Source organism: Magnolia sinica, chromosome 2 (genome assembly GCF_029962835.1).
Source record: "Magnolia sinica isolate HGM2019 chromosome 2, MsV1, whole genome shotgun sequence".
Classification (NCBI taxonomy): domain Eukaryota; kingdom Viridiplantae; phylum Streptophyta; class Magnoliopsida; order Magnoliales; family Magnoliaceae; genus Magnolia; species Magnolia sinica.
Genome location: NC_080574.1, coordinates 28,557,384 through 28,670,323, shown reverse-complemented (window position 1 = coordinate 28,670,323; position 112,940 = coordinate 28,557,384). Strand labels below are relative to the sequence as shown.

Here is a 112,940-nt window from a genome sequence, read left to right as displayed (position 1 = left end):
GAGCGTAATGGTCTGGCGGAGTATTAAGTAGCACTCCCTGGGGAAGCGAGTTGTAATGAGCGTCGCGTCCCAGCGGCGTGCTCGGGCAGCCCATGGTTTTGTGATTCAAACCAAGGATCAGATGCGCTCCGCCGTGGAAGGCCCATTCACCGAACATTGTTCAGATTGGAAGATCCTAGCCGTCTATGACCTTATGTGTTGAACGTGGACGCCAATTAGCAGGTAGAGATATTCCCGTTCGGAAGACTTTCGGTTGCCGGGCCCGCCAGAGATGGGGAAATCACGAAAACGGTTTGGATCCCGGAACCAAGGTCTCCACGGGCATGTACAGGAAGAGAAAATTTTTGACTACTCTGGTATAATACGACGTATGATACGCATGCACTAAAAAAACTGCATGTGTCATTAAGTAAAATCAAACTGTCCAAACTACGGGCCAGTTTGTTAGATGCATCATGAGATAAAAATCACACTTATTTGATTATCAGACATGACTCAGTGGACTTTTATTGGACGGTTAAAAATGAAAATATTCGATGTTTGAGGTTAAAATTATTCAACCAATCTAATTTAGTGAGTTTAATATGTTTAGTTTGAGTCAGAGCGAGGCAGATTATATGATGAACCCGGCACCACCTAACTATGATAAGGTATGTGTTTTCTCTAGGTGATACATCTATTTTTCAAACTCATTTTAAGTAATAAGCCCAAAATTAAGGCATATCCAAAACTCAAGTATATCGTACCTTGCATAACAGGGCGACAATGATGTCTACTATTGAAATGTTCCTAAGGCCTGTGGTGGTGTTTATTTGTCATATAACCTGCTCATAAGCTTAGGTAGACTTAAATGAAGGGAAAACAAAAATACCATTTTCATCTAGAACTTCTGTGCCCAAAATGTTTTCAACGTTTGAGTGTTTAAATCCCACTCTTTCATGTAGTTTGATCCACTTACAATTTAGATATGCTTTAATTCTGAGTTCATGCACTAAAATGATCCAAGAAAAAAGATGAATGCTGAAAATATTTAAGCGTGGTAATCACTTAACTGCGTAATCCGTGACCCATGCGTTATTCACTGTCCGAGTACTTCATGGCTACATATGCTAACACCGGGTCAGGCAGCCACTGCCTGAGGCATATTACTTGGAAAGGCTTTCCAGTAAGTTCTTATGTTGGGGACGTAGTTGGGCTTACCATTATGTTTGTGATAAATCCACTTCATTCATCCGTTTTGTAAGATAATTTTAGGACATGATGACAAAAATGATCCAAATCCAGTAGTCAGGTGCGCCGTAAGGATTGAATGTACACATTTTAAATATTTGTGGGGCCACATAAGTTTTGAATCACGATAATATTTATGTTTTCAGTTCATCCAAGGAATCACGTGATGAATGGTATGGATGACATTTAAACATCGCTTTTGACCTTAAGTAGGTTTCGAAGGTAGGAATTTCCCTACCTTGCCCTGCCCTGCCCTGCCCACCTTTTCATTTAGTGCGGCCCACTTGAGTGTTGGATCCTATTCACTTTTGATCTCAATCTTAAAATGAGCTCAAAAAATTGGAAGGGCGAATTTCTCACAAACATCACGCTGGCCCCACCTCTTCTCAGGAAATCCCCGTTTCCGTCAATCGATGGCGCTTCTTTACCCGAAATGGCCCTAATTGTCAGCTTACCTCTATGTATGTCTGCATCTGGCATGTCCATCCGATTTTTTAGATCATTTTAGGGCATTGTCCCAAAAACGATGAAGATCCAAGCCTCTGGTGGGCCACTTGAATTCCCACCATTAAAGAATTCACGGAGTCACATAAGTTTTATATCAAGATACTATTTGTGTTTGACCTTCATTCATGTTTTTGTGACCTTATTAAGAGGTTGGATGGCAAATATTAAACATTACAGTGGGCTTAAGAAAGATTTAATGGTGGCCGTTCAATCATCTTTGTTTCCTTGTAGTGTGGTACGCTTAAGATTTGATTCTTCCTTTGTTTTTGTTTGGACTGTCCTCTAAATTATCCTGTATAAATGGATGAACACAACACACACATTAAGATGGCACTCGGTCATAACCTCACTTAATCTCTTACCCGCCTCATCCAGGGCACTCGGTCATAACCGTGATCATGTGCTGGGTATTTTAAGGCCTACCTTAATGCGTATGTTTTATATCCAAGTCATTCATCTATTTAGCCAGCTCATTTTAGGGCATGAACTCAAAAATGAAGTAGCTCCAAGGCTCAAATGTACCACACTACGAGAAACAATGATGAATGAACTCTCACCATTAAGGCCTACTTTGGGCTACAAAAGTTTTGTCTCAAGCTTATATTTGCTGGTGTGGCCCACTTCATCTTTGGATCTTTTCATATTTTTGGCTGGTGTCCTAAGATGATCTAGCAAAACAAATGGACGACATGGATATATAATAAGTTTTATCATGGGCTTTATAGCTCTATAAAATGATTTATTATTGTATTGTTGTTATCCCTCCGTCTTGCCGGCTCTCATTTTAGAGCATGAGACAAAAAATGAAAGAGACCAAAAGCTTAAGTGGACCGTACTATATGAACACAATAGGAATTGAACACCCACCACTAAAAACTTTTATAAGCCTACGAAAGTCTTTGATCAAACTAATATTTGTGTTTTCCTTTCATCCAATTTTTATGAATTGAACGGTGATATAATGGCACCTAGGAAGCTAATCTAACTCATAACACAACATAGAATAAATGAGACACCCACTGTAGAAATTTTCCTGGGGCACCCCATGTTCTTCATATGCCATCCAAACCATTCATCCAAGTGCGCCCACCATGACAACAAGATATACAGAAAATCAGCCTATTCTAGACTCAGGTGGGCCCCACCACACTAACATACATGGTTTTGCATTTTTCCCTTCTCATGACCCATGGAAGTTTTGGGTCATATTTTTCTTAATGGTCATTTGGATACTTGTAAAGTCCTTGAGTTGTAAAAGGATTACAAGTAATTTGATTACAAAAGCAAACTGGGTGAGTAATTTTATTACAAAAGCAGTTTGGGTGACAGCCTGATCCATCGCTCAAGTGGTAGACCCAGTGAAATATGCCTAGTTTTAACACTGAGGTTTTGATATTGATTCCCTAGTGGGGGTGGCTACCAGTGAAGTGTGAACTGACGTGGGGGTGTATTAAGAAGCTAGCAAAGGCTAAGTGAAAGATACCATACTTTAATGTCCTTTTAGCGCTCTAAAAAAATAAAATAACTCTTATGTGAATTTTGTAGATTTTGGAAAGTCCACTGCTCAAACTCTCATATATGAATACCTACTTTATTAGTTATAAACACTTTATAATCTAGCCAAATACACAATCTATCTAAACACTTTACAATCTAGCCAAATACACGATCTATTTATTACCACTTAAATGTCAAACTGAATAAATATAAACCAGTTACACTCAAAATTCTTTTTAGGTGTAATTTGTTTACAATTATATATATATATATATATATATATATATATATATATATATATATATATATGAAAAGGTTCTATGCATTCGAGCTCATGGGAACTTCCCATGAAGTCGAGTTGTGTGGGCCCCAGCGTGATGCGTGTTGAACATCTACCCCATCAGTCAGATGCACCATTCCATGGTAGGCTTAGGGCTTAAAAATCAAGTCAATCCATGAGTTTTGTGGGCCACACCACATACAAAAGTTGAGAGGGGTTTTGCTCCATTAAAACATTCATTATCATTTGTTGGGCCCACTGAGATATGGTTCACAAATCCAGCCCATCCATTACTTTTGTCCCACTTGGATGAGGGGTCAGACCAAGTTTCAGATGCATCTAAATTTCAGGTGGGCCCCACCAAGTGCCTTTATATGTTTTAGGCATGTCTTCATATGATTTTAGATGGTATAGCCCACCTGAGTTCCATATACAGCTGATTTTTGGGACATCACATAATTTAAAGGGGACTCATCAAATGCACGGTATTGATGTTCGACATACATCACAGTGGGGCCTACACATCTTGACCTCATGGAAAGTTCCCATGAGCTTGACCGCGTAGAACATTTTCCATACACACACACACGGAAACGCTCACCTGTGAACCAGTTCGGACGTCCAACATATGAACTTTTTTGAGAACCCATCATACGTGGTGTGGATCCAAAATCTGAACCGTTCATGTGAAGCACCACCTCGTGAAACCCCCCATGCCCAAGTTTTACTTTGATCTAAAACTTTTATGGGCCATTAAAAATGAAAACAGTTTCCTCCCTTGATTTGCATTTATCTTTGCTATGGCCCACCATAATTTTAGATCGAGGTAAAAATTTATTGCATAGGGTTTCCTGGAATTCCGCATCACATGGACCGTTCAGATTAGAAACCCATGGCACGTATGCAAAGGTGCGCACGTGCGTAGGTGCGCAGGAGAGCATGACTCTATATATATATATATATATATTGCATCCAAACCAATGCACGTAATGGGCTTCGTGTATGGATGGAAGTGGCGGCCACAAAGATCATGTATTGCCCGCCTTGCCAACAACATGTGTGGAGAAAGACTCACCTACAAAGAATCCCTTCTAATTTTTGTACTTTTATTGGTTGAATGTGGTTCCATCATATCAGTGGCTTGCACATGAAACATCCAAGCCATTGCAGTGCAGAAAATTCAGGGCGCACAAACATAAGCGAGTCCGGACCAAAGAAGCTGCATTTGTAGAAAACATAGGAGTTTTGACATGATAAGCTGCCCCCCTACCATAGCAAAGGTTGAGTCTTCAACCGGTTTACCTCTTGGATGATCACATCTGGGCGCACAAACATAAGCGAGTCCGGACCAAAGAAGCTGCATTTGTAGAAAACATAGGAGTTTTGACATGATAAGCTGCCCCCCTACCATAGCAAAGGTTGAGTCTTCAACCGGTTTACCTCTTGGATGATCACATCTGTTCCCACTCTAATTACCACGCCTTTTAAAAGCTTTGACCTTATAATCATGATTTGTTGGCAATCTTAACCTCTGCCTCTGTAAATTTGAACATGAGTTATTCAAACTTTACCCTTATGGTCTGTTTGGTTAACCATTTATTAAAGTAAATAGTGATAGATGGGTAATAATTATTTACCCTGTTAAATTCATGAAAGTGGTCAAACGTTGTTGACCAATGCACTAAAATCGATGAAGAGAAAAACCAAACATGCTAAATATTTGGGGCCCACTCTAATGTATGTATTTGATCCGCACTATCCATTCACTTTATCAGCTCATTTCAAAGCATGAACCTAAAAACAAAGGCAAATTCAAAGCATACGACGACCACACCACTGACGGTAATGGAAATTGAACACCCGCTATTGGAAACTTTTTTAGGGCCATGAAAGTTTTGGATCAAACTAATATTTGTGTTTTTAGTTCATCCGTGTCTTTCTTTCCTCATGAATAGGTTGGATGACAGATACACATTACTATGTGCCTTGTATCAATTTTAGTTTTTAATGCTCTGGACTTTATCCTCACCCCTTATGATGTGGTCCACTTGACCCTACAAGATAGTGGGGCCATTTTTGGGCTTATGCCCTAAAATAAGCTAGTAAAATGGATGGATAGCATGGATCGAAAACATACATGATAGTGGGGCCCATGGATTTTACAAATGCAATCCCATACAATATAATTTTGGTTTTCGAAGCTAATTTACCTCCCCATTTTACTTTCCATTGAAATGGATATTTAAAAAAATCATTATAATGCTCTTAATATTTACTTTACTTGAAACTGAACAATCTTTTAAGGTCTATTTTATTTAACATTTATAATGGTAAATGGCTGTAAGTAGATAATGATTATTTACTTTTGTAAATGGATAATAATGATTTTTGTTGATGCAAAAATCTGGTTCACCCTCGCCGAGGTCTGAGCGCTCGCGTCAAGCCCTATAAGCCTGCACAGGAGAAGGACTAAAGAGACTCTGGCTAGAGCAGGGAACCCTTTGATGCCAAAGTCAAGCTAAGAATCTGAGTCTAAGTATTGTGGGTAGGTTTCAGGTGAGAGATTTTGCGTACCTGTTCCTGTAGAAATGATTCGTACATAGTTTTTTCCTTCAAGGGTAGTAGATCTTCAGGTACCCGTCCTCGAGTCGAGATGGCAGTGGCGCGGGCGTCGCGAAGGGCTGCACAGGAGAAGGACAAAGGAGTCTGATTCAACCTCAGGCATTTTACCCCTTCTCCTCCTCTCCAGTTCATGACGAAGGTCCGTCGAGGCCAACGCCAAGGTAACTGATACGTAGGTCAGGGCCCGAGTCGTTGCATTCTAAGTAGGACTAGGGGCTCTAGTAGACAAGTTCTAGGACACTCCAACACACGAACTTACACGCACTAGCTCATCCACTATGGTTGGGATGACCTCTTCTCGATTGAGAGCCGGTTGTTGTCCCTGATGTTCTTTCATCTGGTTGATCTCGTCCCTTAACATTTGTACCTCACTCTGCAAGGCCCTGTATTTACCTTCTCGGCTTCGGGTCCGCTGAGATGTCCCTGCCGACTTAGTGTGCAGTAGCGAAGACGAGTGAGGTTGCCGCTCGGCTCAGGTTCCATAGTTGTTACTGGGAGCGCTTTCTTCTTTCCTCTTGCCATTTTTGGTAAAGCTCTCTTGTCTTTTTATTTGTGTCCAACAGACGACGCCAAAATGTTGTGTAAAAAATCTGGTTCACCCTTGTCAAGCTCCAAGCACTCGCGTGGAGCCCTATGAGCCTACACAGGAGAAGGACAAAGGAGACCCCGGCTAGAGTCAGGGGACCCTCCGATGCCAAACTCAGGCTAGGAATCTGGGTCTAAGTAGTGTAGGTAGGTTTCGGGTGAGAGATTTTGCGTATGTAGAAATTATTCGTATTTATACCTGAAGGTCGTCTTGAACGTGTCCGATAATCTTGGCACGGTAATTGCTACTGCGCGAGAACTACGCATGTGCAGTCATCAACAGTTACCTGGAGATCGTGCACAGAGCATTATTCCTGTCGTGCGTTATTAGGTTGTTTATTAATGTTGTCGTTGACCAGGTTCCCGTCAGAGCCGACTTCATGGCCGGGATCTTACTCGACCACCTGAGCTCACGAATAAGCGGATCATTGACATGCTGAGTAGAGAGGTTTGGGTCGGAGGTAGGATTAATAGGGGCACGATGTCTACTGTTCTTCAAGCCTTCATGAGAGCTCTTGCAAAGGACAGATCGGCTCGAGCGTATCGTCACCGCTCCGAGGTTCTGCTCATAGAAGGTGTGAAGACTTCTTCCCAGTCCCAGGTCGACGTCGTAGCTTTAAAAGAGCCCTCGGGTCGGACGCTCACCTCGGGTCTGAAGCTTATCAGTACGAGACCTTGCTCTTTGACGTCAGAGTTAACCTCGATGCAGCTCGGTTCGGATTTACCCATAACAATTTTGATACATTAATATTGTTTTATAATGTGATCATGTAATGATTATAATATATTCTGCCCATTTACTTTTGAATTTTACTCTTAATTTGTGGTTTATAATTCTTATTTAAACAAACACTTTAAAATTGGAAAACCAAACAGGCCAAAAATGTTCCAAATTCATGTATACATGTAATCATCTACTCAAATGATGTCCGTCAAGGTGACCTTCATAATATATAATTCAGATTGTGCACGCTTGAGAACATCCAAGACGTAATCAAGGTGTGAAAATCCTCTCTCATCGGGTAGAACTAAAATTCCATTTTGCAGCACATGGATTAGGTCACCCCATGAATGGATTGGACTGTTTTTGCACTATGTCATCTGCAATGTAAGACCCACCACATGCATGGCTAGCATGTCCCATACGTGCATGTAAGTAGGGACGCTGTTGAAGCTCTCATGCCTCAGGATCTGCAATTTCTACGACTAACGATAGTTGGTGGAGGCCATACTTGCACTGAGGGATGGATGGATGAAGAGTTTGGCAGTGAAACTGTGTAATTCAAGCCGTTCAAAGGATACAAGTATTAATTTTGCATAGATGAGCAGACAAACCTAGTTATTGGGCACGAATGCAATCCTATTTTGACCGTAAGGTGGGGTCCAGGGATTAATTAATTGGACAACCTGGAACACGACGGTGGGCCTTCATAAAACTAACAGTGGGTTTCCCATCCAAACTGTTTCCCATGGTGCCGCCCACCTAAGAGCTGGATCATCATGATTGTTTGGATTCTATGGGTGTGCCAGATGGACGGAGCGGCTCTTGTTAAGTTCTACCAACTTCGCTCACTGCCAGTAAAAGTAACCTAGTACGGGAAACGCTAGTGAGGAAATGGATTGGCTGCTCCCCTGCCACTAGCCAATGGCTGGTGGTAGGTTCTCTGTGGGCCCCACCATAATGTATTTGTTTCATCCATGCCATCCATCTATTTTTATATATCATTTGATGGTATGAGATAAAAAATGAGGTATATCCCAACCTCAAGTGAATCACATTATAGGAAATAGTTTTGAATGAACGTCGACCATTAAAAACTTTTTGGGAGACAAATGTATTGGATCAAGTTGATCTTTGTTTTTTTTACATTCATCTGGGTCTTTATGACCTAATCAACATTTTGGATGTCAAATAAACAGTATAGTGGGCCTTAGGAGGATTTTAATGGTGGATATTCAATCAATATTGTTTTCCTGTGGTGTGGTCCACCTGAGATTTATATCCCTATCATTTTTGCTATTGAGCACTAAAATTATCTATAAAAATGGATGAAACACATACATCATGGTGGGGCCCATCCGTTTCCTACTACTAAACTCCCCTGCGCAGGCTAAAGTAGTGAGTGCTCCACCAGTGTCAGAAACAACGTACAATCAACAGCTTGGGTTCTTACAATGCACGGCTAGGATATCACACACGAAATATCCGTTACGCTGAATGAACACATGGCCTTGCGCCCATGCCTGCGGGTATATGTGGTCCATTACAATGTCGTTCTTATAGGACATAAAAAGGTAAGGAATTTAGCTCTGGGAGACCTAATGTGAAATGGAAACAATCAACATTGGTCACCGAATCCTTACTCTTGCTCCGGTGGTAGACTCTTATAAGTTTTAACATCCGGTCAAGGGTTCGAGTATCCATTAGTGTGAAATCCCGCTAAGGCGTGAGTGCGTGGGGTGTGTGTGCATGCGTAAAAAGAAAAAATAAAAATAAAAATCAACGTTGGTCACCTGCATGGGCCTGCTTGGTTCCAGTGTTCACCACGACATGCCAGTTATGTTGGACATCCATGCCATATAAAGGTTGGCCCCATCGCCTTCTCTAGAAAATCAGGCTCCCACTACATTAGCAGGCTAGCCTAATTTCCATGTTAAAAATCTTCGTATAAAGGCCCATTATTTCCACGGTGATGATGCCTTACAACTAATACCCGTGCTTATATTATACTCATACTCATGTCAGGCATAAAATAGGCACCCATACCTGCCTTGACTAAAATTCCTATGAATTAATCCCCTCCCCTTTTTTTACTAAAAGGATTCAAACTAAACAATTTGTGTCTCAGTCGATCGGAAACAAGATCTTGACATGTCCGTCTTCAAGAGTGCAACCCAGACGAAGCAGCCCCCCTCCCCTGCAGTTTCTTGAGAATCCACACTAATCCAACCACACCGATTCACTCTCCACACCTCCCTTATTGTGGCACCGTCCACCAAAGAAAGCTCGAACAAGTCCTCATAGTTTCTCCTCCCTTCAGCACAGTCTGTTGTAAGCGTGCAACTGTAATATAAATCGATAAACAATTTTATTATAGATTTTCGTGTTTGTGTATTCTCCTCCAATGAAATCAACTCATGAAGTCTCTTTGACAATATCGCCTATGGAGTGACTGCAAGTAGCGAACTAATGTTGCGCATCAAGCATAATCCTGGTGCATTTTTCTAGAGTTTCAGAGTTTCTTCAAGTTCCTAATTTCACATGAGGGAATTTACATTTATGGACCACGAAGTGTGTATGTATGTGTGAATACTTGCGGCGCACCCGTTGGGTGCCCCGCTCTGGTTCAGAACATGTCGCACGTTGGTTTCCGATGGTAGGAAAATGGATTTGTTCGAAATCTCTCGGTTTCCTTGGTTGTGTAATACATTTGCCAAGAACAATAGAAAAATATGTTTGAATATTTCAAGCATTTTGGATTCACCACTAGCCAAATTAAGGTTTCGGAATCCACGGTCGGCTAGAGTTCGTAGAATCGCCTAAAGAGCAAGAAATCCAAAAAATTCTTAACTCAAGTGACTTATGAGTTGATGTACACCGTGGATTCTGATAAGGGGTCTCGTTATAAAAAAGGAAGGGGTTAGGAATCCTTTTCTACCCGTGCATCGCATGGTCTCTACTTTATTGGGTCATACGATTTTTAAAGGGGATTTAAGGGACTTCTAAGAACTTGCTAATTAAAATAATATTATATTGACTCATAGGGCCTAAATAAGCAGAAAATTTAAAGAACTAAAGCAAGGTAAGTGCGCAAATAAGTAAAAGTAAACTAAAGACAAGTGCGGTTATGAATTTTTAGTTGTTCCTAAAAATCATGTTTTCTGATCCATAAAATCCCCACAGGGGCACGTAAGTAAAAAAAAAATGGAAGTAATACAGGAGTGCAAGTGGATGCAGGTGTGTAGGGGAAGTGTGGAGTGGAATGGGGCTTAATCTGAGATGTGAGAGGGTATGGGGAAATCAAACACTATTTTATTGAAAAAGGGGTGGTTGGATGTCCTAATTTCCAAATACGCTCATTGACTTCGGCTTGATTTTGGCTTTTGATTTTTCAATTGAAAGAAACAGTAACACAACCGAAGTAGGGAGCAACTTTTGATAATGACAGAAGAAACTGTTGAAAATTGAAAGACAGGAAGTACGTGGAGAATTCTATAAAGCTTTTTGGTTTTTCCTATTATTGAAACTCAATTATTCTGACTTTGCCTCTAGCTCTCCCACTCTGTCGTTTTCACTGCCTCCATTCTTTTCACTGCGGAGACCCCTTTAAATAGCCACTAGGATCTTATCTTAACTTTGGTACGAAGGGATCAATTAGAGATCGGAAATTCATAGCTAGACCAGCTCAACAATTGCCAAATGATATGATCGGAATGGACCAACACTGTAAATTTTGGAATCAGCCAGCGCATGATCGACTTTGCACCGAACCAGCCACAAAGGTGGCCGGTTATGCATAGAACCAACCATGGGTGGCCAGTTCCTACATGCTCGGTTTTGTGAAGGTTTCATAAAACCCGGGGCTACGGAAAGTGGTTATTCGATTTATTTTTTTTTGCTCTACTGGCGACAGATAGGTCATGCACAACATCAGGCCCATTCTCCTGCGTGTCTTGATGGTAGTTGATATGTTTCAACGAGTATGTCCGGGGGGTGTCTCTAGTCGTGTAGGAGTTTTTTTGGGCCTTGATAAAAGTCGATAATCAGGGTTTCACTTTAGTTGTAACATCTTAGATTTTCACTGTTTTGGATTTTCAAAAAAAAAATCCTTGAATTTTTTTTATTAATTAACTTATAATATCACTTAATGACCATTAGTACTAAATGTTAGTTTATACAGGGGTGGTACTAGTAAAGAACCGCTCAAGTCCGTTTAATCAACCGTAGGAAGCTAACGAATCTGCCTGATCATTTGGACAACAAGTTTAGCCCCATGATTTACTCACATAGGGCCCAAATCTAACCGACCCATTGCTAACTAATCAAGACAAGTATAACCAAATTAAATATCTAACCAAAGCCGAGTCAGCTAAGGCCCGGATATTAACCAACAGACCAAATCAACCCCGTTACTCTTTTAGCCTAAAACCGACGATTTAGAGTAATCATGACCAAATCTCCACTTTCACTAGTTATAAATAAGTCACACTATGAACATAGCTAATCCAAACCCTAATCATTAACCACAAGAAATCTCAATACCTAATTCATTCCAGAAATGCCTCGATTTTCCAAACAAGCTTTAGACCGCTCGTTAGTGGGCCACCAATTCCAAAACTATAGGATAATATCCGTTTTACTGGGCTTGACGTCCATCGCGGGAGTCGGACCTGGGAACAGTATAGAACCGCTCAACTTGAGCCAAAGGACGAGTGCATGAGAAGTGCAAATACCCTAAAGGAAAAAGTCGAAACTTAAGTGAATTGGGTCGTCCACTCTTATACGAAGTTGATGATTTCAGACCGTTGGTTTATGACCAAACTTTACACGTGGAGTAAGGATATTTTCCTGCTCATATCCGTATAGCCACGGCCCCGATCGACCATCGATGACCGTTAAACAGACTTCTAATCATATCCGTTGATTGACACATCTAAATGGCGGGCCGATTATATCTATACGTAGATCATCATTAGAGCTAACTATCATACGGTATATATCGACTTGTACACCCCATAGTGGGCCCTAGAGGTTAAAAAACCCTTCCATATGTTTAGTATAGTAAAAACCACACTTGGGGCCATTTGCACCAAATCTAACATTATAAAAGGGCTTCATTTGGGCACCCACTCTCCCCATATGATTTTTCCCTAGAGAAAAAAAAGAGAGAAAGAGGAAGAGAGAGAGAGTAAGAGAAGAAGAGAGAGTAGGGTGGGGGAGGTTTTAGTGCTCTCCTTCATTGATCTCCTCCAATCAAGTCTTAGCGTCGATCATTTCCCTCCACTGAATCCGCCTCATTCGTGATTGGAAGATAAGAAACAAAACCTACTCCCCAACCTAGATTTTTCTAAAATAAATTGCATGAATCTTACATAATTGCTTCTAAATTGATATAAGAATCATTTTCCTCGATTTTCTAACCCAAGGAGCACCATGAATGGGGCGAAACATCACAAGGTGCGGACTATTAACCTTAGGTGGCCTAGCACCAATTGTAGTATGAGTCTAATGATTTTGTTTGTTTGGATGATGCATTTGGAGAATCTAGGAAAAAACCTAAGAATTGTTGGGTTGTTTGAAATTGTATGTCATGTTGATTTTCTCATATGATGTTGGTCTTGCCTCTCACATGATTTAGTACGAATTGATGATGTCTTTTTTGGTTTTCTTCACATGATGTTGCCCTATAGCATGTATGCCTTATTAATCCTTGTGCAAATTGGCTCTATGAGATGTGGGAAGTGCTTAACTTCCTCACCAACCCACACAACACATATGCACCTTTATTCATGATATTGTTAGCCTCTCTTGCTAGGAGATTCTGAATTGTATGTTGACGAGTATGAGAACATGATGTTGTTTATGCTAGTTGATAATCCTGTTAGTTGGCTTGTTATGAATCACCACCCAAACCCTTGGGTTGGTCAGGAATACGAGGAGAGCGAAGGCAGCCCCGTTGATAGGATCATCTTGAGGCTAAACCCATGAATTTGGGCAAGTGCGTGTGGGCGACAGTAGTTAGACTATATGGGTCGCTCGTACCCGATATCGTTTCACCACGTACTTGCTTGAACTCATGTGGTCTAATCTACTGGCTGACTAACCTTGTTTGTTAACCATGTTTGCTCATACATGTATGAAATATGACACACCCTACCACCGTTGTAGCCCATCGATAACCACCTAAAGCCGATCCACCGTCTCGTGGGCCGGGCATGGTGGAATGGGACATTGTGTTCGAGCTGTCGGCCTACGCTGGGGTGACGAACCTCCCCGTAGTGACCATGAGCGATCCTAGTTCTCAGCACTCCCCATGTGCTTGAAGTCAGGGATGAGGAACCCGATGGGATTAAGGATCGCGGTGCCCTGGCCTCGCACGTTAAGGGGTCTTGGCATCGCAACTAGTTGAGACATTAATATGTGGGGTGTATCAGATTCCCCAACCTGCTGGATGAATGGACTTAACTAAGAACTCTGCTAACACGATCACATTACATAACACTAGTTAGGGTGGCAACTCGGCAGTCGAGGTTGCTCTGAGGGAGTGTTGGTCATATGCGATCGTTAGATGGAGTCGCTCGAGGGAGTGTTGTGGCGAGGGCATGCATCATATCATCCGTCATGCATGCGCATTAATAAGATTAGTTAGGTGTTTATGAATGATTATTTTTCATCAAATTTATAATATAACTGATGCTCGTTACAACTTAAGACTAATACCACCTACTGAGTTGAGCACTCACTCCCACTCTGGGACGGTGTTTTAAAACACCAACTAGACTCTCTCGTAGATGCAGGTGATGCAGAGTATGAGGAGCCTGATGGCGCGAGTTTTGACGAGGAGGATGAGTTGTCGTACTTTTAACTGATGGGCGGCTCTCCATCGGCTTGATAAGCAAGATTTGGATCGCTGAACAGTGGGCTCAGCTCTATTTTTTTGGATATATCATTCTTTTTGTGATTTTTGTTGGGCAACGCCTTATGCGACCCATTTATATTTTTAGACATGTATATATACTAAATCTCTTTCATTTCAGTAGACTTGTGTGGTTGTGTTTCATGTTTCAGGAAATTCTAGGCTGCGCATTTAAACCTGATTAAACGTATATTAATGAAAATCGGTTATAAGTAATACTCGGGAACTCGGGAGTCGAGTGTATGCATGACCCCCGATTTTCAGGGCATTACATTAGTTATGGTGGGGTGTCTACAAATGGCCCTCTTTGGTAGAGATTAAAATACAACCAAATGCCAAAGCGAGTGAACACCCCACCTTTGGTTTAAATGGAGGGTGATCTGGTATTTTCTTTGCAATGGTATTGTAGTTGAGAAGTTTGCTTGGTTAAAATCATAACTCAGACATTTCATGAGGGTTGGAAAAAAATGTTGAAATTTGTCCTTATACATTTTGTGGCTTTACGGGGCATCAAATTGCAACCCTTTCACACCGTGATCGGCATGTGATTAAAGAAGTTTGCGAGTCTAGATTGTGAGTGGGTGGAGCCCCTGCACTTTAACAACCTTATAAAGACAACACACTTTGATATGAAAGGATGGTTTTTCAAGCCCGCATGATCCCACGGGATTCCTTGTAAGGCCTACCATTTTTAATGGGCAATTACCTGTGCATTTTGCAACTTTACGGATCTCCCGCATTACAATGTGGTAGTCATACTAGCATCTCGGAGGCATTCATTCTTAACTTTGTCACTTCAGTTACAAAAGATCTTCTCGCTATTGGGGGGTGCAGTTGTGCTAATCCATATGTGAATATTTCATATGTTAGTGTACTTATTTGTACTCATGTTTGTCAATTACGTGACTAGTTGCATCTTGATGTCGGATGAATTCTTGACAAATGAAGATCGGCGACGCAATTGGATCAAAAGCATCGAAGCCATATTAAAGACGAAGGATTGCTTCTACGATCTTAAATCTTACAAATAGATGATCTCAACCCAAATAGGAAAACCCACCTAGGTCATCTATTTTAAGTCAATTCCAAGCCTATATATTTATAACCTATAGCCTTGGCTTAAGCAAGTCCTAAGTTGGTGAAAAATTTATTGGATAAAACAGGAAAAACAAGAAAATCTGTCCAACATCGGTAGGACGAAGGTGCCACCGCATAGCACCTTCGGTACCATCGAAGAAAGCTTTGGTGTTACCGAAGGGGCTCAAAACAGTCCAATAAGCTTACAACGATAATTCGGTGTCATCGACTGGATATTTCGATGATACCGACTGCTACCAACGAACAAAGTTTGATACCACCGAAATAGACTGTGTTCAAATAGCAACTTGGGTATTTAATTCGGTACTACCGAAGCAAGTTGGGTGGTACCGAAGGTCACTTCGGTAGCACCGTAATTTAGCCGTTTTATAACTGTTTTCTATATGTTGGAAGTTTTTATCTATAAAAATGGCTCGTAGCAACTTGCAAAATTAGTAGAAATAGGCACCATAAAGTCTTTAGTGTATCTAGGTACCATAGAGTCTTTAGTGTATCTCAAGCTTATCCTAGCTCATTTAGACTCTATCTATACGAGTTTATGTTCTCTTTCTTGTGATCCTTCACTTTTATGGGTATTCAAAGTTCCTATTTAATGAAGAACATGAACTCGTGCCTTCTCTAGAGTACAAAGATCAAATCAAAAGGAATATCCTTGGTTCCTTGATACTCTAGAGCATCCATAGGTTGAATCCCTTAGGAAATCTACTTACTATCCTAGATAAGTGATTCAACCAATTCCCGTAACCTTGGTCACCTTTATAGGTATATCATATACAAGATTTTTTATCATGAAGATGAGCCAACAGGTAAATCCAAGTGACGCGATCGGGGGAGCACCGGGGAGCTGATTCAAGCACGAAAGCGAGAAGATCAAGCAACTTGAAAAGAAGTTACAAAAGAGGACTCATCCGACAAGTAACTATCAGTTTGGTCTCTTTCATCGTGTAATATTTAGGCTAAGAGTTTGCTATCAACAAACTCGTAGGTTCCATGTGTGGGACCTTGGCCAATGAGCCTAAACGTAAGTGCCTTGTGTGGGACCTTGGCTGGTGGGCTTAAACTTAGATGCCTTGTGTGGGACCTTAGCTGGTGGGCCTAAATGGTAGGTGCCTAGTATGAGACCTTGGCCGATGGGCCTAAACGTGTGTCCTTAGTGTAGGACTGTAAATGTTGTTGGTGAACCGGATTTAAAACCATCAATAGTGAAATCCGGTGCACTCTGGGATTGAGTGTGGATGTCGGGAGTAGAGTAGGCATGTAGTCGAACCACTATACATGCCTGTGTTTGGGATTATCATTTGTGCATTTGTTTAATCATGCTTATATATGCTTGAATGTTTAAATTCTTATACAAGATTGAATGAATGTTATTTGATTGATAGGAAGCACTTCCGACACACAAGCTCACTATGATCATATAGGCTAGTTGCTTTATTGAAATATCTTAAGCTGCCTATGTTATTGGATCTTCTAACTAGCTTGGAAGCCATTAGAGTTACATTGCCTTACTAAGTTTATTTGTAAATAATTTAAGTTAGGCAATGAAAGTTTTTATTTAGTACAATCACTTGAAAAGTCCTATTCACCCTCCTTTAAGACTATAAGAACAGTTTCATGCTTCTACTAATGCGGTACAAATCGCAATTTCACCGTATTCTAAGATGATTGGACTAACACTAAGAGTTCAGGCCAACCACCCCATATTATGTGTGTGATCTTGGGGAAGACTGATGAGTCGGAGAAAACCAAAATAAATTATTAATGTTGCATTAGCATCCACCGGGAAGTATGGATGACTACCCAATGCCTTGGATGTCACACACGTGTTGGTATATTTGAAAATTTTATTTTATTTTATTTTTTATTTTAAAGAGAGATCCACACATGTAGAATATTATTCCATGATATTTTTATTGCAAAATATTTTTGAAAGATTCTTTAGGCCATTTATTTTGAAGATGTCCTCCAGATCTCATGGCTGGGCGTCGTCTGACGATTTTTATTTTTGCCTCTTTTTTCTGGATTTTTGAAACAAGTCCGACTAACTTTCATTTCTACTAATGATTGTCATGGTTACGATCTGAGTCAATTTTTATTGCAACACTTAAAAAATAATAATCTAATATGTCATCTCACAATCCAATGAATGCGATCCAGATAAGCTTATATTAAGATGAGCTCGCTGCTCAATGTCTAACTTCGGATGTGTTTTTAGCCGATGTAGCGATCTTCTCTTTATTATGAAGGGCGCATCTGTAACCGTTGAGGAAAAGAGATCGCCTTAATCAGTTTATTAGAGAATTGGAGTAGAAAGAGCGAGACTTAGCTAGACAATGGGTTAGGGTTGTTGTCACATTGGACATTCCAAAGAGACGCCCACCACTGGAATGGCACAACATGTGGAGAAAGATATCTATCTATCTATATATATATATATATATATATATTGTGTTTATTTATTTACATGCATGCACACCCACTTTTATTTATTTTTAAACCAGTAGAACTATCTTTGAAAGAAATGAAATAAAAAGAAGTTGTTGGGCCAGCCTGTACAATTCTGGGTTTGGATTTTGGTGCTTTGAATTCAGGGTTAGGTTGATTCCTTGGGAGTCATGTTATCTTAAATAGTGTTTTAGGGAAAACTCTGTCCTTAAGTTTGAGCATGGTTGCAAGATCTTAAAATATAAGGGTTGTCATATTTGCCTTGCTTGAATTGTGCCTATCTGAATTTGTAATTTTTTTTCTTTGATTGTTTTTATCCATAGCACTATTTTGAGTTTTCGCTACTGTTGGTTTGCCAGTCATTTTGTTTGTGGCACCCTTTTAGGGCCTCACCACATCTTGAGTATTTAATACTGTCTGCCCCTTGGCAGCTATGCCTTCTTACCTTAGACACCCTTTGCGGTTGTCACCGGGTTCACTCACCGTATATTCGTTGTTTGCACTTGAGGTTCCCTTTTTCATAACTCGGATATATACTATCATACTTGACATAATTACCTATCTTGGTGTTTGGGCACAATTGGTTATGGCATGCACGCACGCGCACACACACACACAAAACATGTGACCAAAAACAAACTTACAGCCAACAATTGCATGAGCATACCTGTTTTATCCAGGCGTGGCTTGGGTGTATCCGGGATCCACCGAGGTGACTATAGGGCCCACGATGATGCAACTTACATTCGCACCGTCCATCAATTTTGTTAGATCTTTTTAAGGCATGATTCAAAACAATCAAGCATATCAAGTGAACTATACCAGAGGACACAATGATTATTGAGTACTCACGGTTAAAAACTTTCTCAGAAGGGATAACACAAATATCAGCTTGATTCAAAACTTTTGCAGCCCCAAGTTCTTAACGTCCTTTTGGTGTAGTCTTGAGACTCGGATATATTTCATTTTTTGGGCCATACCCTAAAATGAACTGATAAAATAGATGGATGGGCATGGATGTAAATACATCCATCAAGGTAGGTCCCACGGCAAAGGATCCACCCACTTCGGTGGATCTGAAGCCGCCCCTGTTTTATTTATGTACAACAGTACAAGATTATTATTATTTTTTACAGAAAAGGTCTATCGTTTTTCATGGCACCGAAGCCTTACAAAAGTGTCGTGTTTGTGGGGAACATGCGCCTGCTTTCTTTTATCGATTTATATGGGCATTTTTCTTAAGTACAAGTTTAGAAATTTTTTTTAAAAAAAAGCTCTAACAGAGCTCCGCGTGGGGGGACTGGCTAAGGATAAGGGCTCGAATCTCTTGTTAGTTAAATCATTAAAAAATGGGAGTGATTCATCCTCCTTGTGTGGCAGACTCTACAACCATCCATACCGTCCAAACTGTGGGTCTGAGCATGTATTTAATATTTCAATGATTGATCAATCTCAACCATCTAACTAATGACTTTGGTGGGCCACCTAATCTGAAGCTTGTAAAATAATGCTTAAAATATCTAAAAGGAATAGATGGGCTCGCATGAGTTTTGGAATGACTTGAAATTTGGTATGACCCCTCGTCTAAGTGTGACACACACAATGGATGGATTAAATGTATAAACCCAGTCCTATGAACATTTAAGAAGGTTTCAATATATTAGCCTATGGCATACTTTTTAGGTCTATAGTCTAGTTCCACCATGAAAGGAATATGTGGACCTCGTAGTATCTTTTCCCATTAAAAAATTGAAAAGTTTTTAAATTTTTTTAATGATAGAGAGATAGTGCTTGTTACACACAATTATCCCAACCATCCAAATTGTGAGGATTTTGTGGATGGAGCATATCTCTCAGATCACACCGATGGAGCAATCCTAGCCATCAATTAATGGAAATGGAGTCGATGGTGAGCAGTCACATTCAAAGGTCAAAATCTCTTAAGTGTCATTTTTGGATCATGCTCCACCACAGATGTGTCAATGGCTCGAAGCATCTTGCAACTATATATGTCACGTGTGTCGTTAAAGAGTCACCGCCCTTTGTGAAAATGGTACTAAATATCATAGGAGTCTTGCTCATCGATATGTTTGAATTATCACGTGAAGTTCACCCTATGGTGTTTGAATTCGCCATCACTGGATGATTATATACCCAATGGGATGGTCGACAACAATAGACCACCTGAGGCGGTTTGGCCAGTGACCGAAACGCCAGCCAACTAGCTGGTGCCAAAATTTTGTGGCCCCACCATGATATGTATGTTTTATCATGTCATCCATCCATTTTGCCAACTCATTTTAGGGAATGAGTAAAAAAACGACGTAAATCCAAAATCTCAAATGGACCACACCACAAGAAAATATCGTTGATTCAACATTCACCATTAAAAACTTCCTAAACTCCATTCTAATGTTTATTTGTGTCCTACGCTGTTGATAAGGTCATACAAACCTAGATTAAAAATAAGCACAAATATCAGCTCGATCCAAAACTCATATAGCCCCCAAAAAGTTTTCGTTAATAAGCATTCAATCTCCACTGTTTCTACTATATGGCTCACCTAAGATTTGAATCTACCTCATTTTTTAGCTCATGCCAAAAAAGAGAGCTGAAAAAATGAATGGATGGTGTGAATAAAACACATACATCATGATGGGCGTACGAAGCTTTGACACCAGCTGGCTGGCTGGCATCCGTCACCAGCCAAACTGACCACCAGCCTAAAGCTTCAAAACAGGCGTGAGTCCGCAGTGTATCTTCTTCCAACGGACAGACTGAGTTCCGCAGGTAGATGATTTTGATTTCGCAGCTTTGGTGGAGTGGGCCCAATACGATCAGGTCCTGTCCTTCAGGACAATTTTTGTCATGCTCAGGTGCAATGGCTCAGTAGCAGAAAAGTCTATAGGATTTAACGGTCTACTACCTATGTGTAGTCGACTTTGGTTGCACTCCTAGATTGAACGAGGCGCCACAAAAGTGAGAATTATTTACCCATAGATGCAGCGAAACTGAAATGGAAATTCAAGGAGAAAGAACAGTGAAGCAAGAGATACAGCTAGAGAAAGAGAACAAAGAGCATAAAGCCTTCTCCGAATATAAGAAAAACCCTTTCAGGTACTGAAAAGAGGAGACAGCCTCTCTCTCTCTCTCTCTCTCTCTCAACGGTCACAGCTATTAGTCCTCTATTGAAAGACAGTCAACTACAATACAATATAATATGAAATTTCGTAATAGAGTGTCTATCGAATCAGTAAAATATGTCATTCGGAATAGGGTGTCTCTCGAGTCCATACTATGATATTTCGGAATAGGGCGTCTGTCGAATCACGGTCTGTTGCAGCTAAAGAGCACTTTCAAAGCAAAAAAGGTGCTTTTGTATGTCGCTTGCCTTCTTGTTATTTGGATACATACTACGAAATTTCGGAAGTCTGTCACATCTCAAGAGCACTTTTAAGAAAAAAAAAAAAGTGCTTTTGAATGCCGTTTGTCTCGTGCTATTTGGATAAATATACCATATTATAGTAAAATATGTTCTATTCTATTAGTTTCCTTTTTCTTGAAATTTTCATACCATCAAGCAAGTTGTATTGTATCATTTCCCTTACCTAAAATATGATTGTTATAAATTTTGATATTCAAAATAAAAGGAATCAAAACAAAAACCACGTACACATGTGACTTGACACTTGTGCCCACATGTGGAGGGGCATAATGTGCCCTAACCCGACATGCAAGTGCGTAAGAATATGCACCTTTGGCATGTGCTCTGCTATGGTCTCACATGCATGAGATGGGACATAGATTGCTACATGTAACTTTATTGTGAGTAATGAAAGAGCGTCATGTGTTCTTGTTAGTCTGAAAAGTTATTGTAAAAAACAAAAATGATATTTTATTCTAATAAATACTTACTTTTTTATAATAATTTTGATTAGGCCACATTATGGTTGTAAGAAGATTCATGTGGAATGCATATCGATTCTAATAATGCGTTGGATGCACCCTGCCTGAAGCCAATGAAAATGATCCAGCCAATGAAAACGATACATGTGCTTGTTTTAGATATGAGACTCACCGAAGAAAAAAAAAATAAAAAATCATTTTACTGGATGCGGAGTATTACTGTTATAAATGCATTGCACCCAACCCATGAAAAAGCACACAGAGCACCACACATGCATGTGTACGGTGAGTAGAATCTCGCGTGAAAAAGTAAAAACACACAGCATGAAATGACATCGTTTGGATGAAGTGTCCGGCGGTCCATTGGATGCAATCCACTTCCCTTTTTTTTAAATCATGGTCCCACGAATGAAACATGGCACGTGGCTAGACAGAGTGCATCCGAGGCTTGAATTGCGTTGTGACACTGCCACCATGGATGTACATAGTGACCTAATGTGGCGGAATTTGATTGACTTGAGTGGGTCACATGCACCTATCACAAATGGGCTCATCAATACATACCTGACCTAACAACTTTCAATCATGCTAATCAAATCTCACTCCATCGAGTCACATGGATGCCTGTGGTGGGTGGGTCACCATGCGTCCACACCCAGTGTGTCCATCACCTGTTGGATGGATGTGGATTAATTGCTTGAAGATACGGTCGCCAACTCTCTGGGGTCCACCATAATGCATGTCTTTTATCCATGCAAAACATTCATTTTGCCAACTCATATCAAGGCATGAACCCCGTAAAAGGAAGCCGATCCAAAGCTCAAGTGGACCCCACCACAGGGAACATAAGGGTTGAATGCCTACCATTGAGAACTTTCTAGGGTTGCAAGAGTTCTGAATCAAGCTGATATTTGTGACTTCCCTCGGTACAGGTTTAGGTGACTTTATAAAGAAATTCGATGACAAATAAACATAATGGGGGCCCACAAAGGCTTCAACAATGGGAGGTGGATTGCTAAATATTGTGGGTGGTGAGTTGACATTACCAAGTTTTGTGGCCCTGCTATTATGTATGTGTTGTATCTACGCTCTTCATTCATTTTGTGAGATCATTTTAAGATATGAACTCAAAAATAAGGTAAATCCAAACTTCAAGTGGACCGCACCAAAAAAAAGAGAGTTGGGATTGAACACCTACCCTTGAAAACTTCCTAGAGCCACAAAAGTTTTAGATCAAGTTGATATTTTTGTTTTCCCTCCATCCAAGTCTTTGTGGCCTTGTGAACAAGTTGGATGGCAAAAAAAGCATCATGGTAGACCCTATGAAAGCTTTCATGATGAGCCCTAAGAAGTTTCGACAGTGGGTATCATTGTTTTCAACTGCTTTCTATGGTGTGGTCCACTTGAGGTTTGGCCCTGACTCGTTTTTGGTCTCATGCCTTAAAGAATATCAGCTTGATTTATAACTCTAATTACGGTCTACAGGACGGTTTTAGTGGTCAATCATGTTTCCTATGCTATCCATATGAGACTTGGATCTGCTTGGCTTACGGGATCTTGCCATAAAATAATTTGGCAAAACAGATAAACATAAAGAATACATACATCAGGGTTGGCCCCATGAGAAGGGCCGCACCATCTTGTGCTTTTGTTCGGAGCGCCGTCTATCCGAATATTGCGTGGGCCACAGGTGGGATGGCGCAATAATCAGGTATATTTAAATATTACATGGGCCGCATCTTGGAAAATATTGGACCTCTGCTTACATGGTTGTTGCATCGGCCGTATTTTTTCGGCATCCCACTTTCACGGTGGACATGTTGGATGCCGTACACAGATCACCGTGGACCAACGCAACGTATATAGAATATACTTCTACTACAAGGGTTATAGAGGATTACGAGAACCCTGTACACCTCAATGTGGTTTCTAAATTAATCTTACGGTTATAAACGAACCTAGGGAACTTTTACCAGTCCCTGTTACGGATCGGATGTCAATAGTTAATCCATCAGTGAGATCTTTGGGTTGGGATTTATAAAAACGGGTGAGATATAATTAGACGGTACGGATCAATGATCCTTTTGAATCGAGGATGAGGATCATATATGTTCAAATATTATTCGTCCTTAATTTGTTTTTGGTCACATGTGGCGTGTGCCGGCATGCTTAAATTGATTGTGCGGCTGAATTTAAATCAAACAACTTTGACCCCAAGCACAAAGCTAGTAAGATACATCGAATGCAATCATATATGGCCAAGACCTGTCAAGATCAAACACTTATTTAACTATTCCCATGAGATTGTTATAAGATGATCAATCTATTGTCAAAGGGTAGGGTTTTTCCTTCAAAAATGGATTACACTCTGCCTTCCGTATGAAATGAATTTTTAGTATAATGGACAATTAAAAACAATCACAGAGAAAAGAAATACTTATAATTGACTACAGATGCGAGACTGCAAGGAACCATTTTAAATGAAAATTTGTTTATATTGAAATAAAAATAGTCTAATGTAAGAGTATATACTTGGATTATAGCTAAATTAATGTTACCGCTAAAGATTATTGCTACTTCTAAGATAAAGCTAAAGATATGACAAGGAAATATAAATTGATTGGTTTTTTTTTTTTTTGTTAGCTTGTTAGTACACCCACTGTTAGATCACACTTCACTGTTAGCCACCCCCACTAGGGAATCGATGCCAAGACCTCAGTGTTGAAACGAGGTATCTTTCACTTAATCTACCACTTGAGCTATGGATCTGAGTCTTATAAATTGATTGGCTTGTTTGGTTTGTATGAGATATTTTCTTCTATTGTTTTTACTTATATTTATAAGCTTCTCCACTACGCAAATACTCTGCATCTAGAGCTCGGCATCGGACCGAGTCGACTCGGATTGGGTCCAACTCGACTCGGTCCGAGTTTTGAATAATCTGACCCCGAACTCGTTCCGATCCTAACTCATATTGGGCTTAACCGATCCAAGTCCGACTCAGTCAGGAAAACTGAGTCGAATCGGATTTGGCCAGGTTCGGTTCGGTTGTGCACTTGTGGGATTTTGTAAGGGTTTGTGAAGGGATTCTGACCATTCACAAGGTGGGGCCCAACATGAAGGGGTCCGGCCCAAAATAATAATAATAATAATACAACACTCTTGGAGACTTACCCGACACCATGAGGAAAAGAGAAGGAGATGCACATAAGATAGAACCATTTTGAGAGAGTGCAGCGCATGGTCAGCGGGCTGGTTGATTAGTTTCCCCAGTTGTACTGTATGGTACAACTCTCTCAGTTGTTGGCTCCTTTGCAGGGAAGCCTCTTCCGTGCTCACTTCCATGTCTCTAAACTGTAAAAGCTTCATGTCTCATGGCAGATAACCAATCTTCCAAAAATTCTCAAACAAGAGGAAAACAAAATTCCATTTCTTGCTAAATTACTTACCCGATTCGACAGGGTGTTGAAGAAGAAGAGGGTAAAAGAAATCAAAGAAATAAAAAAAAACATAAATTACTGACCCGATTTGATGCAGAGGAGATTGTCGTTGGGCAGAACGGGTATTGAAGAAGATGAAAATCTAGAGAGGAGACTGGCGTCGGGCAAAATGGGCGTCGCCGCGTCGGGCAAGACTTAGGAGCGGTCGTTCTGGTAGGGTAAAGAGGGGAGAGGCCAAGCGAGAGGTTAAAAGATTAGGGTTAGGGTAGGGTAAAAAAATAAAAATCCCTTTTATAGTACCCGCTTGGGTCAGGTCTGTTCGATTTGGCGCAATTCCACTCGGTTCGGGTTTTTGGTCCGAATCTGTCCGTATCGACGTCTATCCGGACCCGACCTGAAAAATGTACGGATCTGGATATCCAGACTCGATCAGGCCCGATCTATACCATCGGTTCTGTTCGGAATGGGTCTGATCGGGTTGGTCTGGTCAGATCTGCCGAATCGCGTCAAAAATGCCCACCTCTATTTGCATCCATTTATGTTTTTTTACTTTAGCCGTTATAGTAGTTGAATCGTTGCCACGTCAGTCTTACATATTCTTTTGCCTCTTTGTATTCTTCTAATCGTTTATGTTCTCTCGATTGCTTTTCTGTCCATTAATCTTTTCGGTCGTGCCTCATCATCAAATAACGTCTATCATCCAGCTCAATGCCAATTGTACTTCTGTGAACAATGCTTCAAATATCTCTAAAGACCCTATACATTTTTTGTGCAATGACCTTAGTCCATTTCTAATTGGCTATTTTAGGAATGGTCAGAAACATATGGTAGAACATTGCTTTCTACGTCACCTTGCCTTTGGTCGAAAAGGTGAGAGCAACGATGGCTCATTGTTCAATGCAATAAATGCAACTGTTCAACTGGACAAAAACATCAATTTTGACCATCTTGGTCTAACTCAGCCATCTTGGTCGAAAAACATCAAATTCGCCATCTTGGTCGAAAAATATCAAATTCGGTCATCTTGATCGAAAACCACTAAAGCCGGCCATCTTGGTTAAACCCCACCATCTTGATTAAAAAACATCAAATTCGGTTATCTCGGTTGAACTCGGCCATCTCAGTCGAAAAACATCAAATTCGTTAGTCGAAAAATGTCAAAGTCAGTCATCTTAGTCGAAAAACATCAAAGTCAGCCATCTTGGTTGAAACCGATTATCTTGATCGGAAATTATTAAATTTGGTCATCCTTGTTGAAAAACATCAAAATCAATCATCTTGGTAAAAAGACATCAAAGTTTGACATATTGGTAAAAAAAATATCAAAGTCACCCATCTTTGTTGAACTCAATAATCTTAGTAAAAAAAAACTTCAAATTTGGCTATCTTGGCCGAAAAACATTAAAGTTGGCCGGGCAATGGAAATTATTGGTCAATCCATTTCGGATTTTTAAAAAAATGATAGACCGGCGTAATAATATGACCAAGAACTTGACCTGTCACCTCTTAGACTAGTTGTAAAATTTGGTCATGGTCCAAATGGTAAGGTTTAACCCCAGGTGATGGCTCAAGACCTATTGATTATTATTTCCCATTGTGAAGGATATTCCTAAAGAAAGGTTACCCCCTTATGTATTCCCTGATTTCTGACATCATGAGTGAAATTCATGTTTTCTTGTTCAAATCGTTTGAACTTTGCAGGTGGTGGAACATTTCTCACTTTCTATAATAGAGCATGATATGTGTTTCATTGTGGAATAAGAATTGGCGGTGCTGGCAGTACCGGTGCCAGGTTTCTGACAAAACCAATCTCAATAGTTTGCTGAGGTATAATTGGCTGAGGCACTGTTTGCTGAGGTACGACAGGTGCTCTTTCAGTAAAAATAACCATTATCCAATTTAAGCTCTCAGTCTAATTAACCATCAAACTATTGAAAGTTTCAGCCTGAATTCGAGAATGCTCTGCAATATGTTGAATTATTATTTGCATATCGCATAGCCCAACCGACATTATCTCATGTAGATCGGTCCGAGATGAAGACGCCTTGTCCCGATTTGGAGAAATGGGTACTGAGTTCGGTAACATCTCAATCGTTGGCTGAACTTGTGTCTCCTCCTCTGGTGCAAGTATGACAACTTATTAGTTTGAAGTCCTATCGGGTGTGCGAAAAATTGCTGGTAATTGATTTATTTTTTGTCACGTGTGGTTAAAGCTGGGCATGTGACGACTCGACTCAGCAGAGTTGACTCATCTGACTCGTTCAGACTCGACTCGACCCGAATCAAGTGGGTGAGTCGATCTGAACTGAGTACACTCTATCCAATCCGAACTTAAACCGAGTCAAGTTCGGGTCACCTAGTAACTCGACTCAACTCAAAATCCGACTCGGTACTGACTCGACTCGATCTGAAACTTGATCATACAAAAAAAACAAATTTGGTGTTTTAGATCTAAGATGTTGTGTAGTTGATGGAGAGGCTACAATTCCAACAGGTGCAACTAAGTTCTGAACTATTATTTCAGCCCGCAGATACCTGTTGCACCCGACCCAACTCGGTGTTGAATTGACTCAACTTGGTGTTGACTTGACTCAACTCGGTACCTATGATTAGGTGGGACTTGGTTTGGATTAGTCCAGGCTAGACCCAGACTTGGATCGGGTCGGGCATGCTGGACTCGCTACCAAGTCGGGTCGAGTTTGGGTTAGGTCTATTTCAAAATCGAGTTGAGTCAGGTCAAGCATAACTTGATCCGACTCGACTCGATGCCCAACCTTATTTGTGGTGTGTGCGGGCGTGCCAAAATTGATTGTGTGGCTCGATTCAAACCGAATAACTTTGACCTCAAGTATCAATATAAGCGAATACATCGAATGCAATCGTATAAGACCGAAACTTGAGAAGATCGGTAGCCTATTCAGTCACTCGCACAAGATTATTATAAGATGATCAGACGATTGTCGGAGGTTGGGGTTCTTCCTTCGAAGATGGGTTACACTTTGACTTATGTACGAAATGACTTTTTGGTATACCAGGTAATAAAAAACAATCACGTATAAAGGGAATACTTACAATTGACCATAGAGTAGGATTGAAAAGAGTCTTTCTGAATGAAGATTGTTTGTATTGAAACGGAAAAAGTCCGACATAAGAGTGTAGACTTGGATTATATCTAAAGATTATTGTTACTACTAAGATATGTCTATAGCTATAATAAAGAAAGATAAAGTGATTGGTTTATTTGGCGGGTAAAAGATGATTTGTTCCGATAATTTTTCATTCTATTTACAAGCTTCTCTGCTTATGTAATACTCCACACTTGTTTCTCTTCTTTACTTCAGTTGTTATGATAGCTGAATCATCATCACCTCGGTATTCACGTGCTTTTACCTCTCCTTGATTTTCTAATAATTCCTCTTCTTTCAATCCCTTTTAATTCGCTAAGGGCCCGTTTGGCCAGGTGGATTGGAAGGGATTGGATGGTATTGGGGTGGATGGCATGGATTTCTAGGTAATAATGATGTTGTCAGTGGATTGTCCTGAGATCCATGGGATTGCTCTATCCCTGGACTGCTATATCCAGCCTATTTGGCACGGCCGGCCAATACCGGATTAAACCTTCCCATCCTTTCCAATCCCTCTAACCAAATACGTCCCTGGCAAATTTGAAAGTATTAGGGTGGATTGGATGGGATTTAAAGGTAATAAAGGCGTTGTCAGTGGATTGTCTTAAGATCCATGGGATTGGTATCAGATCACCGGCTCTGTTTGGCACGCCAGGCCAATCCCGAGATTTAACATCCAATCCCTTCCAATCCCATCCAATCCAACTGGCCAAACGGGCCCTAAGCTTCTCACCATGCCTTGTTGCCTGATGACCTGTAACATTTACCTTGGTGCCATCTTTACATTCGTAATTTATTTATTTATTTTTAAAGAACTATTTTTATTTTCATAAGTGTCCGTTTCGTCTAATATTTAGCTATTTTAGGAGCCGTAAAAAATAAAGTACAACAAATATACCATAATTACCACTGTCCGAGCTGTATGGGCCCACCTTGATGTTTCAATGCAACATTCAAAAATCCGACCTGTCTGTAACTCAGGTGACCCACTCTGATTGGGAAAAAAAAAAGGGCCAATCTGGAAGTGGACACCCACCATAGAAACATCCCGATCGAACGCCTGTCCACCATGTTGTGCATTTGTCATCCAACCCAGTCATTGTGCGTGTCCCACCAGGATGAAGGTACGTACCAAATCTCTAACTACTTCAAATGAATATATCCCTGATATTAGATTGCTCCCTTTGGTGTGTCCCACATGACTTTTTGGAAAGTATATGATTCTTCATATGTACCATTCACATAAGGCCCACCAGATGCACGGTTTGGATTCCACATATAAACATCATAAGTGAGCTCAAAACAAAGCATGTGATCATTCCTACTGCCAGACAGACAGAACACACGAAGACCGTGTCCTCGGAAATATGATAAGAGTCAGATCTTACACACAACCACATGTATTATTAAAATTATACAACCAAATATATATATATATATATATATATATATATTACTAAAATATACTTATAAAGAAAGTATAAATATAAACAAGAAAGCCACACCCATATTTTCTCCATTCTCGTAATGTAACAGTACCAAGTGGTACTACTGCGTTAGAGAACTTAGTGAAAAAACGGGCGTTATCTATAAAAAAAACAAGGGGTAGTAACTAGAGAAGTAACTTCCGGGAGCATCGGCACCATCGATCATAGCATCTCTGGAGATTGGGCCAGTCGGAGCAGGAAACAGTGAAATCCTGCAGCCAGTTTGCGAGAATTACTTCCTGGTCGGTTGCAGGCAAGCTCGAGATCACATCCTCCATCACACGCTCCATCTCCCCTTTCTCGAATCCCGTTAGAACGGGGCAGGTTAGTCCGTTGCTCGCGTAGCAGAGAAGAGGTAGCCAGAGGACGAAGATCCGGAACTTCACCTGCCTTCCCGCCTCGAATTCTCCACGAGCGAGCTCCCTCATGAGGATTGCTGTAGAAAGAAAAATTGCAGTCAGAGATATGAGGTCATTTTCAAGAATTGATACCTGGAAGCGTATTTTAGCAAGTGGAGATATAGTACGGTTCGGATAACCATAGAGCAAGACAAATCCCAGCCATCCGATGATCATAGTTCTCAACCGTTGAATATATTTAACTTTGATCGTTGCACGACCGTTGATGGTTTGTGGTCTGTGCCTTGGTTGGCCACCAGAACAACGGTCTAATCATGATTGCCACGTGTACAGTGGATCTGCTTGAGTTGCAAGCAACCGTTACATTATTGGAAAGAAAGCAAAAAAAATCTACAACACGTAGCGACGAGGCTGGTATGCTTCTCGTGACCTGGTTGTTTGGCATCTTCGAAAAATTGCAGGGATCAAAACCTCCGCATTCTACAGTTTGTGGAGACCCTATAACTTTCGTGCATGTTTGATCATCCATCACGTTGATGGTGGGCCACACTTATGTAATGGACCAGAAGAGGCCCAATCAGAGATAGAAGTGATCCAAACCGTCAGAACTTCAAACCAATGTATCTTGCAAGTCGGAATGAATTATCAGGCATATATGATTTTGAGGCACGACGAGTAAGTTTTAGTTTAATTATAACTCTTGCTTTAGGAGTTTGGCAGGGTGTTTAGAATAATTAGGATAATGGTAAAGCCAAGTAGGACACTTACTATTTTTGGCCAAAAATCATGTGCAATAGTAGTGACAGTCCATAAATAGTAAGCTTACTATTTATAGTAAGCCATGATTCATGAGAGTTTTAGTTGCAGTTTAATCCGGGAACTTCTTTCATATCTTAGTATCCCTGTTTAAATGAGTGTAAACTCATTTATTTATATATCAATCAAATTTCTAATTTTATAGAATTTATTTCTATTTTTCTTATTTTTTTAATGGTGAAATTCGTCCACATACGAGTTATAGGATCCTCAAACGCAGGTTTGATCTGTTAGTTTTCAAGTGGGAAATTGAGATCGTCACGTGTTGCGTGGGACTGGATAGACCACGTACGAAAAATCTCCCCATTGGAAGATCCTAGCCATTGATCATGGAATCAGATCGTTGCTGCAGTAAATATCTACTTGTAATCCAAAGATCAAAGAGTCCATATCCTTCTATGGAGGAGATATTCGTGACATCGTCCATCGACGGTGGGACCCAGCAAAGCCTCAGATCGAGGATCCTACAACTCAGACGCTCGGATCTTTGGCATTTTTTAACTAAACGGGAACAGCTTGTAGATGTAATTTCTCAGCCGTCCGTTTCGAGTTTAAACTTCAAGAGGAGAGTACGGTTTCGAATCTCACCCGTTATTTTGACGATAGAGCCTTGTACTCGCGTATTCGCGGTCAGAGAAAGCGACGCCAGGCCCGTAGCAAAGCTCCACTGCACAACGGCCTCTTCCACGGCCGAACAAAGCCTCATTTTGCTCGTTATCCATAGCAGCTCCTGCGCCAGCTTCTCAGCCAACACACTCTCGTCCCCACCGGCTACCCAGGTCACGTCACTGGCTGCTGCCAGTTGCTTCTGCGATCTTGACGTGTCAGGCGACGAGGAAGGGAAGAAGCTCCCGAGGCAGAAGCAGATGCCCTTGAAGTAGGAGAGGAGGTGGGACCCGAGGGGGAGCGAGTGGATTACACGAGCAGGCCACGTGGAGGTATCGTCGGAGTGCTGGTAGATGGAGTGCATGGTCTGGAGGGATCGGTAGAGGAGGTTGGATGTACGGGAGAAAGCCGCGGAGAGAGCCGTTCGGTTGATCTCGGCCAGGTATTCATGGCCCTCTCGGGCGTTCTCGTCCACGATCTTGTCCGCCATCGCCACCGCGAACTGGTACTTGCGCGACGTGGCTGGGGTCTCGTTTACAAGCGCGAATATCTGCAAAAAACGACAGTGGGTTATGACGAAATTACCCCAGGATTTCACAAAAATACCCAACCCCACCTTTTCCTCCTCGCGAACCTTCCGGGGTTACACTCGCAAACCGATAGTTACGTGGGTGGAAATTACATGTGATCCACTCCGTCCATCAAGTCCTCTACCTCATTATAATCGTTGATCTTAAAAATTATAATCATTCAAAGCTCCGGTAGACCATACCATGGGAAACAGTAGAGATGGAATTCCCACCATTAATTTAGTGCAGGACCCACCGTACTGTATATATGCCATCCAATCCATCCACGCAGTGTTTTTCTTAGGATGAAATAGATACCCAAAAAATCACTTAATTCTCAATGGTAAATGGGCTGTATCACACAAATTTAGAGATTTTAGGTATTATTATTTTGAGAGACTCAACTGAAGGTTGAATAATCCTGATTTTGGGGGATCAAGGTCAAAAGTGTAGCTATGTGATGTACGGCATGGATTTAATACATATCGAGCCATCTCTTCCAATGTTAGTGAAACTAACCTAGAATACGCCCTGCGCGATGTACCAAGTGTTTTTCTTTGGGTGGTTTGTCGTGAAATTGGGAGACGGATTGGCTACCCCTTATACCAGCCCCGTGGCTGATGGTGGGTGCTCTGTGGGTCCCACCATGATGTATTTGTTTCATCCATTCCGTTCATACCTTTTTACAGATTATTTTATGTATTTATATAATAAACATAGGGATATAAATCTCAGGTGGACCACACCAAAGGAAAACAATAATGATTGGATATCCACCATTAAAATCCTCTTAAGGCCCACTGTACTGTTTATTTGACATACAATCTGTTGATTAATTTATATAATAAACATCAGCTTGATCCAAAACTTTCATTGCCCCCAAAACATTTTTAATGGTCAACGTTCATTCAACACTGTTTCCTGTAATGTGGTCCACTTGAGATTTAGATATACCTCAAATTTTCTCTCATAACATAAAATGATCTATAAAATTAAATGGACAACATGGATGAAACACATACATCATGGTGGGGCCCACAGAGCACCGACCATCAGCCATTGGCTGGTGGCAGGGGGAGTATAGCCAATCCGTTTCCGTGAAATTGAGGCTACTTTTTATTTGAGAAATGCATCGGTTACGGTGCTCTTAGTTGCATGGATTCTCTTAGACAGTCTAACCAATTGATCTGAACTGTCCAATAAATTTAGAATGAATTTCATTAGCTAAAATGCAAAAAAGCATGCTGATCGGATGATCTAATCCATCCTTGATTTGATCTTATTTTTTATAGCCATCCTTTTTCTTAGTGATAGATGGAATGGCTACGATTGCCTAAAAAAGGTGATTATTTAGAATCATAATCAATCCATGATAGCCCCTGTCAAAGGGATGGATCCAGTTTAGATCTATTTTATATAAATGATCTTGACTGTCTGTGTTTAGGGATACTGATCAAATGGATAACATTTGTCAGATTAGTGTAATTGTTTCATGGTTGCCCATGAAATATTCATTGAACCTAATCAACGGACTAGATCTATGTATTAAACTGTCTAAGTGTTCCAACTCAACTAGAAGTACTGTAGCTTATACTACTCTGAGAGCACTGGAGCATCTCTCCTTTTACTGAAGTCAAGGGCATTTTCTTGAGTGCACCTCTGATGTTTGCGTGCCTCGCTTATGGAAAACCGATCATGGCCGTGGAAAAAATGAACCATCAAGAGATCCTCACTGCATGAGTTCCACGACTCTAAAATCAAGCAGAACGATCATCAGATGGGCCATCCATGTATTTTGACAGGAGTTCTCATCTGAACGGTCAATATTTTTTTGGGTACGCAAGGTCTACAAGCCTGCTCTGACGTTTGGCCCGGCGCGTGTTCCCGGCCGGCCATCTCATGAACCGCCCTGGCTTTGTATGCATGCGCCGCGTATGTTTTTGGACACACTCGCGCGCGTCGCATTCCAATTACCCTCACAACCATTCCCGGAAAGTGAAGACACAATCACATACAACCCTAACACGTCATTTAATTGGAAAATCCGAACCGTGAAAAATACGAACCATACGATAAAGATCACCCGGAAAAAATTTAGAACAATTCAACCATCAGGTGGGCCACATGTACCCATTCATCCGTCCATCGGATGTCCATTGATTTGACATGGGCAGGCTACTTGATCAATGGACGAACCTGATTTTCTCCCCAGGTGATATTTATGATGCAAGCCACCTTTTGCACGGCTGGGAACTAGAGAAAAAAATAAAATCGTTGTATCTGAAAGTTCACAAACAAACAACGTTTATACATTTGCATTCTCATGTTTTGATTTGATCCACATGAATTACGAAAATACCCTTATGATCCTCGTTAAACTCGTAATTATCTCATTAATAAGGGCCATTTTTGTCATTAAAAAAAAAGGAAAAAAAAAAAGAAGTAGAGAGAATTCCAGTTAAAAGGATACTTACATGAGAGAGAGCCCTCCCAATGGCATTAGTTGAAGACCCATCACCAAACTCTTCATGCAAAACCAGTGAATCTGAAGACGAAGATCTGCCGGAGACCAAGCCATCGAGAATGGCCGGTGGGGATTGAATGATGGAACAAGGAAAGTGGTCCACCATAACCCTAAGGACCCACACAGTCATCCAGATCATCATCATGAGCATGTATCTTAGATGGTCTTTGGGCCTCCATTTCTGCCCATCTAATTCTCCAGAAGCGGCTTTGGCAACCGTAGCAAGCGTCTTTGCCGCGGTGCTCACAGTCGACATGAAGATGGAGTTGAGGAAAGGAGAAGGCTTGGTTGCCGAAGCTGTTTCCAGAGCTAGGTTCAGTGCCATGGCTGATAGAGAGAAGACCTGTTTCTCTTGCTTTCTGTCTCTTTGCTGGTGTTGGAAGGGAGGAGAAAAGGAGAGATGGGTATTTATAGAGGTAGGGACTTTCTATTTTGGGTAAGTTACCAAACAACCTTTCGACAGGTATCGTTCCGTTTTTTATTGAGACGGCAGCTTTCAGAGGAGCATGATATGACTCAAATGTTGCCGTGGCAAACTAGAGAAAGACTTTGATACTCTGGTAGACCGGGACGATGATACGCTGGCACTTGAAAATTACTTTAAAATTGTATAGGTCGTGTAGAAGTATGGAAGAGATGTCAACTTAAACTCGCCAAATCATGAGTCCCAATATAAATGCATGGTGAATAAAATATTACAATTTTTTATTATCCAATCATTGTGTTGGAGGCGGCTAAATAAAAAATTATTTATGGGTACTACTTTACAAAATAAGTGACCTTGAGTCAAGAGATAGGATTGTCCAATCAAATTCAAGAACCCCAAATTGAGTTAGTGATCCTGGCAACCAACTGCAATTTAGAAAATGCCACGGTAATGATAGAACCCAAGGTAAAAAGCTAAATGCACTTTGGAGTTATCTCTAGTGTCACTTGGCTATGGTAAGTTCCACAATTTACTTGATTTAATTTGATTTTATGTATACCATATATATAAGCTTGTGTCATATGAGTATCATAGAAGACCTAAGGTGAACTGCTTCACTAAGTAAATTATAATTTTACCTTTTTGGCTTTATAAAACTTTGGATGTGTTTCTAAAAGTGACTCTTCTACGTGCTTTTATTTAGCAATTCTTTTATTTTTGTTAGCATCTATGGAGCTGATCATCATAGGTGTATTGTTTATCAAAGTAATTTCATAATTTCAAAAAGAGTTTTATGCAAGCCATAATTTAATTGGGCTAACATATATTATGTGGTGAGAGAAAAAGAACTTTTAGTTTATTAAGAGTTGTTTATATATATATATATATATAAACCTTTGACTATGGTAGATTGGCATAAATTCATAGACAGACACTAAAAGTGAACTATGTAAATATTATTTGTATCTTTTTTTATGTACATGTGGTGGAGAAGAGGTTTTTCTCCCAACACTTTTCATATGTGATTACTACATTAATAATAAGAGGTTTGCTTCTACTTTGAACCTTGTTATGCATGGTTTACATGCTAGTACTATTAGTCAACAATTTTATTTTACTTTTGCATTAAGATTTATAATGCCAACATTTTTTATTGAACTTTTTATTTTCAAATGTTTGTGTGTAAGAGTTATTTTTTCTTATTTTTATAAGAGGTTTCCACCTCTTATATAAAGTAAAAACTTGATCTATCATCTCTTCCTTAGGCTGCCAAGGCCTCTTTTGTAGTCTCATCCTTTTTAAAAATAATATTTTCCACAAATAGAAGCTCAGGTTTATAGTGCATGCTTTAGTTGTCTCTTCTAATTCATCCTATGTTCATGTGAATGTAAAGAAATCCATCAACCAATAAATTGTCATGGTTGATGGATCCTTGATCACAAAAACAATATAATCAACTGATATGTCAAGGATTTCATAATTTCTTCCATGATCTGTAGATCATAAAGGGTTTCACTATTCACACTTAATTAATTTGCTATGATCTAAACAGGAGAAAAATAATAAGACGTGGATTTGTAAGAATTCTTGTGAAGGGATTGAAATAACCTTTTACAGTTTGTGATGTTGCACTTTTCACATTTGCTTGACCTTTGTAGAATTTTTGCAAAATGCCCCACTTTTTTTATTTGTTGCGGTCCAAACAGGAGAAAAATAATATGATGTTGATTCATAAGAATTCATGTGAAGAGATTGAAATCACCTTTTAAAGTCCACGAAGTTATTCTTTTTACTTTTGCTTTACCTTTGTAAAATTATTACAAATGGCCTAAATTAGCACATGATACATCTTGCAACGCTACAGACCTTTTTCCTTTAATGTAAAAATTAATAGGACTAATAATATAAAAAATTGGATGATAATCACTTTCAACGCAAGGAGGTAAATAATTAAACAAATAAAGCACAAGAAACGTTAAAATCATGGGACCTTGTCCGATATCTATTATAATAAAGACGATCGAAATACAACTTTCCTTAGCCTTGGTCCCACTTTTACTCATCCAAAACCTCTATAATTATGAAAAGGCAATCTGTGATTAATTCCACCTTCATTATCGAGATCTCAATATTAGTCGGTGCCATCTACACTACCATGATGTATGTGTTTTATCATGTGGTCCATTCATTTTATTAGCTCATTTTAGTGCATGAGCCCAAAAATAAAGCAGGTCTAAATCTCAAGTGGACCACAACACAAGAAATAGTATTGATAGAATGCCCACTATTAAAAACTTCTTAGAGCCCACTCTAATGTTTATTGTCCCTTCAGCATTTTGATTAGGTCACACATAACTGGATGAAGGAAACACACAAATATCAGCTTGCTCCAAAATTTATGTGCCTGGAGAAGTTTTTAATGTTGGGTGTTCAACCACTATTGTTTCATGTGGTGTGGTCCACCTGATATTCAAATTCGCTTCACTTTTGGGCTCATGCCCTAAAATGAGCTGCAAAAATGGATGGACGACATGGATGAAACACATACAACATGGTGAGCCCACGAATCTTTCCCACACCGACTTGAGTACTAGAGGGCCACTAATGAATCTGAATCTCAGACTTAGGCCCCATTTGTTAAATCCGAAGTCTAAAGACTAAATCTAAATTTTGAAGCCTGAATCTGAAATCTAAAGCCTGAATTTGAAATCTGAAGTAAAAAGACTTGTTTAATAATTATGATTGAAGTCTAAAAATTAAGTACTGAATCTTAAACAAATTGTTTGTTAACAAACATCTTAAATGTCTGAAATATGTTAATTTGACACAGTTGTCCCTATCTCTCATTTGGAAATGTTTTACATTATAAATAAATTATTTTTTACGAAATGAAAATAAAATCATTATATTTAATTTAAATAAACTAACATATTTAATAAAAAACTAAAAATCATCGTAAGGCCCTTGATTCCTCTTAGCGGGAAGATTTTATATGATTCCTCTTAGCGGGAAGATTTTATAGGATTGAACACAAGTAGCAACAAAACCTTCAAATAAGCCCATCTTATATTTATATGCTATCCAAACCAAATAAAAAAATCATATTGATCTAAAACTTCTGTGACCCCAAAAAGGGTTTCAATGGTAGACGTTCAATCCCCGGTTGCTTTTCGCAACTTATTTTTCGTCTCAAGCTTTAATATGAGCTTGCCAAATGGATGGATGGTTTGGATATAACACATACCTCATGATGGGATGCATAGAACTTGCTGACGTCAATACAGCAGCTATATAGCTGGTGTGAGGTACACCAACCAATCCGCATCCTACTTGGACGTGGATTAGCCACTTACAGGTTGAATTTGGCTACCGAAGTGACGTCATCAAGTTCTATGGGCCCACTATGATGTATGTGCTTTGCCTCCATCTATTTGGAAATTTAATTTTAGGCCGATCGAAATATGTAATTGACCCAGTGGCGAGATTGATGCCTACCGTTGGAACCTTCCTAAGGCTCACCATTATTTTTATTTGAAATCCAAATCCAACCTGTTCATAAGTTAACACGGACATGAAAGAAGGGAAAAACAAATATCAGCTTGATCAAAAACTTTTGTGGCCTATTTAAGTTTTTAATGGTGGGCATCACTCTCCCCATTGTTTTCTGTGGTGAGGTCTACTGGAGGTTTGGATTTGACTCATTCTTTGGATCTTTATTTAAAATTATATTTCCAAATGGATGGACGGCGTGGATACAAAACATACGTCATGATGGGGCCCATATAACTTGGTGACATAACTTCGATGGCAAGTCTCGCTACTCAACTTGTCAGTATCCAATCCACGTCCACGGAAACAGATTGGCTACTCCCCTGCCACCATCCGATGGCTGATGGTCAGTGCTATGTGGGCCCCACCATGATGTGTGTTTCATCCAGCCGCCCATCTATGTTTATAGATCATTTTATGTTATGAGACCAAAAATGAGGTATATCCTAATCTCAAGTGGACCACATTATGGGAAAACAATCTTGAATGAACGTCGACCATTAAAAACTTTTTGGGGGCCATAAAAATATTGGATCAAGCTAATCTTTGTTTTTTCCATTCATCTAGGTTTATATGACCTAATCAACAGATTGGATGTCAAACAAATAGTACATTGGGCCTTAGGAGAATTTTAATGGTGGATATCCAATCACTATTGTTTTCTTGTGGTATGGTCCACCGGAGATTTATATTCCTCTCATTTTTGGTATCAAGCCCTAAACGATCTTTATAGATGGATGAATGGAATGGGTGAAACACATGCATTATGGCGGGGGCATGGTGAAGTTTCATAGGTTAAAAGTTGACTTTGTATTGCACAAATAATTTAAAGGGAAAAAATTGCTGTAGTAAATTGAAAAGGGATAATTTTGAAAGTAAAAATGTTTGTTTAATGAAAAATTTATTGAGCGCATTCCACATTCACCATTAAGCTAGACTCCTATTACAAAAAGAATTAAGTGAAAAACCTCTTAGCGCATTCCTTCTTCTACATTAATGATGCATTAACAAACACCACTAAACACGGAATATTTTTCCTATTTCACGTTAAGTGCAAAAATTCAGTGTTAACAAATGAGGCCTTACACGCGATGAAAGGGTAATATGGTAATTTTGAATCTCTTCCCACAGCATTGTTGCGTTTCTATATTTTAGACGGTTGCGGCGAGGTGTCGTTTTCGTGGGATCCTCTCACTTTCAGCTGTCGAGAGCTTTCGATGGCGAGATGGACAGCAAGCACTTCTCCCTGTCTTTTAATAAGTCTCGATAGACACTTAACACACCTCTCTGACGACGACAACTTATGTTTACTCCTCGTGATGGTTAAATGGCACTCGCATCACACGTGGAAACGAAGCACATGCATGTGATATCGGGTCCATTCATCACCCAAGCCCAACTTTGGTAGTGTTATGTCTCAAATTTCCGGCCGAGAAGATTATAAAGTGGTTCACACGTGTACATCGAATTTGACCCGTTGATTGTCGTCTCTGAACGGTTCAATTGTGTTAGTCATGTGTACCAGCTAATGTGGGAATTGATTGATTAGTGGATACGATATCACACGTGTGCTTTGAATCCACTAGTGAGGCGAGTTGCCTGATTAGAAAGTGTGCCCAAGTGAGCGTTTCCCTTCGGTTGAATGGTTAGAGAAGACCTTCGAGACCCCACTTTCATCCATCGTGCTCGACGTCCGTTGCATTGTCATGGGACCATGGAGTTGCTTGGATGGATGATGTAGATTGTCCATCTGATGGGATACTTTATAATTATAATGCCAGTTGCACAATCCTGATCATAGGGTCTCATAGACTTGGACGAAGGAAAATCACAAATATCAGCTTGATCCAGTACTTTTGCTCTCGCGACCATTAAGAAGTTTTCAATGGCAAGTGTTTAATCTCTATGTTAACGCCTAGGATTCCCAGGCCGAGCATAGACTCAGGCCACGGAAATTCAGGACGTTACAGGCTGTATGTAAATGTCTCGGGCCGGATTTGGGTTGGATTATTTCAGCCTGTCACGGGCTGGTGCTGAATTTGGGCTTGGGTTGGTTTAGAATTGCAGGCCAAGCTTGGACATAAATCAGACCAACCTTAACCCAGCCCTACCCAAGACATTGTGGCCCTCATCGTGGGCCTCACCTTAATGTATGGATTTTGTATCAACGCCATCCATCCAATTTTTCAAATCATTTTAGGGAGTTACTTAAAAAATGAATCATATCCAATAAAAAACTTCTTAGGGTGCACTTTAACGTTTCCGTTGTGTTTATTTGCCATCCAATCTATTGATAAGGTCGCATAAGCTTGGACGAAGGGAATAAATAAATATTAGTTTAATCCAAAACTTTTGTGGCCCATCAATGGTCAATCACCACTGTTTCCTATGGCACGGTCCACCTAATAATTGGATAAGCTTCAAATTTTGGAATTATACCTTAAAATGAAATGGAAAAATGGATAACAACGTATAGATAGAATACGTGCATCAAGGTGAGCCCCATAGTAAGGGCCACGCGATCTTAGGTGATTCCAGGGTCTCACCCAATCAGCTCTCAAAAGGAAGCGGACCATGTACTCACCCGTTAAGCGTACTTGGTAAACTTTGTGAAGCTCCCCTCACTCATCCAGTAAAGCGTACTCCGTAAACTTTGTGAAGCTCCCCATGACTTGTGCATTTAATCCATGCAATTCATTTATTTTTCCCATTTATTTTAGTGCATGAGCCCAAATTTAAGTATATCTAAGGCTCAAGTGGACCACACCATAAGAAACATTGTGAATTAAATACCTACCATTGAAAACTTCTTGTGGGGCCATAAAAGTTTTGGGTCAAGCTGATATTTTTTATTTCCCTTTATCCACGTCTCCATGACCCTATGAATAGGTTGGATGACATAGAAAGGTTTCAACGGTGGACATCATTATTCCCATTGTTCCCTGTGGGTGTGGTCCACGTGATCTACGAATATGGCTGATTCTTCAGCCCATCGCCTTCCATTGCCTTTCATTAAATTCCAACTCCAATGGATGGAGTAGATTTGACACGTACCTGTGAGTGGGCCCCATAAATGGTAAATGAAGACTTGTTTAGTTAAGGTCTGGTGCCATTATTAAGGGTAGAGATCATCACATGTTAAAGGTTAAGGTTGTCATGAGTTGAGGGCCAAGGTTAATCATATGTTAAAGGTCAAGGTTAACAACCTAGATTTTTAACACATTAACTTCAACTCTTAACACATGACAACCCAAACTCTTAATAATATTAATCTTAACCGTTAACACATTACAACTTAAGATTCTTAATACACGACAACTTTAACCATTAACATATGACAACCCCGACCCTCCACATGTAACAATCTTGAACCAGGCTCTTACCATCACGAGGATGTCGTCTGTGAGGCCTACAGTAAGGTATGTGCCGAATCCACTCTGCCTATTAGAATATGCATTTCTTAAAAGGCAACGGGCCAAAGAATGAGCCACGTTCGCAGATTAGGTGGACCATACCATAAGAAAATAATTGAAAGCAAACTACCACCATTATCTTTTGTTTGGGCCACAAAGAGCCCATATAAGGCTGAAGTTACTCTGTTTTCGCTTAAATGGGGTGCTACCGAAGAAAGAATGAACGAATTTGATTTACCTTGAAATGGCCCCAATCAACATATTATGGCCACCTCATGCATCGAGAGTAGGGTTTGTAAGATGTTTCCGCAAGCAAAAGCAATTAGATGGTCAAAAGTAAGGGTACTTTGGTTAATAAAAAATAATTAAAAAGCTATAAAACTGTCTAGTCGTAAAAAAGAAAAAGAAAAAAATAATAATAATAAAAGAGGAAAAGGAAGGCTATTCTCTTTAAACAGGCGGGCCTATTTTGGTAAAAGTTCCTTTTGCCGCCCTACATATGCACGGCTCTAAAAACCATCCCTTTTTAAAAAAACAGAAACGAAAACCCACCACACGAAGAGAGAACATGCGTTCTCGTTTCCTGGCCGAAAAGATGGGGCTCCTCCACCACCCCAACGTCGCCCAATCCCTGTCAGCCTTCGCAAACATGTCCGAATTCAAGCGCGCCCACGCCCACATCATCACTTCCGGCCTTCACAGAGACTCCTTCACAACAGCCAGACTCCTAGCCTTCTCCGCCATCTCTCAAGCCGGCAATCTTGACTACGCCAAGGTCCTCTTCGAGCACATCGAACACCCCACCCTCTACATGTACAACTCCATGATCGGAGGCCTCTCCCAGAGTCACACGCCCCTCGATTCCGTCAGTTTCTATGTCCGCATGAGCCATGCTGGTATCTCACCTGATAACTTCACATTCCCTCTCCTTATAAGATCGTGCTGGGTCTCTTCGTGCCTTGATCTCGGCCTCCAGTTGCATTGCCATGTTCTGAAGTTCGGTTTGGATTGCGACGTCTTCGTCGTGAACAATTTGATTAGTATGTATTCGGGTTTTGAGGAGTTGGGTTGCGCCCGCCACTTGTTTGATGAATGTTCGGGAGTTGTAGATGTTGTTTCGTGGACCGCATTGGTGGCTGGGTATTCGAATTGTGGGGAGTTGGATTCTGCGCGGTGGCTTTTCAATCGGATGCCTGTTAGGAATGCAGTATCGTGGAATGCAATGATCGTGGGGTATGCTCGGAGTGGCAAGATCGGTGAAGCGAAGAAGCTGTTTGACGAAATGCCTGAACGGAATGTGGCTACGTGGAGTGGGATGATTTCTGGGTGCTCGCAATGTGGGCTTTTTAAAGAGGCCTTGAAGCTTTTCGTGGACATGGTCGGCACAGGAATCATGCCTAACAAGCCCGCATTAGTTAGCGCAGTTTCCTGCTGTGCGCAACTAAGGGCCTTGGACCAAGGCGAATGGCTCCACCATTATATTATGGAAAACAAGATCGAGGTTGATGTGGCGTTGGGGACAGTGCTTATAGACATGTATGGTAAGTGTGGGAGCATTCATAGGGCCCTCCAAGTCTTCGATGAGATGCCCATAAAGAACATATTATCATGGAATTCTATGATATCCGGCATGGCCTTGAACGGCTGTGGTAAGCAAGCACTGGCCCTCTTTGGGCGAATGTGGATGATGGGTCTTGAGCCAAATGGCGTGACCTTCATTGGAGTACTTAGTGCGTGCAGTCACACGGGACTGGTCGTTGAAGGGCATCGGTTTTTCGATTTCATGACTCAAGTTTACGGTATCAAACCTCAGTTAGAGCACTATGGTTGCATGGTCGATCTACTTGGTCGGGCCGGGCTTATTAAGGAGGCATTGAGCTTTGTTGAGGGCATGCCAGTCGAGCCTCACCCTGGTTTATGGGGTGCCCTTGTCGGCGCGTGTCGAATTCATGGTGAAGTCAAGCTTGGCGAAGAATTGGGGAAGCGACTCATTGATTTAGAGCCCCACCATGGTGGGAGATATGTGTTGTTATCTAATATATATGCAGCTGCCAGACGGTGGGATGATGTGGCCATGGTGAGGAAGTTGTTGAAAGATCGGAAGGTGCTCAAGGCAGCAGGGAATAGTGCAATGGAAGTATAGTCATGTCGACTTCCCCAGAGAGAAACTGATGCGCAAATGGCGAAGCGGTCCAGAGCAATTCAAGAGAAGGAAGCAAAGCTGCAGATTAAAACAAGTAGCTTGATTGGAAGGATGCTGTCTACGGGTGTGTTTGGATTCTTGATCGAACCAGATAGCAATTCATTCAATTCATTATAGAGGAAACAAACAGAGTGGGGGTGGAAGTACTAAAATTCACAATGGCAACCAAACCCCACGTGCAATTCAGTGTGTTTCAAGCAGGATTGGAAACATCATAACCAGCTATTGCAATTTCAGTGCTAGTCCCTCATTTCCGGATTCTCCCAGTGGACCGGTTCCTGCCTCCCATGACTCCTTGTGGGTTCATATCATGTCATCATTGTCATCTTTGCCTTTCTTTCATGAACTCCGTTGGCTTCTAAATGACAGGTTTGCTATATTGTCAGAAGTTTTACAATCGACTATCTACCAAACATCAACTCCCTCTTTTTTCCGGGCTCTTGGAACTGGCCATCAAAGAAGCTCATATTGGCAGCACTCACATGACGGCACAAGAGAAAATGGATATGACACAAACATATAAGTAGTACAGCCTCTTGATCTCAACATTGCAGCATAGAGAGCCCTCAATTGAGCTACTGTGGCAGAACATGTAGCTTTGATGAGAAAGATGTACACAAGCCATGGATTTAAGTAGTGGTTCCTAGTGCAACTTGCTTGGGGTACAGCCCAACTCAGTCTGACTTGGCCAAGCATCGGAGTGGTGACTTGTTTTGTTTTGGAACCAAAACCTATACGAATCAGACCATTTTTACAAACCATGGTACAAGGTGCACCAGAGATGCCAAAAATGCAATAGAGTGGGCATCAGAGCCGATGGGAAGTCCTATGACTTGCAGTAGGTGACCCCACAAGCCTAATTTCATCTATGAAGAGTCATTGAAGTTTTTTTTTTGGAATATCCAAGCCCCTTCAGTTGTCACATTGAAATAAGGAAACTCGAATTCTCAGCTTGTTCCACCTCATCCCTTTTCAGCTTGTTGACTTGGGTATCTTAAATGGAGAATCTGCCAACCACAGGTTCAGGCATACGAAACTTTCCTTGTATTACCATTGTATGTAGCTTTGCTATGCTAGCACACGCATGGACTATGGAGTGACCATGCCCATCCACACACAAGCACATGTGCCAGAGGTTTGAGCTTTTTCCATCAGGCGGGCAGCACTGGTTAGATTTTCACATTCATTGAGAGTGATGTTGATTAATTAGGGGTCTAGGAATGGTTAAGATTTCTTGATAAGTATGATTTTAGAGATACGATCCATTCACGACATTTCTCACAGTTTTGGAGGCTTTGGATCAACGTCCAAAAATGCATGTTGAACCAGCTGCTTCCCTTCCTCTCCATGCACATGGCCCACTGGATCATAACTCTTTGATAAATATTGCTAACCTTTTGTAGACACCCCACTCTACAGTGTTTCAGCTAATTAACCCATTTATCATATTAAAAAGGGTCTTGTGTTGTATTAAAAAAAAGTGTACTGAGGAATTTCTTTGAGTACTCACCATAGACCCCATAATAGGCCTAAGCATAGCCTGGCCTACCTATAGCTTAAAAAAATCACATCCAAGTCAGAAAATTTAAGAATTAGAGAACTTAGATAAACTAAAATGGTGTTCAGACCGATCATAACCCAAAGGAGCGCCCCATATCTTTTTGTTTTTGAAAGATTCCTAGGACAGAGAATTTTTTTTTTCTGCGTCCCAAGTCTACAACAGCAAATTTTATGTTTTTTCAAAAGGCCTTGAGCGCGGGAATGTTTTTCGCATCCAAGGCCAATTTCGGGGCCATTTTAGAGTCTCTATTTCTTAAGTTTTTGATGTCCAAACCCTATGATCCGTGGGTCCATCTTAAAGCCCATTGGATCTCCTTTTCTGTGAGCCCAATTTCCACTCGAACCAATCTTCGGGGTACAAACCTAGGATTGAAATTTTGAACTACATGCAAGATCATTTGGCGGTTGCATAACCTGAATTTGACTTAGCTTGTGGACCCACATTTCCATAAAATCTAGTAATTTTTCTTCCAAACCAAAACCATTAATTAGCGTGTTAAATACCCTTTCAAACAAGCCATAGATATCCCAAATCCAACACCTGAGCACTAAGGAAAACCAAGAATGGCATCCACGTCTTTGCACAGGAATTGAAAATCAAAATTTATTTTCCTTTGACCTTATGCTCACTTTTTACCAAAATACTCCAAATAGCCTCAGTTTGACCTTGACTTCCATCTTTTTACAAAACTACGACTCTAACTAACTTACACAGAAAATTTTTGAAACTACCCTTCGTTCAAATCAAGAGATTTTCTCAAGTATCTCAATCCCAACCTTTCCTTTCCTAGCATATAGCAACCTCTTAGAACCTTTCTTAACCCAATTGCCTCTCAATTTTCTTTAATTTACAGTTTTACACACAAACCACCTAATTCACCCTCAAGGTCTTGCTACTTGTCAATCATCCATATCTAGCTTACCCCTTGAAGCACCCTCAACCTTTCAATAATTCATAACATTGCCACCCCTCTTCTTTATAAATAGAGGCGTTTTTGCTACAAGGGAGGTGTCTTTGCCTAAAAGTTCCCAAGGCCCCATAGCGGAGCCCAATCTTAACACTTGTTTGCTGAATACATCTACATTTGACTGATCATTCCTGTGTTTGGTTTGTCAATTGTTAAAAAACAGTAATGATGACACAATTATACACATTATCAGAGAAGTGGGCAAAACGAGTAAGCCCTTAGAGAAGTTTTGTAAATCCCATGGAGTGACATGAGAAATGAGTAAGAGACTAAGAGCTTGGAAATTGCATCTTCCTAAGGTTATGGAGTACAGCTCTATTTTTAGGAGTGGTAAGCTTGAGGCTTCGACAACCTTAAGGAGTAGAGGAATTCACTTGTTCTTCACCTCACTTCTCTTAGTAAAGAAAAAATACCATTTTTTTTTTTTTAATTTCAATTGATTGTAACGTGAACACTCTACCTTAGGCATTTACAGAGACAAGGAATTTAAACATGAATACAAATCTCCATAAAATCTGCTGCTGCCGATATCCTTCAACATTTCTCCACTGATTGAGGCCTACAAATCTCCATAAAATCTGCTGCCGATATCCTTCAACGTCTCTCCACTGATTGAGGCCGAGAGTATTTCCAACCTTATCATAATCCTTTCCTGGATGTTGAGCTGTTGTTGAGCTGTGACGTGCTAATCTCCAACCTTATCACAATTCTAGTTGGAGATTAGTTGTGACGTGCTAATATCCTCCCACAAATTGTGCCGGGGTTGGAGTCTAAGTTTGGTTTGGAAATAATGAAAGGCTGCCTTTGACATTGGCTTAGTGAAGAGGTCTGCAACTTGATTAGCAGTGGAGATATGTCGAGTGATAAGTAGTCCAAGCGCAACGCGTTCGCGCACAAAATGATAATCCAACTCGATGTGTTTACTTTGTGCATGAAACACAGGATTAACTGTCATATGAAGAGCACTAAGGTTGTCGCAGTAGAGTATGAGAGGAAATGCCATTAGAATGCGGAGATCTTTGAGAATGAAGGTCATCCATGTGAGTTCTGCTGCTGTGTTAGCCATGATTCGGTACTCTGCTTCTGTACTTGACCGAGAAATTGTATGTTGCTTCTTTGCACACCAAGAGATGAGATTTCCTCCAAGGTAGGTATAGTAGCTAGTAGTGGAACATCTCGTAGTAGGACACCCTACCTAATCTGCATCTGAGAAAGCAAACAAATTAAGTGTAATGTTTGAAGAAAAATGTAGTCCTATGTCAATAGTTCCTTTGACATATTGTAGGATACGTCAAACTATTTTCAAATGTGCCAAGGTGGGAGCATGCATGAATTGAGATACACAGTTAACTCTAAATGAAAGATTAGGGCGTGTTATGTGAGGTACTATAATGCTCCAACAAGTCCTCGATAGTAACTAGGGTCTTCCATAAGAGTTTTATTTAATGAGGTTTTTGTCTTAGCTTGGTAACAAGTAATGGAGCGGATCCTGTTAGCAGTATATCATCTACATAAAGAAGCAAAATTAGTGTTTCATAATCAGACTGAAAAATAAATAAGGAAGAATCTACTAGATTGCAAAAGAACCCGTATTTAAGGAGAAAGGTATTGAATCGATCAAACCAAGCACGAGGTACTTGTTTTAAACCATAGAGAGCTCTTTGTAGTTTGCAAACATATGTCGGGTGTTGAGAATCTGTCAATCATGGGGGTTGTTGTGTATATATATATATATATATATATATATATATATATATATCTCTTCAGAGATTAGACCATGCAGGAATGCGTTTTTTACGTTTAGCTGACGAATAGGCCACCGCTGAACAAGAGCTACAGTAATGATCATGCGAATGGTTCCCAGTTTGATAATTGGAGAAAATGTTTCAGTGTAGTTTACACCACCAATTCAATGATAGCCTTTTACAACAAGACCGTTGGGTTTGAGTTTTGATTTGAATACCCATTTAGATCCAATAACGTGCATGTTAGATGTGCGAGGAATAAGTTTCCAGGTCTGGTTTTTATGTAATGCTGCAAGTTCCTCATGCATGACAGCTTTTCACCCAGGATGTGCCAAGGCAGATCTAATATTGTGTGGCTCACGAGGTATATTGATAGATGTGGTTGTAATCAAAACGTACTTTGGATTGGGTTTTACCGCACCCAGTTTAGACCGAGTGACCATAGAATGAGATGTTGGTGCTGAAGAAACAGGAGTAAGGTGAGATAACTCTAATGGTTCAGACATGAGTTGTGGAAGCGGCGCTGGTTGAGACAGTTCCAAATTCTCAGACTCGTGCAGTGGAGGTGTTTCAGGTAGTGCCGAGCTATGATTGTGGGTAAGCATATCGGAAGTCTCTGAAAGGGAGGATGGAAAATCTGGTAGGTCAGTGGAACTGGGATGGTGGGATGGTGGGGTTGGATGATGGATGTTTGTTGCCGGTAAGGGACTCAAACAAGGTGGTGTTAAAGATGTCAAAGAAGGTCCTACAGGGAAGCGCACGTCAGTGTGTGGTAACCGAGAATCAAAGATGCTAATGACCTGTGACTTAGTAGATGTGATGTGGGAAGTGTTAGCAGTTTTATAAGGAAAAACTAACTCATCAAAAACAGTATGCTGAGAGATATTTATTTATTTTTTTGCTTGAAGGATGAAAGCACTTATATCCTTTGTGTTTATCACTGTAGCCTACAAAACTACAGAGAAGTGTTTTTGGATCAAATTTGTGATATCATGTGTCCCGAGTGTAAGGAAAAAATTTAGAGCCAAAGGTACAAAGTGAAGAGTAAATAAGATGAGCTCCATAGTGCGCAAAATATGGGGTTTCAAAATTAAGGGCAGATGTAGGCAATCGATTCATAAGGTAGATAGTTGTAGTGAAAGCTTCTACCCATAGAAATAAAGGAGCACCGCAATGAAATAACATAGTCATACCTGGTTCTCTTATAGTCCTGTGTCGTCTTTCAACCATACCAGTCTGGTCAGGTGTATACGGGGAAGATATCTGATGAATAATGCGTGTGGAAAGAAAGTGAGTTGAAAGTTTGGAGTTGATGAACTCACCGCCTCCATCTGAATGAAAAATTTTAATTTGTTTGTTGAATTGCCTGACAACTTATTTTTCAAAGGCCAAGTATGTATTAAAAAAATCACATTTATGACGTAAAGGAATCATCCGTGTAATTTAGAGAAGTTATCAACTAAACAAGCATAATATCTAAATTTTGCAATAGATAAAATAGATGCGAGTCCTCATAAATCACAATGAATTTTTTCAAAAATACTAGAACTTGAATATTTAGAACAAGAGAAAGGTAAACGACAAAGCTTCCCTAATTGACAACTATCACAAAGATGTTGAGATTTTTTTGCCCCTGAGAGATCAATTAGCCCCTTATTTTTTAATAACTGTGAAGCCGAAGACTGAGGATGGACTAAGCGTTGGTGCCAAACTTCTGCAGTGCCGGATTTGAAGCGATGAGAAAAATATAATTCTGGCGAAGAGGGTAGAACATAAAGATCACCCCTGCGTCTCCCTGTTATCACTGGTTGTCTTGTTTTCCAATCCTTAACACAAAAATCAGCGTTAGAAAATTCACAATTGATAGGAAATTGATTAGTTAACTGGCTTAGAAAGAGTAAATTATTTTTTAAATTTGGAACTAGCAAGACATCATGTAGAGGTAAAGCAGATTGATTTTTTTATTTTATACACGAGTCACCAGTTGTGAGAATTGGCAAGGAAGATCCATCGCCAATTAGAACTGTGTCAGTACCAGAATATTTACGAATATTGGTTAATATACCTGGCTTACCTGTCATATGATTGGAAGGTCCAGTCTCTATTGTCCATTCTATATCTGCAATGGTGTTGTCCAAGGTAAGTGTTGCAAGTGCTTGTGGGATTTCATCATGATGAGTAGGTTTTTTGGGTACCCACCAGCAGATATTTGCAACATGACCTATTATCCTACAGTATTGACACTGTTGGTCACGGTATTTGTCCCTCTCTGCAGGAGTCGTGCAACGCTCACCTGGTGGTGGAGGACGGCGCTGTGAATTGGCAAAAGGAGGGTTGTTTGTGTAGCTCCGATTGGAGTCCTTATGTTGTTGTTGTTGTGCCTGGAATCCACCCCCACTAGATGTGAACTTCTATGGGGTTCCACGATAGCTTGAGGAAGTTTGCTGAAATCGTTGCTACTGCTGACCATAGAATGCCATTTGATGACTAAGAGATGAGGCTGGTACATCTGTATGACTAAAAAACCAAATGCGCTTTTGATCAAAATTTTGGAGTTGAGAAACCAACTCAGAATATGATGGTCGTGGGGGCTTCAATATGGTTGTTGTGAAAGTTTCATATTGAGGACCAAGACTGGTGAGAAGACAAAAGACTTTTTCTTGGTCCGGAACAGGTTTTCCAATAGCTGCTAGATTGTCACATAGGCCTTTGAAGGTACGAATGTGGTCTGTAATGGTTTTGTCATCTTCTTTTCGAAGATAAGTTACCTGTTGCCGTAGTGTAAATTCACGTTCTTACAAGTTTTAGGCATATGCATTATTGAGTGCTTCCCATACGGCATGAGTTGTGTCGAGGCCAACGACGAGTCCGAGAGTTTCCTTTGAAAGTGTTCCGATGATTCACGCATGAAGGAGATAATCTGACTTTCGCCAGGCTATGAAAGCATCTGTTAACTGTGGAATAAAATTTTCTGCATTTGTGAACTATTTGAATTTGGTGTGGTGTATTTAATGGGAGCAAGATCTTCATTTGTGAGATGACTGACCAATTCTTGACTCTGTGTAAGGGCCAAGGCTTGTTCACGCCATAAGGGATAATTATTTGGGGTGAGTTCGAGTGTAATGAAGTTGCCAATGTTGAGAGAAAGAGTAGCCATGGCGGAAGAAGAGAGCGGAAGATAAGAGAAAGAAGCTTTGACGTGGTAATGATGCCAAGTGTTCACAATGGCTCTGATACCATGAAGAAAAAATACCTTTTTTATTTTTATTTTTATTTATTTCAATTGATTGCAACGTGAACACTCTACCTTAGGTGTTTACAGCGACAAAGAATTTAAACATGAATACAAATCTCCATAAAATCTGCTGCTGCCGATATCTTTCAACATCTCTCCACTGATTGAGGCCTACAAATCTCCATAAAATCTGCTGCTGATATCCTTCAACGTCTCTCCACTGATTGAGGCCGAGAGTATTTCCAACCTAATCACAATCCTTTCCTGGATGCTGAGTTGTGACATGCTAATCTCCAACCTTATCACAATTCTGGTTGGAGATTAGCTGTGACGTGCTAATACTTAGAAGATCATATAAGACAAGATCCTCTTCCAACAAGAAGTGCAATTTCAATTACAAATTCAAGTCACAAGTACAAGATTTTGAAGATTAAATCCTCATCCAAGCTACAAGAAGGCGAGTGAGCAATCAACTTGCCACATCCCCAAGCCTCCTCCTTTAATTTTCTCTCTCTATTCAAATTTATTTTTTATTTTTCCCTTTCTTTCTTTCTTTCTTTTCTTTGATCCTTCAGGAACAAGTAAATGGTTTGTAGAAATTTGAGTGATTGGAATTTCCTTTTCCTCGAGTAAAGACTGTACTTTGCCAGTGCAGTAGGGTGCTTTACTGCTTCCCACTCCATGACCGTGGACCTTATCCGGGAGAGCAGTTCGGAGACCTAGCCAGAGTTAACTTCTTGAAATCTAAGAGACTATTCTCTTGGATTTTGAAAAACCAACAAAGATTAGCCATTCTTGAACCATACATACAAATGGGATCAACCTCATAGGCTCTACCACACCCAGTTGACCTTTGTTGTTATGTCAACACCTTCAAATGAAATATTAGACGGGAAAGATCTGATTGGATGATGAACTACTGATTCTAAGCCATTTTTTTGGTGATAAATCACTGCTTGGAAGTGCTTTTCTTGACGAACGGATGGTTATATACAAATTTAGGCCAGTTCGAGAGGCACCCTCCAAACCTGTATTTGAGGCCTAAATGCAGTTTTCATCCAAATGGCATTTGATGTTGTGTGTTTGGATGCGCTTTGCAAAGCGTCTTTTGAGGAAGTGTGTCGGAACCTTGATTGGGAGCTTGTAAATGGAGGTAAATGAACTGGGAGTAAATGATTTGCTCAATTCTATTTGGATTGGAGTAAAGTAAATACATTTGAAATCCAAATATCCAGTTTGGATGGGAGTAAATGAGAGGAATTGGAATTTTTCAATATATTCACAGGAACATGTGATATCCTGAACGAGCTTTAATATCTCAAATTAGTTTACATATGTGATATTTAATAAAATGATCATAATAACCCTATTGAAGTATATACTAAGCCAAAAATAAGAAAATTTTGAGCCTCGGGTGGGCCATAACTTTGAAGGTCACAAACAGGCAATTTGCCAATGTTTTTTAACTGTTCATTTAGATGGCCAAACTTTGCACGGTTTGGATCATTCTATTGGTGTGATCTTAGTAATGTAGTTGATAATTAAATTGTTTTGGAGCATCGTCATCGTGCCACGTGTATGGCGGACATGTATGTAGTGGTACCTTTGTTTACTCATGTGACTTACCAAGGAGCTCAAAAAGGCATTTCACCCCCATTTACTTCCAAATCCACTCTCATTGGGAGGATTTCACAATCTCATTTACTCCCATTTCATTTCATTTTCATACATTTACTCTCAACCAAACATACTTAAAATGTCATTTACCTCAATTTACTTCCAATTCCCCTCATTTACCTCCATTTACTCCCATCCAAACGGTCCCTAAGGAGGACTTGTTTGGGAAGTAACTAGTAGAACTTTGGTGCATGGGACCCACCCACGTGAAGTGGATCTAAAACTCAAGTCAGCCACGTGATAGGACGTAGCGGGGCTTTAGCCATTGAAAACATTCATGGGGCCACAAAAGTTCCGATTTATCCCAGTGAAAATGACCTTGTTAACGGTTTGGATGGCATGTAAACATCAGAGTACCACCTCAGACAGAAATCACCCAGAACCAAATCCTTTAGAAATTAGGTTAATATTAGTAAGTGCTAAACTAGAGTGCTTATGAAATTAGCACTAATCACTTTAAATATGATCTGCAAGACCCAAAATGTGTAGAATCATTAATGTTACATTACCCTGAAATCTAGAATCTATCCTTAAATCCGGTTGCTCTCGGGAGCACACCGAAACTTCGTATCGGACCTGGACTGCACGTCGAAAGTCCGATTACCCCGAAACTATACGGATATGACCGCATTACTAGACTTGACAACTCCCTCGGAATCAAGTCTTAACTGTGTCTAGAAATGCACAACTTGAGCCCGGAGCAAAGAGTGTGAGAAACGTGAAAATATTTAAGAAAAAAATCTGAATTTAAGTAATCTGAGTCGTGTCGCTTGCGGGCCAAAATAAGGATTCAAATCGTCAGAATCTGACCCAAATACACCCTCGGATCAGGAGAAATGTCCCACACATGTCGATATACTTGTGGCCCTGATCGAGTGACCGTGACCGCTGAACTGAAATTGGTCCGCCACGGCTGATCTGTAAATCTGATCGGTACGAAAACTCAGCCTGACCTAAATCCATGGTCAGGGAGCTTAAGTCCGACCGCACATGGAAAAGGGGCCACCAGAAGTGCTCCGTTGGACCGGAACAGTCCATATTTGGATATAACCTAAGTATACCTTGGCCCTGAGGCCATTTCCATCAAACTTGGGCCTATATAAGGACCCTAAACCCTCTCTCTCTCTCTCCCCATACGAATTTGAGAAAACCCTAAGAGAGAGAGAAGATAAAAGAGAAAGGAAAAGAGTAGAAGTGAGAGAGTGAGTTAGAAGTTCTTCCTGGGATTCGATCCCATTACTCCACGTTCTTAGCCACCCCCTCTATATCACAAATCCGGCGTTCTTGACAATGTACTTGGGTAAGAAAACTTAACCCTAATCTGTTTTAGGGTTTCAGATAGTATAAGTTATGAAATAGCTAACCTAATTTATGATATAGGTTGCCAATCTGCCATAGACAAAGACTTGACTTTAAAACTGAGTTTGTTACGAGTCTACCGGCGAAAGGTGTGGACTATAAATGTTTAGGTTATGGTTTTCAAGGCTTTTGATGTCGGTTAATTGTTTATTACTGATGTGGGTGTTATTTCACATGCCAAATGCGATGTTTGTATCGCGTTTCTGATATATATGAACTATATGGAGTTTAGTATATTCCATGTATATGTAGAAAATATCGTATGCGTATAAAATTTGAACGTGTGTTTGCCATGATAAATTGTCGTGTGTTTATGGTAGTTGTATGTGTAATAACTCTTTGATGAAAGGATTTGCCCTAATACGTGCTATCACCAACATACGTCATATATGTTGGAATGTGTAGTCTAAGTGTTTGTAGAAATGTCTGAATGAACAAGTGTGTAATAAGTTATACTTTATATGGGCGTTAAGAAGAGATTCTTAACTATCTTAACGATGTGTATGATTTCCTCCATGTAACTTACATTCCTTGTCTATTTTACTTAAACACTGCTTATGTATGAATTTATGTTTAAGTTGAAATCCATCAAATGCTCACATGCTTGTATGATTGGAATTGTCGATCCATTATTGTTCTGATTAGCTTGTATGATTATCTATTATAATTGAATGTGTCTGGGACTATGAAATAGTCCAGCCAATCGTTAACAGGCACTGAATAGGTGGCTGAGGTTGTCTCGCCACATAGGACGTGTTCGATGAACACGAGTCGTACCTTGGTTGTCGGCAGTGGTTAGGCCACACGGAGTGCTTACGCACTTCACGTTAGTCAATACAACGTGCGCTCGTACTAGTTGAGCTCGTCAAGTAACCCGATTGACCCGATGTATGTTCACCATGTATGGACGCTACTGCTTGAATCTAAGGTACCAAACTCACCAGTGAAAACCCTTTTAACCTTGGTACCTCGATCTGCTAAGACTCATGAGCCGAACATGGTGATATGGGACACTGTGGTCGTGCTGTCGGCCTACGCTGGGGTGACGAGCCTCCTCGTAGTAACCAGTGAGCAACCTAGACTCGTGAGTCGAATATGGTAGTATGGGACACTGTATTCGAGCTGTTGGCCTACACTGATAAGGTGACGAGCCCTTTGTAGTGACATCGAGCATACCCTAAGACTGCGTAGAGGCGACGAGCCCTTACATAACATAAGAGTACACTAGGCCTGCACTGATAAGGTGACGAGTCCTTTGTAGCGACCTAGAACCATAACATCGTATGAGATTTACTAGGATTGATGACCCTAGAATGGATCACTGTTTGGAAAATGATATAAGGGAGGTACCTTAGCTTTCCAATCCTGCTGTATGAAAAGGACTAATAAGAACTTGATAATTACGTTCATGCACCACATTGCATGTGCCGTTTGGCGATGTGTAGAGAACACAAGGAAGTGACTGACATGCGCGACTGTTAGATGAAGATCGCTGAGGGAGTGCAGGTGAGGGCATACATCATTTATTCATACCATCTTGCATTAATCAGAGTATCTAGGGATATTCGATTGTAATGCTTTATCATTACTGCTTGACTGAATTGATAACATGTTAACCTTTGCTTTATTGTTCCACTGAGTTGATCACTCACTCCCACGTTACGGGATGATGTTTTAAACATCAACCAGACCCTGTTGTAGGTTCAGATGATGGCGCAGCCTGTGAGGCAGAGCCGGACTTTGAGGATGATGAGGAGACATTCTCCTACATGCAGTATTCAGGCGGGTTTACATAGACCGCTCTGATCGGTGAGGCTTCAGGGTTATACTTGTAGTGGACTGTTACATTTTTGATATTTTACATTTTGAAACAATACATGTAATTATTGACCTGGCAATGTACACATACTTTGGGGACTTATACTGATTTGTAAACTTATATATATTCGTTTCAGTCTTCCACTCGTGTATTACAACTGTCCCTGGATTATGTTTTACAGTTTTGGCTTAATCTTAATCATGTTTATGCACTAATACAGACAACATTTAATCATCATTAAATATGTTGCATAAGTAATGCGTTGGAACTTGGGAGTTGGACTTTTACTCGACCCCCGATTTTCAGGGCGTGAAAATGACCTTGTTAACGGTTTGGATGGCATGTAAACATCAAGGTGGATGTCGGGAAGGTTTCAACGGTAGGTATTTCATTCCCCACTTTTTCGCAAGTGTGGCCCACTTAAGTTTTAGATCCATCTCATTTTTGGGCTTATGTCCTGGCATGAGTTGGCAAAATGGATGGAAGGAGTAAATTTCTTACAAACATTGGCCCCAACTAGCTTCCAACTCCACATACTTTCTCAAGTCAGATGTGGGAATGATCGGATTGCAAGTAACTCAGTATGTTATAGTATAGTGACATAGGTTTCTTATCCACAAACTCCATCCATTTTATCAGCTCATTTTAACGTATGAGCCTAAAATTAAAGCATACCCAAAGCTCAAGTAGACCACAACATGAGAAAAACAATGAGGATAATCACATCTGTTGTTGAAACCTTCCTAGGGCTCACAATGATGTTTATTTGTAATCCAACTTGTTCATAAGGGCACATAGACATGGATGAAAGGAAAACACATATCAGCTTGACTCCAAAACTCTTGTGGTCCCTTAAGAAATGTTCGATGGTAGGCATTCAATTCCCAGGAATTTTGTGTTTGTGGTCCGCTTAAACTTTGGATATGCTTCAATTTCGGGCTCATACAAATGGATGTCATGGATAAGACACATGCATCACGGTTGGCCCACATAGCTTACTCCGTAATGGAGGCATACTGGCTAGTGACCTTGCCACTAGGTAATGGCTAGTGGCTAGTGCCTTATGGCCCACCATGATGTATGTGTTTCATACACGCTGTCCATCCATTTTGCCATATCGTTTTATGGAATGAGCTTAAAAATGAGTTATCCAAATCTCGAGTATACCACATTGTAGGAAACAACAATGTTGTACATGAGGTGAACCAAGTCGAGCTTGGCCCAGCTCGGCTCGGCTCGGCCAGTAGCTAACCCTAGCTTTAACTCAGCTTGGTTCAGTCCTCGAGCCTAACTGGTCAGCTCGGTTCGGTTTAGTCAACAGCTTGGGCCAGTTCAATCTAAGTTCGAGCCTATGTGACATATTCTCAAATAAGTAAAGGGCATTTTCAAATTTTCACATAATGTAAAACTGTAACAACATCTCACAAGTATTTCATCAAACATTGGGCGGGCAACATCAAAATCATGATTTGAATGTAGTTTTATAATGCGATTTTGATTTTGATTTTTGATTTTTTTTTTTTTAATAGTGGTTTGTTTCGTATCCATTCATTCTTCACCACTAGCCGATTCCACAGAGAATGTATGCATCCAAAATAGCACCTCATTGAGTCATTTCATCAAGCACTTGGCGAGCAACATCAATATCAACATAACCGAGTCACTGGGCTAATTTGATCTGAGTTGATTCGAGTTGAGATTCGATTCGAGTTGAGTCAAGCTAGGGCAAGCTTGAACCTGGCTCAAAATTTTTTTGAGCTCAAAAAATTAGCTTGACTCAGCTCGAACACAGTTTCAAACAGAGTTGAATGGAGCTTTTTCGAGTCAAGCCAAGCAAGTTAGCCGAGCTAACTCAGTTTGTGTACAGTTCTAAGAAACAATGTTGATTGACCGCCCTTAAAAACTTCCCCGGGACCACGGGTTTTGGATGAAGCTGATATTTGGTTTTTCCCTCCACGCAGGTCTGCATGACCCAATCAACAGGTTGGATGTCAAATAAACATTGTAGTGCGCTTGGGAAGTTTTTAACGGCGAACATCTAATCACTACTGTTTTCCTGTGGTGCAGTCCGCCTGAGATTTAGATCCCTATTTTTCGGGACCTTAAAATGATCCACAAAAATTGGATGGATGGCATGGATAAAAACACATACATCATGGTGGGGCCAAAGAGTGGCGTACTGAGTTATTCACTAGGCAATCCGCGTCCGCCCGTTCGGAACATTCCAGTGGGACCGACCGGATACCGCACCGCGGGCATTTCCGCGATAAACGGTAGTTTTGCCTGGCCTGGAAATCTCTACATTACCCAGTGCGTAAAACACTCAAGTCTATGGGGCTTACCATGTTGTGTATGTAAAATCCACTCCGTCCACAAAATTCTATGATCAATTTTAGTACCAAAAACAAAAAAATTAGAGAGATTCATGACTCATATTGGCCACGTCACATGGAGAAATGGGACGGAATCCCAACCATAAGTTTGTGTGTGGAGCTAACGTGGTGTGTATCTTTCATCATACCCGTTAATCAGGTGTAAAACCTCAAGATGAAGAGAAAATGCCAAAATCAGCCTATTACAAAAGTCAGGCGTCCCACTTCGTGTAAACTTAGCAGTTTTCATAGCAATTTTACATTGTTATCATTGGTGTGGCCCATAATAATTTCTAATCGGGCTTATCTTTTGGTGTGCACTAAAAATAGTTTTTCTCACCCGATGGACGGACTGGATTTTACATATACAACATGGTGGGCCCATAAAGCATAGGTGTTTTGCGCGCTGCCGTAAAACAGGTGTTGTAGACTATTAAGCTCGATGGTCGTCGATTCGACCGCGATTTGAAAAGCTCCTACGGTTCGGGGGCACTCGGAGATTGCTCGTCTAGGGCTGGGTTTCTGTCCTAAAGTTTCTGCGACTTCCCATGTCTGTTTAATCACCACACGATAAAGATCCGAAGGAAGATGGTGTGGGGCTTGTTTCCAGCCGGCGCCGGTATTCTTCCCTCCTCCTACTCTCTCTCTCTCTCTCTCTCTCTCTCTCTCTCTCTCTGCATCTCCTTTTCTACTTTATGCTGTATTTCAAGTTCTATTATGTTAATCTATTTCTTTCTTTAGATATCTGGACCAGAAAAATGGTGGAATTTGGCTGAAAATTAAAAACAGGTCGAGCAGTTCGCCATTTTCTGACGATTTTCTCCCATTATAATCCAGTTTGCAGTTGCCTCTGCCAATCTCTCTCTCTCTCTCTCTCTCACACACACACACACACACACACACACACACACGCACACTCACTCTCTCAGTCACTTGCATTCGATCTGTTTTGAATTAATTTAGCATGAAATGTATTCATTTCGAAGATGCTTCATCAGTGGTATAATTGTAAAAAAAGATGGCAATAGAAGGTTTTTCTGCACGGCGCGTATACAGGATTGAAGAAGATGTCTGGTTTGAATGAGATGGCAGAACTATCAGGTGTAGGAGTTGTTGGTGGCATTTGCTTGTGGACGGAAGCCCCATGAAATGCCTTGCCCTGGCTTTTGTGCACACCGATCTAGACTGTTCGTGTGGTGGGGCTCGCCATGAATCAGTTACATAAATAAAAAATCTCCTCCATTGGATGATCACTGCCATCTGTTTTGGTGGACTTTCTCCCGTTGCATATGGACCATTGTCTCTATTTTATTTTCTAATCGCCCATTTACAGGTTTTTGCAATGCCTGCGAGTCGAGTGAGATCATTTTAGTGTGGGTCAGGAGTAGGGCAGCCTTTTGGATGTTGGGGATGAGAGATTGTAATTGGAATCCTTTTGCCATTTATTTGGGTTGGGATTTTGTTTTTCTCAAGATGATCTCTCATCATCTTTAGTTGTATCTTTCTTTTTCTTCTTGAATAAATTCATCATTATCGTTAAAATAAAATCCATTTGCCAGCCCTCAGCTGATGATCATGATTATCCAAGGAGGTGTTTTTGTAACAAACAAGGAGCCACCTAACATTTGGAAGCTGAACTCTAGGCCCTTAAGGCTTACCCGTTCTTGCAATCCTTGGAATCCCCTTGGTTGTAAATATCAAAGCTGAACCTGGTCCATTCCCTATAAGGGAGAGCACTGAAATCTTTAATCTTTCTGCTCAATCCTCTTTAGGCATTTTGGAACCATTGCCCCTGTAATTAGGGCTGAAAGTCGGGTGGGTTCAACCCAACCGACCCGTGACCGACCCGACAGTGGGTTGGGCTCGGGCAGGATTTATTGGGTTTGGTATCGGGCTTGGGTTATATAAACAACAACCTGGTAAAACTTGGGTTGGGCTTGGGTGGAGGTCTCGGGTTGCCTGACCCAACCTGAACCCGATCGATATATAATTGAGTGTGTATCGTCTGTGTTGAAGGCATGAGAAATTCCAGTGCCGTCGGGTCTCATTAGTCTACATTATTTCTGATGACCCAAGCTAACAAGATACGCCGAATGTCTCTCTCCCAAATAGATTGCGTGCTACACAACATGACTATTAAAGGAGTGGTTGTCCTATATTTTAGCTTATTTATTTAGAAAAAAATGAAGTTCTTTATGATAAATAATTACATATATAATTAATAAAATCAAAGGTACAAAAAATAAGACGTATATAGGAATATAATAGACTAATGTAATAACAAAAATATTAGCATGTATCCGCCCGACCGAGACTGCTTGGGTTGAGAATTCCCAACCCGAGGTTGGGTTGGGTTGGGTTGGGTTAGGGTTGAGGTATAGGAACCATGGGTTGGGCTAGGTTTGAGCACCAACCCGACCCAACCCGCCCGACTTTCAGCCCTACCTGTATTTGTCACGGAACAGAAAAACCATTCAGTTTTTCTTTGTTGTAGCCCTTCAGCATGAGGGCATTTTTGTCATTTCAACTCCTTTGTGGGAGTAGCCTACACCCACTTGTTCTCTTTTTTGCATTGGAGCCCACGCAGAAGATGCAATGTTAGGGAGCCTATGCGACAAAGGCTCTGCGAGGCCCACTGTTGGAGTTGTGCTCTTGAAAGCCAATATGAATCTTATCCATTGATGACATGGATGGTATTTAATTATTGATATTGGTGATCTTAACCATAGATCATTATGACCATGGGTCCTATATGTGCATGTGATTATGCCATAGTTAATGTGTGGGAGTGTCACAAACATATATAAACATGGGTTAAATGATAGGGATTCCTCTAGTTGTCCTTCGGCACTTGAGAGTGGACACAACAATCACTAACCAAGAGAGAGTTGTGAGCCATGGATCTTGGCACCCCGTTATACCATGGCTATTTAGCAGGTTATAGGACAAACCTGTGGCTATTTCTTTGTATATGGTCATCTTGTGCAATGGGACTAATGACGAGTCATGACGAAAAGTCTCCACCATTGGGCATCACAATGAATCAGTGTGCCTTTGCAGCCACCCCATAGAGTGTGAATGTGTCATGGATATAGGCCTTGGTTTGGGCATGTTCACTTGCATTGGTGGATTGAGGTCAACTCATTAGACTAGGAGACCCATTATGCCTGGACGATGATTGGCTTGGAGATGTACCAGATTCGATTAATTCTTAAACCTGAGGACGTGTGAGAAATCAAGGTCTTGATTACATGTGCTTTGGCTTTCTTTAAGAGGTCACACACCATGTACCTGACAAAAGTGAGTGTAGCTGAGCGCATCCATGAAGATCCATTGAAACCCACTTTGGCCAATGAGGGATTCATTGGTTTCCTAGGAACTTACTTATAACTTAGATATGGGAGATTAGATGTTCATCAAGTGTTTTTTCCACTAGACTCAACACTAAAAAGATTTTACAAATGTTTTCAACTGTTAAAATGGTTTTGATTGCACTTGATGGTGATATGATGGCTTAGATCTTGTGTTGTCCACTACTTGATTTGTATAGGTGTTGGGTTAATGGTGGATGACCATGATAGTGGAGGGATTGGATCAATTTAGGTACATGGGTTAAGGCAGGATCATAGATTTCCAATTTAGTGGCTCATATAGAAGACTGTAGGATGGTAAAGTACCATAACTGGAGTCACTCTAAAACCATAATTTCTCCTTATATATAAATTATATTCTAGAGGGTGAGGAGCTCTAGGGATTATAGAAAAAGAAAACCTTAGACCTTTCCCCTTGGGTGTCACCTACAGAGAGAGAGAGAGAGAGAGAGAGAGAGAGAGAGAGAGAGAGAGAGTCAGTTTTATCTCTCTTTCGTCCATTACTCACCATCCGTGGGGTTCACTTGTGTAGACAGCTCCAACGTTTTCCTTCACCCTACTTCAAGGGCTGATGTGTGGCTCTGATTATTTCCTTCATCTGAGGTAAATCAAGGAGAGTCCTTCTGGGTGAAGGAATGACATCAACAAATCAATGATTCATCAGCTACACCAATCAGGTAAATCTTAGCCATAAGTTATGAGTTTTTCTCTTCTAGAAATCCAACAATATCATAACAGGGATTCATAGGGTTATAAAATTAAAATTAGGTTTTTGAAAAACTTATTTTTTGCCTTGTTTCAAAAATTCCAACACCTAACATGGTGAATTTGCAATATCCACACCATACATCTATTGTGCTGGCTCATGTTAGGATGTTGGACAAAAAACGAGGTAGATCTACAGCTTGAGGTAGTCACAACACCAGAAAAAGCGGGCATGGGTTGCCCTCCATCGAAATACCTCTGTGTGTGTGTGTGTGTGTGTGTGTGTGTGTGTGTGTGTAGCACACATGCATGTAGCCACACGAGCCATGCCCTTTCCCTTGGTCTCCCTCTCTGATTTTCTCTCTCCCCTACTCTCTCATGTGCGTTGCATGTACCATACCCTCAATATTGGTAGTGTGAGGGGTGTTTTCAAATATCCTGTTATTTCTTTATTGATAGTCCTCATTGTATTAATGAAAAAAAGTTATCATCGATGACAAAATACTGCATGCGGTTGTAGGGGTTCTTTTAATGCATTAGATCGTCACATTTTATGTTAATAAAATACCTTTTATCTTGCCTTCCCTAAGGTTGAGTTTAGTCTTGTCCCAAGGGATGATTACTGGACACTTTCTTGCAAAGGATGGTGTATGCCCAGTCCCGGCCTTGTCTCCTGGTTGGTTTCTAGCATCCATTGTCTTAATGGATCGTTATATAATTTTTATTTTCTGCTCATTTCAACAAATTTTTTGTCATTAAAAAATCTGGTCTCTGTAAACTGAAGTATTGTTATTTACTGTCCAAATATGGGTTTACATGGTTTCTAGGACTAAACTCTTCGTCTTTTCTTCTTACGTTTTGGCAATATTGACTTGTTATTTATGTGGCTTAATCTTCTTATATTTATATGGTTTTTTTTTTTGGGTATATTTTATGCTTCTATAAACTGACATAATGTAATAATAAACACTTCTGTTGAACTATATTGATATCTTGGTGTGCCGGAGTTCTCCAAGTGTATGGTGTCAAATACCTTGAGATTATCTTTGGCGTCACACATGTTGTGTCAAAGCTACAGAGCTCTTTTCCTTATTCCAGTGGTTTACATTTCTTGATTGTCTTGAATTTTGATGCGCTGTATCTTCTTGTAAATTAGTTTTCTTTTTCCATCATATGTTAATGATTCTGGCTATGCTGATGTGTCACTTGGCATGGTTCTTGTGACAGGTGGACAGAAGTACTATTTCTTTTCTAAAGGAACCTACAAAGTAGGTCGAAAAGGTATTGTTGGATGAGTCCTTTGATGTCTTGCTAAAATGTTGCTTGGTTACATAGCTTCTGATTTATTTATAATTGCACTTTACCTGGCATAATGTTATAAACTGAATGTGTTTGTTCTTTTTAATTTTCTTGGATAGCAAAATTTAGTTATACTTGCCTTGAGGAAACCCTTTTAAGTTGAATGGACCTATCACATAACCTAGAGCTAATGCTCATTTCAAACGAGCTTCTTATAATTGCTTAGATCATCCAAGAGTTATTGATCTTTCTCTTTGCTCTTTTGTAGATTGTGATGTGATTATTCAAAATGATAGAGGAGTCTCTCGAATTCATGCGGAGTTAGTTGTTGATGCAATGACTTGTCGGGATCCTCTACAAAACATGTCTGACAGTTTCCTCTCAGATGTTCGTATCAAGGATTTGTCAAAATATGGTACATTTATAAACAAGGAAAAAGGGTCGAAGGCAGTAAATGAGTTACCTAATAAGGAGACAACTCTGAAAAATGGGGACCTGGTATTGTTTGGATCTGGTAATGCAGTCTTCAGGTGATTTTATGAATTTATCTATTTTAACCTGATATTGTTTTTCGCGGGCACTCCACATATGTTAACCAGCAGCTTTTGGATGTCTTGTTGGTAGAGGAAAGGTCCTCACCATTGTTAACCTTCAAAAGAGGTCTATGGTTCTCCCAAATGTGCGTTATGTGTATGGTGAATGCCTATGTGGACACAAGTGCATTCAAGGTGTACCAACGAAGAAAGCGCCAACCACAAGTGCCGTCCTTGTGGATAGGCGAATATTGAGGAGTTGAAGACCTTTCACATGTGATTGGACATATAGAAGACCCCACTTAGGGAAGACACATGTGAAGGAAGATTGGAGAAAGAAGACCGAGCGCCCAAACTTTCCCATACTTCTGTGATTTGCGCGTTTTTGACTTAGTTAGGGGTCTTTTAGTAATCTTCTATCTTTATTTGCTTATCCTAGAGGTATTTTAGTAATTTTATGTCTTTATTTGCTTATTTAAGTGGGGTAAAGCCCTAAACACGAATTTTCAACTATTGATTCATGAAAAGCAAACCCTTTGGTTGCTTCCTTCCTCTCTTCTCTCTAATGGTGCTTCTTCTCTCCCCTTGATCTTCTTCTTCTAATTTCTTCTTGTGCCCCTCCAACTTCTTCAAGGTAATAATTTTCTTCCTTCTATTTTCTAGTTTTGGCTAATCCTTCTTTGATCAAAATCTTGAGAACCGATCTAAACCCTAAATCCCCAAATTCTCAAATCCCTAATCCGAGAAACTTCTTGGTTCTTCGGACTAGTGATCTTCATTGATCGATTGGGTGTGACCATGCAAGATAGGGAGGTCTCATCCATCGACGGATCCAACATCAGTAGTAATTGAATTCCATACTCCATAGTTGTAGTGATGGCCCGCTCCATTGCATGTTTCCTTTATGATTTTCTCGGTTATGATGATTCTTGTTAGAATTTTAGATCATTTATTCCTTTTATTTCCACTGTTTAATTATCTCCATGAGCATGCATCATAATTAGGGCTGTTCTGCGTCAAATTTGTTATCAAAGCCTAGTATTGCATGGTTTTTTTCTATATCGAGTTATCATATTAGGGTTTTGCTTTTTATGTTTAACTTATGAAAGTTCTTGGTTTAGAAAGTTTTCAATTTTAGAAACTTTCCAATTTTAGAAAGTTCCTAATCTGAAAATTTTTCAGATTTGAGTTGTTTCCTGTTTCAACTTAATTATGTCAGTTCATAGTAGTTTTGCATTCATTGCATTCATCTTGAAAGTCATAACACCTAGTAGTCTAGTTAAGTATAGTTTAGTTCAAGTCTTCATTGTATGCCCACGAGAAGAGGTAGAGGTTTCGGATTTTAACCTACCATGAATAACGAGCAGTTATTTGAGCAACTTGCTCAATTGATACAAAAGATAACCGCCCTAGAAGCGGGTCAAAGGCGTGAGTTTGCCCACCTCGAGAACTAAATTACCACTACCATGACTAAGATGGAGCAACTAGAGGCGTCCCAAAAGGAAAACTCCGCTATAGGGGAAGATGCGCACTCCCAAGTGGAAGGAATCATTGAAGAACGCGCTGCCACACGTGGTGGTAGTGAGGATAGAGATCGTGGTAATGGTCGTGGTGTGGTGCGAGAGGCACGAGCCACATGTGGTCATCAAGACCGCTATGATCCAGATGAGTGTGGGATGAAGAGTGTGAGAGTTGAGGCCCCGAGTTTTGATGGGCACTTGGATCCCAAGGCATTCCTTGACTGGGTTGTTGACATGGACCACTACTTTGAGTGGTATGGCATGTCGAAAAACCATCAAATACGGTTTGCTAAGATGAAGCTTGTGAGTCAAGCCAAGCTCTTCTGGACCAACACCGAGCGTAAGATAGAGAGAGTTGGTAGAGCCCCTATCACACATTGGTATGAGATGAAAGAGAAGTTAAAGGAGAAGTACCTTCCTCTCTCATACCGTCAGAAGCTCCTTGACTAATGGCAATCCTTATGCCAAGGGTCAATGCCTGCCGCTGACTACATCGCTAAATTTGAAGAGTATGTGATGCGATGTGATATCCGAGAAGACCCTCTAGTAACGCTCTCGCGTTTTAAGACGGGCCTTTGTGCGGATCTTCAGCGCGAGCTTATTACTCGGCCCTTAACGGACTTAGATGAAGTATATCAAGTCGTGCAGGAGTTAGAGCAGTATCTAAAGGCTCCTGTCGTTCGTCGTTTTGAGTCCCGAGACTCTAATGCTAGATCTAGTTCCAAAGGAACTAGACCTAATATTGGTAATCAACTTAAAGCACAGGCGACCATTTCGCCTAGGCCTAGGGAGGACAAGGGCAAAAGGGTTCTTGGTGCCGGTCCTAGTAACATGAGCCAAGTGAGGTGCTATAAGTGTGGCAACCTTGGCCATATGTCTAATTAGTGTCCTACGAAGAGCCGTAGGAGAGCCTTAGTTATAGGCGAGTCCCACGAGGGTGGAGATGACCAGGGTGATTATGAAATTGAAGAGTATCACCCTGAAGGAGGACTTACTGATGCAGAAGTGGATGGAGAAGCAACGTCAGTCTAGAAGTAGTGCTGACTGGCGTTGAAGCACTATCTTCTACACTATTGCCAAGTGTGGTGAAAAGAATTGTAGGGTGATAGTGGACAGTGGAAGTTATCAGAATATGATTTCCACTAGCACCTTAGATCGCTTAAAACTGAAATTCACACCTCATCCAGACCCGTATAAAGTTTCTTGGGTTGACAAAACATCCCTACCTGTCACCCAGCAATGTCTAGTCCCCATCGAGTTTGGGTCATACAAAGAGTCCCTGTGGTGTGATGTTTTACCTATGGATGTGGGACATGTTATCCTAGGTAGACCGTGGCTATTCGATAATGATGTCACGATCTTTGGCCGTTCGAATGCGTGTACTTTTATGTATAATGGTAAAAAGATCAAACTTAATCCCATGCCACCTGAGAATACACTAGGGAAGAAGGATAAGAAGGCAAGTGAGCCTAGAGAAATGGGGAAATCCAAACCTAAGTCTTTACATATAGTCAGCGCAAGAGAGTTTGAAAAAGAGGCTAAGGAGGATTCTATGGTGTATGCCCTTGTGGCTAGAGAAATTACACCTGAGGTTCCATCAGAGTTGCCCTGTGAGGTGACCTCGGTCCTGAAGGAATACAGTGATGTATTTCCTGAAGACTTACCAAATGAGTTGCCACCTATGAGGGACATACAGCATGCCATTGATCTTGTCCCAGGGTCTACTCTACCGAACCTTCCTCACTACAGGATGAACCCTGCAGCGCATGCAGAGTTGAAGAAGCAAGTTGATGAGCTTCTGCAAAAGGGTTTCATCCAAGAGAGTATGAGCCCGTGTGCCGTGCCTGCATTGTTGACGCCAAAGAAAGACGGCACATGGCGCATGTGTGTGGATAGCCGTGCCATAAACAAAATTACTGTCAAGTATAGGTTCCCTATACCTAGACTTGATGATATGCTTGACATGATGGCTAGGTCCACTATATTCTCTAAGATAGACCTCAAGAGTGGATATCACCAAATTCGTATACGCCCAGGAGATGAGTGGAAGACGGCGTTTAAGACGAAAGATGGGTTGTATGAGTGGTTGGTCATGCCCTTCGGCTTGACTAACGCACCCAGTACTTTCATGCGGGTGATGACACAAACTTTGAGGCCGTTTATGGAAAAATTCCTAGTGGTGTACTTTGACGATATTCTTATTTATAGTACCACTAAGGAATCACACCTTGAACATTTAAAGAAGGTCTGTAGTGTCCTTAGGAAGGAAAAGTTGTACGCTAATCTTAAGAAATGTGCATTCATGTCTAACCAAGTTGTGTTCTTAGGATTTATAGTGTCATCTGAAGGGATGCAAGCAGACCCTGAAAAGTCAGGGCTATAGTTGAGTGGCCAGAACCAAGGAACATTCATGAGGTGCGAAGTTTTTACGGCCTAACAACTTTTTATCGTCGGTTCATTAGGGGTTTTAGACGATCATGGCTCCCATTACCGAGTGCATGAAAAAGGGAGAGTTCGTGTGGTCTAAAGCCGCCGTCAAGGCTTTTAAAGAAATTAAGGGCAAGATGGTGGAAGCTCTGTCATGCGTCTACCTGACTTTTCTACAATCTTTGTAGTAGCGTGCGATGCGTCTGGTGTCGGTATAGGTGGAGTGTTGAGTCAAGAAGGACACCCGGTGGCCTATTTCAGTGAGAAAGCTGAATGAGGCAAAACAAAAATACTCCACTTACGACAAAGAATTTTATGCGGTAGTGCAATCCATGAGACATTGGCGACACTATCTCCTACCGCAAGAATTTGTTTTGTTTTTGACCATGAGGCTTTGAGATATTTGCATTCTCGGAAGAAACTCAACCCAAGGCATGCCAAGTGGGTAGCGTTTCTTCAGAATATTCGTTTGTTTTGAAACACAAGGCCGGGGTTGAAAACAAACCGGCGGATGCCTTTAGTAGGAGAGTGGCGTTGCTCAACTCCTTGAGTGTAAAGGTAGTCGGATTTGAGCAATGAAAGATGAATACCCCATATGTCCCGATTTTGGGGGTACTTACACGTCGCTCTCTAGTGACCAACAGCATATTATGGGTGAATATGTTCTTAAAGATGGCTTTCTTTTCAAGGAGACAGACTTTGTATTCCCGTATGTCCCTTCGTAAATTCCTCATCTGGGAGCTTCATTCGGGAGGGATAGTGGCTATTTTGGTCGTGATAAGACCATTGCCCTCGTGGAAGATCGTTTATGGCCAAGCCTCAAGCGAGACGTAGCCAAAGTTTTAGGGCGTGTCGAACATGTCAGCGGGCAAAGCAAAGAAAGCAAAATACCGGCCTGTACACGCCATTGCCAGTGCCACATGCTCCGTGGCAGGACATTAGTATGGACTTCGTGCTCGGGCTTCCCAAGACTATAAAAAGCACGATTCCGTTTTTGTCGTTGTGGACCGTTTTTCTAAAATGGCGCATTTCCTCCCATGTTCGAAGACGTCAGATGCGTCTCATGTTGCTCGTATCTTTTTTGATGGTGTGGTGCGTCTCCATGGGTTACCTAAAACCATAGTGTCTGATCGTGATGTTCGATTTACTAGCTATTTTTGGAAGACACTGTGGCACATTATGGGAACTCGTTTGCAATTTTCTACTGCTTACCACCCACAAACAGATGGTCAAACTGAAGTGGTAAACCGTAGCCTTGGAAATCTTCTGCGTTGTCTAGTGGGTGAACATGTTAAGACTTGAGACCTAATTTTACCAACTGCTGAACTTGCTTATAATGGGTCAGTTAATAGATCTACAAGGTTGAGTCCTTTTGAAATTGTAAGTGGTTATAAACCTAGAATGCCCATAGATCTCTTACCGATGTCTGTTACCCAAAGGTCTTCTGAGTCAGCCGATGCATTCGCACGCCATATTCATGATTTGCATACACATATTAGATAGCGGTTAAATAAGAGCAATGATGATTATAAAGTTTCAGCTGATTCTCATCGTAGAGTGCAAGAATTTCAAGAAGGAGACTATGTAATGGTGCGAATAAGGCCAGAGCGATTCTCTCAAGGATCAGCAAAGAAATTACAAGCGCGTAGTGCTGGACCATTCAAGATATTGCAAAAGGTTGGGTCCAACGCGTATCGGGTTGACCTTCCATCTGAAATGAGCATTAATCCAACTTTTAATATGGAAGATCTAGTCCGTGCCCATACTCCCATTGTTGATACATCGTCCCTTTCATGGCCTTTTTCTGAGTTTGCTACCCAACCCCTTCCACCCCCTCCTCCACCCATTACCCATAAAGAAGCAATTGAGGAAATCTTGGATGACGAGATAGTATCCACGAGAGATGGGGGTTTCCAAAGGTATCTTGTCAGGTGGAAAAACAAACCATCGTCTGAATCTACGTGGCTGTCGGGCGACGCATTGCAGGGTATTGATCCAGATCTACTTGAGCGCTACAAAAGTTTCAACTCGTCGGGGTCGAGTTTTTCTCACCCGAGGGGAATTGATGCGGACACAGGTGCATTCAAGGTGTACCAACGAAGAAAGCGCCAACCACAAGTGCCGTCCTTGTGGATAGGCGAATATTGAGGAGCTGAAGACCTTTCACATGTGATTGGACATATAGAAGACCTCACTTAGGAAAGACACATGTGAAGGAAGATTGGAGAAAGAAAACCGAGCGCCCAAACTTTCCCATACTTATGTTATTTGCATATTTTTTGACTTAGTTAGGGGTCTTTTAATAATCTTATATCTTTATTTGCTTATCTTAGGGGTATTTTAGTAATTTTATGTCTTTATTTGCTTATTTAAGTGGGGTAAAGCCCTAAACACAAATTTCAACTATCGATTAATGAAAAGCAAACCCTTTGGTTGCCTCATTCCTCTCTTCTCTCTAATGGTGCTTCTTTTCTCTCCTTGATCTTCTTCTTCTAATTTCTTCTTGTGCCCCTCTAACTTCCTCAAGGTAATAACTTTCTTTCTTCTATTTTTCAGTTTTGGCTAATTCTTCTTTGATCAAAATCTTGAGAACCGATCTAAACCCTAAATCCTCAAATTCTCAAATCCCTAATCCGAGAAACTTCTTGGTTCTTCGGACTAGTGATCTTCATTGATCGATTGGGTGTGACCATGCAAGATCGGGAGGTCTCATCCCTCGCCGGATCCAACCTAAGTAGTAATTGAATTCCATACTCCATGGTTGTAGTGATGGCCCGCTCCATTGCATGTTTCCTTTATTATTTTCTCAGTTATGATGATTACTGTTAGAATTTTAGATCATTTATTCTTCAAAATAGGTCTATGGTTCTCCCAAATGTGCGTTATGTGTATGGTGAATGCCTAGTCAATCAACCATCTCTTCATTCATTGTGTGTTTGCAAGTTGGATATGGTGGTCCATCCTTGATCTTTTTGGCATTTCCTGGGCTATGCTGGATTCTGTGAAGGAGCTTTTCCTTCTTTGGCACAGTGTTTGGCTTGAGAGGAAAGCTTGGGATCTTTGGAGGTTAGCTTTGCTAGCTACTTTATGATCTATTAGGGGGGAAAAGGAATGGAGGGTATTTCCGCAACGAGTCAACCAAAGCAGTGGATGTCGTCTCCTAATTTAAGAGTCTTGTAGCGGAATGGGCTTCTTGTGTAAAATCTTTATGAGACTATAATTTCTCTTTTTTGCTTAGGTTATAATTTTTTGTGCTTCAGTGGTTCCCTTCTAATAAATTGATCACTTACTATTCCAAAAAATGAAAAACCCTGTTATCATTTTTTCATTAGAAATGTTATTAGATTTATCTATTGCCGCTTTCTTAAGCTAAATGCTGTTATCCTTGATCGTGTGCCTTTTAATGTATTAAGTTTTTGGCAGTGTTGTATGCCTCTATTAATGATACCTTTTTTTGGCTGGTGATGAACATATTACTTGCAGGTTTTGTTTTGTTCCCCTCACACTTTTCATTCATTCCTTGAAGCCCTCCCGAGCAAAGCCTTCCCTTCAAGACATTATTTCATCTATTGGTTTGTATCTCCTTTATGGCCTTATTTATTTATTTATTTTTTGTGGTATTAGGCTGATTGGTTCTTGAACACTTCTCAATGAATTCCTTAACATTCTAGTTCACATTCAAACTAGTTCTTCATTTATTTATTTTTGAAAGATGCAAATGGGTTCTTTATTCCTGCTAACCTTTTTATTTGTTTGTTTGTTTATCTTATTTTGTTCTTTTGTTGGAGCCCCTTGTTCTTTCTGAGACTCTTGTGGGCCCGTATCATAACTGTAACCATTGCTACCGTTATTGAATCCTTGACTGACACTCAATGCTATTCCCAAGACAACGAGAGTGAAAGTCAATGGATCTGAAGAACGTGGGCCAATAATACCTCCTGGACTTGATGAGATTTTATTCACTATTATATCCATTGTGAACAATGTAGAAAAAGGCTGGATAGATGAATCCCCATTTCCAAGGACTTTAGCTGACCCAGAAACACATCAACCTTTTGATATCTGATCTAGTGTTTTAAATAGCGGTAGCGTGTTGCGTAGCGTTCAACCCTCCGTAGCGTGTAGCGTAAGCTACACGATACTTTTATTTTTAATTTTATATATATATATATATTATGATAAATATTAAATAGTAAGAAGTTGATGGATAGGGTCTTATTATTTTTAAGTTAATACATGTCTCGTGTACAATTTTTTAAGGGCCCGAATTAGGCGGGACTCGGATTGTGAAGTGTAGCACACAAGTGTCAAAGTTTTTTGAGCCCCACCATGATAAATGTGTTATATCCACACCGTCCATCCATTTTGCCAAATAATTTTAGGGCATGAGCCCAAAAATGAGGCAAATCCAAAGCTCAGGTGGACCGCACCATAAGAAACAACAATAATTAAACGTCCACCATTAAAAATTTATTGGGGGCTACAAAAGTTTTAGATCAAGCTGACATGTGTGTTTTCCCGTCATCCATGTCAATGTGACCCAATTAACAGGTTAGATGGAAAATAAACATTACAACGGACCGTGTAACAAAATAGTGCAAGTGCACTGTTCAACGTGCACCGCAGAACACAATAATAATAATAATAATAAGTGCGTGGCTGTGAAACAGCCACGCAGTCTATTCCGAAAATGAAAAAGAAGAGAGAGGGGGAAACCGAAAGAAAAGAGGGAAAGAAGAGAGAGAGAGAGAGAGAGAGAGAGAGAGAGAGAGAGAGAGAGAGAGAGAGAGAATCCCAGCTGCGGTCGCAACCGCAGCAGTTCGAGAAGAAGAGGAAGAGGAAGAAGAAGAAGAAGGAGAAGAAGGAAGAGGAGAAGAAGAAAAAAGAAAAAAAAGAAAAAGGAAGGAGCGTACCTATTTCTGTCTCAAGATGAGATTGAATCAGTGATTTCGACGTCAACATTGAAGGGTGGGGAGAGGAGCAGCGTCGGCAGCGTCGGATTGGCCCTGTGAGAGAATTTTTGGTCTCCAAATGGAAGGGTGGGGACAACAGCTGCATCGGCTGCTTCGGTTTGGGGGTGGAAGCCTTTCGAATTAGGGTTTTTCTTTTTTTAACTTAAGTTTGGCTTGTGGTCTGTTTTCACCACTGTTTCCTGCACTGATAAAAAAAAAAAAAATACCAAACAGGTAGCGCACGCTACCTGCGCTACACGCTACGTATCCGTAGCGTACGCCACGACCCCTGTAGCGTACGCTACAGGGGAAAAACGCTATTTGTAACTTTAGCTGACCCAGAAACACATCAACCTTTTGATATCTGATCTAGGCAATATTTCTCTGTTAAACCCACCACTTACTCATAGTTGCTGCTGGACCTTGGATGGTTCCCTTATAATCTGAAACATCATTGTCTAATTCATAATTTTGTCAAAATTATTGATTCTATGAGCTTTGAACCCAACGAATGAAATCGATGTGCAGTTCATTGCATTTGCGGATTCTCCATTTCAACGAATTTCAGCAAATATACTTCTGTCGCACATATATTTGCCTCTATTTACTCTTTTTGTTTGTGTCCATAGGATTCAGTTAATGTCAGTGGGTACGATCACAAGAAGCTCAAGATGAAGATATGGGTAAAAAAAAAAAAAAGAAGGAAGAAGAAAACAGCTTGCGGGACCTAGAGCCGAGTTAGGTGGGCCCCAAATGTGGAGCTGTGTTGATAGATCTTTAAGGATATATGGATCCCATGTGTGGTTGTAGTGCGATTCTTTTGGGTCTTTTATTTGTTAAAGATTTTGGGACAGATCTTTAATAGAATCTTATGTGTCATTAAGTTTAGCAGTTTTCCATTTTAGGATATTAGTATCTTGAGGAATTTAGGATATGATTTATATAAAAAATAGTAAAGTCTATATTTATAAGATCTCCTTGGATGAGCTTTGCTAAGCCCACACTCACGTGCAATAAAGCTGATATACGCGCCACACGTGCTGGCATGGTACGATGGCTCCAAGATCTGATCCATCCTTCAGAATGACACGACTATAGCGATTCCCTAGCCCAAGAATCAGGCTGATCCAACCCTCAGGTGGCCCAAAGTTTTCTAAACAAATGTACGGCTCTGAAAAACTTGGCTGAAGTGAATTCTACCCCCATCCACCTGTTTCCAATATTGTGGTCTACATGCTGAGTGGACCATATTTATTTTTGGGAAACACGTACAAGGTCAAACCAACATGATGGATGGATTGGATCTCTACCTATGTGCCATGCTGGCACATACATGAGCCTTATTGCACATGCATTTGTGCTTAGTGGAGTAGTTAATGAATATAGATTGGAATTAAAAAAATTGTGACTTTTTGGAGTAAGTACTCTCTTCAAAAGGAAAGCCCTCAAGGGGCCGTTTGGATTCAAGGAAAGTAAAAGAAATGTTGTTTCCAAGGGAAAAGAAAGGGAATGAAGCTTGTGGAAATAAAAAGAAGTTTCCTTTGTGATGCAGGACAATTAACCACTTGCTCTAAAAGCTCGAACTGTTAGAATAAGGCGAATTAATCCCTTTATCTCATAGCTTAGGCCTCACATTGCATGGGTTAGGACCTCGGCCGAACCCCCTTTGTGGGCTCCAAATCACATGGGCCGCCCACCCCGAGTGTGTCCCCGCATCCCACGGGCTACCCCACTCGAGCCCGATGTGAAATGCGCATTAATCACCCCCGGTGAGGAGTCTCGAACACGAGACCTCCTCCGTGGGCCGCACCCACCCCGAGTGTGCCCCTGCATCCCACAAGCGACCTCACTTGAGCCCGGTGTGAAAATGCCCCTGCATTAATCACCCCCAGTGAGGAGTCTCGAACACGAGACCTCTTACTCTGATACCAATTTGATGCAGGACAATTAACCACTTGCTCTAAAAGCTCGAACTGTTAGAGTATGACGAATTAATCCCTTTATCTCATAGCCCAGGCCCCACATCGCATGGGTTAGGACCTCGGCCGAACCCCCTTCGTGGGCCCCAAATCACATGGGCCGCCCACCCCGAGTGTGTCCCCGCATCCCACGGGCTACCCCACTCGAGCCCGATGTGAAATGCGCATTAATCACCCCCGGTGAGGAGTCTCGAACACGAGACCTCCCCCGTGGGCCGTTTCCAAGGGAAAAGAAAGGGAATGAAACTTGTGGAAATAAAAAGAAGTTTCCTTTGTTTTCAGTAGAACTTTCCATCAAAATTGAGGCCCCTTTTCAAGCATATTGCTTGCCAAACTAAAACTTTCCTGGAAATTTACTTGTATTTGGTGGAATGTGCCATATTGTCACACGTGGGATGCTTGAAGATGGACAGTGGCACTTCTGTCACATGTGGAACTTGGGATGTGGCTTGTGGGGTGCTTGAAGATGGACAATGGTACATGTGGCACATATGGGGTGCTTGAAGATAGATGGCGGCACATGTGGCAAATGCGGGGTACTTGAAGATGGATGGGGGCACACGTGGCAAATTTGGAACACTGGATGTGGCAAGTTTGGAATGCTGGATGTGGCAAATTTGGGGCACTTGAGATGGTGGCACATGCGGCCCGTGCTGGAAAGTGAAGATGGATGGTGGTCCATATGGGGTGCTTGAAGATGAATAGTATCACATGGACACATTGGCACTTGTGGCATAGGTAGGGGGCTAGAAGATGGACGATGGCACATTTGGCACAGGTGGGCACTCTGAGATGGATGGTTGCACATATCACACATATAGTATATTGCCACATTGGAAATCCTCTTTCCTACAAGTATGTGAAATGTTGTTTCCTAAGGTTGAAGGTGAGAAAGTAAATACGCCGTTACTAAGGAAAAATTTTGCTACGGGAAAATTCCTTTCTTACACAGAAAAAAGAGAGAAGGAAATGTAGTTACGTGGAAAATGACCTTTCCACCAATCCAAATTAGTACTAGAGCAAATTCATCCTTGGGCTTGTGTGAGGTCAGTGATGAGCAATGAGAGGAATGTCTTCGAGGAAATAGCTAGGAGACAAGATTGTTTGGAAGGAATACTCCATTAGATTCTTGGTCATTTGGATAATTTGAAAACCTTGACACAACATCAAAGAGTGCCTCCTTGTGTGCTAGAAGGAAAGCATTGTCTTGGAATTGGATGTTGGCAACTCTAATGGTTCTTCTGATTGATCATCCTCGTGGTAGAAGTAATGGCTGATTGGAGAATCTTTTCTGCAATTACGATGTAAAACTTGAGATGGCCAGGTTTTATGAAGGATCTGAGAACTCCAATGAACAAATCTGAGATTCTTTAGAAGAAAATTTTGAAGTCATGATGGTTGGCATGCTCGCCAAAAGCACCAAAGTCCAAGATGGCAACTGGACAGTCTGCCGGTGGGTCGATAGATGAATCTATTAATGGACTAACAGATGGATTAGATATGGTGACAATAAAAGACTGCTAGTTTGTTGGTGAAGGAGATGAGTAGATCAGCAGACAACTGTTGAATTCTACAATGTATGTCAAAGTTGAGATGGACACATTAGTCTGTGCTAAAAATGATGAAAGTGCACAGATCGGAAGACGAGTGATAAAGACAAAATAGCATTGACAATCTGCTGATAGACACACATCCATTACTGCAGAAGTGGGGGTAGATGTTTAGAATGTGGAAAGCAGGAAAATGGAAAAGGAGGTGGCATGACCTACAATACCTGATGCAAGCAGTGCCAATTCGACACTTATGGCTTCAGTGTCAACTGCTGCCAAATCCAAATAAGACAGGTTATAAAGTTGGATCGATCCGATGGATTGCCATTGGCTATCAACTAGTCTACTTGAGGATGAGTTCTTTTCAAGCCGGGGAGAGTAATTCAATCATGTACAATCACAAGTAGTGCATGACGAGGCTGTGGGTCCCAAAAAACTAATTTTCAGGACTCACTGCCCTGACGCAAAGAATTATGTTGAGGTTTTTTAAGGGGACATGGATCCCATGTGTGATTGTAGTTTGATTCTTTAGACTTAAAATAAAATAAAATTAGGAGATTGGTATGTTGAAGGATCTTTAGGATGTGATTTGTAAGATCTCTTTAGATATATCTTTTGTATGTTAATCCTATATAAAGACTTGTTAGCCCATTGTAAGGGGGAGTTGAATATAGATTGGAAGAAAAAAAATTCCGAGTTTTGGAGAATGTTCTCTTGTAAAGGGAGAAAAGCCTAAAAATCAACGTTTCTTCTCTTATTCTTATTCTTTTTCATCCATCCTATGGCAAATTTCCATATCTATTTGGTAAGTTAATTGTTTTGTTTAAGCTATATAACCAGCTGATGATTACTATTTTTGTATAGGCGGATCTGCCACTCACACTTGGAATGTAGAGTGCACCCATGTGATTGCTGACGAGTCAACATCAGTTACAGAAGACCTTATCAATGCCATTTTGGTACAAAAACCTGTTGTCCGTGGTGATTGGGTTAAGGTATCTTTTTAATCATGGACTTCCCTTCATTTCTTTCTTTGATTTACCTACTGAAAATGCCTACTTTTTTATGAGTTAATTTAGAAGGATCAGACCGATATAGACCCTATAATGGTAGTAGTCCTCAGTGTTCGAGTTGTCGGTATCGCTACAAGTTTCGCTGGCCAGAGATAAAGATATAATATCGTTATCGCTGATAACCGGAAATGCAGGGAAAAGGGGGGAAACTTGGAGAAAATAATGGAATTTTTCAGTGAAACTTCAAGACATGGCTAAATACACATATTTACATATTTATGAATAAAAAATTGCGAAAAGAATACATTACATAATAAGTTTTCATTTAATGGGACCCAAAAAGCATGCGATGCCATAAAAAATCACTTTAATAGCAACAAAAATGAGTTTATATATTACAAATGCAGCTGGCATACATTAATTACAACACGTAAAAGTAAATGAACTCAAAGAAAAAAACAAATATATGATTGATCCAGAACTTTCGTGGCCCATTAATTGTCAATCACCACTTTTTCCTTTGGTATGGTCCACTTGATAATTGGATGTACTTATTTTTTGGATAACAAGCTAAAATGATTTGGTATCGACACCGTTAACTCATTTTGACAAATCATTTTATGGTATGGGCCAAAAAATGAAACGAATCCAAATCTTAGGTGGACCACACCACATGAAAAAGTGATTATTGAATGACAACCATTAAAAAAATTACGGGGGCTACATAAGTTTTAGAGCAAGCTAATATTTATGTTTTCCCTTCATCCAGGTCTATTAGACCTTATGAACAAATTGGATGGAAAATAAACATCATGATGGGCTCCAGGAAAGCTTCAATGGTGGATATCATTCTCACCACAACTTCCTATGGTGTGGACCACTTGAGCCTCATATCTGGCTACATTTTGGGCTCATTCCCTAGAATAACATATCAAAATGGATGGACGGTGTAGATAAAACAAATATATCATGGTGGGCCTTACAGAGCCCTGACAGACCATCCATCTCTAGGCTCCTGATCCGCGCCAACGCAGATTTTCCCAGCGGCGGAGTTACCTGAGAACTTTCTGAGAACTCATCATATGTGATGTGAGTTCAAAATCTGAACGGTCTAAGTGATGCAGCACTCCATGAAACTTTTATGGTTCAACTTTTGCTTTCATCTAAGACTTCAGTGGGCCATTATAAAAGAAAACAATTTTCTCCCTTGATTTGCATCTTTCTTTGCTATGGCCCACCAGAGTTTTAGATCAGGTTAAAATTTGGTTCCTGGGAGTTTCATGGGATGCCACATCACATGAACAGTTCAGATTGGAGGCCCACTACACGTGTGAAAAGATGCATACGTGCCTCATGTAGCCGTGCCCGATGAAAAAGGACGCAGATTAGCTATATGACAGGTTGAGTAGCGAGACTCTCTACTGAAGTGACGTCACCAAGTTATGTGGATCCTATCATGATGTATGTGTTGTATCTACACCGTCCATCCATTTGGAGAGAACATTTTAAGGCATGATCATAAGAATTAGGCCGATCCAAAACTATAATGGACCCCACCACGGAAAACAGTGGAGTGAGTTACACCCACCATTGAAACCTTCCTAAGGTCCACCGTAATGTTTATTTGAGATCTAATTTGTTCATAAGTTAACACAAACATTAAATAAGGTAAAACACAAATATCAGCTTCATTGAAAACTTTTATGGCCATTAGAAATTTTTAATGGTGAGCGTCACTCTCTCCACTTTTTCTGTGGTGGGGTCCACTCGAGATTTGGATCTGAATCATTCTTTGGCTCATGACTTAAAATGGTCTCTCAAAATGGATGGACGGTGTGGATACAAAACATACATCATGGTGGGACCCACAGAACTTGGTGACATCACTTCAGTAGCGAGTTCGCTACTCAACCCGTTAGTAACACATCCGCGCCCGATAAAAAAGGGCTCCGAACCCATTTTTCATCTGAGAGACCCTGAAACCCTGGATTCTTCCCCAAATCTCCGGATTTCTCTGGATTTTTTTTTTTCTCATTTTCTTCCTAAATCAATTCCATTAACAATCTAATAGAAGAAAGAAGAAAAGGGAATCGAGATTTTCTTTACGGTAACCTACGAATGGCGAGCTTCGATTCAAATGGCCCACCAAATACAGCTTCCAATTAGGGTAATCTATTCTACAGGTGCGGAAATCCACCCTATTGAAAATTTCCCTCTCTCTCTCTCTCTCTCTCTCTCTCCAATTTTTTCGGAATATTTCTTCCGACGTGTTTCGTATCGTTGGACTGCGATACCAACATTATCGGCCAATATATCGGCCGATATTGCGAATACTGAGTGATAACTAGACTTTTCGCAAAAAATCGATAAAATCGCCAAAAAATCGGCGATATTAGGAAGAGAAATGAAAAAAGGGCGTTTCGGTGTCACAACTCTAGCGATACCGAAATTATCAGCGATAATTCGATAATATCGCCGATAATTTAAACACTGGTAGTCCTTGCTCTTGGCAGACTAACTTCTAAATTGTTCTTCCTTCGATGCATCTTAACACCTGAGATTATCATTGCCATTCAAGAAAGAAAAAGAAAAGAAAGGAAAAGAAAAGAAAATCTTAGTACATGCATGCATATGACGTATGTGTGCTGGTGCAGGAAATGATTCAATGGTAACTTGACTGCCATGATTATGGTGGTAATGGGTGAGTGCTTGGCATGTAACCCATCCATTAGATGCGTCACCCCATGTTTGTCCCTAAGCTTAGAAATCAGTCTGATCCAAAACTCAGGTAGGCCACACCACATGAAACAATTGAGAGGGGACACCACCATTGATTTGCATGTGAGACCCACCTTGTTGGGCATATGCCATCCAATCCATTTATCTGATCTATCCATCTCACATGGAGGCTGCAAAATCAGGTCATTCCTAAACTCAGTGGGGCCCAACACAAATCAGTGGTGCATGTCCCCTCTCAACTGTTTCCTCTAGTGTGGCTCACCTGAGTCTTGGATTGCCCTGATTTTTGTACCCCATGCCAAACACAAGGGAACACATAATGGATGGGTTGGATGTCATGTATTCATCACGTAAGGCACATTCCCTATATCTATATGTGTGTGTATATAAATGTGTATTTATGTCTCTATATATCTCTACCATGTAGAAAGTAAGTAGTTGTTGATGATAATGCTCACAGGAAGTAGTCATTGGAGTATTGGCAAAATATAGATCTTAAAAGAGGATTTGGATGTCTGTCTTCAAACAAGGGTATTTTGTCATTTTAACTCTTTTATGTGAGTAGCTCGCTATTGCACTTTTCACTCATCCACACTTCTCTCCTCGTTGCGTTCAAGGTATTTTGTATCGGCAACGGTAGCCGTAACGGTCACCACCATTATCGATATGGATATCGGCCCTAACGGTCGATATGGTGGCGTAACAACCGTTATGACCCCCATGACAATTGAAAATTTTCCTTTGTTCAAAAAATTATGAAAAAATATCTAGAAAATCCAGAATAATGTTAATATTCCAAATATGTATTCATTTTTTTTTATTTTTTTTAAAAGGTAACGGTAAGTATGTTAAAAAAGGAGAAACATTACAGGAAGAAGAAGGGGAAAGCTAATCCGCTGAGAAGGCGGATCAGCTAAAACCCAAAAAAGACAAATTACAACTATTGAACTTTACAACGGAAGAGCTTCATTCCGCTATGAAATAGATCACCCTTTGAACAGTACCCTCGACTGACTTTGAGGTTGCATTAAAGCATCTACCATTTCTTTCTTCTCACACTGTCCACCAAATTGCCAATAGAGAGATTCTCCATATAATAGATCTTTTCTTACCACACCTAGAGCCATACCAAGCTTGAAGCATACTGCGGACCAAACCTGGAGAAGCCCAGGACATGTGGAACTGAGCTAGGACATGAGTCCAAATCTGATAGGAAAATGGGCAGTGAATAAAGAGGTGATCCACCGTCTCTTCATCAGCCATACAACACACACATATGTTAGTAATGCACATTCCCGTTTTTCTCAAATTGTCCACCGTGAGCACCTTATTTTTTTCCCACCAACGAACCGAAAGCTGCAATCTTAGGGGGAAAATGAAATTTCCAAACATGAGAAAGCCACATGTCTTCTACTGTCGGGAAATGATTGGAAAGGATACTATATAACGATTTAAGCGAGAAAATCCCTGTAGTACTGTATCACCATAAAAGCCTATCATCGCTGAGATGAACCAATTTGCTGTTTTGGTTTCGACTCAGAAGCGCTACGAATTCTTCGATCTCCCAATCTCGAAGATTTTGTCTACACTACAGGTTCCACACCGCTACTCCCCCCATAACTGAGTAACACCCCTCCCCTGAAATGACCTTATTGGCGGCAATGCTTTAGATATGCGGGAAAGCAACTCTCAGGGCCTCCTCTCCCACCCAAATATCCTCCCAGAAACGGGTGCAATTACCATTACCAACAGCAATCCGAGAACCTTTAAGGACTTCCTCTTTCATAGATAGAATTCCTTTCCATAACGCCGAAGTTTTGTAGTTAGAAGAGTCCTTAGTCCACCATCCCCCTTCTGATGCACCATATTTGCTTTTGACTAACTTGTTCCAAAGAGAGCCGCTTTCTGTACCAAGTCTCCACGTCCATTTACCTAGGAGAGCCCGGTTCATAGTTTTGAGATCTCTTGTACCTGCCCCTCCTTGGTCGATATGATTACATACTTCCTTCCAACTAACTAAATGAAATTTTTTCCTATCTTCCTTTCCTTGCCATAAAAAATCCCGTCTAAGTCTTTCTAAAGTTGCCAAGATTGATGAAGGACATTTAAACAGAGACATGAAATAGAGAGGAAGATTCGATAATGCCGCCTTCATTTTTTGTTTTGAACATGTTTATGATAGTGTAACAGTCAACTCTTTGGTGAGAGTGTTGTATCGGGCTGTCTAGTGAATTTGCGAACATGATTATATGTATCTAATATTTGCACATTACAATCAAGCGTTAGAACTAGAAATAAAAAATGCAAAAATACTGCTTTTTCAAATTTTTTTTTTTTAAGAGCTTCTATTCGCTCAAATCACTTCAATTTATGGTTTTAATCTTAAAAAATGTGTTAAGAGTGGTCGAAATATATTGTAAAATGATCTAAGAGAGTTTTTTGAATGAGAAAAGTGAAAAAAATGAGGAGAGATTTAAATAAAAAAAAGTGGTTTTTTTTAAAAAAAAAATTAAAATTAAAATTTTATAAAACCATTATGGGGGCAACGTTCGTTATGCCTCGTAACGGCCTTTACGACCACCGTAACAGTCGATATGGTCCCAAAAAACCAACTGCCTCATTTCACCCCCGTATCGCATAACGGTAATGGTTGTTACCTATACGTGTTAGCCTTTACGAGCGTATCGTAACGGATACGGAACACCTTGGTTGCGTTGAGCCCACGTCCTCTCATGGATGCAAATCATTAGGGAGTCCGTGCAACAGAAAGATATTTGGGGCCCATTGTGATGGCTTTGTGAGATCCACTATTGTCCACCAATAGTGAAGGCTCATCTTAGGATGTGAAAACAAAAATGAGGCAAATCTGAAACTCATGTGGGCCACAACACCAGAAACAGTGGGATGAGACGCCCACCATTGAAACCATTATGGGGTTGTCTAGCCCATACCCTTTTTCTCTGTCTGCGTGTACCCGCACACTTTCTCTCTGATCTTTCCATGTGCATTGCACATGCCATGTTCACTAGTATGTGTCTATATACCTAAATTACCTCTAGATCATATCGTGATTTCAAGCAAGCACATTGCACAAGATGATGCAAGTTTGACTATCTTTCATTGGAAAAATGAGTTTGTTCTCTTCTAATATTTTCCACATAATTTGGATATTATGAATGCATGGTGCCCACTCAGCTGATAGACTAATTTTCAGGTTGTTGCAGACAAAAATATTCAGACTGAACTTCCGAGCTGGAGCCAGTAAGTTTCTGTTTTTATCCTTCCCATAGCTGACCCCAATTAGTTGGGATAAGGCTTAGATGATGATGATGATTCTATATTATTTCTTTGCAGCACCTAAACTTTTGAAACGAATTTTTGGTGATGGTTAGAATTTGAAGCTGATAAATCAACACTACTTTCCTAGGTATGTTCCAAACCTGAGGTTAGATGGAGTGACAATCAAAATCACGGCACCTGAAGTTCGGGAAATCTGTTTGGCTGGCCATACCTTGGTGTTGGGGTCATCACATTTGGTGATATATTTTTCCTTCCTTCTTCTGACTTGGAAATCTCAGGTTATTGTTCTAATCTATACTATTTCAGTGTAGTATAAATTTGGGGCCCAGTTGAAGTCATTACTGGAAATGTGCAGTGCAAAAGTTGTTCTTGTTGATGAATATTGTTCGAGTAATGGGGTGAGTTCTTCCATTGGTTTTTCTCTTTTTAATTATTCTTTTTGGTTGATAAACTGTGCCAACTGGTCTGCATGGAATGGCAAATCACATTATGAAATTTTTACTTTTTCGAGCTTTTGTGCCTAGTGAATTTTAAAATTCTCTTTATTCATTTCCTTGATTCTTCATTGAATCTTAAGATGTTTTCGGCACTTTTCCTCTAGTTGATTAGGTTGATGCTTGAAGAATGTGTCTTACATTCAGTGTGATCAAAATCGTATGATTCACGATGTGAATCTAATGATTCAATTTGTCTCGTATGGGTGTACGATTTGAATCATACACCTAAATCGCAAATCCCAAATAATCGTACGAATAGTACAATAATCGTATCAAATTGTATGAATCATACAATAATCATAGATTACATAAACGGACCCAAAATTACTTTAAAAATAATAATTTATTATTCAATTTTTTCTTCTTTCTTTGTACTCCTTTGTTCATAAAACATGAAAAAGGCCTCCCTATTAAATATATCCTCTTTTTTTTTTTTTTTTTTTGAGAGAAAGAGAGAGAGAGAGGAGATTTATGGATTTTGATATTCAAAAACCCAAAACAAATAAATCAAGATGCTATTCACAATGGAATTGAATGTCATTTTTTCTAACGTGATTCTACACTTGAGAAAGGTACAAAAGAACAAAATTATTAAAGGATTCTTGTATTTTTTTTAAGGTAATTTTTTTCCGAAGACAACAAAAGAAAACGAAGGAAAAAGACAATTTATACCATATACATTTTCTCAATTGATAATATCATGATATGTATTACCTTTTTATTTAATGGGAAATGGATGATTAATGAGTTTTTAATCTTTTCTTATTTACTTATATTTTTCATTTTTTTTTATATGTATATTTTTTAAAATCAGAAAAAATCTTACGATTTATGATACAATTTGCGATACGATAACGATTTTGACAACATTGCCTACAATTGATATTATCTTTTATGGGAATTTGAGAGTTCCCCTTTTGTACCACCGTGTTATATGTTTGTTCCGTTTAGCAAACATGGATTGTGTTTGGTTGGATTTTGTATATAGTTCTATTTCGCGTTCTTTCTAACATTTAGCTTCCCCTGATAGGGAGTCTATATCAAATAGTTGGTGTACATAGAAATCATGGAAGATTTCACAGATTCTTTCTTTCTCAGATCATCTGAACTTTTATGCTTGGGGAAATTAAGTTTCATCATGGATTGCCAGTAGAAATGTAAAAGGCTACATAACCATTCATCTTAAGTAGGAAACAGAAACTCAAGTAATCATCATCATCTAAGCCTTATCCCAATTAATTGGTGTCATTGTCACCTACATGAATCCTGATATGCAATTCCACTCTATCAAGGGCCATACCTTTCGTTAGACCGTAGGTCATCATATCTTTTCTTAGTACCTCCATCCACGCCCTTTTAGGTTGGAAGCAGATTGTGTACTGAGTAAACTCTGTGGGGGTCCATTGTGATTTATCCATTTTATCCACTCTGTCCATCCATTTTACCAGATAATTTTAGAGCTTGTTCCCAAAAATGAAGCATACGCAAAGCTCAGGCGGACCACACCATAGGAAATAGTGTGAATTGAACGTCTACCATTGAAAATTTCTTGGGGGCCACAAAAGTTTTTGATCAAGCTAATATTTGTGTTTTCCCTTCATCCATGTCTATGTGATCTTATGAAAAGGTTGGATGACAAATAGACATCACTGTGGGCCCTAGTAAGGTTTCAACAGCGGAAGTCATTATTTCCACTGTTTCCTGTGGCGTGGTCCACTTGAACTTTGGATATGCTTAAATTTTGGGCTCAATCCCTAAAATGAGCTGAAAAAAATTGATGGACGGCGTGGATAAACCACATACATTCACAATGGGCCCAACAAAGTTTACTTGGTATGATAAAAGCGTACTGAGTAACTCAGTATGCAATCCGATTTCTTTTAGGTCTCCCCCTTGCCCCTTTAGAGCCTTTAACTTGTACCAACTCATTCCTAACTGGCACAGTTCTGCACATGACCAAACCATCCAAGTCTCCTTACTCTTCTTATTACCTATTGGCGCTACACATTCCCTTGAATGCATTCATTTCTAATTCTATCCCTCATCGTCTTGCCAATCTTCCATCTCAATATCCTCATTTTGTGCCTTAGATGGTTTGGTCATGTGCAACGAAGACCAAAAAGTGTGCCAGTTAGGAGTTGGTACAAGTTGAAGGCTCTAAAAGGGTAAGGGGAAGGCCCATGTGGGTTGAGGTAGTAAGAAAAGACTTGATAACTGAAGTATGGCCCTTAATAGTGGAATGGTGGAAAAGGATTCATGTAGCCGACCCCATTTAGTTGGGACTTGCGATAAAGCATGATGATGATGATAAAAAAATTTCCCCTTCAGTTTGAGTGGTACACGATGGTGACATAAAACTCTAGAGACGCATTTCCATTTCTTCCACCTAGCTTGAATTCTATGGGCGACATCCTTCTTAATCTTGCGACTCTCATGAATTATTGACCCAAGGTATTGAATGTGGTCATTTTGGGAAACTTCTTAGTCAACAATCTTAATTAGTACCTCTTTGTTTTGTTTTTTTTTTGAAACATTCATGATTTTATTGCTAAAAGGCCGAAGCCAAAGAATTACAAGAAAAAAACAAAACAAAACAAAACAAGAGAAGCTAATTACAAATCTTCCTAGTTAGCAGGAAGCTAAGGTGACACCACTTCCATAGATTCAACAACCCATTCCTCAACAAGTTCTTTAGCTAAGTTACACACCTCCACAATATCTCTTTTCTTATTCCTGAAACAGTGATGGTTTCCTTCCAACAATGCCGACTAGATCCCATCTAGCAAGCATAGACGCCAAATCTTCTTCCTTTTCTTTTCTTTGCCCCCATCGTGCCATGTCAGCAGGAGAGATTTGATGGGAACCCAACAAAACCCACTGAATAACAAACTTGAGAAAGAAACCTTCCCAAATCTTTCATGCAAATAGACAATGAATATAAAGATGATTTGTCGATTCCTCAGCTTAATAGCATATAAGGCATACAGTCGGCAAAATCATTTTCCTCTTTCGCAAATTGTCAACCGTGAGCACTTTAGTCCTTCCCACTAACTAAGCACAAGCAGCCCACCTTTGGCGGAGTACCATATCTTCACACGAGCTGTGTGACTTGCCCCATTGACATTTGATCCACCAGTGATCGAATGGTTGAGAGATTTTACAAAAAACTTGCCGGACTTATCATGTAACCATCTCAATGAGTCCCTATCCGAGGAAACATGGGGAAAATGGTGGAATTTTCAGCGAAACTTCAAGAGATGTTAAAATGTATATATAACAAGTTTCCATTTAATGAGGCCTTAAAAGCATGTGCTGTTGTCAATATTTATGCCGAACTGACGAATCTTTATGCCCTCATTGCCAACACTGTGCCTCTTCATGATGATTCCGACTCAATTCGCTGGACGTTGGAAAAATCAGGGTTATTTTCCGTCAAATCCCTGTATGCTACCATCATTCCTGATATGCAGACTCATCGTAATGCCAATCCCTTCATTTGGAAATATAGGGCCCCTCCGAAGATCATTTGATTCGGATGGCTCGTGGGCAGAAATAGAATTCTCATGATCGATAATTTGACTAAAAGGGGCATGCCTATTGTCAATATTTGCTTGTGTTGTATGCGGGAGGCTGAATCTGTCAACCACCTTCTGGTTCACTGCCCTTTTTTCACCCCCCTTTGGACAGATTTCCTTCAAAAATTTTCCGTCTCTTGGTGCGCTCCCGACTTTGCTGCCGATCTTCTTGTCTCTTGGCATGGTCTCAAGCTCGAGAAGTCCAAATCCATCGTATGGCACATGGTCATTCTTGCGATCTGGTGGGCCATCTGGACTGAAAGAAATGACAGATGCTTCAATAATAGATCCTCCTCTGCGTCTTGTGGGTTCTAGGGCGAAGCAGATGGTTATCGAATGGGCTATTAATGTCAGGGACTGGGAGTTGATTAATTTTGATTTTGCCTTTTTAGGTCGCTAGGGCGCTTTTGCTTCCTCAGCAATCCCGCTCTGTCTCTTTCTTTCTTTCTTTTCTTTTCTCTTATCTTTTGCTTGTTGTTCTTTTGCTTTTAATGAATTCCCTTTAGTTGCCTTCAAAAAAAAAAAAAGAAGAAGCATGTGCTGTTGAAAGAAATCAGTCTAACCATCCCATTCGGCCTATTTAACCATCCATCCTTCCATCCTTCCATCCATCAACATTGGAAAATAACAACAACACATGATATTTCACCAAGAAATCATCAACAATTGGGAAGGAAACGAAAGATTACGGTCTCAATATCACGCTTGTTGCAATATCGATAATATCGAAATATTATTAATATTATCAATGACAAATTGACCACTACATACAACCATGTGCCCATAAAAAAAAATTTGAAATAAATTTTTTTTTTTTCTAATAAACAAAATTTTGATGATGTCAATACGTTGGCGATATTATTGAAATGTCGTCGATACACTTTTTATACAAGCATTACCTAGAATTTACATAGTAAAAAATATTTGCGATATCGATGCACAAGCGACACTTGGAATTTACATAGTTAAAAATATTGGCAATTACATTAGCGATATTGATACGTTAGCGATACTTAGCGATATATTGCTAATACCTGATATTTCTGATACTACCAGCGTTATCGGTATCGCTGAGCTAGAGATAAAGATAATATTGGAGATATTTCGATAATATCAGAGATAATTCGAACACTAACAGTTACAAAAATTGCACTCCGTATATTCTGTTTTAGTCTGACTAATTTTAAATCCTTTAGATTCTAAAGCACCCCTCCATAACCCTTAAAAGAAACACAAAGTTGGATTTATGAGGGGTGCTTTAGAATATAAATGATATAAAAGTAGCTGGACTAAAACAAAGTGTATGGACTATAATTTTAGTAAAATAAGAGCGAAAACGAGGACTTATTTAAGATTGCTAATTAGGAAGTTCCACAAAAGTGAACTATTGAGAGTAGGTTTATCAAGTGAAGAGGTATGAATTTTTGCTAGGATCTTTGGGTGTGAGAAAGGCTCTTTTCTGACCATATATCTTGGGTTACCATGATGTATAGGAAAGCCGGCTAAGCACATTTGGGACAAAATAGTAGAAAGATTTAAAAGGAAGTTGTCATGTTGGAAGAAGAGATACTTGTCTTTGGGAGGAAGGCTAACGTTAATCAAGGTGGATATGTTCAATTTATCGATCCACTTCATGTCATTATTTAAGTGTCCATAATTAGTATTGGATAAGTTAGAAAAAATTAGGCGGGATTTCTTATAGGAAGAGGCGAATGATAAGCACAAATTTTATCTTATGAAGTGAGAGGAAGTTTGTAGGCCTAGAGAACTAGGGGGTGTCAGTCTTCGGATTTTGGGTGAGATGAATTTAGCTCTACTGGGTAAGCTGGTTTGGAGGTTTGGGGTGGAAGAGGTAGTTTGCAGAGAAAAGTAGCGGGGAGAAAATATGGGGTTCAAGAGGGTTCGTGGTGGACAAAATATTCTTCACTATATAGGCTTCGTCTCTTTGAAAAGCGGTGGCTATACTAAAAAATAAAGTTTTGGAAGGGGTAAGTTGGGGTATACATTGGGACATGGCGATGATATTAGATTTTAGGAGGAAGTTGGGTTAGGGGAGAAAAGATTGAGGAAGATCTTTCTCCAATTAGCGGAAATCTCATCAAAAGCTAATTTAAAAGTGGCTAGGTGCTTTTCCTTTCAAGGGGATGGTGTCACCTGAGTTCCCCCCTAGGGGAAACTTCAATGAGTCTAAGGTTGATGAGTAGTTGAATTTACTGGGTATGTTCAGTAAAGTTCATCCATTGGTGTTGGATATAGATTTGTTGAGATGGTAAGATGATAAATCTGACAAATTTTCAATTATTCTTTTTACTGTAAAATCAGTGGTGAGCGAATGTCAATGGGGTAAGTCAAACAACTGACATGTGAAGCTATGACGCTTCTCCAAAGGTGGGCGCCCTAGCTTGGTTAGCAGGAAGGAACAAAGTGCTCACAGTTGACAATCTACGCAAGAGGCAAATGATTCTTCTAGATGTTTCTTTTTCTTTTTTTTCTAAAAGATGAACAATTTATTAAGCACAACCAAAATAGTCGAAAAGCAGGACACTGTAAGAGAAAGAGAGAGCAAAAAACCAAAGAAACCCGGAGGATAATACAAGAGCAGGAGCTTAGACCCTAACCCAAGCCTCAACACTAACCCTGCCTCCATTCCCTAACAGATTGGAAAATCTTAGAAAGAACCACATTGACTGAACTTTTGACATGATTAAAACAACGGTTATTCCTCTCCAACCAGATGTTCCACATGGTTGCAAGCACACTAAGTCTCCATCTTTTCTTCCCAAGTTTTCCTTCACCTGGATCCCAGGATCTGACATGACCCTTGATCAAATAAGGGGACCCAGCAAACCTCCGCTATGAGGAGAATTCCATTCCAGATAGATGAAGCAAACGAGTAGCCACAATGAGATGGGGAACAAACTATGTGTAAAGCAAACAGAGGAGGCAAACGTTCGGGAGAACAAGGCTGCTTTTTTAGAGGTTATCTGTAGTGAGAATACAACTTCTACCAGGAAGCTAGGCAAAGGCAGAAACTTTCGGAGGGGCCCTATAGAACCAGAGAGGGCCCGTGCAAGAAGAAGAGGTTGTATTCCCCTGGGAAGTGAGGATGACGTAGAGAGACTTCAAGGTGAAAGCTCCCTTTCTCCCAAGAACCCAAGATACAGAGTCAAACCACTTCTAAATTCGGCTTGATTTCCTGCATGTGAGAAAAAAGGCCTAATAACTCTTCAAACTCCTCATCCTTAAGGTTTCTCCGAAAAGGGGGCGACCAGACTTCACTTGATCCAGAGGAGGAGAAACAATCTGAAACAAGGATATCGATATTAGGGCACAATCTGGCTAGAGCTTGGAAGGAGGTTCTCAGAGGGGAAGACCCACACCATGGATCAGACCCGAACCTTAACATTTCCCCATTACCCATGGAGAAAGTAAGATTCCTGAAGATCAGCACAACTACCTTTTCCACATCCTTCCAGAGACAAGACGATTTGTACAAAGAGGATTTCTTAGTCCACCCTCCCAACTCTAAACCTTACTTGGCCTTACCTGAGACTACTTTTTTCTACAAGCATTCTTCCTCAGAGAGAAATCGCCAAGCCCACTTGCCCAACGGGGCTGAATTAACAGTGTCCAAACATTTCATACCCACCCCTCCTGAGAATGGCTTACAGATATCGTCCCTTCAAACGAGGGATCTTCTTAGTGGGGGACCGTCCTTGCCACAAGTTCCTCTGCAGCTTATCGATCTTCAACAAAATAGATTTCACAATGTCCATTGTCGAATGTGTCTTTTATGTTATCAGGATGAGGAAACAGTAAATCCACCTTTCATCCATTCTCCATTTGCAAGAAAGATATGGGAATGTTTCTTTTCTTTATCATGTTTGGCACTCGGTGGGTTTAACGGGTTCCATCGAATCTCTCTTGTTGTCTTGGCATGGAGGAGGCAAAGGGAAGAAAAGAGAAGAAGATCCGATATCTATGTTTGCTAGCTAGGATATGGTCAGTTTGGTTGGAAAAGAATCAACGTTGCTTCAGAAATAAGAAAAGAAATATTGCAGAGGTTTGTAATCTAGCCAAAGAACATGTCAAGGAATGGGCAGCCAGGGTTATAGGTTTACGACGCCGTCTCAATTTCCTAATTCTTGGGCAGATTTGTAATTTTTTTTATATTTTATATTTTTAAATTTTTATTTTTTATTTTTTATTTTTTTTTCCGTCTTTGTAATTCTTTTGGCTTTGACCTTTTTGCAATAATATCATCAATGTTCCAAAAAAAAAAAAAACAAAGAAAGAAAGAAAGAAAAGAAGTTTCTTAAAATGACCATTTGCGATACCTTGGAGTAACAATCCATGAGAGCTGTTAAGTGTCACCCTCAAATTCTTGATATCAGATGTAACAGTTCTTCATCTCTATTGATGGTTTATTTTCTGTGATGCTTTTCTTCCTCTTTCTTTCTTTAAGGTAACTCTTGTCTTTTCTGAAAATTTCCAGACATTGGTAGAAGGAGCAAGCAATTCTGTGGTGCTTGTAAGCCCTGAAGGATCGCTGAATGAATTCAACCATTTCCCCCAACTCATTTCACTGCCAAGAGTCAATGACATGAAGTTAGTTGCTGCTGTTTTATCTGGGCACTTCGATCCTTCTATTGTGGAGTCACCTTCGAGTAAGCATCCCTGTGATATAACGCTGAAAATGATCCCAGCCCTGGGACTCAGCATCAGATCCAGGGTGTCCGGGTCCATGGATTTTCCTTTTGCCACATTTTGCTGCACAAATTTACTGAGACGCACCTTGGGTTTTCTGTTATGGTTACATCATAACTACTGTCAATTTTTATTGGGGGACTAAAGTGTCATTTAAAAGTAAAACGTATCGATTTAATGAAAAAATAAATAAAATCTGACCTTGGATTCTAAACCAGAACACAAATTTTCTGGCACTTTGATGTTGGGGCATATTTTGTAGCATCTGGCAGGTTTCGTTTTGGAGATTTTGCTCTGGTGGAACTTGGAATTATTAACCCAGCCAAGTAGAGGCGTTTTTTCACCATTTTATAGATCTCATTTTCCTTGGTCTTTTGTTACAATTTCACCATTTTACACATCTTATGGTGGAGGATGCTCGAAGGAGAAACTTCCATGCCTTCCATTCCTGTTGAGATAGCAAATTATTAATAAGTCATACCTTTTAATTTAATTATCCGGTTACTATCTATTAGATTCTATTTATTGATGTATAGTTATCTATAAATCTCTTAAACTTTCTTTTCGACAGAAGAATAACAGCTGCTGCTTCTTATCTTTTTTCCTTTTTTCTTTCTTTTGATGATCAAGAGTCCTTGTTTTGAACTTTTGCCTTTCCTACAGTTTATACTCGTGTTCATGTTGCATCAGCCCCCCTCCCTTTTTAGTGGCAGAAGCTTCTTTAAATGACCAAGGAAAGAACATCCTCGAATATACAAGGATAATAGATTTCAACAGAAAGTGCAATCTTGAAAAACTCTCCTTGGTGTCCCTAGTCTCATCATGTTCTGTTCTCCATGCTCAAGCAGCATCACACATGAAACATACCATACTTTACCCTTCCATACAGTCAACTGGACAGTGATCTCATTTGGCCTTGTACTCATTTGCAGTTGCTGTCTCTTCTCAGTCCACTGATGAGACCATAGTAGCAGATTCCGATGCGGAAACGGATACTGTGACATCTGATCATGCTGCTGCAGTTGCCCGATCAGAAGCTGTGAAATATGAAGAGAAAAAGGAGATGTCTGAGGATCAAGCTGATGTTGTGTCAGAGAAGAAACTTTCAGGCTTCATGGTTGAGGATGGTGGTATTAAAGAAAGAAAGAACAAAGGTGATGAATCCGAGACCACTGGACACCAAAATTCAGACATAATTTATAGTCAAGATTTGATTGTCAAAGATCTCATCATGTCAGCTGAGGCCCAGTCTATAGCTAACAAGACAATGGTCAATTTCAAATGCTTCAGAAAGGTAAATTGGCTTCGATGGGCATGGCTTACTTTGTCATATGTATCTTTTAGACTTTTCATGGATATCGTGTTATGCTTATAATCTTTCTACTCAATGCTGTAAATTCTTGTGAAACCACTTTGACATCAATTAATCTGAAGTTGATTGGAGTTGGTGGATGTAAATTGACCAAGCTATCAGTTTGATACTAGAAAGTTTCAATCAGATCTTCCTCAATGTTTCTTGTTTTGAATTGAGTTTATTTATTTATTTATCTCTTGGTCAAGATTTCAAGCTTTTAACCAGGTTATGATAAAACTGATTATAGTGGAAGTTTGACATGGGTTGTGATTGAGCTGAATCTACATGGGGAAATTTCGAATTGACCTATTGAGTTTTGAACTGGGTCATTCTTTTTTCCTTCTAATGGATGTGCTTCTGCCCAGACCTGTGTAAATTGTTCTGTTTTCTGTGTCTGCATGCATACGGTGTTATCTTATTAACATTTTTTTAAACTTCTAATGGCTTGTAGAGAGAGACTCCCTCCGGGAATAGCTTCAAAGACCTGATTCCATTCTCGAAAGACCCATATAAGTAAGAGCCGAGTAATTTGTCATTGTTATTCTCTTGAAAATTCTATGATTGATTGCAAAGAAAAGAAAACATAAACCTTGTATTGAAAACTAGATGACCATAATAGTTGCATTATTTGCGTGAATGTTATGCTTTCTTTCTGGTAGAGAATCTGACCTTGGAAACGAAGAGGTAGCTGAGTACGTGAGAGAAGAAAAGAAGCGAAAGCAAAAAGAAGCTGTTGCAGAAGACCTATTCAACAGCGAAAAGGTACACCACTATGTGAACTTTGCTTGACTCAATCTATACCAGCTTCAAGATATGCCCATAAAAGCATCCTAGATATATCAGCTGGTAATGGTTTATAATAGCTTTTTGGATTGAAAAGTACGTGGTAAACAGTCAAATCTGATAAATTCCCAAACCATCAACGTTCCGTAAATCTCTTTCTAGCCCATCTTGATTCTGGTTTTATGATGCTTTTTTCTGCGAGTTTCTTGTACTTCTGCTCCTTTTCTCCTTCAGGTATGCTTGATTTTTGTTTCATGTTGGTTTTTTACCCCGTGAAACCCATTTTGCCGCATATCTTTTCTGGTCTGCTTGATTCTTCTGCATGATACTGACCTAAGGAACCTGGACATGAACGCATGTTGGTGCCCAACGCGTATATAGGTGTGAGGCGTCACCAATTCAAGAAGGAACCTGGACATGAACGCATGTTGGTGTCCAACACATATATGGGTGTGAGACATCGCTAATTGAAGAAACCCTACATGCTGACATGTCCATGCAAGAGTATTTGAATATATCATATTTTAATGGAAATTGCCACATGCCCTGAGTGCTTGGGAACTTCTCTATGCACCTAGATGCATATGGATATGTGGGCATTCCATATGATCTGTGGACTGCCCATTAAGTTCTGCACACTTTCCTTTGGCCACTGTGAAAATCATGCTGTGTAGATGATTCTCACCATCCAGACATTTCCCTCTTTTCTGTAACCTTCCATTTCCATAGGCAGTCCAAGGTGGGATGCATTGAACGGATTAAGATTGATGATTGGGCATTTTTTGTAAACAGTCTCCTCTGTCCATTTTAAAAAAAAGTAGGTTCATCAATCAGCATGATTTTTTCAGGTGGTCCATGAAGAATGATCTGAATAAAATGGGTTGTCCAGGTTGAAGATATGGGCAGTTGGCCAAATGCAATTAGGTGCATTGGGCATTCCAATGTATTGTGTGGATGGGTGTTTGACACCTGAAAGTAGAGGTAGATGTTGACTGTTTCATGTTCACATCAGGTAAAGCGACGTGGAGCAGCTGGTTTGACTCTCCGCGGTCTCCTTACTCGTGGCTGAAAATGTGAAATTGTCAAGCTTCAGGTGATGTAAATTATAAGAACTCTCTCTAATATGTAGGAAATGAATCATGGGATATTCCCAAGTGCTAATGGTTGTTGATGGGTTGCAATTTTGTTTATGGAATCATTTGAGAGATTATTGGTCTACCATGAGTGCATTTTGATATTGTGAAATGAGGATTTATTATTATTATTATCATTGTTTGTGCACACACCCTCACACCCACACACCACAATGGGTACTTGAACCAATGACCTTAGTGTTGAAACTCTTGTGTGTACCACTAAGCCATGAGTAGGGACCTTGAACATTAGAGACCATGGACAGTGTAGCATAGGCTCTGTACATTAGAGACCATGGACCAATCATCCAAACCGTTGAGTCGATGTGCCCTGCTATTGATAGGGGATGATATCACATGATTAGATGGTTATGGGGACAATACAACAATTGCTCGCATTCACTGGATAAACAGTCCAATGATCAAAGGTTAGGATCTTCCTGTGTTGGAGGTTTTTAGGCATTCCCCATCCATTGTTGGTGCCCATCTCATAAACAGTAGAGATCATCGAACCATGATCTTGAGTTTTCAGAATCCTGATCGCCAGTAACTTGTGAATTTGTTGACCAAGGTAGGAGGTGTGCAACTTGGTGGGTTGACCTGGCTCGGAAAACTCAGTTGTTAATCTGAAGCCAACCTGAATTTTCATCCAAACTTCATGAACCCAAGCCCTCAAATCTGACCTAAATTTCTGAATTTGGTTAATGAAAATTGATCCAGACCATTGATATGTTGTCATCCCATATGACATAACACTTCTATAGTTTGGAATTGGCTCAGGCTGAGTATGCATATTCAAGTTGGGTTGAATTGTGTTGTGACTTAAACCCAACACAACCTAAATATAAACCGGGTTACAAAAATCCATCCTGAACCTTAATCTTCCTGACCCTGCATAAACATGGTTCAAAGACTTGCCGACTAGGTCCGGCTCATTCATGTGCTGCTGCATGTTTGAGTCTGCCTGACCCTAGTCCAAAGTCCCACCTTGTTGAATCTGAGCCACAGCATTTCGTTGAATTATATAATTTGCTGCTGCATCTTTGAGAATCATTTACGGGTTTTGATTTCTAGCTAATGGGGTGCATGATATAATAATCCTGACCACTTCTCAGTTGCGCCCCTCTGAGTTAGGAGGATGCACTAAAAATCTCAAATTTTGAAAGGTCCGAGCGACCATTAGTGACTAATTAATATATTGGACTTTTTTTTTTCCTTCTTTTCACTTGAATGTGGATGGTTGTATCTTTGTAACCATCTAGCTGTGGGAATCTAAATGTTATATTGTAGTATAAGGTCAGGATTAAGTGTGGTGTCAAAAAAAAAACACGCATGCATGAGGCACCAGGTTTGCTACAAGACAATCTGCCTCCATGTGTTATAAGAATACGTGGGAACTTTAGCAGTAGCATTTGAATTGGGTCCATTTTAATGACACAAACCGGCAATATGTTGGGCCAATGTAAATGGGAGATGCTAATTTTTATTTTTATTTTAAAAAAGGTTGAAATATTTCACACCCTTCAATTATTGGGGGAAAAATGGTTCAGTAAGCCATGGTCCACCGCGATGTGGTAAGCCACCGAACACAGTGTATCGTGTGATGTCTTAAAAGCACTTTTTAGACTATCTATGTTCAAAGGACATGATCGAATGATTTAACTGTATCATTTTCCAATGGACCCAAATTGTGGTGGGCTGGATTATGGTCATGATAATTTCTTGAGGAAATTCCCCATTTTTCTTAAGAAAAACATCGATTGTCTCGAAAATCATGGCTATTCATGACGACACCAAAGTCTCCCATAGATGCACGGCATAAACTTACATCAATCGAAGCCATCCAAATCATGAGCCCCATCTTATAAACATTATAACCGCAACAGCTCATTTATTGGACCACCCTTTTGAGGGATTGTACTGTTGAAGGTTTTTGGCATAACCATCCATTTGATGGTTAGAATCATCCGTTCAGTTCAATTTCTAGCTCATGATCAATCCACAACTGGCCATGTGATTTGAACGGTTAGGATTCATGGAAACATGCACCATTTATACTTCGACTGCTTGCATGTGCAGTGATATTTGTACTCTTCCATTACATATCAAATGATCCCTTATTAGTTATTTCTCCATAAGATTTAGGACCCGGTTAACTAACAAAAATAGCAAACCATCCATTTATTGGATGGTGAGGACAGTCCCATCAATCCAAATGGTGGCAGTGGCCAATCAATGGTGAGGCCGGATGAATGGTTCAGATCACCATACACGTGTCACGCTTACTGCCAAATTATGGGTGACATCATGGACCCAGCTTGTGTTGCAGCCCACTGTTGCTGGTCTTACGAGATGCTATGATGATTTGAGCCGTTCATAATTTCTTCATAACCGTAAAGAAACAATCACGAAAAAATCACGATTCCGTTCCGATCATGTGATCAGTCAGTATGTGGGCCCCATTGGGCGGCGACAAACGCTGGATGCTCAGTCGCGGCAGAGGTAAACCGACCTCCACCTGAAAGAACGGTAAGCCAAACACGGAAGCAGATTGGCTGGTGTACCACGCACCAACGATATGGCTGGTGTGTTGACGTCATCAATTCCGTAGATCCCACCATGAGGTATGTGTTATATCCCAACCGTCCTTTCATTTGGCGAGCTAGTTGTGTGGGTCCCACCATGACAATGATTCTCACCGTTAAAACATTCGTAGGGCCGGTTTACTTTCCATCCAATCTGTTCATAAGGTCACACACACCAAATATCATATTGATCCAAAACTTCTGACCAGCAAAAGGGTTTCAATGGTAGAAGTTCAATCCCTCACAGCTTTTTACAGTGTGGTCCACCTTGATTTTTGGATCTGTCTTATTTTTAGGCTCAAGCCTTACGACGAGCTCACCAAGTTTACGGACGGTTTGGATATAACTCATACCTCATGATGGGACCCACAGAACTTGGTTACGTCAACACACTAGCCACATCGGTGGTGTGTGTGGTACACCTCACCAGCCAATCCGCTTCCTACAACGACATAGTCAAATGGAAGAAAATGCCCTGTGATGTCGGAACAAAAGGATGCAATTACAAAGCGAAAATCAGGGAAATCCAGACCGTACATCCAACTGAATAGATATATTAACTATTTTTAGGAAGCTGTTAAGCCCATTAATCCGTGATTAAAGGGGAACGGGTGATTATAAAAGGGAGAGAAGGCATTAGGAAACTTTAGATTTGAGGGAGGGGTAGCCTTGGGTGAGGTGAGAGCCGTTGATTTTAACTGCTTTCACATTTCGGGTGGGCCCAAAGATTCATTAGTGTGTTGCAAGATGGCCGGTGGAGGATTAGTATCGCAGGGCGAGGCAAAGAACTATGCCGGTAAGACGACGCTTTTCGTGTTGGTCACCTGCATGGTGGCTGCAACGGGCGGTCTCATCTTCGGCTACGATATCGGTATTTCAGGTGAATGGCCCACCTTTTCTTTTTTGTCTATGATCATTTGGATCAAACGGTTAAACAAGCTTTAAGTTTTTTTTTTACCTATGTGCTGCAATAGGGTCCATTGTGCCGGGGTCGGATGATCCAGACTATTGACGGGTGGTATTTAACCTGATTTTTGGACCATGGCCCATGCATCGCATTGGAAAAAGGATGAACGGTTCAGATCATCTGATTTCGGATGCATGTGGGTCCCATCTAATGGGGCATGCTCTATGGGCCTCTCGTGGCACATGAAAGTTTGTGAAGGTGGGCCATCTTTTAACTAACATTGGACGGTGATGATTGGTTTGATTTTGTAGGTGGTGTGACATCCATGGATGTGTTCTTGAAGCAGTTCTTCCCTGATGTGTATAGGAAAATGAAGGAAGATACTGATGAAAACCAGTACTGCAAGTTCGACAGCCAAATGCTCACCACCTTCACGTCCTCGCTCTACATAGCGGGCCTTGTTGCATCCTTCATTGCCTCTGCAACCACAAGAATCTTTGGCCGGAAGGTGTCCATGTTGTTAGGTGGGGCCACCTTCCTGGCAGGCTCGGCTGTCAATGGTGCCGCCGTCAATGTAGCCATGCTTATCATCGGTAGGCTTTTGCTCGGTGTTGGTGTAGGTTTCGCCAATCAGGTAATCTGCCATCTCGTTATCAACCCCATTCAAACTGTTCTGGAGATCAGATTATCCAAACCATCCATCAAATGGGACCTGATAAGATCGTCATATCATCAATCGACATAATTTTCTTTGAGGGTGTTCAATTAATGTTTAGATTCACTACTTGGTCGGTTCAGATCATCGGATCATGCAGGAATGTTAACAGACAGCTAACTGCTTGGTCTTATGTTCCAATGCAGGCAGTTCCAGTCTACCTATCGGAGATGGCCCCAGCCCAGCTACGTGGAGCCCTCAACATCGGCTTCCAACTGGCTATAACCATAGGAATTCTAGCTGCAAATCTTGTGAACTATGGGACAAACCAGATCAAGGGTGGATATGGGTGGAGAGTGTCGCTGGCATTGGCTGCAGTCCCTGCGATTCTGATGACCATCGGCTCGCTCCTGCTTCCAGACACGCCCAATTCCCTGATTGAGAGGGGTCACAACGACCAGGCCAAGGCCATGTTGCAGAAGGTTCGTGGCACTACAGATGTAGATGAGGAGTTCGAAGATCTCATCCAAGCGTCCCAGATCGCTAAGCTAGTGGACCATCCATGGAAGAACATCATGGAGAGGAAGTACAGACCACAGCTGATCATGGCCATTGCAATTCCCTTCTTCCAGCAGCTCACTGGCATCAATGTCATCATGTTCTACGCTCCGGTCCTGTTCAAGACCTTAGGTTTTGGGGATGACGCCTCCCTCATGTCTGCGGTCATAACGGGCCTTGTCAATGTGCTCGCCACTTTCGTGTCAATCGTCACCGTCGATCGCTATGGAAGGAGGTTCTTGTTCCTTGAAGGTGGCTCTCAGATGCTTATATGCCAGGTACTTAATAATTTACAAATCCTCTGGCCTGGGCCCAACAACTAAATGGCCTAGCCCAACCTTATTATTTCATGAATGAAGGGCTGAGATTATTGGGTAATGATCATGTGAGTGGTGGGCCCCAAACAGCTGCCAAGTTCATGTTCATTCTCTGATGTTATTTGATTAGTGGGCCAAGCCGGTTTGAATTATATTCTTAGCCGCCATGGGCAGGGCCCACTGTTTATACACACACACACACACACTTTTTAGAACTCATCACACGTGATGTGACTCCAAAATCTGAACAGTCCACATGAAGCAGCACATCATTAAACCCCCGGGCCTAATTTTTTACTTTGATCCAAAACTTTAGTGGGCCATGAAAAATGAAAACAATTTCCTCTATTGATTTGCATTTCTCTTTGCTATAGCCCACTAGAATTTTAGATCAGGGTGAAAATTTGTCCCTTGAAATTTCATGGAATTCATCATTACATCAACCGGATTAGACGCACATGACAAGTGTGCAAAGGTGCACGCATGCATAGTAAGAAGGTGAGCATGGATATATATATATATATATATATATATATATATATATATAAAATGAAATTGACGCATCATCTAATAATATAGATTCAATATAATAATCTCATGGCTTTCATGGCGTACCTGATTAAAAGGATATTTGGGATGCTTAAAGGGAAATCTTGATCTTTGGCACCTCACGCTTCCACGAGAACCTTCAATAGACCAGGATTTTTCTTCGTTGGTGCACTACTCTCTTCTAGGATCTCCGTATATTTTTATATCTGGCTTAATAATCATATATTGAAAATATGATTCAAGCATCCCGCCCCAAATCTATTTGCATCGATCACAACTGTAATAGAGCTTGCTGAACCGCTCGATCTGAATAATCCAATGATCATGTGTGGCCGACCCGATATGAGTCTCACACCCACTTCACCTGGCCGGGCCACTTGCACCTCTAATCACCACAAGTTCCTGATGTACTTCATCCACCCGCGCAGGTCGCCATCGGCATCATCCTCGGCCTGAAGTTTGGCGTCACCGGCACCGGAACACTAACCAAGACCGACGCTGACGTGGTCCTCTTCCTCATCTGCGCCTACGTGGCCGCCTTCGCCTGGTCGTGGGGCCCCCTAGGATGGTTGGTCCCCAGCGAGATCTTCCCCCTGGAGATCCGATCGGCAGGCCAGTCCATAACCGTTGCAGTCAACCTCCTGTTCACCTTCTTCATCGCCCAGGCCTTCCTCACCATGCTATGCCACCTCAAGTTCGGCCTCTTCTTCTTCTTCGCTGGCTTTGTCTTGATCATGACCTTATTCATTAGCTTCTTCCTTCCCGAGACGAAGAACGTCCCGATCGAGGAGATGAATAGAGTTTGGAAGCAGCACTGGTTTTGGGGGAAGTTCATCTCCGATGAAGACTCTGAATAAGAAGAAGATGGTTGTAACTTCGAGATGGCATCAGCTACGGGCATACCTCACCCTCATATCTCAACGATGATATTATCTTTAATATATGAATTCTACTCGTTGTAATTCATGACAAAGGAAGAGATGTGAAAGAGGAGAAGGATAGAGAATGGAATTTCTTCTATTTCTTCTTCTTCTTCTTTTACTTTCTTTTTTCTACATTTGACTGAGTTAGAATCCTTTATTACTACATTTACTGGTTACGATCTTCTCTACTCACTGGCTTGAGATGTCCTCTTAATTTAGGGCCCGTTTGGTTGCACCAAATATCATGATATGATATTTCATGATTTTTGTTGCAACCAAGGGTGCCCTTCAAAAATATGCAAGTGGGCATTTGCACTCACTCATTGACGCAGGGATGGATGCGATGAGTTCAAGCACCGTCTTCCTCAAGGATAATATTGATATGAACACCAGGAAGAAGTTTCGGAATCAAACTACAACTCAAACTCCTTAAAATCATGACTTATTATAAGTAGTAAACTTACTATTTATAGATGTTCATGAATTCCACTAGACCTCTTGGTTTTCGGTCAAAAATAGTAAATGTCCTAATTTAGCTAACCACCTTGTTCTCCTAATTTTTCTAAGCCCTTTTTGGACACAACTCCTAAAGCTTATAGAATCAAAAGTTACGATGGAACCTAAATTTCCTAAGCTTTTTTTTATGTGATGCAACTCCCAAAGCTCAAAGAATCAAAAGTTATGATCGAACTAAAACTTACTATATATAATAAAAACAGAAACAAAATGGATTTTCAACTTCGATATAATGGAATCTCGCGAATTCCGCATGGGCAACCGCATGTAGCAGGTTGTGGGCTAAGTAGCTTCTCCTGCCCAAAATCATATATATCCGTCGAATAACTCATTTCTATTCATTTTTGTTTGCAAGAAATGCTTGTTTTAAGGTTCTGACGGTCCGGATCACTTCTACCTCCAATAAAGCCTTCTTTGGTCCATCTTGGCTATGAAATTGTCCGCGACCTACTCTACATCACTCATCATAGCATACACGTGTCACATCGCTAGGATGCTTGTAGCGGTGGGTCCTAGTATCACAGTGGGCCAACGTGTAGAGGAACAATAGTTTGGAATGGTAATCAGATGGCTTAGATTAACCCATCTTGACATTTTTATGCCTGTGGCCCACCTACATGACCAGATGAACGGTTCTGATGCTGGATAGTGTGACATGGATTAACGGCAGATGGTTGGATGGCAGTCCTAGTTTCACTTGAGAAATGATAGTTTTAATAAATTATTGCTAGGGTGCGTTTGGTAGCACCAGATATCTTGAAATTCCATGATTAATCGTTTAAAGTATCGTGGAATTTCATGATATTTGATGGAGCCAAACGCACCCTAATAGCCAAAGACACTGATGGAAAGATACTTCAAAGTTCAAAAAGGATGAAATGGATTACACAAGTTAGAGTTACCATGAGTTCGAGCTGTGTGGGCCCCACCGTGATGTTCGAAGGGATTCCGCACCGTTCATCTGGTGTGCCACGTCAATTATCGCCCTGATTCAAATTTCAGGCGGTACACACAACAGGGGCTATGTATTCACTACTGGTGTAGCCCATCTAAAATTTTGAATGACCTGTATTTTGGTGTCCCTTCATCTTGGTTGTTTGCAACTGATGAATGGTTAGGATGGAATGTACAAAACAATGTGGACACCTTCTTCCATCAGAATGATTGTGTGGCACGCGTCACCCTCCCAAATGTCCTCCATTTTACGCTTTGGCATGACGCACCTGAGTTATGGACCAAGCTGGATTTTGGAATATTGTAGGCCTAACCTGGCTGGGTTCACCAGATGCACGGTGCGGATTCCACCTAGACATCAAGGTAGGACCCACATGGCTCAAATACACGGTAGCTTAGCATGCCTCTTGAACGCATGTGAGTAAAACCCTGATTGGTCATTTAGATGAATGTTAAAAAAAAAAAACCTAAAAAAGTCACGCGTCAGGTGGGGTTAGTGGTCCACATGGAAAGGGACCGATGCTCAACCCTAGGTATTGAAGACTCAACCATGACACAATTGAGTAAAAACCCTGCCCTTTATCTTGCCTAAAACAATGGTTGGTTTATCCAAGCCGTTGATCCTGACGTCCCCATCATGGATTAACCATGCCCACGAAACCTCACAAATTAGAATATGTAAAACATCAAATCTTGTCTTTTACCCATTGAATGTGGACCGTTGGTGCATGTCTTATTAACCATGCATAAAGGATAGAGATGACAGATGAAGAGATTTTACGGGCATTCTGTCAATACATGCTATATGAATTTGTAATGCTTTGAAAATCGGCACCTGAGTATATAGATTGTAGTAAGTTTTCAGGAGTTAACTTAATAAAATGTACATGTGTCTTCATTCAGATTCAAATTTATTTCACACACAGATAATCAGAGTTGCACAATTCATCTTAATGGAACTAAAGCGAGACGGAGATAACAAAAATCCATAAATATAGGGGTAATGGTCAAAAATACAATTCCAATACTGATGATTATCCAAAATGGAGATTATACAAGCCACAATGAATATACAATAAAACTTACACATAAAACACGACTTTAACATATACATGCACAAAATAAAGTAAACAAAAGGATTTCCAGCTTCGTCCAACGCTCCTAAGGCATCACGACAAAAGTGTAAGTTGATCCAAGCCTATCTGCCATTAGCCTCGCGAATATCTGCATCAATAATATTGTCTGGTTGGTGTTTTAAAACACCGTCTCAGGTGGGAGTGAGTAACTAACTCAGTGGTTTCATTAGTTCTAAGTTAAACATGTTATCGAATCAATCAGTATAGTTAATAATAAACAAGATATCAAGCATTTCCTAAATACTTTGGTTAAATGTATGAATGAGATTATGAAATGATGCATGCACTTTTCAATCCATTACTCCTTCACACACAACTTCAACGCCTATTTTGCAAATACCAACATTCCCTTATCACGCGACTCCAACACCAAATCACCACATCCTATCTAATGCAATGCAATTAATATGTATGTTAACCAAGTAATTATTAAGTTTCATTCATCCAGCATATTAGTGAATTTAGGATACCGATGTTATATCACGAATCCTTATCCGGATCACGTGGCTCGTTGCCGCACGTAGCGGTTCCTTACCAGTGTCCCTTAATCCAACTTTAGGTATTGCCCGTTTATCTTACCAATTAACAATTTCAAAGGTACGGCATGATACCCAAAGGTATGAGGATTAACCCGATATGAGTTGTCACCCAAACACCGAGTATGATCACTTAGTTATGAGGTGCGGGCTTGTCACATAAAACAAAAACACATAAGGAAATGGCTCATCACCTAATTTCATTCACGCCCGAGTCGTTCGAACGGTACTCTGGCACGAAACCATCAACCAGGTAATTTGACGGGGGCCGTTCGAACAATGACGTATTACCTCCATTAGTGCTCATTGGTCACTACGAGGAGGCTCGTCACCCCAGCGTAGGCCGACAGCTCGGACACAGTATCCCATACTACCATGTCCAGCTCATAAATCTTAGGGGAATCGTATTGCACTAATGGTTATGAATAAGTCTTCCATTGAAAATGTGGTATCCTAAATTCAATTTAGTTGTATCATATATTGTGAGCATACATAATCAGTCGGCTAGTGGACTAATTTAATTGACCTTAGAGAATCCCGACGCAACCAGCATTGGGTGCAAGCATCTCGTGTAGTCCAACTACTGTCGATCGTCCGTGTTCACCCGTCGATCAAACAAGCATAGGGTGGCCGACCTAACTAGGGCCACCCCTTGGTTTGAACGATTTACCAACTGACCTAACATTATAAGCAACCTAAGCATCATTACAATCTTAGCAATTCGTCATGCCGTCAACATAGATTCAACGACACAGCCACATGGCATTTTATCAAATAAGAGAGCATATATAGAACGCTCATCTAATCACCTAGGCATTTTATCAAACATATGAGCTTCTATGGAATAATACATTCACTAGAGTATTTAATCAAACATGTAAACATCAACAAATCAACACATCCAATCAAGCATTTGACCAAATATGTGAGTATCATTAAAATAACGCATTTAATCATCTGAACATTTTATCAAACATATAAGCATGCATAGACAACCAATCACCCATATTGCAATCAAACTCGACATATAGACATGCTACCTATTTACAAACCGTTCACCACAAGACATCATTAACTGAGACCCTCAAGGGTCGATAAAAAGCAACCTAGAAATAATGGTTGGCACCTTTGCAATGATTCGTCTGACTAAAAGTGCTCATAGGATTAGGGTTATAGAGAAAATCCACCAAAGTCTAAACAATCACTCGAACCATTGTAAGGATTAGAAAACCAAACCCAAAAGATTATATTAGAGAGTAGATTTTATTTCTTACCTCCAATCGCCGCCGAGAGAACTACATAAAGGATCTAAGAGTGGCAATGTGGTTATAGAGAGGGATGAGAGAGTGAATGTCAGAGGTGTACATCGAGCCGAATCGAGTCGAGCAGACCTCAGCTTAACTCGGCTGGGCCACTAGCTGACCTCAGCTCGAACTTGGCTCGGCTCGGTCCTTGAGACTGAATGGTCAGCTCGGCTCAGTTTGGTCAGCAGCTCAGGCTAGTTCAGGCCAAGTTCAAGCCAAGATCGAGCTGAGTTTTTCTGTGTGGCATTTCCACAAACACCTGGACTACACCTTCAAAATCCCATTGTATGTAAAACAGCAGCAAAGGTTGTTCAGGTATTTTACCAAATACCTTCCAAGCAACATAAAAATCCAAAAAAAGACGGTATTTGTTTCATATACATACCTTCCTTGCCACCATCCACACTTTGTTGAATCATTTCATCAAACACTTGGTGAGCAACATCAATAGCAAAGTAATCGAGTCACCGAACTGGTTTGATCCAAGTTTGATTTGAGCTAGATTCGATCCGAGTCGAGTCGAGTTGGGGCCAGCTCGAACTCATTTTTGAGCTAAAAAAATCAACTCAACTCGGCTCGAACTCAGCTTCGAACCGAGTCGAATCAAGCTTTTTCGAGTCGAGTCAAGCAAGCTAACCGAGCTAGCTCAGTTCGTGTACACCCCTAGTGAATGTGTACAAACTCTCACACTTCCAAGCTCCCTCCCTCTCTCTCTCTCTCTCTCTCTTTCTAATTTCTCCTCTTTCTCTTCTCCCTTTCTCCCTTATTCTCTTATTAAAATTCGTATGGGATGAGGGGTGCCCAAACAAGGCCCTTATATAGTGCCAGAAGTTGTGTAAATGACCCTAATGACGCTTTATCTATTATATTAACCCTAAGCGAGGTTGTTTCTCACTTATAGGGTCTTTCCGAGGGCCCATTAGCTCATCCACGTCAGGGAAAAGGTGCCCCACTATAGGATCTATGGTTTGCCAAAATCGAGTGGCAATCGGACACTTTGATCAACCGTGGGGGCTCCACTTACGATGGACAGTCATCAGTGATCGATCGGGGCCGCGGATATATGGATATGAGTAAGGAAATATTCTTAACTCATACCTCGAGTTTGGTTGCGATCTAACGGTTGGAAAGCCACAACTTTGCGAAAGAGCAAAAAGCCTATTTCACTTAAGTTTCAAGCTTCAGCCTAGGGTATTTGCGCATTTCAAGCACTCGGCCTCTGGCCCAAGTTGCGCAGTTCTGGGTACTATCTTGATTCTCCACCCACGATGGATGTCAAGCCCATCGAGATGGACATTATTCTATAGTTTCGGAACTAGTGGCCCATTAACAAGCGGTCTAAAGATTGTTCGGAAAATTGGGGCATTTCTGGAATGAATTAGGTATCAAGATTTCTTGTGCGTAATTATTAGGGTTTAGATTAACTACGTTCATAGTGTGACCTATTTATAATTAGCGAAAACAGCGATTCAGTCTTAATAACCCTAAACCGTTGGTTTTTAGGCTAAAGGAGTAACTGGATTGATTTGGTTTGTTAATTAAGATCTGACCCCTACTTGTCTCGGCTTTGGGTAGATCTTTATTTAGTTACGGTTGTCTCGATTAGTCAGTGATAGGTCGGATAGATTTGGACCCTACGTGAACAAATCCCGAGGCTAAGCTCGATGTTTAAGTGATCTGATGGATTCGTTAACTTCTTACAGTTGATTGATCGAATTTGTGCGGTTTTTTACTGGTACTACCCGTGTATAGGCTTACTTCGAGCGTCAAGGACCAATAAGTGACAATGTAGGCTAATCATATCAAAGATTTTCAAGAGTTTTTGAAATTTTAAAATAGCGAAAATCCAAGACATTACAGAATTGTTGGGAGAAAATATCTCTACTCGAACACACAACAATATCAGAATCAAAAGAAAGCATGAAAAAAAGAAGGCAAACCATAACATAGAGATTTATGTGGTTCCATTTTGGTACGTCCACAAATTCGCGCTAATCTGTTATGCTCGGTAAAAACAAAGAAGTGACTTTCAATACAATGACAACTCCCTCTATCTCACAACAAAATATATATTACCTCAAACGAACTAGGGTTTACATAAAATTTTATGCGATATTAGAAAACTGTCTTCCGAGCCGGGAGGGACGTTGCCCCCTTGCAACCCCCAACGATCTCAACACAGAGCTCAACCCGCTAAAGTGATGTGTAGATGAGTACACCTCTCATGATCAAGTTCCAGAGATCCTAACAATCTCTCACTTGAAGATCGAGCATAAGCAATCTCCCACTTATCATGCTGCATCTGTAAAAGCCCATGCCTTAATAGAGAACTCAGTATGAATCTCCTCCTAGTCTTCAAGCTTGAAGACTAACATAAATTGAACATGACTTCAGTTTCTCTATAGTAACGATTTTGGTTAACATATTTGCAAGGTTTTGACTTGTATGAATACTCTCTAAAGTAAATTGACCATCCTCTAAAAGCAATCATAGAAAATAATATTTGATGTTTATATGCTTGGTTCTTGAATGAAATGTTGAATTCTTTGCTAGATGAATTGCACTGACTGTGACTGTATAACTTGCAATATTCTTACTTCCTACCCAACTCTTCCATGAGACCCTGTAACCATACAATTTTCTTGCAAGCCTCTGTTACAGTAATATACTCACCTTCCATCATCGAGATGGTAACAAAATCTCTAGTAATCTTTTTTGCTATCAATATCTCTTGATAAATTTGAATCAACATATCCCTACAAACTTATTTTTGACCTTACATAGCACAATGTTGCTTCAGTAGTACCTCTCAAGTATCTGAGAATTCATTTGACAACTTTCTAATGTTCCTTCCTTGGGTTGTTCGTAAACCTACTGATAATTCTCACTGCATGAGCAATATCTGGTCTTATGCAAACCATGGCGTACATTAAGCTGTCAATGGCAAAGGCATATGGAACCTCAACCATGCAATCATGTTCTTCTTGCGCTGCTACACCATATTCCATTGAGAGTATGAAGTGGCTTGCTAAGGGAGTATTAGCTAGCTTAACACCTTTCATGTTGAATCATTTGAGTATTTTTATAACATATTCAGCCAGTGACAATTCCAACTTCTTGTTTCTTCCGTCTCTGTTGATTCTCATACGAAGGATTTGTTTTACAACACCTAAATCCTTAATTGCAAACTCCTTAGGCAATTGTTCATTGAGATTTGAAATCTCACGCATGCTTGTCCCTACAATAAGCATAGCATCTACATATAAAAGAAGTATGAGATATGAATTCTTAAGTTTCTTGAAATAACAATTGTGATCAACATGGCATCTCCAAAAGCTATTAGTAGACATAAAACTATCAAACTTCCTATACCAGTGTCTTGGGCCTATTTCAAATCATATAAACTCTTCTTAAGTTATACCATGTTTTCCTTGCCAAGTGCAATGTATTCCTGTCGCTGATGCATATAAACGTCTTCTTTAATATCGCCATGAAGAAAAGTTGTTTTTACATCTAATTGCTCCAAGTGCAAATCATCTACAGCTACAATGCTTAAAACTAATCTGATAGTAGAAATCTTAACAACGGAAGAAATTTTTTTAGTGTATTCGAAACCTATCTTTTGCTGGAAACTTTTCCCAACCAACCTGGCCTTTATCGTTTAGTACCGCCATGCTCTTCCTTCAATCTGTAAACCCACTTGTTATGAAAAGTTGTCTTTCCCTTGGGTAATTAGACCAAGTCCTATGTATGCTTTGATATAAAAGAATTCATCTTATCATCAATGGTTGCTCCTACTTGTTCCTGGTCTCATCTTGCAAAGCTTCTTTATAACATTTTGGTCTACCATTATTAGTCAGCAACAAATAATGTGGAGAAGGAGAATAATAAATTGTAGTTTACTAACCTTATATGATCTCCTCACATGAATATGGGTATGAGGTTTTGCCTGTATATTTTCATCTTAGGGCCTTAGAATATCATTGTCAAGTATCTTATCAAGTTCTACAAACTCAGTATGCTCATTTTTCTCTTCTTCTTGTTCCAACTTATGCTTATCTATGGCAGTTTCCTTGAATACATTCTTATTCCTAATGGTTTTTCGATTTTCAGCATCCCAAAATCGATAACCAAAATCATAAGGCCATATCCAATGAATGTGCACCTTCTAGACTTGGGATCAGGCTTGGTCCTATTTTTAGAATCGATATGGACAAAAGCGATACAACCAAATACCTTTAAATGTGATAAGTTTACCTCTTTTCTATTCTATAATTCTTCTGGCAATCCATCATCCAAAGTAACCGTGGATCATTTGTTAATCAAGTAAGTTGAAGTATTTATAGTATTTGTCCAAAACTGTTTAGGCAATTTAGCATGGATTCTTGTGCCCCTTGCCCCCTCTAGAATGGTTTTATTCATGCGCTCAACTACAACACTCTGTTATGGTGTTCTTAGAGTAATTTTCTATTTCTTGATTCCATTAATTACACAATACTCCTCAAACTTGTTATTGCAATACTTTCCTCCATTATTTGATTTAAGATACTTCAGCTTTAAACATGTTCATTCTCAACTAAAGCTTTCCAGTTATTGAATACAACAAATACTTTCAATTTGTGCTTCAAGAAATAAATTCATAATTTTCTACTAGAATCATCAATAAAGGTAAAAAAATAAATAGAGTCATTGAGAGAGGATACCTTACCTAGTCCCCACACATCAATGTGAATCAGTTCCAACCGCTCCAACTTTGGAGTCTTTCCAACCTTCAAAAAATTAACATTCATCTGTTTACCATAGATACAATCTTCATAAAAGTCCATATCAATATATTCCAGTCCTGGTAGCTTTCCCTTTGAAAGTAGAACCTTCATTCCTTTTTTCGCTCATGTGCCCAAGTATGTGATATCATAGACGCGTGTCCACCCCTAATTATGTAACTGCAATAGAACTATTAGAGTTGAAAGTCAAGTAAAGAGTGCCTTCTTTCTTACATTGAGCAATTATCATAGCCCCCTTCTTGATCTTCCACGAATCGCTAATAAAGGTCATTGTGTCTAGAATTGGCAAGTTGGTCAACTGAGATCAAATTTCTTTTGCAGATTTGGAACATGCATGACATCTTTCAGCTTCGGCATTGTCCCATTTGATTGGTTTATTTGAACGTCTCCCTTTCCAACAATAGAACAAGATTCATCATCTCCCAAATAGATTTTTCCCAGATTATCATGTACATAATTATAAAGAACATTCCTACATGAAGTAGCATTAAACGAGGCACCAGAATCTATTTCTTCAGAGCTTTATAGTCCCACTTCATGTGTCCCTTTTGCCGTAATTCCAACAACCATCACCATTGTCTTGTGGAGGCTTGAATGATATGTTATTCTTTGATCTCGATTAACCATGATTTTTGTTTCGTTTATTTGGTGTTCTTTCCCTTTCTTTGACATTTAAAGTATTCCCTAATGTTTCACGTAAAGATCCCGAGACTTTTCTA

The 112,940-nt window shown here is 40.4% G+C and overlaps 4 protein-coding genes across 5 annotated transcripts; 3 read left to right on the top strand and 1 right to left on the bottom strand.

The window, feature by feature from the left end:
* Positions 1–29,859: 29,859 nt before the first annotated feature.
* Positions 29,860–35,120, bottom strand: LOC131236830 (uncharacterized). The gene is made up of 3 exons (XM_058234302.1): positions 34,684–35,120; positions 31,623–32,190; positions 29,860–30,295 (listed from the first exon to the last, which is right to left on the bottom strand). Exons 1-3 carry the CDS (start codon positions 35,056–35,058, stop codon positions 29,985–29,987), a joined length of 1,254 nt encoding a protein of 417 aa, XP_058090285.1. The 5' UTR covers positions 35,059–35,120; the 3' UTR covers positions 29,860–29,984.
* A 7,597-nt stretch (positions 35,121–42,717) lies between these two features.
* Positions 42,718–44,265, top strand: LOC131224697 (pentatricopeptide repeat-containing protein At5g66520-like). The gene has a single exon (XM_058220010.1). It carries the CDS (start codon positions 42,718–42,720, stop codon positions 44,263–44,265), a length of 1,548 nt encoding a protein of 515 aa, XP_058075993.1.
* A 15,233-nt stretch (positions 44,266–59,498) lies between these two features.
* Positions 59,499–96,580, top strand: LOC131236829 (nibrin homolog). Of its 2 annotated transcripts, XM_058234299.1 has the most exons (13): positions 59,500–59,679; positions 64,364–64,417; positions 64,704–64,965; positions 72,399–72,487; positions 78,261–78,391; positions 84,363–84,409; positions 84,576–84,684; positions 84,760–84,846; positions 93,016–93,187; positions 94,160–94,521; positions 95,033–95,094; positions 95,241–95,343; positions 96,377–96,580. In XM_058234299.1, exons 1-13 carry the CDS (start codon positions 59,649–59,651, stop codon positions 96,431–96,433), a joined length of 1,566 nt encoding a protein of 521 aa, XP_058090282.1. In that variant the 5' UTR covers positions 59,500–59,648; the 3' UTR covers positions 96,434–96,580. The 2 variants fall into 2 exon arrangements, with proteins under 2 accessions (XP_058090284.1, XP_058090282.1); XM_058234301.1 differs by lacking the exons at positions 84,363–84,409; positions 84,576–84,684; positions 84,760–84,846 and having other exon boundaries at positions 59,499–59,679.
* Positions 96,581–97,809: 1,229 nt separating this feature from the next.
* LOC131236828 (sugar transport protein MST6-like) lies at positions 97,810–103,154 on the top strand. Its single transcript, XM_058234298.1, has 5 exons — positions 97,810–99,962; positions 100,301–100,623; positions 100,851–101,480; positions 102,497–103,023; positions 103,060–103,154. The coding sequence occupies exons 1-4, from the start codon at positions 99,830–99,832 to the stop codon at positions 102,923–102,925; spliced, it is 1,515 nt and encodes a 504-aa protein (XP_058090281.1). The 5' UTR covers positions 97,810–99,829; the 3' UTR covers positions 102,926–103,023; positions 103,060–103,154.
* Positions 103,155–112,940: the final 9,786 nt, after the last annotated feature.

What these genes read in the sequence shown, in the direction of transcription:
- LOC131236830 (XM_058234302.1), bottom strand. Translation starts at nt 35,058, where the DNA reads ATGGCACTGAACCTAGCTCTGGAAACAGCTTCGGCAACCAAGCCTTCT. An exon ending in TTGGGAGGGCTCTCTCTCAT is followed by an intron (nt 32,191 to 34,683) that starts GTAAGTATCCTT and finishes CGTTTTTTGCAG; the next exon opens with ATATTCGCGCTTGTAAACGA. An exon ending in CTCTATCGTCAAAATAACGG is followed by an intron (nt 30,296 to 31,622) that starts GTGAGATTCGAA and finishes TTCTTTCTACAG; the next exon opens with CAATCCTCATGAGGGAGCTC.
- LOC131224697 (XM_058220010.1), top strand. Translation starts at nt 42,718, where the DNA reads ATGGGGCTCCTCCACCACCCCAACGTCGCCCAATCCCTGTCAGCCTTC.
- LOC131236829 (XM_058234299.1), top strand. Translation starts at nt 59,649, where the DNA reads ATGGTGTGGGGCTTGTTTCCAGCCGGCGCCG. An exon ending in ATTTCAAATGCTTCAGAAAG is followed by an intron (nt 94,522 to 95,032) that starts GTAAATTGGCTT and finishes AATGGCTTGTAG; the next exon opens with AGAGAGACTCCCTCCGGGAA. An exon ending in ACCTATTCAACAGCGAAAAG is followed by an intron (nt 95,344 to 96,376) that starts GTACACCACTAT and finishes TGTTCACATCAG; the next exon opens with GTAAAGCGACGTGGAGCAGC.
- LOC131236828 (XM_058234298.1), top strand. Translation starts at nt 99,830, where the DNA reads ATGGCCGGTGGAGGATTAGTATCGCAGGGCGAGGCAAAGAACTATGCC. An exon ending in CTACGATATCGGTATTTCAG is followed by an intron (nt 99,963 to 100,300) that starts GTGAATGGCCCA and finishes TTGATTTTGTAG; the next exon opens with GTGGTGTGACATCCATGGAT. An exon ending in GTGTAGGTTTCGCCAATCAG is followed by an intron (nt 100,624 to 100,850) that starts GTAATCTGCCAT and finishes GTTCCAATGCAG; the next exon opens with GCAGTTCCAGTCTACCTATC.